A 144,179-nucleotide genomic window follows, 5' to 3' on the forward strand; every position below is an offset into this window, starting at 1 on the left:
TTGACGAACTGTGGTATCGTGTTGAAGCTGCATGGGCAGCTGTACCTGTACACGCCATCCAAGCTCTGTTTGACTCAATACCCAGGCGTATCAAGGCCGTTATTACGGTCAGAGGTGGTTGTTCTGGGTACTGATTTCTCAGGATCTATGCACCCAAATTGCCTGAAAATGTAATCACATGTCAGTTCTAGTATAATATATTTGTCCAATGAATACCCGTTTATCATCTGCGTTTCTTCTTGGTGTAGCAATTTTTATGGCCAGCAGTGTATGTGTTGACACATCTGGGCTCAAAAACCCTCTTACCTATGCTATGATAGCTGTACGATCTGCCACCACTGTCCTCCCAATACGACGATCCTGTCATGCGTCTGTGTAGCGTGGAAGTCCTGAACCTCGTCTACAGGTGTGAGAACGTTCACGTGACCAGTGACACCACTATTGTTGCACAACCGACACAGCCTGTCCAACTTGTGTGGCAGTTCTCCGATAAGACCATCCCGCCACTAGGAAGGCCACAATTTGACCCTTTCAAACTCGCTGTAGGAAGCACGATTGCGTCTCCGAGGCATTTTTGCCTGCTTGCTTTACACTTCTGCACCACACTGTCTTCCAGCTGTAAGAATTCCCTGTTAAAGGGTAGACACAAACGGCGCTCTGGCAGCTAAGCCACTATCCTATCTGTTGGCAGACAACGTTGAAACCATTATCAATATATCTACTATCCCCCAAGTGGCGTACGATATCATTGGATCAAAATAGACGTCGTCTTTCCAGGTTTACTAATTTTTTTTCCGGCAGTGAATATGCAACTGTCGAGAGTACAGAGCAGAACGGGAATCAAAGTCAGTTATAAACCTGAGCATTAGTTAATGGATGTCACATATATTACAGCCTGTGATGAGGGATTATCATAACAGACCAAGCACGGTGGTCGGACAGCGAGACAAGCTTGTAACTGTTCCATTGAATAAGTTCAGTCCCTTTGTATTTGATTATATAAAATAATTAGTAACAATACCCTCACAGTAAAATACATGCCCTTTTCCAAAAACTTTGAGTCGAATGTGAAATATCAGAGATATTATCCCGGACGTGATTCATCATGTACAGAAGCGGAGATCCTCGCTTTTAGACCGCCAAAAACTTCTGTTTTGATTCCGAGTATCGCTCTTTAACGCATCAGACTGTGGTTATTGGAACCGTTGGCCGGCTCCCTACTCTGTGGCTACCTGGAAATGAAAACAGCATGCACGCCGGCGGCGCGGCCTGCGAGGCCAGCGCCTTCCAGAGGCCGGCTAGGCCACCCGCAGCACAGCGGGTCATTACGCTGTGTGGCCCGGCTGCGGGCTGTTTGAGCTCAGGCGCGCTTATTGCCGCCCGCTGCCACGCATATTGCGTACCAGCACCACGCATCGCGCTGTGTCTACTGTGCCTGTGTGTGTGTGTTGGGGGTGGGGGGTGGGAGGGGGGACTGCCACTTTTGTTTCCGCGGACGCTGTTTTTTCTTTTTTTTTTGCCTCTGCCAAACGACTGCAGCCCTATACACATGATCGTATCGGCTAAAACATAGTGCGATTTCAAAAAATTCTTGCGACCTTCATAGCCCATCCATTGACTCGGGAAATTATTCGCGTTGACTTGCGGGCACAGAAGGACAAGGAAGAGTCTGGTCTTTACTGGGTGTAGAAGTATGAAACCGGAATTTGGTTGCAATAATTACACGTCTGTTGTTTGAAATTGATAAACAATATTTTTTTCAAAATAATCTCCTTTGCTAATTATACATTTCTCCCCTCTCTCCGGTATGCTATGAATGGCACGCCAAAAACAGTTCTTCTTTTGAAGTGAACCAGTCGTATATTTTCATACGAACTGAAGCGTTGTTCAGCGACAGCAAATAGATAATCGGAACGAGCCAAGTCTAGAGAATAAACCGCAGCCCTAGAATGTCCCAACTGAACGAACCGATCGTTTCCCCTACCCGTTATGTTGTGTGTCGTGGGGCGTTATCATGGAGCAATTCAAAATGGTTCAAATGGCTCTGAGCACTATGGGACGTAACTTCTGTGGTCATCAGTCCCCTAGAACTTAGGACTACTTAAACCTAACTAACCTAAGGACATCATACACATCCATGCCCGAGGCAGGATTCGACCGTAGCGGTCGCGTGGTTCCAGACTGTAGCGCCTAGAACCGCTAGGCCACTCCGGCCGGCCATGGAGCAATATGACTTTTTGTTGCCTTTTTCTATATTCCGGTCGTTTTTCACGTAATGCTCGATTTACGTTGATCATATGCTGTTGGTAGCGATCAGTGTTAACGGTTTCACCACGTATCCATCTTTTTAATTTGCAGTTCACCAAATTTTAGCAGCTCATAATAGACGACGCCCTTCTGATCGCACCAAACACAGAGCACTGTCTTCCTTCTAAAGCAGTTTGGTCTTTCAGTGGATTTCGATGGTTTACTTGGATTCACCCTTAATTTACGACGCTTAGAATTCTCAAAATATATCTGTTTTTCACCTGTCGCTATTCGATGGAGAAACGACTTTCTTTTGTATTTGGCGAGCAGCATTTCACAAGCGGTCTTTCAGTTTGCTTGCTGTCTTTTATTCAGTTCATGCGGAACCAATTTTCTCGTTTCTGCAACTTTCCTATAGCTTTCTGCGAACAGCTTTCTGTGTCACATTCAATTCTTCCGCGAGTTCCTGTTAAGTTTGAGTATCATCTTCATCCAATAAGGCCTGCAATTCGTTGTCTTCGAACTTCTTCGGTGGTTTCTCTCGCCCGTCGTTTCTCATATCAAAATCACCACTTTTGAATTTGTGAACCACTCGATAGACTGTGTTTTCCCAATAGCATGTTGTCCGAAGCTTCGACAAGCAATCGACGCGATTCTGCTGCAGATTTCTTCAAATGATGACAGAAAACCGATGCTATCCGCAAAACGTTGTTCGTAGGCACAAAACTCGACAATTTTACTTTTCCGAAACAGACACCGACGTATGGAACTTGGGTTACGGTGTGTTGACATTTGTCGTCAGCCGTTACAGGCAGCAGATGCCGCTGCAGACGCCGTCTCACTAGAGAGCCTGTATAGGGAGAGAGTGGCCAACCGGACGATACGGCGGCCATTTTTCTGCCAAATGGCCAGTAGTGGAGTAGTGGAGTAGTGGAGTACACACTCATCGAATCAAAAGCGCAAGACAATATGGTGAAATCATTCGTTAAATGCCTTTCTTTACAGCTATAATATACTCATAGTAGCCTGCTACGTACAGCACAGGAAAATTTGATACAGTGGCTGTAAAAATTATTCGTTACTTTCATTTATCTCCTTTAAAGTTCGTTTACTAGGCATATTGCAATGAAAGTAACGTAAATCAAAAAAAATATATAATGTTATGAAACGTCCCCTTAGAACAAGTTTACATGACTGTGCTTAAACTGTCACACAATATTTTTAGCACAACGCAATCTGACTTTCAGAAATCCCTACAAAAGAATGGCCCTGACTAACATTAACCTATGCGTTTCACAAATCACTTACCTCACAAAAATCTTGGTTACTCGAACTACTGCAATACAGCGAGCGCCACTACTGCCAGCTAAATAAAAGATTCAAACTACGGAAGGCACTAACTACTGATCGGAATAGTTAGCAAATGAAAGATTTTGATAGAGAACAAACAATGTATTTACCTTAATAGTGTTGAAAAATCATAATATACATAGCAGTTCATAATATCCAGTATTACAAATTTCAAAACTCCGCCATCTCTCTCCCCACATCCACCACTGCTGGCGGCTCACCTCCAACTGCGCAACGCTACGCGCTGTTCACGTCCAGCTGCCCAACACTACAATGGCAGACAACAGTGCAAACTAGCCACAGACTGCACACAGCACAGCCAGTGATTTTCATACAGAGCGCTATTTAACGTTGCCAATAAGAAAACATAAACAGCCTACTTACAATGTATAGGATTTGTTTTGTATCGGAGGTGCATAACGCTAAAGATTTAACGTACCTGTATTACGTCAGATGAATGAAAGTCGTAAGCAGTTGTTTACTTGTGGAATGCAAAATGGGTGAGACGTTATTAGTACTTCTTGTCACGTCACTTTTTGCATGTCACAACAACTGCTTACGACTTTCTTTCAAATATACATTTTAATCGTTTCCAAAAGTCCTCTGAACTTCAATTCAACTCAAAAGCACGGCGAACATGGGAAGCGCGAGAGGCTTTTGGCAGAAAAATGGCGCCAAAGCTAATCAACCAATCAACTTCGCCTATGGCCACTCTCTCTGTATACAGGCTCTCTAGGTCTCACTGGCCTACGGCCTACAGCTAGCACCATCTGTAGGAAATTCCGGTTTCATACTTCTACAGCTGGTAGTTGTTCCTTGTGCGTCACACTCATCAGCGCAGCCTTGGTTCGAGTCCCCACTAGTCCAACCCGATCGAAATTTTTGTTTTCATTATTCTGACAGGGCGGGGGGAACGCGGCAGTGCGAGAAAAAGCTTGGCAAAAGTTTGAAACTGGTAGTAGCTAAGTGATCTCTTTCTCAAATGCTAGGGTAACAAATGAATATCTGACATCATCAGCTGTATTGGAGGCGGTCCCACTGTTGTTCCTCCTATTACGGAAGTTTATTCTCCTGGATCGTACAAAAATACACAACGATTACTACCTTCAGCGAAATTAAATCACCAACTTAAAATGATTTGTATAGAAAAAAACTTTTATAGGCCCAATCCATTTCGTTGATTTTTCACGTTAATTGGACACAACTATAATGTATATAATAGTACAATTATGGAATATTCTGACCTCAAACCAACATAAAATGCATACAAATTCAAAGTAAACATACGGTAATGAGATGACATTGCCTAGTACCGAATCTTGTCAAACTTTTATTCCTTGTTTACTTTTATGAATACACGTTATGGCAGAGCGGATTTATACAAGTAGCAGTCTAACGACATATTCACAGTTTGTGTTCCACTCTTCCTCATTTGACATTCTAATATTTTATTTTTCAACAGATCATCAACAGTCACACTGATGAAAACCGTATATATGTATGTATAAATGAAAAAGTATATAATTCTTTACATTGTATTCCGAAGAAGTAATCTTTTGTTGTAAAAGACTGCTGCCATTGGGTGGCGCCTTTATATCTTTGATTATCTCATAACAGTTTCCAATCAGATGTCAACAAGGATACGACATATAAAACATTTTACACACGTCTTATCTATTTTATTTGTAAATATTCTACACTGCATGCAGTGTTATTCTCTACTGTATGACAAGAGACGGAGAGACGGTCCTGTGGGACGCTGTCTCTGTAAGGTACGCTTAAATTGCGTTTATATCATTTTTATGTTGGTTTGACGTTTGAATTTTCCATAATTGTAGCGTCATATACATTATAGTTGTATCCAATTAATGTGAACATTCGACGAAATGGATTGGCCCCAAAAAAATTTTTCTATACAAATGAACTGAAGACGGCGGTTTAATTTCGCTGAAACTAGTAATCAATGAGTATTTTTGTGCGATCTGGGCAAATAAATTTCTGTAATAAGAAGAACAACCGATTTTAGATCAACACAGTCCGGGTATCAGCATGCCATGAGCTACGCTTTCTTAAGACTTAAACTCAGTTTCTGACTTTGATACTTGGCTCATAGTGTTAAAACTTAAAAGCAAGATTATACCTCTTCATTGGTAGGTTACGACAGAATTGTGCATTTTTAAATTAGGGCAATAAACTTATGAAATACTGAAATTCAAATCTTTATTACGTTGGAAGCCGCAGGAAACGATGGCTGCAACTGGGACCAGGTGGCCCATTTAGTAATACGGACACCCCAAACTCATGAACGAACGGTTCTCCAATCACTTCAAGGTTGATTCACTCTCTTGTAATGGGAAATTCGCATCAAGTGTTGCAAGAAGGAAAAATATCCCACCATTTCTACTCCCACTTCTGGCTGGTTTCCAAAAACGCCAATGTCAATGCAGGACTTGAACCAGCTATAAAGAGGCGCGCCGAAACTAATTCTTACCGTACTCGAATCAAAAATTGTTAGCAAGGACATGGAGGAGGATGGAAAGATTTGAACCATACATCCACATCTCCATCTACATGGATACTCTGCAAATCACATTTAAGTGCCTGGCAGAGGGTTCATCGAACCACATTCACAATTCCCGGTTATTCCAATATCGTATATCTCGCGGAAAGAATGAACACCTATATCTTTCCGTAGGAGATCTGATTTCCCTTATTTTATCGTGGTGATCGTTCCTCCCTGTATAGGTCGTACTCAACAAAATATTTTCGCATTCGGAGGAGCAAGATGGGCCGGCCGATGTGGCCGAGCGGTTCTCGGCGCTTCAGTCTGAAACAGTGCGACCGCTACGGTCGCAGGTTCGACTCCTGCCTCGGGCATGGATTTGTATGATGTCTTCAGGTTAGTTAGGTTTAAGTAGTTTTAACAAGGGAACCTCCCCATCGCACCCCCCTCAGATTTAGCCATAAGTTGGCACAGTGGATAGGCCTTGAAAAACTGAACACAGATCAATCGAGAAAACAGGAAGAAGTTGTGTGGAACTATGAAAACAATAAGCAAAATATACAAACTGAGTAGTCCATGCGCAAGAAGGGCAACATCAAGGATAATCAGAGCTCAGGAACACCGTGGTCCCGTGGTTAGCGTGAGCAGCGGCGGAACAAGAGGTCTTTGGTTCAAGTCTTCCCTCAAGTGAAAAGTTTATTTTCGCAAAGTTATGATCTGTCCGTTCGTTCATTGACGTCTCTGTTCACTGTAATGCCGGCACGGTAACTCAGCGTGTTTGGTCAGAGGGCTAGCTGCCCTCTGTAATAAAGAAACTGAGTTAATGGATCAACAACGAACTGAAATGGGTGTCTTTCGACGTCCGCACCGAGCAGATACAACGAACGAAAACGAACAAAATAAGATTAAAAATAATAACAATAATAATAAGTTTAGTGTCTGTGTTTTGCGACCGCACCGCAAAACCGTGCGATTAGTAGACGAAAGGACGTGCCTCTCCAACGGGAACCGAAAACATTTGATCGCAAGGTCATAGGTCAACCGATTCCTCCACAGGAAAACACGTCTGATATATTCTATACGACACTGGTGACGGCATGTGCGTCGCATGACAGGAATATGTTGTCGACCCACCTAACTTGTACATTTGGCGAATGGATAAAAAGATTCTTCTACCTTTCCCCATTTAGGTTTTCAAGTGGAGGTGATAATCACTCCCAAAAAAGTGATGAAAACATAATAGTTTGTCACATAACCTGCAACAAATGAATGCAACAGTTTCACAGTCGCGCAGTTTTCCCTGTGCTGTGTCAAAACGTATGTTTTTAACGTTCTCAAATTTTCCCGTGTGTAGACCGTCAAATCCTGCGTATGTCCAAGCAAATCTGAACATGTCCTGCAATTTTGGAGAGCGAAGTTGATTATGTGTGAGTGCCTGAACTTTGATAATTGACACACGATCACGTAAATAATACTGCTCTGTGTATCTGTGCAGCTTCTCAAAATCATAGAATCACAGACACTAAACTTATCACAGTGAACAGAGACGTCAATGAACGAACGGACAGATCATAACTTTGCGAAAATAAATTTATCACTCGAGGGAAGGCTTGAACCCAGGACCTCTCGTTCCGCCGCTGCTCACGCTAACCACGGGATCATGGCGCTCCTAACCTTACACTATCCTTGATGTTGCCTGTCTTGCGCATGGACTACTCAGTTTGTATATTTTGCTTATTTTTTTCATAGTTCCACACAACTTCTTCCTGTTTTCTCGATTGATCTATGTTCAGTTTTTGAAGGTCTATCCACTGTGCCAACTTATGGCTAAATCTGAGGGGGGTGCGATGGGGAGGTTCCCTTGTACGTTCTAGGGGACTGATGACCTCAGATGTTTAGTCCCATAGTGCTCAGTGCCATTTGAACCATTTTTTTGAGAAAGTTAGTGATGGGAATTTCGTGAGAAGATTCCGTTACAACGAAAAACGCCTTTCTTTTAATGATGTCCAGCCCAAATCCTGCATCATTTCTGTGACACTCTCTCCCATATTTTGCGATGATACAAAACGTGCTGCCTTTCTTTGAACTTTTTCGACGTACTCCGTCAGTCCTATCTGGTAAGGATCCCACACCGCGCAGCAGTATTCTAAAAGAGAACGGACAAGCGTAGTGTAGGCAGTCTCCTTAGTAGGTCTGTTACATTTTCTAAGTGTCCTGCGAATAAAACACAGTCTTTGGTTAGCCTTCCCCACAACATTTTCTGTGTTCCTTCCAATTTAAGTTGTTCGTAATTGTAATAACTGGATATTTAGTTGAATTTACGGCTTTTAGATTAGACTGATTTATCGTGTAATCGAAGTTTAACGAGTTCCTTTTAGCACTTATGTGGATGACCTCACGCTTTTCGTTATTTAGGGTCAACTGACACTTTTCGCACCTTTCAGATATTTTTTCTAAATCGTATTGCAGTTTGTTTTGATCTTCTGATGACTTTATTAGTCGATAAACGACAGCGTCATCTGCAAACAACCGAAGACGGCTGCTCAGACTGTCTCCAAAATCTTTTATATGGATAAGGAACAGAAAAGGGCCTATAACATTACCTTGGGGAACGCCAGAAATCACTTCTGTTTTACTCGATGACTTTCCGTCAGTTACTACAAACTGTGACCTCTCTGACAGGAAATCGCAAATCCAGTCACGTAGCTGAGACGATATTCCATAAGCACGCAATTTCACTACGAGCCGCTTGCGTGGTACAGTGTCAAAAGCCTTCCGAAAATCCAGGAATACGGAATCGATCTGAAATCCCTTGTCAATAGCACTCAGCACTTCATGCGAATAAATAGCTAGTTGTGCTTCACAGGAACGATATTTTCGAAACCCATGTTGATTGTGTGTGTCAATAGACCTTTTCCTTCGAGATAATTCATAATGTTCGAACGTAATATATGTTCTAAGATCCTGCTGCATACCGCCTGTAATTTAGTGGTTTACTCCTACTACCTGTCCTGAATATTGGTATGACCTGTGCAACTTTCCAGTCTTTGGGTACGGATTACGGATCTTTCGTCGAGCGAACGGTTGTATATGATTGTTAAGTATGGAGCTAATGCATCAGCATACTCGGAAAGGAACCTAATTGGTATACAGTCTGGACCAGAAGAATTACTTTTATTAAGTGATTGCAGTTGCTTCACTACTACGAGGATATTTACTTCTACGTTACTCATGTTGGCAGCTGTTCTCGATTCGAATTCTGGAATATTTACTTCGTCTTCTTTTGTAAAGGCATTTCGGAAGGCTGTGTTTTGTATCTCTGCTTTGGCAGCACTGTCTTCGATAGTATCTCCGTTGTTATCGCGCAGAGAAGTCATTGATTGTTTCTTGCCGCTAACATACTTCACATACGAGCAGAATCTCTTTGGATTTTTGTCAGGCTTCGAGAAAAAGTTTCGTTGTGGAAACTTTTATAAGCATTTCGCATTGAAGTCCGCGCTAAATTTCGAGCTTCTGTAAAAGATCGCCAATCTTGGGGATTTTGCGTCTGTTTAAATTGGCATGTTTGTTTCGTTGTTTATGCAACAGTGTTCTAACCCGTTTTGTGTACCAAAGAGGATAAGCTCCGTCGTTTGTTAACTTATTTGGCATAAATCTCTCAATTGCCGCCGATACTATTCCTTTGAATTTAAGCCACATCTGGCCTACACTTATATTATTAATTTGGAATGAGTGGAGATTGTCTCTAAGGAAGGCGTCAAGTGAATTTTTATCTGCTTTTTTGAATAAAAATATTTTTAGTTTATTTTTCGAGGATTTGGGGATTACAATATTCAATCTCGCTACGACAACCCTGTGTTCACTAATCCCTGAATCGGTTTTGATGCTCGTTATTAAGTCGGGATTATTTGTTGCTGAGAGGTCAAGTGTGTTTTCACAACCGTTTACTATTCGCGTGAGCTCATGAACTAACTGCTCGAAATAATTTTCAGAGAATGCGTTTAGCACGATTTCGGATGATATTTTATGCTTACCTCCGGAATTGAACACGTATTTCCGCCAACATATCGAGGGTAAATTAAAGTCACCACCAATTATCATCGTACGAGTCGGGTACGTGTTTGAAATCAAACTCAAGTTTCCTTTGAACCTTCCAGCAACTGTATCATCTGAACTGGGAGGTCGGTTAAAGGATCCAATTATTATTTTATTCCGGTTGACAACAATGACCTCTGCCCATACTAACTCACAGTAAGTATCTACTTAAATTTCGCGACAAGTTAAAGTGCTTCTGACAGGAACAAACACGCCACCGCGAACCGAGTTTAGCCTATCTTTTCGGAACACCGTTAGGTCCTTCGCAAAAATTTCGGCTGAGCTTATATCCGGCTTTTGCCAGCTTTCAGTGCCTATAACGATTTGAGCATCAGTGCTTTCTGTTTGCGCTTGACGCTCTGGTACTTTCCCATAACAGTATTGTGGGCAGGGATATGGAGCGGGGCAAGAGTTGATACCGTAATACTAGGAAACTATTAAGTTAGCGGCCCATGAAATATGGTGTACTGTAGAGTTTGGATGCAGGTATACAAGTCAAGGCAGAGCGGGTTTATGCAATAGCAGTCTAACGACACATTCACAGTTTGTGTTCCACTCTTCCTCGTTTGAAATTCTATTATTTTATTTTTCAGCAGAGCATCAACTGCTCTCCTTGATATGCTGTCACACTAATGGAAATTGGATACAAAATAAATGCATGTCACGTATGTAATCAATTTTCGTTCTGCTATATCGGAATTTGCGGTTAAAGTTAAGCCTCTTAGTCAAAGTGATTAATAATATTCTCCGCGTGTAACTGGTTTGTAACTTTTATGCTGGTAAAAGCTGTTTTCAGTTTCTAGATAGCGGAAGCTGTTACCTCCTGCTTCTAATTGATCTCTAAGTGGATTTCACTGTTAAAATTGAGTAATCAGTAAGCCGCTTCATTCTTTTACGACTTACTCGGTATGCAGTTATTAAATTTCAAAAAACAAAAGACTGAGCTTGAATAATATCTGTGTTTAACGATCGTTAATCAGTCAGGGCAGTCTGAAAAGCGGGACAAAATACTCTCATGGTTGCCTTTAAAACACGTGTACGGATTGTCTCCAGCTGATTGATAGGCTGTCAGTATTAATTGCTGTGTAATGGGCTTTCTCGTAATATTGATAATCGCTGGGCTGCGCCAGGAACATTGTAATGTTATCTCTGTGTCTCTGTGACGATAAATTATTCCAGTCGGTATCGACGTACTGCTAACGACATTTCATCCCCATCGTTTAACACCAGGTTACTTATAAAACTCTTATATCGATTACAGATTGTCTATTTAGAATTTAGTACCGAAAGCATCTTTATCTGTAGAGGGTGCTTATCATTAAACTTTCGCTACTTGAGAGGTCCCACCTGATAACAGAGTGGTCGTAGGATAATCAAACTTTATGGAAACATTTGTACAGACGTGCTGAAGAGGAATAACGAGTGAACCATTGAAAGAAATACATTTAAATTTCCACATGGGAGGGCAGTATTTGTTAATTACGTTCCATCTTTACGTTCGAGGTTACGAAAGTTGCTTAATGTGACGGTCATCTGCAGCCACAACAGTTGGTACTGCGCCGAAGATACCATTTCACATTTGTTCGAAGCACTCTTTGTTCTGATACATGAGTAGGATAACACACCAGTGAGGAAAAGAGGATTTCATGATGATAGAGAAAGCGCACACAGTGTACAGGATTCCACTGACAGCTGTAATGAAATTTACGGAGGACGCCTGTAATCAACACCATACGGAGTTCAGACCGCTGTACTGGCTAGTTAAAAAGCTGCATAGGGGATATGCCACTAGTCCTCAGCTCTCGAAGGTAAATTTAAGTAAAGCAGTAATACTGCAAGGAGAATATCTCACTAGTCCACACAACTCGAAGGTAAATTTAAGTAAAGCAATCGTATATGGATGTGTAAAATGTTGGTGTTTTGTTTTGGGTCTGTCCACAGAAACGAGATAGCTATGCTGGATCTACGATACGTAAAAAGGGACAGGACTTCGTAGAATACCAGGGAAAAAACGGAAATAATGGGACTGCATGACATAAATAGAGAATGGAGGGGAATTGCATATGATGCACATGAAAGAAAGATACCAAGCTTGGCGATTAAAGGATAGTTGTATCAGGTGTTGCTATTACATTATCACATGGCTATAGCTGATGAAGAAGATAGGTTGAGCAACTAAAATGGTAAGCATGGGAAGGGAGTTGCAAGTAAATAAATGGTGGATGGTACCACCACATGGCATAGCATACTAGTACATAACCAAATTACCAATACCACACTCCCTCTAACTCTCTGAGCCCACTCCAGATACTGAACTGCTGGGAGCACTTTGGAAGTCCCGAGCTATTCCATTTGCTGATTTCTCACTATTTTGTGGAAACACCTTCCGCATTTCTCCACGATCGCAGGCTGTCAGTGCACAAGGTCTTCCTGGTCCTAGCTTAGCTGCAGCTGTTCTTTCGCATTTCACCTTCAGAGTCACACAACCAACAGGCGACTTGGGTAGTTTTGGATGGAGTGATATGTCCCTGATGGATCTGTTAACTGAGGCGACATCCGATGACTACTCCACATTCGAAGTCACTGAGCCTTCCCGATCTACCCTTCCTTCTGTGACTACTCTTCTCTACTGTGCAACACATCACTTCTCGCTTTTTTGTATTCATCGCCCCGCTTCTCGTGACATCTAGTTGTCAATTCCGCTTTACATAGGGTGGACAGATACTTTTTGATCAGGTACTGTTGCTAAAACCGGCGTATAGTCTCATAACTTTTGAATTATAAAGTTGTACAACAGTGCTCAGTAGGCTGTACACTTGAAGAGGAATGGGTGTCTCTAAAAAGGGCCATCACAGATGTTGGAAAGGAAAACATACACTCCTGGAAATTGAAATAAGAACACCGTGAATTCATTGTCCCAGGAAGGGGAAACTTTATTGACACATTCCTGGGGTCAGATACATCACATGATCACACTGACAGAACCACAGGCACATAGACACAGGCAACAGAGCATGCGCAATGTCGGCACTAGTACAGTGTATATCCACCTCTCGCAGCAATGCAGGCTGCTATTCGCCCATGGAGACGATCGTAGAGATGTTGGATGTAGTCCTGTGGAACGGCTTGCCACGCCATTTCCACCTGGCGCCTCAGTTGGACCAGCGTTCGTGCTGGACGTGCAGACCGCGTGAGACGACGCTTCATCCAGTCCCAAACATGCTCAATGGGGGACAGATCCGGAGATCTTGCTGGCCAGGGTAGTTGACTTACACCTTCTAGAGCACGTTGGGTGGCACGGGATACATGCGGACGTGCATTGTCCTGTTGGAACAGCAAGTTCCCTTGCCGGTCTAGGAATGGTAGAACGATGGGTTCGATGACGGTTTGGATGTACCGTGCACTATTCAGTGTCCCCTCGACGATCACCAGTGGTGTACGGCCAGTGTAGGAGATCGCTCCCCACACCATGATGCCGGGTGTTGGCCCTGTGTGCCTCGGTCGTATGCAGTCCTGATTATGGCGCTCACCTGCACGGCGCCAAACACGCATACGACCATCATTGGCACCAAGGCAGAAGCGACTCTCATCGCTGAAGACGACACGTCTCCATTCGTCCCTCCACTCACGCCTGTCGCGACACCACTGGAGGCGGGCTGCACGATGTTGGGGCGTGAGCGGAAGACGGCCTAACGGTGTGCGGGACCGTAGCCCAGCTTCATGGAGACGGTTGCGAATGGTCCTCGCCGATACCCCAGGAGCAACAGTGTCCCTAATTTGCTGGGAAGTGGCGGTGCGGTCCTCTACGGCACTGCGTAGGATCCTACGGTCTTGGCGTGCATCCGTGCGTCGCTGCGGTCCGGTCCCGGGTCGACGGGCACGTGCACCTTCCGCCGACCACTGGCGACAACATCGATGTACTGTGGAGACCTCACGCCTCACGTGTTGAGCAATTCGGCGGTACGTCCACCCGGCCTCCCGCATGCCCACTATACGCCCTCGCTCAAAGTCCGTCAACTGCACATACGGTTCACGTCCACGCTGTCGCGGCATGCTACCAATGTTAAAGACTGCGATGGAGCTCCGTATGCCACAGCAAACTGGCTGACACTGACGGCGGCGGTGCACAAATGCTGCGCAGCTAGCGCCATTCGACGGCCAACACCGCGGTTCCTGGTGTGTCCGCTGTGCCGTGCGTGTGATCATTGCTTGTACAGCCCTCTCGCAGTGTCCGGAGCAAGTATGGTGGGTCTGACACACCGGTGTCAATGTGTTCTTTTTTCCATTTCCAGGAGTGTATTTACAAAGAAGATAACTGTGAAGAAACCATGGATGACAGAAAAAATACTTCGGTTGATCGATGAAAGGAGGAAGTACAAAAATGTTTCGGGAAACTCAGGAATACCGAAGAACATCTCGCTGAAGAATGAAATAAATAGAAAGTGTAGGGAAGCTAAGACAAAATGGCTGCATGAAAAGTGTGAAGAAATCGACAAAGAAATGATCGTTGGAAGAACAGACTCACCATAAAAGAAAGTCAAAACAACCTTCGGTGACATTAAAAGCAAGGATGGTAACATTGAGAGCACAACGGGAATTCCACTGCTAAGAGCAAAGGAGAAATCAGATAGGTGGAAAGGATACACTGAAAGCCTCTATGAGAGGGAATATATATCTGATGTGACACAGCAAGTAACAGGAGTGGAATTAGAAGAGGGTGGGGCTCTAGTATTGGGATCAGAATTTAAGAGAGCTTTGGAGGACTTAAGATCAAATAAGGCAGAAGAGATAGACAGCATTCCATCAGAATTTCTAATATCATTGGGGGAAGTGGCAACAAAATGACTATTCACGTTGGCATGGGGAATGTATGAGTCTGGTGATATACCATCTGACTTTCGAAAAAATATCATCCACACTATTCCGAAGACTGCAAGAGGTGACAAGTGCGAGAATTATCGCACAGTCAGTTTAACACCTCATGCATCAAAGTAGCTGAGAAGTATAGCATACAGAAGAACGGAAAAGAAAATTGAGGAGTGCTAGATGACGATCAGTTTGGCTTTGGAAAAGGTTGCGGTTGATAATGGAAGCAAGACTAAAGACACGATCATACGATTTGTCGACCTGGAAAAAGCGTTCGACAACGTAAAATGGTGCAAGATGTTTGAAACTCTGAGAAAAATAGGGATAAGCCATAGGGAGAGACGGGTAACATACAAAATGTACAAGAACTGTAACACTATGGTAAGATGACAAAAATTTTTCTTCTGATTAATTGTATTTTATATGAAGTGTAATCTCTGTAAGATGTGCTATGTGATATGTTGTAATATGATTTGTCTTTCTTACACAATATCTTTGATTATATTTAGAGATGAATAGTTTTGTTTAAATAATTTTACGTTGCACTGTCGATGTGAGCAAATGATATGTTTTCTTTAAAATGTTTGTTTACTACTCTGCAATAGTTGATCCTCACTTATGGTTCTTAGATCTTTACATATGAAAAGGTGTTGTGGTTCCCCTCTGGAACGAAAATTAAGTAGCGCGCACAAAATGTGGTTGGTGCAGGCAAAAGGGTGGACAAGGTAGTCAGTCGGAGACTAGCTACTGAACTGCTGGCAGCTAATGATCAAATAGTGCATGGTGCAGATGCCGAGAGAGGCTTTTTGTGCCAGTTTCCACTGCGCCAAAGCCTCGGGTAGATGGATGGATTAATTATTATGCTCTGTTACTGGAAATTGTCTTAAAAATCGGAGGAACGTAGTTACCAAGAATACGACAGAGAATACCATTTCCAACAGTAAATCCATCTACCATAATGTACTCGCCACCACATTGCGCAATCACTACGATGAAGTGGAGGAATTATAGAAATGTAAGGTGAAGGATCAGCACTTTTAATGTTTTTGAAATACAAGGTATGTGTGTGTGAAATCTTATGGGACTTAACTGCTAAGGTCATCAGTCCCTAAGCTTACACACTACTTAACCTAAATTATCCTAAGGACAAACACACACACACCCATGCCCGAGGGAGGACTCTAACCTCCGCCGGGACCAGCCGCACAGACCATGACTGCAGCGCCCTAGACCGCTCGGCTAATCAAGCGCGGTGAAATACAAGGTAACTCAGAACAAAGTTTACAAACTTACCTTGATTTGTTTCCAATCATAAAACCTCTCATGGTCCTTTCCACTTGAATTATGATTACCGAGTGCCCTTGTTGTGAAAAAATGAAAGTCTCTAAGCATAACAGCTATTTAATTAATGTTGTTTGATATTAAGTGAAATAGAGTAGTTAAAAGTACTGTAGATTTTGCAAAAATTGAGGGAGGTAATAAGTGTAGCTTTGTGAAAGCCTCCCAGTGATTGAAATAGTTCAATTTAAAGTTTTGTCGACTTTCATAATTATTTATTTAATTATTGACATTAAAGTAAAAGACTGTGGTAATAACGAATAGGCAATAAACCACTTCGAGGTTAGTTAGAAAAGTGAATGTTATTAAAGATTGACTTGAAATATTCTTCTTGGTAAATAATTTTTGTGCAGACTATAAAATAGCACAAAATGTGAGTCAGTGTTTGAGAAAGCGTGTCAGCTTGCTATATAACTGTGGTAAAGATTGAAGGCCCCCACTGTTGAAAGTTGTTCAAAATACATAAAGTTATTATATAAAAGAAAATGCTAACTAGTTCTGAAATTTATGTTGAATTTTATGCTCATTGGATCTGTGAAGAGGTGTAATACCAGTTTATGAGCACCAGCTTGTTGATTTGTTCCTCCTGAAGGTAAAGTTACAAGAAATAACATTATCTATGAAATCAGTTACTTTATTACTTTTACGGAACAGTGATAATATGTATACTAGTGAATTTTATTTAAATGTATGCCGTGTAAAAGGTATTTAGTAACTTGAGACTAAGTCCATGCACAATTTCCAATTGTGTATTGACTTGCATTGGTAGTATTAATGAAGTTACTTAGATTGACGTTTAATATAGAAGAGTGTATCAGTGTCTGTTGTGTTTGCGAAGATAGGCTCGTTCTATTATGACTGTTAGCAACCACTTTACCATTTTCATATGCTTGTGACTGGTTTCATTACACTTTTGTATGAGAATAGTATAGGCTGTGTCTTTCCACTAAAGTTGCTTATATCTTTTTCTTTGAAAAGAAAGGTTACACATTTCTATGCCTAATTAGGCTGGCGGCCGTATTCTTTTTTCATTTGAGCAAATATGAATAGTTAAAAACTCAATTTCATGTCCGATAGGCAACACTATTTAGGTCTTTCACGGTCAAAACTACAAAATCCTTACAGAGGGTAAGATCATACTGCTTCTAAATACCATAATTGGTTAAAAAAATAGTTTCAGAACACAAATGAGAGGCAGTGATAGTGTTATAGAATCAAGAGAGAATAGTAAGAATGGAAGACCGGATTAAAAAGACTGTAAGACAGGGATGTAGTCTTTCGCCCGTGCTGTTCAATCTATACCTCTAACAAGTAGTAATGCAAATAAAAGAAAGGTTTAGAAGTGGAATTAAAATTCAAGGTGAAAGTATATCAATGATACGATTCGCCGATGACATTGCAATCCTGAGTGAAAGTGAAGAAGAACTACATGATCTACTGAATGGAATAATCAATATAATGAGTACAGAATACGCACTGAGAGTAAATTGAAGAAAGACAAAAGTAATGAGAAGTAGCAGAAATGAGAACAGCAAGAAACTTAAGATCAGGATCGATGGTCACGAAGTAGACGAAGGTAAGGAATTCTGCTGCCTAGGCAGTGAAGTAACCAATGACAGACGGACTAAGGAGGACATCAAAAGGAGACTAGCACTGGCAAAAGGGCATTTCTGGCCAAGAGAAGTCTACTAATATCAAATACCGCCCTTAATTTGAGGAAGAAATTTCTGAGAATGTACGTCTGGAGTACAGCATTGTATAGTAGTGAAACACGGACCGTGGGAAAACCGGAACAAAAAAGAATCAAAGCATTTGAGAAGTGGTGTTGCAGACGAATGCTGAAAAGTAGGTGGACTGATAAGATAAGGAATGAGGAGGTTCTGCGCAGACCTGGAGAGGAAAGGAATGTGTGGAAAACGCTGATAAGGGGAAGGGACAGGGTGATAGAACATCTGTTAAGACATGAGGGAATGAATTCCATGATAGTAGAGGGAGCTGTAGAGGGCAAAAACTGTAGAGGTAGACAGAGATTGGAATGCATTCAGCAAATAACTGAGGACATAGGTTCAAGTACTACTCTGAGGTGAAGAGTTTGGAGTTTGGCACAGGAGAGGAATTCGTGGTGGGCCGCATACCGTATCAAACCAAACCAATGAGAAGACTGATGACCCAAACTTTACTTTCCAGTACAAGTAACTGCAAACTTAGTTTTTTTTGTGATTGATTTATTTTCTCGTGAACTGTTGTGTTGTGGAAAAGCGTGTAAGAAACTTCTGTTGCCAGGGCAGTGATTATTTGCTTAATTATCTGTGCCTATACGATTGTTAGGATTTTGGATATTCGTTGCCCTAATGGGCTGACGACCGTTTAATTATCCCTTTTTTTACTAATCAGTATTTTTTTTGTATTAAATATTTTGTAGTGCCCGTTTCCCCCCTGTGTGGTTTGTGAGCGACTGTTCCTATATCCCACCATTTCAAAATTATCATTATTAGATTAGGTTTAGAACAGAGTTTTCCTTCAGAATGCGAAAATATTTTGGTGACGCCCACCGACATAGGGAGAAATGATTATTGTTATAAAATAAACGAAATCAGAGCTCTTAGGTAAATATTTGTGTTCGTTTTTGCTGCATGCGACAATTGGAAACTTTTGTCTGGCCGGATTTAGAATGCGGTCTCCTTCTTATTGAATGCACTCGCCTTGGTGGTTGTTTCTAGTTCTGTATAGCTAATTTTTTATCTCGGGTTCTTGCTGTGGTCTTCGGTTGGGAAACTGATCTGACGCATCTGTACAAGGTCTCCTAAACTATTGCAGCCTGCATCACCAATAAATTACAATCACAGTCCACATCAGCCGATGAATATGTTTTGCAGCTTAAAAGTCGAGTTATAAATGCTCTTATTACCATTATACATGGTGTAAAGTGTAACTTTTTACAAAGTACCACAGTAATCTAGAGGAATGATGTGCTATACGACATTGTCATGTACTACGTGAAATTATCCTACAAAATCCACGTGAGCCACAACGCACGCGCGCCGCGCAAAATTTTAATATCCTTTCGACGACTTACGCCACCGACGTAATCAAATTTTGTAAATTTATTATTTCCTTAACATTAGTAATTTATTTTTCTCCAGGAGCGTAATGAAAGAAAGAAAATGGACTTTGCAAACCTTATGTAAAAATAAATTACCTGTTTAATTCTATATAGACTAAACTACAAGAAAACTAATCACGTAGTAAGACTGTCAGATAAGGAAAACGACTACGATGTTAAAATTTACCAACCTTTCAGGAAAAATTTAACATTACCTGGCTTGTAAGAGCATAAGCATTTCCTCTACATCTACTCTACTGGCCATTAAAACTGCTACACCACGAAGATGACGTGCTACAGACGCGAAGTTAACTGACAGAAAGAAGATGCTCTGATACGCAAATGAGTAGCTTTTCAGAGCATTCACACAAGGTTGGCGCCGGTGGCGACACCTACAACGTGCTGACATGAGGAAAGTTTCCAACCGATTTCTCAAATGGTTCAAATGGCTCTGAGCACTATGGGACTTAACTTCTGTGGCCCCTAGAACTTAGAATTACTTAATCCTAACTAACCTAAGGACATCATCACACACATCCATGACCGAGGTAGGATTCGAACCTGCGACCACAGTGGTCGCGCGGTTCCAGACTGTAGTGCCTTTAACCGCTTGGCCACCCCGGCCGGCCCGATTTCTCATACACAAACAGCAGTTGACCGGCGTTGCCTGGTGAAACGTTGTTGTGATGCCTCGTGTAAGGAGGAGAAATGCGTACCATCACGTTTCCGACTTTGATAAAGGTCGGATTGTAGCCTATCGCGATTGCGGTTTATCGTATCGCGACATTACTGCTCGCGTTGGTCGAGATCCAATGACTGTTAGCAGAATATGGAATCGGTGGGTTCAGGAGGGTAATACGGAACGCCGTGTTGGATCCCAACGGCCTCGTATCACAAGCAGTCGAGATGACAGGCATCTTATCCGCATGGCTGTAACGGATCGAGCAGACACGTCTCGATCCCTGAGTCAACAGATGAGTACGTTTTGCAAGACAACAACCATCTGCACGAACAGTTCGACGACGTCTGCAGCAGCACGGACTATCAGCTTAGAGACCATGGCTGCGGTTACCCTTGACGCTGCATCACAGACAGGAGCGCCTGAGATGGTGTACTAAACGACGAACCTTGGTGCACGAATGGCAAAACGTCATTTTTTCGGATGAATCCAGGTTCCGTTTACAGCATCATGATGGTCGCATCCGTGTTTGGCGACATCGTGGTGAACGCACATTGGAAGCGTGTATTCGTCATCGCCATACTGGTGTATCACCCGGCGAGATGGTATGGGCTGCCATTGGTTACACGTCTCGGTCACCTCTTGTTCACATTGACGGCACTTTGAACAGTGGACGTTACATTTCAGATGTGTTACGCCCCGTGGCTCTACCATTCATTCGATCCCTGCGAAACCCTACATTTCAGCAGGATTATGCACGACCGCATGTTGCTGGTCGTGCACGGGCCTTTCTGGATACAGAAAATGTTCGACTGCTGCCCTGGCCAGCACATTCTCCAGATCTTTCACCAATTGAAAACGTCTGGTGAGTGGTGGCCGAGCAACTGGCTCGTCACAATACGCCAGTCACTACTCTTGATGAACTGTGGTATCGTGTTGAAGCTGCATGGGCAGCTGTACCTGTACACGCCATCCAAGCTCTGTTTGACTCAATGCCCAGGCGTATCAAAGCCGTTATTACGGCGAGAGGTGGTTGTTCTGGGTACTGATTTCTTAGGATCTATGCACCAAAATTGCGTGAAAATGTAATCACATGTCAGTTCTAGTGTAATATACTTGTCCAATGAATACCCGTTTATCATCTGCATTTCTTCTTGGTGTAGCAATTTTAATGGTCAGTAGTGTATATGGCTGCCTTGAAATTCACACTTGAGTGTTGGGTGGAGGATTCATCAAACTTCCTTCAGACTATTTCTCTATCGTTCCACTCTCGAAGAGCATCCTGTAAAAACGAACGCAAATATTTACGTACGTGCTCTAATTTCGTTTATTTTATTACGATAATAATTTATTCCTTTGTCGGTGGGTGTCAGCAAAATATTTTCGCATTGGGAGGATTGGTAACTGGTGGCTGAAATTTGTTATGATTGCCATCCCGACTCACGTAACATATCCGCAGCAATCTCTCCCCTATTTCGCTACAATACAAAACGAGCTGCCGTAGTTTGAACTTTATTGATATCGCCCGTCAGTTTTATCTGGTAGGGATTCCACACTGCACAGTATTGCTGTTGCAGAAGATCGATAAGCGTAGTATGCAGTAGACCTGCTGAATCTTCTGTGTTCTGCCAATAAAATGCAGTCTTGTTTTGCCTTTACAAAAACATTTTCTGCCTTCGTTCGAGTTTACGTTATTCGTAAGTTTAATCCTTGGCTATTCGGATGTGTGATTTATTGCGCAGCCGCAGCATAATTGATCCCTTTTACTACTCCTGTGGGTGATCTCACATTTTTTGTTGTATAGTGTCAATTATCACTTTTCGCACCATACATATATCTTGTCTAAATCATTTTGCAATTGAGTTTGACCATCTGATAACCAAACAATCTACGAGGGCTACTCATATTGTCTCCGAAATAGTTTATATAGATTAGAAACAGCAGAGACCCTATTTGGGGAACGACGATATTACTCTTATTTTACTCAGTGCCTTTCCAATGAATTACTATGAACTTTGAGCTTTCTGACAGGATATAACGAACCCAGCATCCCAACTGAGATGGTACTCCATAGGCATACAATTTGCCGAGAAGAAACGGGGTCCAAAGTGTTCTGCAAATCTAGAAACATGAAATTAATTTGGTATCCCTTGTCGATAGAACTGATTTACTTCGTGCGAATAAAGAGCTAGTTGTGATTCAGAAGAAAGATATTTTCTGAATCCGTGCCGACTATGCGCCAGTAGACTGTTTTCTTCGAGGTAGTTCATAATGTTCGACACAGTATATGTTCCAAAATCGTACTCCAAACGGACGTTAGTGGTATAAATATGCAATTCAGCGGGTTACTTCCATTTCCTTTCATGAGTATTGAATCGACCTGTGTAATTTTCCGATCCTTAGGTGTGTGTATTTCGTCCAGCGAGCAGTTGTATGTGATTGCTAAGTATGAAACAATTAAGGCCAGCATAGTCTGGACGGAATTTAACTGGTGTTCAATCTGGAGTGGCGGAATTACCTTCATTACGTTATTAAAGTTGTTTCGCTGCATCGGGCGTGGCTGTCATCGGTGACATTGCCGTCGCTATCGCGCAGTGGATGTATTGACTATCTTGCAGCTGGTGCGCTGTACATACGACCAGAATATTTTTAGATTTTCTACTAGATTTTGAAACAGAGTTTCGTTGTGGAAACTATTAAAAGCGTCTCACATTGAAGTCCGCACTAAATTTCGAGCCCCTGTAAAACATTGCCAACCTTGAAGACTTTGTGTTCTTTTAAATTGGACATGCTTGAAACTTCCTGGCAGATTAAAACTGTGTGCCCAACCGAGACTCGAACTCGGGACCTTTGCCTTTCGCGGGCAAGTGCTCTACCCCCAGGCTGTGGCTAAGCCATGTCTCCGCAATATCCTTTCTTTCAGGAGTGCTAGTTCTGCAAGGTTCGCAGGAGAGCTTCTGTAAAGTTTGGAAGGTAGGAGACGAGGTACTGGCAGAAGTAAAGCTGTGAGTACCGGGCGTGAGTCGTGCTTCGGTAGCTCAGATGGTAGAGCACTTGCCCGCGAAAGGCAAAGGTCCCGAGTTCGAGTATCGGTCGGGCACACAGTTTTAATCTGCCAGGAAGTTTCATATCAGCGCACACTCCGCTGCAGAGTGAAAATCTCATTCTGGACATGCTTCTTTCGTTTCTTCAACAACAGTGTTCTGAAATGTTTTGGGCACGGTGGCGGATCTGTTCCGTTTCTTATCAACTTATTTGGTATATATCTCTGTTTCTTTGAACTTTCACCACATTTGTTCCGCTCTTACGTACTATCAGCAATGCCAGTGACTTTCGACATACTATGCAGTTTGCTTCAGACACGCATGCATGTCAGAAGGAACAGACAGTGCTACGATCAACAGCTATATGAAATGGGGGAAATGTTTCCGGAACTGTGAATACAATTAGGCTGGAGCTACACAATTTATTAGTGACAAACGTAAGTATGTGCCTGACTGGGACTCGAACCCAGATTTCCCACTTCATGTGAGCAGTCGCACTGACCGCTTCGGTTGTCCGTGCACGTCTCCAGGACCGACCCAAATCTCCATAGGTCACTGAGTGTCCCCGTCCTACACTCACACATTTGCTGAGGATGTCTGGAAGAAACAGCACGATACACCGATAAAGATAGACATTGTGGGTAGTAGTGTTACATGCCTAGACAGGCCATGACAATGCTACTAAATAATCATCTTGTGCTGCAGTTCTTCTGTTGTCTCCGTGCTTGCTAAGAAAATGGGATGAGAAGTTCCGCCTTATGCAAGACAACTTTTTTCTTATGTTTCACCCATACATGTTTCAGCACTTTTGTGCTATCATCAGTGGGTTCTATTTTTATTTTTAACTTACATTATGTTATTGTCCTCTTGTGTTGGTAGCTGTTGTGCTACACAATATACAACATGTCATAGTTTTGAAGTTCTGGTACGTTTTCCTGTTTTGTTCGCGAAGTAAATAGGCTTACTTCTTTGCCTGTGTTCGCGTGGCAATGCAGTTTTTCGCGAGGTACATTCCGGCCGCTCCGTGTCGCGTTTCCGGGTCTTTTGTTGTTTACCGCGCCACCGTGCGAGTTGAGACTCCCGCTAAATCACGCAGGGATAGCAGGTAATTAGGGCTGTGACAAGGGCCAAGGGAGTTGCGGTCGGATTCATTTCACAACTGTAATTTATTATCATTTAGTTCACAAATACACTTTTGAAAGAATTAAATTTGCTTCGCGGCTGAAGGCCTCCAAACAGATGCTTTACAATAAGTTAAATTTTGAAAAGACATGACACAGTTAAATTTACGAATAAGATAGATCGTATAGAGATATACGAGATCAGCATGTGGAGTGGCTGAAGGCCACCGGATTAAATCTTCAAAATTGCAAATATACTATAATGATAAGTGAAGGCAGAAGGCCACAATGTTTTACGATGCTAAAAGGCCTGATGGCCCGCAAGGTGCACAGAAAGAGATAAACAAACGCAATAAAATGGCTGAAGGCCGCAAAATTAAATTCTAAAAATTAAGGATATATATATATATATATATATATATATATATATATATATATATATATATATATTCCTGGAAATGGAAAAAAGAACACATTGACACCGGTGTGTCAGACCCACCATACTTGCTCCGGACACTGCGAGAGGGCTGTACAAGCAATGATCACACGCACGGCACAGCGGACACACCAGGAACCGCGGTGTTGGCCGTCGAATGGCGCTAGCTGCGCAGCATTTGTGCACCGCCGCCTTCAGTGTCAGCCAGTTTGCCGTGGCATACGGAGCTCCATCGCAGTCTTTAACACTGGTAGCATGCCGCGACAGCGTGGACGTGAACTGTATGTGCAGTTGACGGACTTTGAGCGAGGGCGTATAGTGGGCATGCGGGAGGCCGGGTGGACGTACCGCCGAATTGCTCAACACGTGGGGCGTGAGGTCTCCACAGTACATCGATGTTGTCGCCAGTGGTCGGCGGAAGGTGCACGTGCCCGTCGACCTGGGACCGGACCGCAGCGACGCACGGATGCACGCCAAGACCGTAGGATCCTACGCAGTGCCGTAGGGGACCCCACCGCCACTTCCCAGCAAATTAGGGACACTGTTGCTCCTGGGGTATCGGCGAGGACCATTCGCAACCGTCTCCATGAAGCTGGGCTACGGTCCCGCACACCGTTAGGCCGTCTTCCGCTCACGCCCCAACATCGTGCAGCCCGCCTCCAGTGGTGTCGCGACAGGCGTGAATGGAGGGACGAATGGAGACGTGTCGTCTTCAGCGATGAGAGTCGCTTCTGCCTTGGTGCCAATGATGGTCGTATGCGTGTTTGGCGCCGTGCAGATGAGCGCCACAATCAGGACTGCATACGACCGAGGCACACAGGGCCAACACCCGGCATCATGGTGTGGGGAGTGATCTCCTACACTGGCCATACACCACTAGTGATCGTCGAGGGGACACTGAATAGTGCACGGTACATCCAACCCGTCATCGACCCATCGTTCTACCATTCCTAGACCGGCAAGGGAACTTGCTGTTCCAACAGGACAATGCACGTCCGCATGTATCCCGTGCCACCCAACGTGCTCTTGAAGGTGTAAGTCAACTACCCTGGCCAGCAAGATCTCCGGATCTGTCCCCCATTGAGCATGTTTGGGACTGGATGAAGCGTCGTCTCACGCGGTCTGCACGTCCAGCACGAACGCTGGTCCAACTGAGGCGCCAGGTGGAAATGGCATGGCAAGCCGTTCCACAGGACTACATCCAGCATCTCTACGATCGTCTCCATGGGAGAATAGCAGCCTGCATTGCTGCGAAAGGTGGATATACACTGTACTAGTGCCGACATTGTGTATGCTCTGTTGCCTGTGTCTATGTGCCTGTGGTCCTGTCAGTGTGATCATATGATGTATCTGACCCCAGGAATGTGTCAATAAAGTTTCCCCTTCCTGGGACAATGAATTCACGGTGTTCTTATTTCAATTTCCAGGAGTGTGGCGCCTCAGTTGGACTAGCGTTCGTGCTGGACGTGCAGACCGCGTATGCTACCAGTGTTAAAGACTGCGATGGAGTTCCGTATGCCACGGCAAACTGGCTGACACTGACGGCGGCGGTGCACAAATGCTGCGCAGCTAGCGCCATTCGACGGCCAACACCGCGGTTCCTGGTGTGTCCGCTGTGCCGTGCGTGTGATCATTGCTTGTACAGCCCTCTCGCAGTGTCCGGAGCAAGTATGGTGGGTCTGACACACCGGTGTCAATGTGTTCTTTTTTCCATTTCCAGGAGTGTATATATAAGGTGAGTCACCTAACGTTACCGCTGGATATTTTTCGTAAACCACATCAAATACTGACGAATCGATTCCACAGACCGAACGTGAGGAGAGGGGCTAGTGTAATTGGTTAATACAAACCATAAAAAAATGCACGGAAGTATGTTTTTTAACACAAACCTACGTTTTTTTTAAATGGAACCCCGCTAGTTTTGTTAGCACATCTGAACAAATAATCAAATACGTAATCAGTGCCGTTTGTTGCATTGTATAGTGTTAATTACATCCGGAGATATTGTAACCTAAAGTTGACGCTTGAGTAGCACTCCTCCGCTGTTCGATCGTGTGTATCGGAGAGCACCGAATTACGTAGGGATCCAAAGGGAACGGTGATGGACCTTAGGTACAGAAGAGACTGGAACAGCACATTACGTCCACAAGCTAACACCTTTTTATTGGTCTTTTTCACTGACGCACATGTACATTACCATGACGGGTGAGGTACACGTACACACGTGGTTTCTGCGGCAGTACTGCGGCGTGTACGACATTCATTACGCCAGAGATTGCAATTGTGTGCAGCAAATGATGGCCACCACATTGAACATCTATTGGCCTGACATATCGGGACACACTCTATTCCACTCCGTAATTGAAAACGGAAACCACATGTGTAAGTGTACCTCACCCCTCATGGTAATGTACATGTGCGTCAGTGAAAAAGACCAATAAAAAGGTGTTAGCATGTGAAGGTAATGTGCTGTTCCAGTCTCTTCTGTACGTAAGGTCCATCACCGTTCCCTCTGGATCCCTACGTAATTCGGTGATCTCCGATACACACGATCTAACAGCGGAGGAGTGCTACTCAAGCGTCAACTTTAGGTTACAATATCTCCGGATGTAATTAACATTATACAATGCAACAAACGGCACTGATTACGTATTTGTTTATATGTTCAGATGTGCTAACAAAACTAACGGGGTTCCATTTAAAAAAACGTAGGTTTGTGTTAAAAAACACACTTCCGAGCATTTTTTTTATGGTTTGTATTAACCAATTACACTAGCCCCTCTCCTCACGTTCGGTCTGTGGAATCGATTCGTCAGTATTTGATGTGGTTTACGAAATATATCCAGCGGTAACGTTAGGTGACTCACCTATGTATATATATATATATATATATATATATATATATATATATATATATATATATATATATATATATATCAACAACCGGTAAAACAATACTTTAAGTTTACAAATTTCCTTTTGCAACACCAACGGCGGAAGTCCCACAATAACTTGTAAAATCTTTCAGAGGAAATTGCAATAACCTTCAAAGAGCAGAAGTCGATAATGTTTGGACTTGAAGGAAACTCTGAGAACATGTTTCCAGGGCTGAAGGCCCTGAATTAACCTTGCCCAATTGAAAATACAAAATATAGTAAAGCCCCAAAAAAACTTTAAAAATAAATTACAACAACACTAACACTGCCAAAGGATAATTAAGGGAACAGCACTCAGGAGCCTCCAGGGGATTGGTCTGCCCTCCTTCTCTTAGGCGAGACAGGCGGCGAGCCCAGCTACACTCGATTCGTCCGGACCAAACCAAGGGACAGTCACGGACCGGCCGACCAACCACTTGCTTGCCAAGACGGAATACACGAAAATTCAAGGCCCCAAAAAGTTACAAGTATCACGATCCCCAAAACTACACACCATGTTGGGCAGCAACAACTGGTGAGGAAAAGACGCTGCCTAAAAATTACGTTAGCCGACAGGGCAGTTAACCAGAACACTAACGGCCACAAGGCAGAAAATTCCGCTGGTGCACTTAGCTATGGATAAATTAATTTAATCAGTTCCACCTGAAGGCGGCTATCTCGAACACTTCACTCGCAGTTGCTCACAGGAAAACCTCCACAACAGCAACGCCGGAAGCAACAACTAATGCTCAAAACCACTCAACCTTCACGTCCTGAGTCGGCGAGCGACAATGCTCGTACCGATCGGACAGCTCCAGACAGACTCCTACACTGCGCAGAGACCTCCAGTGGCCCAGTCGAATACGCCGCACAGAGGTGTCCTCGGGCCAACTGACCGACCAACAATCCACCAAAGGTCAGGCCCGGCGTAAGTGATGCGTGGCGGCAATGGTCGGGCGAGCCATGTCGACGCAGACCTCACTGCTCCAACCCGACTGCACTAGTGCCGCATTGCAACTCCCTGACTGGCAGGCCCGGACTGCGCTCCAGACGCGTTCCAACTGACTGGCAGACCCGAACTCGCCCTACTACAGACAACGACCGGGAAGTAAAAGCAGTCGAGCAAAGATACTACGAGAGGGAATATATCGATACGAGCTGCTAGCGCCGCTCACTGTCAGGCAAAGCAGCAACTCAGTGACACCAGTAATTTAAATTTACGTAGTGAGGTGGAAGTACGTTAAAAACAGGGTGTAAAATACACTCCTGGAAATTGAAATAAGAACACCGTGACTTCATTGTCCCAGGAAGGGGAAACTTTATTGACACATTCCTGGGGTCAGATACATCACATGATCACACTGACAGCACCACAGGCACATAGACACAGGCAACAGAGCATACACAATGTCGGCACTAGTACAGTGTATATCCACCTTTCGCAGCAATGCAGGCTGCTATTCTCCCATGGAGACGATCGTAGAGATGCTGGATGTAGTCCCGTGGAACGGCTTGCCATGCCATTTCCACCTGGCGCCTCAGTTGGACCAGCGTTCGTGCTGGACGTGCAGACCGCGTGAGACGACGCTTCATCCAGTCCCAAACATGCTCAATGGGGGACAGATCCGGAGATCTTGCTGGCCAGGGTAGTTGATTTACACCTTCTAGAGCACGTTGGGTGGCACGGGATACATGCGGACGTGCATTGTCCTGTTGGAACAGCAAGTTCCCTTGCCGGTCTAGGAATGGTAGAACGATGGGTTCGATGACGGGTTGGATTTTTTTTTTTTTTTTTTTTTTTTTTTTGTGGTTTTAGGGCGCAAAACTTCTATGGTCATTAGCGCCCAGCCCGTGACTTAAGACAGTAAAAAACCGAAATTTAAAACCAGCAGCAATCGGAACAAAGTCAGAAAATTGGAGAAACTAAAAATAGAAGACTGCTTAAAAATCCACTACAGAAAGGGGGTGATTGTCCCCAAAAAAAGCTTCAAATGACTGACGTCATTGCACTGGCACGAATGAACTCTAGAACGCGGTCGGCGGAGCGCGTGTCATCTGCTAAAATCGACGATAGATCAGGCGATAGCTGTAGACGGGAGCGTAACGGATTAAAATAGGGGCATTCAATTAAAAGGTGTCTTACCGTCCACAGCTGAGAGCAGTGGGGACAGAGTGGGGGAGGATCGCCGCTTAAAAGATGTCGATGGCTAAAACGACAATGCCCTATCCGGAGTCTAGCTAAAATTACCTCCTCCCGACGACGCGTTCGGGAGGAAGAGGTCCAAGCGCAAGGAAGGGCTTTCACTTCCCGCAATTTATTACAGGGAAGTGCCGACCAATGGGCATGCCATAATTGAGCAACATGGCGACATAAATCGTTCCGAAGATCGGTGAAGGGAAGCGACTGAATAGCTGGCCGAGGAAGAGAGACTGCGGCCTTGGCCGCTATATCGGCCGCCTCATTCCCACAGATACCAGCGTGTCCCGGGAGCCAGAGGAACGCCACCGAGACGCCCCTCAGGTGAAGCAAGCGCAGACAGTCCTGAATCCGGTGGACCAGAGGGTGCACAGGGTAAAGAGCTTGGAGACTGAGGAGAGAGCTGAGAGAATCTGAGCAGATAACGTACTGTATCCGCTGATGGCGGCGGATGTAGTGGACAGCCTGGAGAACAGCGTAAAGCTCCGCAGTATAAACCGAACACTGGTCGGGAAGCCGAAAGCGATTTGGGGTGTCGCCAACAATATAGGCACTCCCTACACCTAACGATGTTTTCGAGCCGTCGGTGTAAATAAATGTGGCGTCCGTCATTTCTGCACATAGAGCAGCAAATGCCCGACGATAAACAAGTGTAGGGGTACCATCCTTGGGAAATTGACAAAGGTCACGGAGCAGGCAGATCCGGGGACGGAGCCAAGGCGGAGCTGTACCCCAAGTTGTCAAGAAGGTTTTAGGAAAGCGGAAGGAAAGAGAATGGAGCAGTTGACGGAAGCGGACTCCCGGGGGTAGTAGGGAGGAGGGGCGGCCTGCATACCCTACATCAAAGGAGGCGTCGAAAAAAAGGTCGTGGGCTGGATTAGCAGGCATGGAAGACAGACGGCTAGCATAACGACTCAGGAGGACTGCTCGCCGATTGGACAGCGGAGGTTCAGCAGTCTCAGCATAAAGGCTTTCCACAGGGCTAGTGTAGAAAGCTCCAGACACTAAACGTAATCCACGGTGGTGGATAGAGTCGAGACGCCGAAGAATAGACGGCCGAGCAGAGGAGTAGACTATGCTTCCATAATCCAATTTCGAGCGCACTAAGGCGCGATAGAGGCGGAGAAGGACCACTCGGTCCGCTCCCCGGGAGGTACCATTCAGGACACGGAGGGTGTTAAGTGATCGCAGACAGCGAGCCGAAAGATAGGAAACGTGGGAGGACCAGCATAGTTTTCTGTCAAACATAAGACCCAAGAATTTAGCGACGTCTGAAAACGGAAGGTTGACAGGACCTAGATGTAAGGAGGGCGGAAGAAACTCCTTACGTCGCCAAAAATTGACACAAACGGTCTTACTGGGTGAAAAACGGAAGCCAGTTTCGATGCTCCACGAGTGGAGGCGATCGAGACATCCTTGAAGACGTCGTTCAAGAAGGCTGGTCCGTTGAGAGCTGTAGTAGATCGCAAAATCGTCCACAAAGAGGGAGCCCGAGACATCAGGAGGGAGACAATCCATAATTGGATTTATGGCGATGGCAAACAGTACAACACTCAGCACGGATCCCTGGGGTACCCCGTTTTCTTGGGAGAAAGTACGGGAGAGAGTAGTGTTCACCCGCACCCGAAAAGTGCGCTCTGCCATAAATTCGCGAAGAAAAAGGGGCAGCCGGCCTCGAAAGCCCCAAGAGAACAGTGTGCGGAGGATGCCTGTCCTCCAACAGGTATCGTATGCTCTCTCCAGATCAAAAAATATTGCTACCGTTTGGCGTTGCCGGAGAAAATTGTTCATGATATAAGTGGAGAGAGCGACAAGATGGTCAACTGCAGAACGATGCTTCCGAAATCCGCATTGGGCTGGTGTTAAAAGTCTGCGGGATTCCAGCCACCAAGCTAAACGGTAATTCACCATACGCTCCAAAACCTTACAGACACTACTCGTGAGAGAAATGGGGCGATAGCTAGAGGGGAGATGTTTGTCCTTTCCAGGTTTCGGAACGGGAACGACAATAGCTTCCCGCCACCGTCTGGGAAAGGTGCTGCCGGTCCAAATTCGATTATAAAGGCGAAGGAGGTAACGCAGACTATGGGTGGATAAATGCAGCAACATTTGGACATGGATACCATCCGGTCCTGGGGCGGAGGAGCGAGAAGATGAGAGGGCATGTTGGAGTTCCCGCATGGAGAAAACAGTATTGTAGCTTTCCTGATTTTGAGAGGAGAAAGCAAGATGTCGCACTTCCGCTGCACGTTTCTTCGGGAGAAACGCTGGCGGGTAATGTGAAGAGCTCGAAATCTCAGCAAAGTGCTGACCCAACGAGTTAGAAATTGCGACGGGGTCCACTAAGGTATCATGCGCGACAGTGAGCCCAGAAACCGGGGAGAAACTAGGCGCGCCTGAGAACCGTCGAAGCCGACTCCAAACTTCCGAGGAGGGAGTGAAGGTGTTAAATGAGCTAATAAAGAATTTCCAGCTTGCCTTCTTGCTATCGCGGATGACGCGACGGCATCGCGCACGGAGCTGCTTATAGCGGATACAGTTGGCCAAAGTAGGATGGTGACGGAAAATGCGAAGAGCACGTCGCCGCTCACGTATTGCGTCACGGCATGCCTCGTTCCACCAAGGAACTGGGGGGCGCCGGGGCAATTCGGAGGTGCGTGGTATTGAACGTTCCGCAGCTGTAAGGATAACGTCGGTAATGTGCGTGACCTCATCGTCGACGCTGGGAAAGCGACGGTCATCGAATGTCGCGAGAGACGAAAAAAGTGTCCAATCGGCTTGGGCAAACTTCCAGCGTCGCGGGCGCATATATGGCAGTTGAGGCTGCAGTCTGAGGACACATGGAAAGTGGTCACTCGAGTGTGTATCATCAAGGGCGAACCATTCGAAGCGCCGAGCTAGCGGAACAGTACCGACCGCAAGGTCCAAATGAGATAAGGTTGTCGTGGAGGCAGACAAAAATGTGGGGACCCCAGTGTTGAGGCAAAGTAGATCCGCTTGGTGGAAGACGTCTAGCAATACGGAGCCACGTGGACAAGGGTGTGGAGATCCCCAAAGCGGGTGGTGGGCATTGAAGTCCCCAACCAGCAGATAGGGGGGTGGAAGCTGACCAAGAAGATGAAGGAGATCAGCTCGTGCCATTGGTGTGGGCGATGGAATGTATACAGTACAAAGAGAGAACGTGTATCCGGAAAGTGAAAGACGGACGGCGACAGCTTGGAAGGAAGTGTTTAAGGGGATTGGGTGATAATGGAGAGTATCACGGAGAAGAATCATGAGTCCTCCATGGGCTGGAGAGCCTTCAACAGAGGGGAGATCATATCGGACAGACTGAAAATGAGGGAGAACAAAGCGGTCATGGGGACGCAGCTTTGTTTCCTGAAGACAGAAGATGACCGGCGAGTAGGAGCGTAAGAGGACCGACAATTCATCCCGATTGGCTCGAATGCCGCGGATATTCCAGTGGATAATGGACATGGGGTGAAAAGAGAATGGAGGAATGTGACCAAAGTTGCTGTCAACTCAAAGACTGCTCGGAGCTAGCAACCGACAGCATGGAATGGCATTCAGCCGAAGGCAGAAGATCCTGATCCATAAGTTGGTCAGGAGCAGTCCCTGCCACCAGCGATCGGCCGGTTGACCGGCCACCAGCAGTGCGCCTCGGCGACACAGAAGATGGCCGAGGGCGATTTCCGCCAGGTGGTGCTGTAGAGGGGGCACGCCTTGGCGGAGAAGGAGAGGAACTGGGTTTCTTTGTAGCCTTCTTGGAAGAATGTTGTTTAGAGGAAGGAGGAACCGATGGTTGTGAAGCTGCGGTCCGTAAAAACTCTTCACGAGTATGCTCTTTTTTCGAAGACTTGGCGTCCGACTTTTGGGCTCGAGATGTAGCAGAACCCGACGAAGGGTGAGCCATAGAGTGGGCAGGCGAAAGTGGTGAGGTTGAACGAGCGATCTTTGCGCTGGCCGATCTGACGACCGTGGTACTAAAGGTGAGGTCGCAAGTCTGCGTGGCCGCCTCCTTTGTTGGCCGAGGAGAAGCAAGGACAGTGCTGTATTTTCCTGTCTGAGGCACGGTGGGCTTGCGACTGGCGAATAATTTTCGAGCAGCAAAGGTCGACACCTTTTCCTTCACCCTTATTTCCTGGATGAGCTTCTCATCCTTAAAAACGGGGCAATCTCGAGAGGAAGCAGCGTGGTCACCCATACAGTTGATGCAGCGAGGGGATGGAGGTGGACAAGCACCCTCATGGGCATCCGTGCCACACGTAACACATTTGGCTGGATTGGAACAGGACTGGCTGGTGTGATTGAACCGCTGACATCGATAGCAACGCGTAGGGTTTGGGACGTAAGGGCGAACGGAAATTATCTCATAGCCTGCTTTGATTTTCGATGGGAGTTGAACTGTGTCAAATGTCAAGAAGACAGTACGGGTTGGAATGATGTTCGTGTCAACCCGTTTCATTACTCTATGAACTGCCGTTACGCCCTGGTCAGACAGATAGTGCTGAATTTCTTCGTCAGACAATCCATCGAGGGAGCGTGTATAAACGACTCCACGCGAGGAATTCAAGGTACGGTGCGGTTCCACCCGGACAGGGAAGGTGTGGAGCAGAGAAGTACGCAGCAATTTTTGTGACTGGAGGGCACTGTGTGTTTCTAACAACAGGGTGCCATTCCGTAATCTGGAACAAGACTTTACAGGACCTGCTATTGCGTCGACTCCTTTCTGAATAATGAAAGGGTTGACCGTGGAGAAGTCGTGACCTTCATCAGACCGAGAAACAACAAGGAACTGTGGCAACGATGGAAGAATCGTCTGTGGCTGAGACTCAGTATGCTTACGTTTGTGACTAGACTTAGTGGAAGGTGAGGAAACCATTGCGGAAGAATCCCCCATGATTACCGGCGTCTCCGATGGCGCGCTCCTCCCTTGTGGGGGCCCTCTCTGAGGGCACTCCCGCCTTAGGTGATTGTTCACACCTCAGGTCACACCTCCCGACAAACGGACGGAGGGACCAATCGGCATTTTCGGAAGGTATCAGCTCGGGTAATCACCCCTCCCTGGGCCTGGCCGTTACCAGGGGGTACGTACGTGTCCTACCTGTCTACCCGGGGCGGGGAATTACGCGTTACCCCGTCACCGGCTACGCACGAAGGGCGTGGGTCGGCCTTCAGACACGCACAGGGAGGAAGAAAAAGAAAGGGAAGGGAAGGAAGAGAAGTCTCAAACGCCGCAGCGGAGAAAAGAGAAAGAGAAGAGGTAAGGAAAAGAGAAGGACAAAGGAAGGAAAAAGACAGAGAAGGACAAAGGAAGGAAGAAGACATAAAAGCAAGGAAGGCAAGAAATGCAGTACATTTACGAGCGTCCGTCTCCGGACGTAGGCACAAACCATACTCCCAGATGGGGAGAAAGAGAAGGAAAGAGCCAGAGGTGAGGGGAGGAGGGGCGAAGATAGGGATGGGGAAGGATGCGGAATGGGAAGGTATGCAGCCCGGAAAGGAAGGAAGGCCACATTAGCTCGGGGTCCCGTGCTCGCTACGCACGTATCCACAAAAGAGTTGTGGACCCCCTGGGGGGGACGGGTTGGATGTACCGTGCACTATTCAGTGTCCCCTCGACGATCACCAGTGGTGTACGGCCAGTGTAGGAGATCGCTCCCCACACCATGATGCCGGGTGTTGGCCCTGTGTGCCTCGGTCGTATGCAGTCCTGATTGTGTCGCTCACCTGCACGGCGCCAAACACGCATACGACCATCATTGGCACCAAGGCAGAAGCGACTCTTATCGCTGAAGACGACACGTCTCCATTCGTCCCTCCATTCACGCCTGTCGCGACACCACTGGAGGCGGGCTGCACGATGTTGGGGCGTGAGCGGAAGACGGCCTAACGGTGTGCGGGACCGTAGCCCAGCTTCATGGAGACGGTTGCGAATGGTCCTCGCCGATACCCCAGGAGCAACAGTGTCCTTAATTTGCTTGGAAGTGGCGGTGCGGTCCCCTACGGCACTGCGTAGGATCCTACGGTCTTGGCGTGCATCCGTGCGTCGCTGCGGTCCGGTCCCAGGTCGACGGGCACGTGCACCTTCCGCCGACCACTGGCGACAACGTCGATTTACTGTGGAGACCTCACGCCCCACGTGTTGAGCAATTCGGCGGTACGTCCACCCGGCCTCCCGCATGCCCACTATACGCCCTCGCTCAAAGTCCGTCAACTGCACATACGGTTCACGTCCACGCTGTCGCGGTATGCTACCAGTGTTAAAGACTGCGATGGAGCTCCGTATGCCACGGCAAACTGGCTGACACTGACGGCGGCGGTGCACAAATGCTGCGCAGCTAGCGCCATTCGACGGCCAACACCGCGGTTCCTGGTGTGTCCGCTGTGCCGTGCGTGTGATCATTGCTTGTACAGCCCTCTCGCAGTGTCCGGAGCAAGTATGGTGGGTCTGACACACCGGTGTCAATGTGTTCTTTTTTCCATTTCCAGGAGTGTATATATATATTGCAACAATCGGTAAAACGATACATCAAGTTTACAAATTTCCTTTTGCAACACCAACGGTGGAAGTCCCACAATAACTTGTAAAATCTTTCAGAGGAAATTACAATAACCTTCCAAGAGCAGAAGTCAATAATGTTTGGACTTGAAGGAAACTCTGAGAACATGTTTCCAGGGCTGAAGGTCCTCAATTAACCTTGCCCAATTGAAAATGCAAAATATAGCAAAGCCCCAAAAAAACCTTTTAAAATAAATTACAACAACATTAACACTGCCAAAGAATAACTATGGGAACAGCACTCAGGAGCCTCCAGGGGATCGGTCTGCCCTCCTTCACTTAGGCCAGACAGGCGGCGAGCCCAGCTACACTCGATACGTCCGGACCCAACCAAGGGACAGTCACGGACCGACCGACCAACCACTTGCTTGCCAAGACGGAGTACACGAAAATTCAAGGCCCCAAAAAGTTACAAGTATCACGATCCCCAAAACTACACACCATGTTGGGCAGCAACAACTGGTGAGGAAAAGACGCTGCCTAAAAATTACGTTAGCGGACAGGGCAGGTAACCACAACACTAACGGCCACAAGGTAGAAAATTCCGCTGGTGCACTTAGCTATGGATAAATTAATTTAATCAGTTCCACCTGACGGCGGCTATCTCGAACACTCCGCTCGCTGTTGCTCACAGGAAAACCTCCACAACAGCAACGCCGGAAGCAACAACTAATGCTCAAAACCACTCAACCTTCACGTCCTGAGTCGGCGAGCGACAATGCTCGTACCGATCGGACAGCTCCAGACAGACTCCTACACTGCGCAGAGACCTCCAGTGGCCCAGTCGAATACGCCGCACAGAGGTGTCCTCGGGCCAACTGACCGACCAACAATCCACCAAAGGTCAGGCCCGGCGTAAGTGATGCGTGGCGGCAATGGTCGGGCGAGCCATGTCGACGCAGTACTCACTGCGCCAACCCGACTGCACTAGTGCCGCACTGCAACTCCCTGACTGGCAGGTCCGGACTGCGCTCCAGACGCGTTCCAACTGACCGGCAGACGCGAACTCGCCCTACTACAGACAACGACCGGGGAGTAATAGCAGTCGAGCAAAGATACTACGAGAGGGAATATATCGATATGCGCTGCTAGCGCCGCTCACTGTCAGGCAAAGCAGCAACTCAGTGGCAGCAGTAATTTAAATTAACGTAGTGAGGTGGAAGTACGTTAAAAACAGGGTGTAAAATACCTGGTGGCGGGAACACAAGCCACGCACGGCTCACTAATGTCGAGTGTCATAGCCACACTATGCGATAAAAAGTAACCGGACACCCCCAAAAACATAGGTTTTTCATATTAGGCGCATTGTGCTGCCACCTACTGCCGGGTACTAGATATCAGTGACCTCAACAGTCACTAGAAATCGTGAGAGAACAGATTGATGCCCTCAGTGGTTCACAACCCGACAACAGGGCACAACAGTCCACCTACCCCACCGCCACCCCACACCAAACCCAGGGTTATTGTGCGGTTCGGCCCGCAGTGGACCCCTCTGGGAACGTCTCACATCAGACGAGTGTAACCCTAAATGTTTGTGTGATAGAGTAATTACGGTGTACACGTACGTGGAGATGGTGTTTGGGCTGCAATCGCCGAGACTGTAACTGAGGCGGAATGAGCCTGCGACGGACGCGGTGGTCTAGCGGTTCTGGCGCTGCAGTCCGGAACCGCGGGACTGCTACGGTCGCAGGTTCGAATCCTGCCTCGGGCATGGGTGTGTGTGATGTCCTTAGGTTAGTTAGGTTTAAGTAGTTCTAGGGGACTTATGACCTAAGATGTTGAGTCCCATAGTGCTCAGAGCCATTTGAACCTTTTTTTTTTTTTTGAATCAGCCCGCATTCGCCGAGGTAGATGGAAAATTCCCGTTGAGACAAATTCCCATCATGTCTAGTTTTGATAAAGATGGAAAACCGCCTTAAAAACCATGTACAGGCTGGCCTGCACACCGGACCTCCACACTAATCCTCCGGGCACTGGCACGCCTTCCCATTTGAGAAGCAGGGCGTCAGACCGCGCGGCTAGCTGGGTGGGCTTATTTGTGTGTAGTTCGACATATCGTCGACATCAGCTTCGCAGGGTTTTGGTCGAATTACAGGGATTCTCTGGACCGCGACAGTCCACAGCATGCCGGAAAGCACGAGTGCCAGGTGAAAGGGTCACGGGCTGATAGAGGCTTGGAATGACTTGGCTTCGCTCTCTCTTTCTCGGAAATATCCGGTGCACTGTAACATTTCATTTAGTCATTTACTACTGGGATGCAGTATTTGTAGGTCTAATTAACTCTCTTCAGTTCTGGATCATCGTGGTGTTAGCGCCGTTTTCCCTTCGCTATTTGTTCGTCGTATGAATCACGTTCACAGGTCCAGTGGCTGCCTGCATAAAAAGAGGCAGTCTATAGATCTATCGCCACAAGCCTTTAGAACCGAAGGTAGCAACAGAAGAGAGGGATGAGAATTCTTAATATTTATTATGCAGTCACTTAATCGATAGGTACTGTAAATTTAGAATGAAACGACATTACAATACCACAGATAAAGAATTTAGGGATTTTGTTGACGACGAGAGAGCGAGAAGTCACGATCGACAGGTGGGATTCCCTGATCTGTGAATCAAGAAGCATTTGGTGACAGCCGGCCGAAGTGGCCGCGCGGTTCCGGCACTGCAGTCTGGAACCGCGAGACCGCTACGGTCGCAGGTTCGAATCCTGCCTCGGGCATGGATGTCTGTGATGTCCTTAGGTTACTTAGGTTTAAGTAGTTCTAAGTTCTAGGGGACTAATGACCTCAGCAGTTGAGTCCCATAGTGCTCAGAGCCATTTGAACCATTTGGTGATAAATTTGCAGGCATGGAGCACGTGCAGAAATTAGTGGAAGGAATAGTAAAAATTTTGAAGTCGCACTCGTTATTCCACTGTCCGCTGCAACAGTTTCCGATGGAACTGAGCGAAAAATATATTTTACTGCAAAGTAAGTTGACTACGTCAAGATGCATGCCTAAAACGACTTTTGGACTTAAAACCACCTGTTGTAGAACTTATGAAGAACAAAGTAGTGCAGGAACGAAAATTAGAACATTTGGTTGGGTGGCTGGCAACGGCAGTGTCGCAGTGGATACACCGGTTCCCGTGAGATCACCGAAGTTAAGCGCTGTCGGGCGTGGCCGGCACTTGGATGGGTGAACATCCAGGCCGCCATGCGCTGTTGCCATTTTTCGGAGTGCACTCAGCCTCTTGATGCCAATTGAGGAGCTACTCGACCGAATAGTAGCGGCTCCGGTCACAGAAAACCCTCCTATCCACATCCTCAGCTGAGGATGACACGGCGGTCGGATGATCCCGATGGGCCACTCGTAGCCTGAAGACGGAGTACTTTTTTGGGTGGCGGAATTGGGAGAGGTGACCAAACAGCGAGATGAGGGGAGGATAGGGAAGGAAATTGGTCGTGTCCTTTCAAAGAAACCGTTCCGGATTTTGCCTGAAGCGATTTAGGGAGATCACCGTGAACCTAAATCAGGATGGCCGGAGGCGAGTCTGAACCATCGTCCTCGAGAGTGCGAATGCACTGTCCTCATCACTGCGCCTCTTCACTCGGTAGAGCATTTGGAATGGATTATAGACCTCTCATTTTAAGTGGACTTAGCTACACACTACCCACAGAAACATATTGCAAGGTGAAAATCGACTTACATCTGACTTCATGGGGAATGCATTTAAAAACAAAATCGCATTATAGAGGGAACCAATTCTAAAAAACACAATCGATTCCCTAAGCTCTCTCCCGTCAAAGAAAACGCGAGTTTACAAGAACTCATTGTGGCCTTGAGCGGATTACAAGGACAGTTTCCAAAACGTTTTCAAGACGCCGCCATATGTTTTCGAGCTGTTTTCGAGATGGTTCAAATGGCCTGAGCACTATGGGACTTAACTGCTGTGGTCATCAGTCCCCTAGAACTTAGAACTACTTCAACCTAACTAACCTAAGGACATCACACACATCCATGCCCGGGGCAGGATTCGAACCTGCAACTGTAGCGGTCGCGCGGTTCCAGACTGTAGCGCCTAGAACCGCTCGGCCACTCCGGCCGGCCGTATTCGATACCATTTGAGATTTCAGTTAAAAGCGCCCCTGCGCATATGCAGATGTAGCTGATTGATCTACAGTGTAATCCCTGTTTTAAAGACAAATCGATTTACGTTGTAGCTGTCTAGGACGTCTAGATTGTTTCTTCCAGGTGGAGTTCCCGCGTCTCCACAATGAGGATGCAGAAGTGCTACAATTTTTCGAATAACATATGCCTGTGAAAGACCTTTTTTTTTGATCACAAATCTAAATAAATCACCATTACGTGGCAACCTGAGTGCAAAAATCTTTAAAATCGTCTGTGTCTGTCCGTATGCCGACAGTTTGTGCCAGATAATAATTATATTACTTTTTCAGCGCGCCAAAAATACATAATGCTGAAAACGTTTTAATAAAATATTCTAGTTTTTTTCCAAGCCACGTCAATTCGAATAAATTTCTCTAAATAATGCTGAAAACGTTTTAATAAAATATTCTCGTTTTTTCTTTCAGTCCACATCAATTCGAATAAATTTCTCGAGCTTTCGATGGAGCAGGCAGTCATTGAAAGCTCGATAATTTTATTCGAACTGAGGCGGCTTGAAAAGCGAGAAAATTTTATTCAGATATACCGCTTCGAAAGAATCTGAGGACACTGAAAATGTTTCGTTTGTAATCTATGCTGTTGCAAAATATGAAATATACCGACGAACAAAAAAACCACAGCACGAAAACATAATTAACGTAGAGTAACGAATTCTCGGTAATACATCTGTCTAGGTAACATATTTTAGTGATTAACATTGTAAGATGACAGATTAATACAGGCGTGAGACAAGCCACTGCAGATGTAAAATGCTGGTATATTAATAATCGGTGTAACCGCCAGAACGCTGAATGTAAGGATGTAAACGTGCATGCTTCATGTTGTACATGTGCCACATGTCGGTTTGTGGGATCTCCATCTACATCTACATCCATACTCCGCAAGCCACCTGACGGTGTGTGGCGGAGGGTACCCTGAGTACCTCTGTCGGTTCTCCCTTCTATTCCAGTCTCGTATTGTTCGTGGAAAGAAGGATTGTCGGTATGCCTCTGTGTGGGCTCTAATCTTTCTGATTGTATCTTCATGGTCTCTTCGCGAGATATACGTAGGAGGGAGCGATATGCTGCTTGACTCCTCGGTGAAGGTATGTTCTCGAAACTTTAACAAAAGCCCGTACCGACCTACTGAGCGTCTCTCCTGCAGAGTCTTCCACTGGAGTTTATCTATCATCTCCGTAACGCTTTCGCGATTACTAAATGATCCTGTAACGAAACGCGCTGCTCTCCGTTGGATCTTCTCTATCAACCCTATCTGGTATGGATCCCACACCGGTGAGCAGTATTCAAGCACTAGGCGAACAAGTAACCTATTTCCTTTGATTTCGGATTGTATTTCCTTAGGATTCTTCCAATGAAACTCAGTCTGGCATCTGCTTTACCGACGATTAATTTTATATCATTTCAAATCACTCCTAATGCCTAATAACAGATAATTTACGGAATTAACTGCTTCCAGTTGCTGGCCTGGTATATTGTAGCTAAATTATAAAGGATCTTTCTTTCTATGTATTCGCAGCACATTACACTTGTCTACATTGAGATTGAATTGCCATTCCCTGCACCATGCGTCAATTCGCTGCAGATCCTCCTGCATTTCAGTACAATTTTCCATTGTTACAACCCCTCGATACACCACAGCATCATCTGCAAAAAGCCTCAGTCAACTTCCGATGTCATCTACAAGGTCATTTATGTATATTGTGAACAGCAACGGTCCTATGACACTCCCCTGCGGCACACCTGAAATCACTCTTACTTCGGAAGACTTCTCTCCATTGAGAATGACATGCTGCGTTCTGTTATCTAGGAACTCTTCAATCCAATCACACAATTGGTCTGATAGTCCGTATGCCTTTACTTTGCTCATTAAACGACTGTGGGGAACTGTATCGCACGCTTTGCGGAAGTCAAGAAACACGGGTTTCACACGACCGTCTTTTTCGAAACCCGTGCTGATTCCTACAGAGTAGATTTCTAGTCTCCAGAAAAGTTATTATACTCGAACATAATACGTATTCCAAAATTCTACAACTGATCGACGTTAGAGATATAGGTCTATAGTTCTGCTCATCTATTCGACGTCCCTTCTTGAAAACGGGGATGACCTGAGCCCTTTTCCAATCCTTTGGATCGCTACGCTCTTCTAGAAACCTACGGTACACCGCTGCAAGAAGGGGGGCAAGTTTCTTCGCGTACTCTGTGTAAAATCGAACTGGTATCCCATCAGGTCCAGCGGCCTTTCCTCTTTTGAGCGATTTTAATTGTTTCTCTATCCCTCTGTCGTCTATTTCGATATCTAGCATTTTGTCATCTGTGCGACAATCTAGAGAAGGAACTACAGTGCAGTCTTCCTCTTCTAGAAACCTACGGTACACCGCTGCAAGAAGGGGGGCAAGTTTCTTCCCGTACTCTGTGTAAAATCGAACTGGTATCCCATCAGGTCCAGCGGCCTTTCCTCTTTTGAGCGATTTTAATTGTTTCTCTATCCCTCTGTCGTCTATTTCGATATCTAGCATTTTGTCATCTGTGCGACAATCTAGAGAAGGAACTACAGTGCAGTCTTCCTCTTCTAGAAACCTACGGTACACCGCTGCAAGAAGGGGGGCAAGTTTCTTCCCGTACTCTGTGTAAAATCGAACTGGTATCCCATCAGGTCCAGCGGCCTTTCCTCTTTTGAGCGATTTTAATTGTTTCTCTATCCCTCTGTCGTCTATTTCGATATCTAGCATTTTGTCATCTGTGCGACAATCTAGAGAAGGAACTACAGTGCAGTCTTCCTCTTCTAGAAACCTACGGTACACCGCTGCAAGAAGGGGGGCAAGTTTCTTCCCGTACTCTGTGTAAAATCGAACTGGTATCCCATCAGGTCCAGCGGCCTTTCCTCTTTTGAGCGATTTTAATTGTTTCTCTATCCCTCTGTCGTCTATTTCGATATCTAGCATTTTGTCATCTGTGCGACAATCTAGAGAAGGAACTACAGTGCAGTCTTCCTCTGTGAAACAGCTTTGGTTATCAGTCCCCTAGAACTTAGAACTACTTAAACCTAACTAACCTAAGGACATCACACAACACCCAGTCATCACGAGGCAGAGAAAATCGCCAGACATTTAGTATTTCGGCCTTTAGTCTGTCATCCTCTGTTTCAGTACCATATTGGTCACAGAGTGTCGGGACATTTTGTTTTGATCCACCTACCGCTTTGACATAAGACCAATATTTATTAGGATTTTCTGCCAAGTCAGTACATAGAACTTTACTTTCGAATTCATTGAACGCCTCTCGCATAGCCATCCTCACACTACATTTCGCTTCGCGTAATTTTTGTTTGTCTGCAAGGCTTTGGCTATGTTTATGCTTGCTGTGAAGTTCCCTTTGTTTCCGCAGCAGTTTTCTAACTCGGTTGATGTACCACGGTGGCTCTTTTCCATCTCTTACGATCTTGCTTGGCACATACTCATCTAACGCATATTGTACGATGGATTTGAACTTTGTCCACTGATCCTCAACACTATCTGTACTTGAGACAAAACTTTTGTGTTGAGCCGTCAGGTTCTCTGTAATCTGCTTTTTGTCTCTTTTGCTAAACAGCAAAATCTTCCTACCTTTTTTAATATTTCTATTTACGGCTGAAATCATCGATGCAGTAACCGCTTTATGATCGCTGATTCCCTGTTCTGCGTTAACTGTTTCAAATAGTTCGGGTCTGTTTGTCACCAGAAGGTCTAATATTTTATCGCCACGAGTCGCCTTGTTCTGCGTTAACTGTTTGAAATAGTTCGGGTCTGTTTGTCACCAGAAGGTCTAATATGTTATCGACACGAGTCGGTTCTCTGTTTAACTGCTCAAGGTAGTTTTCAGATAAAGCACTTTAAAAAAATTCACTGGATTCTTTGTCCCTGCCAGCCGTTATGAACGTTTGAGTCTCCCAGTCTATATCCGGCAAATGAAAATCTCCACCCAGAACTGTAACATGGTGGGGAAATCATACGGTAAAGGATCCTTCTTTCTATGTATTCGCAATACATTACATTTGTCTATGTTAAGGGTCAGTTGCGACTCCCTGCACCAAGTGCCTATCCGCTGCAGATCTTCCTGCATTTCTGTACAATTTTCTAATGCTGCATCTTCTCTGTATACTACAGCATTATCGGCGAAAAGCCGCATGGAACTTCCGACACTATCTACTAGGTCAAGGAGGTGTTCCCTGTCACCTTTAATACATTCGTCACTAACATCTACTCAGGACATCCAATCTCAAAAGTAACTCACGCTGATGACTGTTGCAAGTGCGTATTTAAAGCAAAGCTGGTTTGCATCCTCACAGTGTCGCTACTGGCGCGACTCTTACGCGACTGGAGAGAAATTTGAACTGACGTCATTTTTCAGATGTACAAACATGCTTACCAACTTTTGTTTATGCGACACAACCCTTTATTGGTGTTCCCATCATTTTTTTCCATCATCGTGTAAAACCAAGGCGTATACGCTACGACTGGATTAGCATTTAAATGCAGAGCCTCTCCCCGTCTTCCCACCCGTCATGCCTCAGACAGTGTGGTGCAGTGGTGAGGGAAGCGTGCAGACGAGCTGAGCTCTCGTGCCAGACCACGGCTCGCGAGCCGAATTCTTAGCCCCACCTGTTCTACGCTGTCAACATCGTCTTAATTTCTGAACGTAGCTTCCTGCTTTCTTTCCGCAGGTTGCTCTGGATTTGGTTCCTTTCTCACTCGCGAGGAATTGCGGCGACTGTTAGGTGGGTATCTGTAGCGGCCCCGTAACTGCGGCGCTGTCGGCGGCAGCCCGCGGGCGTAATCTGTTGCATTCAGGATTAGGCGACCGGAGGCGCGCTTATCGGCAAAAGGAATCTGGTTTGTATTCCGTGGCGGGCCGCGCCGCGTCGGCGGCAGCAGCAGCAGCGTGGCTGGTGCGGGCATGTCAGCCGCGGGCTGTGGGGGCGGCAGGGGTGGTGATGGCAGGGGGGCAGGGGGGCAAGGGGGCAGGGGGGTAGGAGGCCAAGGGGTGGGACGGGGGGGCGGGGAAGCGGGGGGCCGGGGGCGCGGGGCGACCTGACGCGAATCGCATTACCGCCGCGACGCCCGCCTTTCACCGGCCGTGGCACTGATTCTTGCCAGAACACCATCGAACGGCGGTGGCACGTGTATTTCTCCTCTGCATACCGGACTTACAAGTACGCAGAGACTTAGCGCCCTACAACTACACTACTGGCCATTAAAATTGCTACACCAAGAAGAAACGCAGATGATAAACGGGTATTCATTGGAAAAATATATTATACTAGAACTGACATGTGATTACATTTTCACGCAATTTTGGTGCATAGATCCTGAGTAATCAGTACCCAGAACAACCACTTCAGGCCGTAATAACGGCCTTGATACGCCTGGGCATTGAGTCAAACAGAGCTTGAATGGCGTCTACAGGTACAGCTGCCCATGCAGTTTCAACACGATACCACAGTTCATCAGGAGTAGTGACTTGCTCATTGTTACGAGCCAGTTGCTCGGCCACCATCGACCAGACGTTTTCAATTGGTGAGAGATCTGGAGAATGTGCTGGCCAGGGCAGCAGTCGAACATTTTCTGTATCCAGAAAGGCCCGTACAGGACCTGCAACGTGCGGTCGTGCGTTATCCTACTGAAATGTAGGGTTTCGCAGGGATCGAATGAAGGGTAGAGCCACGTGTCGTAACACACCTGAAATGTTGCGTCCACTGTTCAAAGTGCCCTCAATGCGAACAAGAGGTGACCGAGACATGTAACCAATGGCACCCCATACCGTAACGCCGGGTGATACGCCAGTATGGCGATGACGAATACACGCTTCCAATGTGCGTTCACCACGATGTTTCCAAACACGGATGTGACCATCATGATGCTGTAAACAGAACCTGGATTCATCCGAAAAAATGACGTTTTGCAATTCGTGCACCCAGGTTCGTCGTCGAGTACACCATCGCAGGCGCTCCTGTCTGTGATGCAGCGTCAAGGGTAGCCACAGCCGTGGTCTCCGAGCTGATAGTCCATACTGCTGCAAACGTCGTCGAACTGTTCGTGTAGATGGTTGTTGTCTTGCAAACGTACCCATCTGTTGACTCAGGGATGAAGACGTGGCTGCACGATCCGTTACAGCCATGCGGATAAGATGCCTGTCATCTCGACTGCTAATGATACGAGGCCGTTGGGATCCAACACGGCGTTCCGTACTACCCTCCTGAACCCACCGATTCCATATTCTGCTAACAGTAATTGGATCTCGACCAACACGAGCAGCAATGTCGCGATACGATGAACCGCAATCGAGATAGGCTACAATCCGACCTTTATCAAAGTCGGAAACGTGATGGTACGCATTTGTCTTTACACGAGGCATCACAACAACGTTTCACCAGGCAACGCTGGTCAACTACTGTTTGTGTATGAGAAATCGGTTGGAAACTTTCCTCATGTCAGCACGTTGTAGGTGTCGCCACCGGCGCCAACCTTGTGTGAATGCTGTGAAAAGCTAATTATTTGCATATCACAGCATCTTATTCCTGTCAGGTAAATTTCCCGTGTGTAGCACGTCTTCTTCGTGGTGTAGCAATTTCAATGGCCAGTAGTGTATATAATCACGCTGAAAGGTCTCTGTTGGATTCCTTTCATGTTTAATTTCTTAAATCTGTTGACATTTATGGAATAAATTCCTCTTCTAAATGTACTGTGGCGTTTCTGACTATCTGGGAGGAGACTGAGCAATGGAACGTGTTACTTTTACACATAAACAAGAACGATCTGTCACACTACTACACTTTAAAGCACAGTTTATATGTAATTCTTATATGTAATTCATGTCACACAGTCTCATACGGAACCTACATCCGCTTTCTTTTATATACTGTATATGATAAGATACTGTCATCCCCCTTCCCTTTTGTGTGAGAGGATGAATGAGCATATGTATTTCTAGTTGCATGCTTGAGGGTAGCAGACAAGGCTGTCTGCTAGAGAACAGTAGGACCAACGTCGGAACAGGTAGCTACGCTTCCTAAAAGCAAAGAGGTTTCTATCCTTAGTATGGTCCTGTCCGTCCGTTGTCATGTTGGTATAGGAAGCTGCCCCTCTGGCCACTTCCGTTGGTCTTTGTGAGCCACCATCGGGAAGCACGCTCGGCAGTAGGGCAGTTGCAGGGTGGCCGTGGCGAGCGTCTGAAGTGGTAAGATCTCCGGCTAAGCGCGTGTCTGTTAAGTCCGTAGGACAATGGATTTCTTAAGTTCAGCCTAACTGAAAATTTAATCACTTTTATTTCGGGTTTAGGTCTAAAATATCCGATGTTATCTTAAATTGCAGCGCAGTGTAATTATCGTGTGAAGTTCAGATTATTTTTCGGTAGTTGCTTTGTTATTACTTTGTGAGTAAAGTGGAACCACGTGTTGATCAGTAACTCTAACTAAGTTCATCAATCTTAAATCCGAATGTGCGTGAGATTATAACGTCTCGTCTTGAGAATATTTTTTTAATATAGCAACTTTTCTTTATGCTTTTCTTTATGTTCAACCCACGCGGGGTGTACTTTGCGAGACCAGTACCACGTGCTTATATAACTGTTTGACCCATCAGGTTAATAGTAAGACGTTAGTAACCAGTTCAAGGTTTTTCTTTTGTCAATTGCTTTTCGATCTAATGTATTTTAATTATCAAAATTATTGTGGAGTTGTACGCTTTGTGTAAACCAAGTTGACCACGTGGAGCATGTGGTGTAATCATCAAAGTAGCCCTCAGCTATTCTTTTTGCGGAGACTTCACAAAGAGTTAATATGAATTTAGTATACCAGTGTGTGGTAATTACATGACGGACAGGATTGTGGTATGAACGTAATTTCTTTGGGTAAAAGCTGAATCTGTTGGTTGTGGTTAATTTCTTCTTGCTTATGTTTCAATGTTCTTCGTGTGTTATTTTATGAATGCAGTTTGTATGCAGTCTCCCAATCTTGGCTCCATATTTTATGTGTTCCGTAAGATTACAATCTCACATTTTTTCAATCGTAAATAAGGCACCAGCTCAGTTATAACTCACGTATAATATGCTAAAATTTCAATGAACAATCTTAAAATAAATTTCCAAATATATTCTGATTTCTTTCTTTTTATTTAAATTCTCCTTTTTTATATATATATTACCGGTTTTGTATGACTATTAAAAGATCATCATTAATGTTAGTCTGCTTGGTAAACCTAGACTAAATATCTGATGAGACAGTTGCCCAGTAATCCACGGTTAACGTCCCCAGTCAGATCACGGCTTTTAACCCAGCTTTTATTGTCTATTAGCACCGATTCCAGCATACAAAATTAAAGTTACAATATTACACATGGCGACCCTGTTATGTGATTCCGCTAGACTCTGGAATCTCTGAAATGTTAGATTGCGAGCGTGTTATAATCTTAATTTTTTTTCCCTACAGCGCTCAAACAACTTCTGCGTTGTTTCCGAGCCGAGTTTCAAAAGATTCACGGCGTTGTTGATCGGCGTTGCGTTGTTTGTCTTGTTTTGTTTTTTATATTTGTGTGTTTTATATGTCTGTGTTTTTTATTCTCGCTTGGAAATTCCACTGTTTCGATCAAAGATAAAAATTTGTTTTGCGTGTGAAAAAGTGTGTACTAGGTTGGGTATCTTTCGTGTGACTGTCGTAATTTTTGGGGGACACATTTATTGTGATTAGTGTGTTGCGTACTGAGTATAAATTGCACTAATGCAAACACGTAACCAAGCTAAAAGTAAGCGGTCCAACAACGTAAGCAACATGGACCAAGGGGATAATTTGATTTCCAATATTAACGCGTCGGGCGGTTCCGAAAATGCAATGGGGAATACTTCAGACGAAATGCAAAACAGCACGAACGGGCTCACAGCAGAGCCAGAAATTAATTTGCCTCCAACTAACCAAATTGATTTAGCAGAACTCATGAAAGCCTTATTGCAACAAAATAAAGAAAACACAGAAAAATCGATCCGAGAGCTAGGCGAACAAATGACGCAGAAATCGGAAAAATCGATCCGCGAGCTAGGCGAACAAATAGACGAAAAACTAATCCATCAGACAAATAAAGTCGACAAGTCGATGCAGAGAGTGTTCGATGATATCTCACAAAGAATAAACAATCTGCCAAGTGAGATAAAAAGTGATATTATGAAAGAATTAGGCCGTACATTTGAACAAATCGATGATCGTCTGCAAGCTTTAGAACAGAGCAAGCGGAGGGGCGATACCGAATCTAAAGAAAGCGAAGAACGGCTACTTAGGAATTTCCAAGAGCTGAGGGAAGAATGCCAAAGGGAACACCAGCAGGTAATCTCGAGGGTTCAAGAGGCGGAAACGCATTGTCCCACGTCCGTTAGCAACACAATAGCGGACAACAGTTTAGCGATCCACGCGTTGGAACAGCAAATTGAACAATTGAAGCAGACTGGGGCGGAGGACAAGAGACAAATTGATGATAAGATTGCGGCATTAGCGGACACTGTAGGCAAGATGAAGCTGACGGAAAGCGAGAACAATACTACACCGGTAGCGGCCGCAGAGACCGAAGAAGTGCGTTCGCTTCTTAGATTTCAGAAGGGACAGTTTGAAGTGAACAGACAACACAAAGCTGTAACAGGCGAATTACAAGAACGCGTGGCGCATCTGGAAAACCGCATGGCGTGTGATTCCGAACTCGCCAATAGCACTAAAAATAGCCGTACGAACAGTGCAGAGAGGGACTCCGGCCACGAGGGAGATTTTGACGACAGGGAAGAATGTAATTTAAGGGGCAGACATGAGAGAAAGAGAAACAGAAACATTCAAGGGCCTCGCCAGGAGGAAATGCGGGGATTTGATTTCAAACATTTCCTTACGGTAAGAAAGTTTGAGATATTCCGAAATTCGCAAAAAGGAATACATCCACGTGCATGGCTCGAGCAATTTGAGTTTTGTCTTCCCCCCGACTGGGCAAGTTCACATAAGATAGAATATATGTGTGGCTATTTGGAAGGCGAACCGGCGATTCGCATGAGGTCGGCAGCGCGTCACTGCAACTCCACTCGGGAGTTTCGACAAGCCTTTCTGTCCGCCTATTGGTCGGAAGCGGCACAAGATAGGGTCAAACATGGCATAATTATGCTGCCAAATTTGAACCAGTCTGGTTTCGGCAGCCCTGCACGCCTATTCGACCACATGCTGCAGGCAAATCAATTCCTATACGACCCATACGGGCCTGCGGAACTAATTAGGATATGCATCACCAAATTGCCGATGCACTTGCGGCACGTCATTCTTGCGGGACGATGCAAAGAGGACGTGGAAACGTTTAAGACGCTTCTCCAAGAGTTGGAATACAATACAGGAGAATGCCCGCCTAATCAGGCACAAAGTTATTACGGGGCACAGCAGCGCGACCGCAGTCGTGGCCGTATTACTAATCAACGGCGTGACTGGTCGTCGCGACGCGAACGGAACAACAATCGGGACAGGCCGTATAGAAACTGGGGTAACAGTCGCGAACACAGGTGGAACAACGGAAATGATCGAGGACGTGGACAGAATCGTGAACGGAACAATAATCGGGACAGGCCATATAGAAACTGGGGTGACAGTCGCGAACACAGGTGGAACAACAGAAATGATCGAGGACGTAGACAAGATCGTGAACGCTACAGGTACGGCAACCAGAATCGACACTATGATGAATACAGTGGGAATAGGACTGTAGGCGGAGCACCTCATGATATCGAAATTCGGCCGGCCAACCCTAGAAATAATCCGGCAAATGGAAATGAACGAAACCGGCAATGACAAACGATCAGCGCAGAAGGCGCCCAATCGGAACAAATGAGCGACATGGCAAATGACTAGAAAGGACAGTGAGAAGTAGAGAGGACGATGAGGAGAAAGAATTGATTAGTTTAAATTTGTGACGAATGCATTTTGAATAATATGTTGGTAAAAAATTAATGATAAAGATGTTTCTGTGTGATGTATTGAAGTGATGTTTTAATTTTTTTCTCTCCTTGTGCAATTAGGATTTAGTTTGATTCAAACGTGAAGATAAAAGGTTTCTTTGTGAACGAGTAAAATGCTGTTTATGTTTTTTTTGTGTGTAAATTGAAAAGAGTCGCTCCTGAGGAAAGCAAGATCGTTGCTGAATTAGTGCATAAACTCAGGGGAATATCCGATCTGTGGGTATTATGGGTCTGGCAAACCCAGGTCCCCAGCTGTTAGTAGCCTTGTTTCCGATTTTCTGCTTTCAGTGCTACTATCTATCTATTACTATTCTATATCTGTCAGTATAAATGAGGATCTCTTACTATAGTATGCGTGCTGTATGAATATTTTAAGATAGGAGAACTCTGAGAAAGGAATGAGTAAGTTTGGAATCTTGAAAACAGGATGCGATAATACGATTGTTGAACCATTTGCTTCCAATATGCGATGATATGTTAATATTGATGATATATGTCTTTTTTGTTCTTTATAGCCGAGTACGTAAAGTGCTGTCTGTGGATTTCGTAAGTATATTGATTCCCTTCAAGGTGAAAGAAGAATTGTGGTTTGTGTAATTTACGTGGCTCTGAAATATTATTGTGGTAGTCAAATACGAGCAGCTTTTCAGCAAATGGAGAATGGAACGGAAATATGGATCCTTTTTGTAGTTTTGATTGATGTTGAGCCAAAGCCAAAAAAAATTATTCTGCGTTAATACTTGTCCTAGATAAGCGACGTTTATGTGTTTTGCTGATGCTGTGAGCATTACAGCTTACTGTTTTCGCTGGTGCGGGATGCACTGCAGCCTATATGATTTGTACTGAGGATATTTCCCTCTTGAAGGTAGAGGATGATTAAATAATTTTGATTATGGGAACGAAGGAAAGCTTGGTTTAAGGTAATAAGGATAAAGCAAAACATTTGTCATTTAAACTACAGGAGGATTCGGATCTTTTGTGTCTGTTGTAAGTTCAATATGTTAAGATGATACTGTTTTACAGAATAGAGGTGACCACAATTTTGCCATTCATGAGAAATGAATCCAGAATAACCACCACAGGCGAAATAACTGATTTGGAAGCGAAAGGTAACGTAAAGAAGGAACGAAATCGCAGCAAAATGGGTAATAAAATGTAATATAACCTGTATAATGCAAATATTTTTAACCTTCTCAGAGTCATCTGCGTGATTAATTGTTGTGATAACGTAATTTTAGGTGAAATTTTCTTACTGTTTTATGTGTGAATATATGAGTATGATAAATGTATAATTGCGAGTCTCTTTTCAGGTGTGCGAACTGATATAAATGTTTTGGCGTGTAAATAACCATTGTTCTTTTTAATGTGTGTGTTTAAGGAAAGTTCTCCATATTTATCATGTGACAAGACGTATGCTGCGAGCGTCAAGAAGAGGACGAATTAAAACAATGTTGTAGTGGTATATACACGGTGTTGAAATAGCATTGAAGTAGCTTATTGGGTTAACTAGTAGTGGATAGAAGTAGAATATTGAGTAATGCATGTATATGGGTAGGTAGTTTGTAGAATAGACAACAGGTGTGCATGTATGTGTGTGTAAATAACATGTGAACCCTATTCTGTTCTGACCTATACTTGCACAAGGCATAATCCTATTCATTTTAGTGAATTAATAAATAGATTTGATTTATTAAAACGTAAGTGAACCACATTAGTGATGTGGATTTAAATATTATATTGTCAGTTCATTTAAATTTTTATTTTTATACTGTCAAGTCATTTCACTTTTATTTTTTTTACATTGTCAAGTCATTTAAATTTTATTTTATATTGTCGATTCATCTAATTTTTTTATTTAAAAAAAATATTAAGTCTCACTTTGTTCTTAAAAATTGTGAAAGACAATACTAAGTGGTATTATATATGACATTGTGTAATCACATAAGGATGATGAAAAATTTCTGTGAATGCAGTTGAGAACGTGAAAGCGAACCGGCAAAACTCTGAAGAGACAGCGGGAGCAGCCGGACTAGTTGTAAACTGGCGGGTTTCCCAGCAGGACACGCTGTCAAGCGGGCCACTTCGGGAGCGCGGCCGACAACAAAAGAAGGTATGCGGCAAACACTTTCCCTTGTACCTGGAGCTAATGGGCGGCCGCTCCGGGCGACCCTTCCTCGAGGCGATGACCTGAGATGGGCGAGCGGTCCACCGCGCGGAAATCCATCTGCTGGCAACGCACCACACGCACGCGACCGTGACGAGACGGCCGCGGTGAAACAACACAAGGGGCGTGGAGCCTTTTGACAGGTACTGCCCAGAGAAACTTGCAGACGTCAACGACGCCTATCGACATTTCCTGATGGATGCCTACTGTCAAGCGACAGTAAATCGTGGTTCGATGTTCTCTGGTCGCTAAGGGTGGCACAAAAGAAGAGCCATTAAGTGTCATCCTTGCCCAGGAATATCAAACCGGCGAGCCAATTGAGGATAACCCAAGAATGTAACAACACAAAGGGCGTGGAGCCTTTTGACACATACTGTCCAGAGTAACTGGCAGACTTCAATGACGCCTATCAACATCTCCTGACGGATGCTCACTGTCAAGCGACAGTAAATCATGGTTCGATGTTCTCTGGTCGCTAAGGGTGGCACAAAAGAAGAGCCATTAAGTGTCATCCTTGCCCAGGAATATCAACGTGGCGTGTCAAACGAGGATACCGCACGAATTTGACAACACAAACATGGAACCAAATCGAGATGACGTGACACGGGAGAAACTTCATGAGAGGGCAGAGACGGCGGGATCGCACGCAACAGATGGACAAAAAAATCCCTACTGACAGCTGCGGCGATGAACACCCCCTCTTTCCCCTATATTGTGCCTCGGAACAGTGGAAGTACTGAGTGTGTCAGTGAACAGTGATTAGACGGTTCTTAGTCCAGTGCATATACGTGTGTTTCTGGCAGAGAAACTATGACTCGTGTGTTTTGCAGGAGTTCGATTTATTGGTGTTTATTAGACTGACTCTTGTATTTTGCAGGTGTTTTATTTATAGGTGTTTTTTTTTGTTTTAGATGTTGACTATTGTATTGTTTTATTTATCAATGTTTGTTTTTGTGTGATGCATTAGATTTGTGATATTTTGTTTCGTAAATTCATTGCTGTGGCATTGCTTCGTTTATCAGTCAGATAGCTTTTTATTCTCATTGAACTGTGATCGATTAGCCTTTGCATGGGGCATATTTACTGTGAGGAACCCCTTAAGGGTAACAATCACATAATTATTGTAGTTTCAGTATAATGACAGTGCTCATTGTTTGCTAGCTAATTGAAATATAGTAGAGTGATTAAATGAGTGCCACATAGTTATTTTAATTCTACAAATTATTAGTTTTATACGATATAGAAATTTTTTGCGATAACCACTTTGTAAAACATGTTTTTTCTCTTATCATTTTGTTGCTTTTACAGATTGTGCATTGTTATGTTCTGCTTTTTAATACCGATGTTATTTGATGTTCTTTTTTTTATTGCTGTGGCACCTTTGCTATTTTCATAAATTTTGCTTGTTAATAAACAGTCATAAATTTTCCTGTGATCAGTTGGCTCTTGCAATGAGCAAATACTGGTGAATTCCATAAGGGTAACAACCAGAAATTGTTTTCATATTAATGACACAGGAACCATTGTTTTTACTTGCTGACCAAATTAGGTCTACACTACCTTTTAAATAGGTGTCACAGATTGTGTTTTTTTTTTCTGTTTGAAATTGGTAGATTCTAGTGATGTGTTGAAATTATTGTGTTTTAGCAAGTAGCTGGTGTCCTTTTGCCTTTTCTTTTACACTTTTGGTTTAAGTAGGGTGTGAGAAGCCTGCTTGGGAATGTCCTAGCATGGCCAGAAAATTCCCTGCACAGTCTTTTCCCGGAGCGTTGGGGTTATGAAAGGTCTCTGTTGAATTCCTTTCATGTTTAATTTCTTAAATCTGTTGACATTTATGGAATAAATTCCTCTTCTAAATGTACTGTGGCGTTTCTGACTATCTGGGAGGAGACTGAGCAGTGGAACGTGTTACTTTTACACATAAACAAGAACGATCTGTCACACTACTACACTTTAAAGCACAGTTTATATGTAATTCTTATATGTAATTCATGTCACACAGTCTCATACGGAACCTACATCCGCTTTCTTTTATATACTGTATATGATAAGATACTGTCATCCCCCTTCCCTTTTGTGTGAGAGGATGAATGAGCATATGTATTTCTAGTTGCATGCTTGAGGGTAGCAGACAAGGCTGTCTGCTAGAGAACAGTAGGACCAACGTCGGAACAGGTAGCTACGCTTCCTAAAAGCATAGAGGTTTCTATCCTTAGTATGGTCCTGTCCGTCCATTGTCATGTTGGTATAGGAAGCTGCCCCTCTGGCCACTTCCGTTGGTCTTTGTGAGCCACCATCGGGAAGCACGCTCGGCAGTAGGGCAGTTGCAGGGTGGCCGTGGCGAGCGTCTGAAGTGGTAAGATCTCCGGCTAAGCGCGTGTCTGTTAAGTCCGTAGGACAATGGATTTCTTAAGTTCAGCCTAACTGAAAATTTAATCACTTTTATTTCGGGTTTAGGTCTAAAATATCCGATGTTATCTTAAATTGCAGCGCAGTGTAATTATCGTGTGAAGTTCAGATTATTTTTCGGTAGTTGCTTTGTTATTACTTTGTGAGTAAAGTGGAACCACGTGTTGATCAGTAACTCTAACTAAGTTCATCAATCTTAAATCCGAATGTGCGTGAGATTATAACGTCTCGTCTTGAGAATATTTTTTTAATATAGCAACTTTTCTTTATGCTTTTCTTTATGTTCAACCCACGCGGGGTGTACTTTGCGAGACCAGTACCACGTGCTTATATAACTGTTTGACCCATCAGGTTAATAGTAAGACGTTAGTAACCAGTTCAAGGTTTTTCTTTTGTCAATTGCTTTTCGATCTAATGTATTTTAATTATCAAAATTATTGTGGAGTTGTACGCTTTGTGTAAACCAAGTTGACCACGTGGAGCATGTGGTGTAATCATCAAAGTAGCCCTCAGCTATTCTTTTTGCGGAGACTTCACAAAGAGTTAATATGAATTTAGTATACCAGTGTGTGGTAATTACATGACGGACAGGATTGTGGTATGAACGTAATTTCTTTGGGTAAAAGCTGAATCTGTTGGTTGTGGTTAATTTCTTCTTGCTTATGTTTCAATGTTCTTCGTGTGTTATTTTATGAATGCAGTTTGTATGCAGTCTCCCAATCTTGGCTCCATATTTTATGTGTTCCGTAAGATTACAATCTCACATTTTTTCAATCGTAAATAAGGCACCAGCTCAGTTATAACTCACGTATAATATGCTAAAATTTCAATGAACAATCTTAAAATAAATTTCCAAATATATTCTGATTTCTTTCTTTTTATTTAAATTCTCCTTTTTTATATATATATTACCGGTTTTGTATGACTATTAAAAGATCATCATTAATGTTAGTCTGCTTGGTAAACCTAGACTAAATATCTGATGAGACAGTTGCCCAGTAATCCACGGTTAACGTCCCCAGACAGATCACGGCTTTTAACCCAGCTTTTATTGTCTATTAGCACCGATTCCAGCATACAAAATTAAAGTTACAATATTACAACGCTTACAGTCAGTCAGCTACTACAGGGATTGGCAATAAGAGATTCCGTTGTTTGGAGAGACCGCTGTGTGAGTCGTGACCGGAATACTGATGTGGAAGGGTATCGATCGATAGTAGCGTACGTGCAGTTTTCAGTAGGTAAAGTGGCTTGCTTAAATGAGCATCGTGCTTTTGTTGTGGTGAAATAGACTGATGTGACCAGATTCATGCGATAGCTATACGCACATATACGAGGGCTGGAACTTTAATAGTGGCAACTATTTATTTACAGCTCGTACAAAACAGATACGTGTTTCAAAGTTTTACTGACATTCAAAGTAGTCAAATGGCTCTAAGCACTATAGGACTTGAAACTTCCTGGCAGATTAAAACTGTGTGCCCGACCGATACTCGAACTCGGGACCTTTGCCTTTCGCGGGCAAGTGCTCTACCATCTGAGCTACCGAAGCACGACTCACGCCCGGTACTCACAGCTTTACTTCTGCCAGTACCTCGTCTCCTACCTTCCAAACTTTACAGAAGCTCTCCTGCGAACCTTGCAGAACTAGCACTCCTGAAAGAAAGGATATTGCGGAGACATGGCTTAGCCACAGCCTGGGGGATGTTTCCAGAATGAGATTTTCACTCTGCAGCGGAGTGTGCGCTGATATGAAACTTCCTGGCAGATTAAAACTGTGTGCTCAGTTGGTAGAGCACTTGCCCGCGAAAGGCAAACGTCCCGAGTTCGAGTCTCGGTCGGGCACACAGTTTTAATCTGCCAGGAAGTTTCATATCAGCGCACACTCCGCTGCAGAGTGAAAATCTCATTCTGGAAACATCCCCCAGGCTGTGGCTAAGCCATGTCTCCGCAATATCCTTTCTTTCAGGAGTGCTAGTTCTGCAAGGTTCGCAGGAGAGCTTCTGTAAAGTTTGGAAGGTAGGAGACGAGGTACTGGCAGAATTAAAGCTGTGAGTACCGGGCGTGAGTCGTGCTTCGGTAGCTCAGTTGGTAGAGCACTTGCCCGCAAAAGGCAAAGGTCCCGAGTTCGAGTCTCGGTCGGGCACACAGTTTTAATCTGCCAGGAAGTTTCATATCAGCGCACACTCCGCTGCAGAGTGAAAATCTCATTCTGGAAACATCCCCCAGGCTGTGGCTAAGCCATGTCTCCGCAATATCCTTTCTTTCAGGAGTGCTAGTTCTGCAAGATTCGCAGGAGAGCTTCTGTAAAGTTTGGAAGGTAGGAGACGAGGTACTGGCAGAATTAAAGCTGTGAGTACCGGGCGTGAGTCGTGCTTCGGTAGCTCAGTTGGTAGAGCACTTGCCCGCGAAAGGCAAAGGTCCCGAGTTCGAGTCTCGGTCGGGCACACAGTTTTAATCTGCCAGGAAGTTTCATATCAGCGCACACTCCGCTGCAGAGTGAAAATCTCATTCTGGAAACATCCCCCAGGCTGTGGCTAAGCCATGTCTCTGCAATATCCTTTCTTTCAGGAGTGCTAGTTCTGCAAGGTTCGCAGGAGAGCTTCTGTAAAGTTTGGAAGGTAGGAGACGAGGTACTGGCAGAATTAAAGCTGTGAGTACCGGGCGTGAGTCGTGCTTCGGTAGCTCAGTTGGTAGAGCACTTGCCCGCGAAAGGCAAAGGTCCCGAGTTCGAGTCTCGGTCGGGCACACAGTTTTAATCTGCCAGGAAGTTTCATATCAGCGCACACTCCGCTGCAGAGTGAAAATCTCATTCTGGAAACATCCCCCAGGCTGTGGCTAAGCCATGTCTCCGCAATATCCTTTCTTTCAGGAGTGCTAGTTCTGCAAGGTTCGCAGGAGAGCTTCTGTAAAGTTTGGAAGGTAGGAGACGAGGTACTGGCAGAATTAAAGCTGTGAGTACCGGGCGTGAGTCGTGCTTCGGTAGCTCAGTTGGTAGAGCACTTGCCCGCGAAAGGCAAAGGTCCCGAGTTCGAGTCTCGGTCGGGCACACAGTTTTAATCTGCCAGGAAGTTTCATATCAGCGCACACTCCGCTGCAGAGTGAAAATCTCATTCTGGACTATAGGACTTACCATCTCAGGTCAGCAGTCCCCTAGACTTAGAACTACGTAGACCTAACTAACCTAAGGACATCACACACATTCATGACCGAAGCAGGATTCGAACCTACGACCGTAGCAGCAGCGTGGTTCCGGACTAAAGCGCTTAGAACCGATCGTTCACAGCGGCCGGCTCAAAGTCGTCAAAAAAATGGCTCTAAGCAGTATGGGACTTAACATCAAAGGTCATCAGTCGCCTAGAACGTAGAACTACTTAAACCTAACTAACCTAAGGACATCACACACATCCATGCCCGAGGCAGGATTCGAACCTGCGACCGTAGCGGTCGCGCAGTTCCAGACTGTAGAGCCTAGAACCGCTCGGCCACACCGGCCGGCGCTCAAAGTAGTCATCAGCATTGTGTATAACCCACTGCCAGCGATGTGGAAGTCGTAGGATACTCTTAGCAGTGCCAGATGTGCTGACAGTTCGAGCGGGGCGGTCTATTGCCCGACGAATTTGTAGCAGTTCTGAAGCGAATGCCGTGATGTATTTCCTTCAGTTTAGAAATCGAGTTGAACTTACGAGCGTTTAAATCAGGAGAGTGCAGTAGGTGGTATAGCACTTAGCAGCCCCATCAATCAAACGAATCAGTAACTGCTTGCACTCTACGTGCTTAAGCATTGTCATGCAAACTGATGGTCAGGTCCTGTAGAAAGTGTCATCACTTCTGTCTCTAAGTTGGTCGTAGGTTGTGTTCCAAAAACGAACAGAATAGATACTTAAGCCCTCGTGAGTTCAACTCCATTTCTAAACTGCAGGAAAAACTTCACGGCATTCGCTTCAGAACTGATACAAATTCGTCGGGCAATAGACCGAGCCGCTCGAACTGTCAACACAACTGGCACTGCTAAGAGTATAACACGACTTCCGCATCGTTGGCAACGGGTTTTACACAAACCTGCTGACTACTCTGAAGGTCAGTAAAACCTCTAAACACGTATCTATTTTGTACGAACTGTAAATAAATAGTTGCTACCATTTAAGTTCCAACCCTCGTACAAATGGCGGTAGTATTGAGTACACAAGGGGTAAAAGGGCAGTGCGTTGGCGGAGCTATAATCTGTACTCAGGTGAATGAAGGTTCCTAACATGGTTACGACCACACGATGGGAAATAAGACTTTGAATGCTGAATGGTAGTAGGAGGTAGGTGCGTGGGACATTCCATTTCGGCAGTCGTTAGGGAATTTATTTCAAGCGTTACCTCTCACGACCGGCCTCTGTGGCCGAGTGATTCTAGACGCTTCAGTCCAGAACCGCGTGACTGCTACGGTTACAGGTTCGAATCCTGCCTCGGGCATGGATGTGTGTGATGTCCTTAGGTTAGTTAGGTTTAAGTAGTTCTAAGTTCTAGGGGACTCATTACCTCAGATGTTAAGTACCATAGTGCCAGTGTGCGATTTGTGCTTTTAGCAGTGGGGGGGGGGGGATGTCTTAGGGGGTTAGTATAATTACTGGCTTGGAGCCAGGTGTGTACTGTATGGTGGATATTCCAGCACCTCGAATCTCAACTCCTTTATTGCGTCGGCTGTCCGTTTGGCAGAATGCAGGATGACACCTCTTCAGTTTTCCACGACGTTTGGATTTGATTGCAGGTTTTAATTTCGTACGCAGCACATCACATCCACCATACAATACAGACTTGACTCTAAAGCCTCGTTTACGCTGGGGCGACGTCTTGCAATATTGTGGCATGCTACGGAAATGTGGCGTGCGTCGTCTTGTAGCATGCTACAACAGGCAACATCTTGCGGCGTACGTTGCATGCGGCAGGTTAATTTATACCAAAGCAACAGAATTTGTGCCACACGTGTGTCGGTCTTGCAGTATAAAGGATGGTAAAGTATCGCACCGGCGGCCTACTTGGTACTTGCACATGCAGCTAACAACGGAAATGAAAACCAAAGGAAAACGATGGTGGAAGAGAAGAGTATTTAAAGAAGGTCCACGAAATAGTATCCTAGGAACTAGAAGCAGACGATGGTGCGTTATTTAGTAATGTGTGCTTTCGTCCCAGGAGCGTTAGTCCGCGCCATACCGTTGCCAAAAGGTGGCCTAATGGTGAATGTTCGTACAGGTACCAGGTCGGTCACCATCCTGTGTCAGGGCCGGGGTGGGACTTTCAGCCCCCAGTTCACCCAACTCTGCGGTACGACTGCTGCGGCATGACTGCCACACTACTTCCCTCGTAAACTCGCAAGTAAACGGATGACGCACCTTAGACGAAAGTAACAATGGCAACATGAGAATGATGATTCAGTTCTAAATGTTTTGAAATGCTTAACTACTACATAACACTTTTTCAAAATTAATAAGCAAACATATTAATAGTATTAATAGTAAGACTGTATTAAAAACTTTCAGTGTTCGGCTCCACAAATTTAAATTATATGTAAAGTTTTACTCCAGTGCGTGGGAAATAAACATCCCAGGTTGGGATGCATAAACTACAGCCAGAGGAGGGGATGGTCTGATGCAGAGGGGGGGGGGGGGGAAATCCCCCCCATCCCCCCCTGCAAATCGCACACTGCATAGTGCCCAGAGCCATTTGAACCATTTGAATTACCTCTCACCACGGACAGCGCAGTGACCGGCGGCCCCTACTTAACGACCGAGAGCAGCAGCATTTGCTTAGAGTTGTCAGTCCTAGCAAACAATCAACAGTCCGTGCAATAACCGTAGACAGTGTGTAACCTGCCCCTCACTTATCGACCTTAATGACAGTGAAAAATTAAACCGTGTGTACCTAATGGGAATTTTGGAAAAGCAATCGTCACCGACGTTAATCTGTCGGTAAAGAGGGAGGAAAGGGTTACATCTAAATGAAAGGAAAAATGCTAATGAAACTGGTGGAAATTAATTTTGAAAAGGGGTAAAGTTAATAAAGGAAGTAAATGTGCGGCCGTTACGTTAACAATTAACTAGCGGTAATTAGATATTTGAGATTTGGGGGAAATTACAGTCGCCAGTCCTACGGACAATTACTATAGTAACTGAAAAAGAAAGGTTATTACACATATAATTAGCACTAGAAGCGTGGCAACTGAAGGTTGACACGTGCAGTGTGAAAACTGAAAGTTTGTCAGAAGTAATAAATTTCGCTACACTCTGACTTAATTTAGCAAAAGAATTAATAAAACAGGAAAATCGAAAGTTAATTTAGTGACTGAAGTTAATAGTGAGCTTTCTTTCTGAAGCACATCGAAATTCAGTAAAATACGGTTAGTCTTGGACTACCTCAACAATCATGTCAAAAGCTACTTGAATCTACGCAATTTAGAAAGAAGAGATTTAACTTTGAACTTGAATGAAATGATTCTGAACAATTAACAATAGTAAAATTTAGTACGTACCAAGCTAAGCTGCAGTCACATGTAAGCTAAAATACGGTAACAATACTCGCACTCTTAATTTGTGCTTGTGTAATCTGAATATTGTAGCCAGCTATGAATACCTTAACTGAACTTTGAAATTAAAGCAGTGAAATAGAATTAGCTATATTACTTTAATGCTGGCGTTTGAATTTCACGACACTCGGGTTCATTTCGGAAAAGGAAGGGACCCTGCTTGGTAATGCAACTGGGACAATGAGCAACAAAGGTTCATGCTACGTTGCTCTAATTTTGTGATTTGAACAGTTTTAAAAGCTGAGGTCTGCCATACAGTTCTAAAACTTTACGTGCGTCCAGTCTTCCTTGTTGGTTGATTGAAGGTTTGAAGCCGTCGATCGAGGAGGTGGCGACAGTCACTCATTGTCGGCCGTCGCTGTTGCAGAAGCTGGATGTTGGCGCGACTTCTCGACACGGTCACCAGACGAAACGGGCTCTTGATGTGCGCCAGCTAATGCTTCCCGTCCGCGACACCATGTCAGAAACTATCATCGCAAGTCGAGCGCAATTACATGCTGCCAAACTCCGAAAGCGCGGCAACTCGCGGGAGCTTCACACCACACACCTGCTCCACTCGCTACTCCAGCCAGACTCCCTCTGCCCGCGCTCCACGCGACAGAGTTAACACTACCAAAGATCCTACACACTTTGATTCTTCACACGGCCTATCGATGTAATCGTTCGACAGCAGTTTGCCTAGGCAAGACCCAGCGTAAAAATACAAATAATATTTACGAAACAAACCAATTATACATCGACATAAATGTATAAATAGATATACAAATAGTAAAACAATTACAATATGTAAAGACACAGAAATGTCATATATTCAGGTAACAAAAATAAGGAAAACAAATTTATTGTACAACAGATGGAAATAGGAGGATATGGATTTCCGGCGTTACAAGTGTGGCGAAATTGGCGTTAATGGGCTATGCCATAGGCGACTGGCGTGAGTGCGTCTGCTAACATCACGAAATCGCCTGCAGCGGCTCTCCTGGGCTCATGGGGCTGTAAAACAGTGGCTCGGCCAGATGTGTCCCTATTTCATTTGGTAAGAGGTGATGGTAGCGTTCAAGTGTGGCACAGACCCCACGAAGCCATGGACCCAAGTTGTCAACACTGTGTAAGTTGGTGGTGGCTCCATAAAGGTTTGGGCTATGTTTACATGGAGTGGACGGGGTCCTCCGGTCAGTGCAGCTATTTTTAGAGTATTTGCAGCCATTCACGGACTTTATGTTCGCAAAGAACGACGGAATTTTTATGGCGTAAGGTGGCAACGGCCTTACATGAGTCCATGACACTTTAGGTTTCGTTGGAGTAATACTCTAAATTACGGTGTAGGAAATCTACAGGGTGTTTCAAAAATGACCGGTATATTTGAAACGGCAATAAAAACTAAACGAGCAGCGATAGAAATACACCGTTTGTTGCAATATGCTTGGGACAACAGTACATTTTCAGGCAGACAAACTTTCGAAATTACAGTAGTTACAATTTTCAACAACAGATGGCGCTGCGGTCTGGGAAACTCTATAGTACGATATTTTCCACATATCCACCATGCATAGCAATAATATGGCGTAGTCTCTGAATGAAATTACCCGAAACCTTTGACAACGTGTCTGGCGGAATGGCTTCACATGCAGATGAGATGTACTGCTTCAGCTGTTCAATTGTTTGTGGATTCTGGCGGTACACCTGGTCTTTCACATGTCCCCTCAGAAAGAAGTCACAGGGGTTCATGTCTGGCGAATAGGGAGGCCAATCCACGCCGCCTCCTGTATGTTTCGGATAGCCCAAAGCAATCACACGATCATCGAAATATTCATTCAGGAAATTAAAGACGTCGGCCGTGCGATGTGGCCGGGCACCATCTTGCATAAACCACGAGGTGTTCGCAGTGTCGTCTAAGGCAGTTTGTACCGCCACAAATTCACGAAGAATGTCCAGATAGCGTGATGCAGTAATCGTTTCGGATCTGAAAAATGGGCCAATGATTCCTTTGGAAGAAATGGCGGCCCAGACCAGTACTTTTTGAGGATGCAGGGACGATGGGACTGCAACATGGGGCTTTTCGGTTCCCCATATGCGCCAGTTCTGTTTATTGACGAAGCCGTCCAGGTAAAAATAAGCTTCGTCAGTAAACCAAATGCTGCCCACATGCATATCGCCGTCATCAATCCTGTGCACTATATCGTTAGCGAATGTCTCTCGTGCAGCAATGGTAGCGGCGCTGAGGGGTTGCCGCGTTTGAATTTTGTATGGATAGAGGTGTAAACTCTGGCGCATGAGACGATACGTGGACGTTGGCGTTATTTGGACCGCAGCTGCAACACGGCGAACGGAAACCCAAGGCCACTGTCGGATCACCTGCTGCACTAGCTGCGCGTTGCCCTCTGTGGTTGCCGTACGCGGTCGCCCTACCTTTCCAGCACGTTCATCCGTCACGTTCCCAGTCCGTTGAAATTTTTCAAACAGATCCTTTATTGTATCGCTTTTCGGTCCTTTGGTTACATTAAACCTCCGTTGAAAACTTCGTCTTGTTGCAACAACACTGTGTTCTAGGCGGTGGAATTCCAACACCAGAAAAATCCTCTGTTCTAAGGAATAAACCATGTTGTCTACAGCACACTTGCACGTTGTGAACAGCACACGCTTAGAGCAGAAAGACGACGTACAGAATGGCGCACCCACAGACTGCGTTGTCTTCTATATCTTTCACATCACTTGCAGCGCCATCTGTTGTTGAAAATTGTAACTACTGTAATTTCGAAAGTTTGTCCGCCTGAAAATGTACTGTTGTCCCAAGCATATTGCAACAAACGGTGTATTTCTATCGCTGCTCGTTTAGTTTTTATTGCCGTTTCAAATATACCGGTCATTTTTGAAACACCCTGTATGTGGAAACTCATCGGCACGCGAGAATTCCGCGATTTTGTAATTATAAGATTTTGCGGAAAGGCCGTACGCGAAACAGAGCTTGGCTACATCCCCGCCTAGCCGCAGAAGGCCACGGCCTAACGGTATGAATGGTGAACTGGGGGATTTCTGTAATCCGTTTAGAGAGGCCACAGCGGCCGCCAAACTCGGAGCGACGCGCGGCTGCAGGTGTTCAAGTGTTTACCAAAACAGAGCAGTGGATAGCTGGCCGGGCTTTCCTGTGCGTGCTCTCGCCTATGTCCCACCAATTTTACGCCTTCGAGTAACGCAAGTGGGGCAGGCCGGGAGTTCCGAGTAACAAACTTTCAATGCAAGAATCTGTGTTCGCTACGATGGGGAATCTTGCCGGGAAAATCTCGAGTGGTCTCTTGGGAGAAAACCTCCAGTAAACGTGTTATTGCCCACAGCTGTGGCTCTTCCCAGCCGGCGAGGGCGGAGTTTACTTGTGAAATTTTGTAGAATTAAAAGAATTGTGGAAAAGAGTTCTGTTCCCAGGCCGTACATTGGTCAGCACTGGCAAACTGGGTATTTTGAGAGGTTCTAGTGATGTGATCGCTCGGTAAAAGTTGAGGGCAGAAAAAGGTGAAGAGCGATCTTGCTGGACTCTCGGTCGAGGTCTTCCGTTCTGGGCTCTCGTACTGAGAGGACAAGTCGTCTCTCCTCTTGGTCTTTCGTTCTGAGAGGACTTTAGCCGCGCCAGCTCATTGCCGTCGGAGACCGCCGCTACAACAGGAATATTATGGTGAGATCGCTCCCGCTTCGGCCTGTGTTAGGAGTAACGTTAAACAGTTGGATCAATTGCAATTACTGTTTCCACACAGGTTTCACAGTACTTTTGGAGTGTAGTGGTTCTTCGTATATATGTTATAAGAGATCGCGTTTTACCGAGCGAGGTGGCGCAGTGGTTAGACACTGGACTCCCATTCGGGAGGACGACGGTTCAATCCCGCGTCCGGCCATCCTGATTTAGGTTTTCCGTGATTTCCCTAAATCAGTCCAGGCAAATGCCGGGATGGTTCCTCTGAAAGGGCACGGCCGACTTCCTTCCCCATCCTTCCCTAAACCGATGAGACCGATGACCACGCTGTCTGGTCTCCTTCCCCAAACCAACCAACCAACCAGATCGCGTTTTGGACTGATTTTAACACAGTTCACTGCCAATGCCAGTCAGGAGGATAATTTGTGAATTGTTCCTTGTGTTTTATGCAGCATTGATCTGAAGGTTATAATAAAATTATTGTGATTCAGTAGAGCCTTTACTTTCAATAGTTGATCCTGAATTCACCCTTTTGCTTTATTGTATTTTTGTGTATGTGTTTGATGTCACTGAACACCCTAAGTGTTCGTAATCGGTCACGTTTGGAAGTAAAAATAGGTGGGATTTATCGTCAACACTACCACCACAGATTAATTAGGGGTGACAGGGCCACATTTAAATCTAGCGTTATCCATTTTTGCGTACAGTTCCACTCCCAATTTCTCTGTAAGTTGTTTGTCAGGGGCGAACACACGCAAAAATCGGACAAGCAATGGGTGGGGTGTTACAATGGATAACAATTCGCGATTTCAGTAGACCACATTTGTTCGCGAGTGGGTTGAAGAATATTCTGAACGATTCGAGCGAAAGATTTGACTACCCAGATCGCCCAACATGAGTCCCATCGAGCATCTATGGGTCATCATCGAGAGGTCAGTGCGTGCACAAAATCCTGCACCGTCAACACTTTTGCAATAACGGACGGCTGTAGAAGCAGCATGGCTCAATATTTCAGCAGGGGTCTTCCAACGACTTGTTAAGTCCATGCCATGTCGAGTTGCTGAACTACGACAGTCAAAAGGAGATCCAGCACGATATTAGGAGGTATCCAATGATTTTTGGATTTTTGTCACGTCAGTGCAAACATGCAGGCGCGCTGGTATCTAACAGGAGTGTAAGGATAATCCTGCACGGAGACGACATGCTGTAAGTAGGCTGTTTATGTTTTCTTATTGGCAACGTTACGTAGCGCTCTGTGTGCTAGTTTGCATTGTTGTCTGCCATTGTAGTGTTGCGCAGCGGCAGCTGGATGTTAACAGCGCATAGCGTTGGGCAGTTGGAGGTGAGCCGCCAGCAGTGGTGGATGTGGGGAGAGAGATGGCGGAGTTTCGAAGTTTGTAATACTGGATATCATATATTATGACTATTAAGGTATATACATTGTTTGTTCTCTATTAAAATCTTTCATTTGCTAACTATCCCTATCAGTAGTTAGTGCCTTCCGTAGTTTGAATCTTTTATTTAGCTGGCAGTAGTGGCGCTCGCTGTATTGCAGTAGTTCGAGTAATGAAGATTTTTGTGAGGTACAAGGACTACAGTGGGTCTGCATCTATGATGGCCCACCAATACCATACTCTCTAAGGGGACGTTTCATAGTTGTGGCCCATTACCTGTCAGCATGTCAAGAGTCAGCACTGTCTTTCCGTTGGAAGGACAACACTACTTGTTCAAGACTGCATGGAAATCCACTACTTCCGTGTGCATTTTCTTTTACTGCTCAGACTTTGAAAAAAAAAAAAAAAAACACTGAAATTTTACTGTGATGAACAATCTGGACTGTCTTTATGGACTGTGAGAAAATTTTAGCTTTTGACCAACATTGTATAAATAAGTGTGTGCATTTGATATCTTTGTTATTGTAATTATGAAAAATTTTATCAAATCATTATTGGCCACTGCCCACACCAATTTGTAAAATTTTTTTGTGGGGAGCATGGGGGCTATGTAAGTAGGCTGTTTATGTTTTCTTATTGGCAACGCTATGTAGCGCTCTGTGTGCTAGTTTGCATTGTTGTCTGCCATTGTATTGTTGGGCAGCTGGATGTTAACAGCACATAGCGTTGGGCAGTTGGAGGTGAGCCGCCAGCAGTGGTGGATGTGGGGAGACAGATGGCGGAGTTTTGAAATTTGTCATGAACTGCTATATATATTATGATATTAAGGTAAATATATTGTTTGTTCTCTATTAAAATCTTTCATTTGCTAACTATCCCTATCAGTAGTTAGTGCCTTCCGTAGTTTGAATCTTTTATTTAGCTGGCAGTAGTGGCGCTCGCTGTATTGCAGTAGTTCGAGTAATGAAGATTTTTGTGAGGTAAGTGATTTGTGAAAGGTATAGATTAATGTTAGTCAAGGCCATTCTTTTATAGGGAATTTTGAAAGTCAGATTGCGTTGCGCTAAAAATATTGTGTGTCAGTTTAAGCACAGTCATGTATAATTGTTCTAAGGGGACGTTTCAATGCGGCCACACAAAATGATTATTGCCCAAGAATTGTGTTTAGAGCATTCACCTGGCGCTGTTTTGATTTCTTCTGATGAGACCCATTTTCGAGTGACAGGTACTATAAATAAGCAAAATATTCACTACTGGGCAGCAGAAAACAGTCAGGATTTTCACCAACGATCACTTCATAGTCGGCGTGTTACATTTTGGTGCGCTGTTAGCCGAATTTCGTGAGTGGGATCCGTATTTTTTCGAAGAAGCCAGCGTAACGATAACGGTTTATTCAAATCGCTATTGTCACGTGACAGAGGCCGCCCTTCGACCTACCGCGCGGCGTGGCCGCGCGGTCAGAGGCGCCAAGTCAAGGACTGCGCGGCCTCTCTCGCCGGAGGTTCGAGTCCTCCCTCGGGAATGGGTGTATGTGTTGTTCTTACAAGGGAACCTCCCCATCGCACACCCCTCAGATTTAGTTATAAGTTGGCACGGTGGATAGGCCTTGAAAAACTGAACACAGATCAATCGAGAAAACAGGAAGAAGTTGTGGCTCTGAGCACTATGCGACTTAACTTCTAAGGTCATCAGTCGCCTATAACTTAGAACTAATTAAACCTAACTAACCTAAGGACATCACACACATCCATGCCCGAGGCAGGATTGGAACCTGCGACCGTAGCGGTCGCTCGGTTCCAGACTGTAGCGCCCAGAACCGCACGGCCACTCCGGCCGGCGAAGAAGTTGTGTGGAACTATTATGAAACGTCCCCTTAGAACAATTTTACATGTGAAACGTCCACTTAGAACAATTGTACAAGACTGTGCTTAACCTGACACACAATAATTTTAGCGCAACGCAATCTGACTATCAAAAATCCCTGCAAAAGAATGGCCCTGAGTAACATTAAACTATACCTTTCAGAAATCACTTACCTCACAAAAATCTTCGTTGCTCGAACTACTGCAATACAGCGAGCGCCACTACTGCCAGCTAAATAAAAGATTCAAACTACTGAAGGCACTAACTACTGATAGGGATGGTTAGCAAATGAAAGATATTAATAGAGAACAAACAATGTATTTACCTTAATATTCATAATTGACATCCAGTATTACAAATTATCAAAACTCCGCCATCTCTCTGCCCACATCCACCACTGCTGGCGGCTCACCTCCAACTGCCCAGCGCTACGCGCTGTTCGCATCAACAATGGCAGACAACAATGCAAACTAGCCACATACTGCACACAGCACAGCCAGTGATTTTCATATAGAGCGCTACGTGGCATTACCCATATAAAAATCTAAACAGCCTACTTACATAGCCCCCATGCTCCCCACAAAAAATTTTACAAAATATTTTTGGGCAGTGGCCAATAAAGATTTGATAAAATTTTTCATAATTACAATAACAAAGATATCAAATGCACACACTTATTGATATAATGTTGGTCAACAGCTAAAATTTTTTCACAGTCAATAAAGACAGTCCCGATCATTCATCATAAGAGTAAACCTGCAGTTTGTTTGCTCAAAGTCTGAGCAGTAGAATACAATGCACACGGAAGTAGTGGATTTCCATGCAGTCTTGAAGAAGTAGTATTGTCCTTCCAACAGTAAGACAGTGCTGACTCTTGACATGCTGACAGGTAATGTGCCACAACAGAGCAAACCCACAGCAGAGTCAGTCGACGTTTCGAAGAATATTGGTAGGTAGGTCATCACAGAGTAGACCCACTGTAGTCCTGGTAGAGATTGTGGTATTGGTGGACCACCAGAGGTGCAGACCCACTGTTGTCCTTGTAGAAATTGTGGACAGGCCCACTGTAGTCCTGGCAGAGAGTATGGTATTGGTGGGCCACCAGAGGTGCAGACCCACTGTAGTCCTTGTAGAGATGGCCAGCAGCCATCTGTTGCGACTGTGCAGGTGCACAATCACCATTGAAGAGTCTTGCGGATAATAGAGCAAGTCCATAACCACCACTTGTGCATTCACGAAGTTTTTGGGAATTGTCCTTAGAACCAGCAATGCTGTTATCCAGTCCCTTGCTGAATTATTAACACACGTGCAAACACTAACAGTCCCTACTTCTCACATATTGTCCATATAGTATGACCAACAGAAAAGTGTGCAGTGAAATGAATGCTTACAAGTTAATAATATGATGAACTGGTGTCAATTACAATTTTATGACGTAAGAATACAATTACAAAGGTACAAAATACATCATTAAAAACATAACAATACAGATAACATTTGTAGTAATAGGGGCTTTACAAAAGAATAGAAATAAACATATACATCAGTGTTACAGGAATGATGACATGAGTACATACATAAAAGATCAGAATCACTTTTAAAAATTCAACTTCACACATGAGCATTAAAACAGAATAAATAATGTCTAAACACCTTTACAAGGTAAATAACAGAGTATTAGAAAAATTCTACAACATAGCTGTCATCAGCTAAACACATAAGGACAGGAAAAACACAAATACACAAGGGTACACAAACATATAGCGGAATAACACAAAAGGAAAGGACAACACACAATTACATATTGGGAAAAAGCAGCAAAGAGGAAAGGACAGGGTTTCTTTTACTGCAGTATTTTGCTTGGAGATCTCCCTTCATTCCATAGATCGTTCGTCTTATTTCAACCTTTGCTTCCACCAAAAAAATCCTATCCAAGCATGCTTTCTGTATTTATGTGTTCACATATTTCTTACCTCATTATTTATTTCCAAGATAATCCTACCTATACCTCGTTCCTGTATTCTATCCATATTTCTTTCAAAATAATTATTTCTGATTGTACAATACTCATTGGGGCCCAAATCTTTCTTCGCAATGCATTCTTTACCTATTCTCCATAGTCAGTTTCTTATATAGTCTACCCCCTCTTAAGCTAACTTAAATCTACTGAGCTCAGATATATATACCAAAGGACGAGGCAATGCAGCATCACAACAAATCAACACAAACAGAAATGACAAAGAAATGCAAATTGGCAAAGCTAGCAGCATAAATTAGCAAAAGTCAAATTCAATAACACTATGCCTTGCAAACAGCAGCAACTTATACCTAAACATGACATAGCGCAAGCAGAAAAAATATTACAGTAAAAACAACAATGCAGACAAGGGAAATGCATATTCACATCTTAATGTCTATGTAATTAAAGTGGTCATCTTAATGTCTATGTAATTAAAGTGGTGCACCATAACAACTTATTGTAAAAAAAATATTACCATGTACCTGAAAAGAAAATTAAGTGTTACTGTTACGAGTTACTTCTTATTGTTCTTTCCTTTCCAAGTGCTCCTTTTTTAAAGAATGTGGATTACAAAATTATCATTTAATAGATCTGTTGACAGAAAGAGTTCACATTAGCAAATGCATCTCATTTTATAAAAGCAATGCTGCAACACAGCTGGAAACCAGACATCAAATGAAATAAGCAATTACACAAACCAAAGCATAAAAATGTCATTCAGTAGTCATGTGACATTTCATTTCATAAGTTAATTGCTCTCAACTCTCGTACAAAGACTCTTGTCATAATCAGGTGTGCAGATGTAAAAATATTTCTTGTCATTTTGTTAGGCATTTCAGTAAATATCATAAATTTTTAAGTAACGAGGGTGTCGCATTAGCGATGAAAGGCACATCCTAATGGTTTATTCTCCAGGTGTTTGACACAGCTGTGTGCCCACAACGCATTACAAAAATCATATGTTTTCAAGTAACGAGCGTGTCGCATTAGCGATGAAAGGCACATCCTAATGGCTTTCTTTTCTACCTGAGCGTCTGAAAAGGCTTGTTCTCCAGGTGTCTGACACACCTGGGTGCCCACGTCGCATTATGTGCAGGTGGTCACTTAACTTTCTTACGGAAATATTTACGACAGCAGTTTCCGCTACAGTGACAGTCTCATATAAAAACATTTCATAGGTCAAGAATTTTATTGACATAAACATACCTCAACAGCATAATACACATCGTCGTCGTAAAAATAACATCATAACACCTCAGTCAAATGTCAAAAACGTCGTAGCTTCCTCCAATGATTTCAAAACCTAAAGAAAATTCTCTGCTCATTTCAGTAGTGTCAACTACCTCAAACGTACTTTAAAAATTATACTCCCTTACCAAATACATCATTCAAAGTTCTCATAGTATCACAATGGTTCCAAAAAAATATGAACAGTGCACAAAGTACAGACAAAGTACAATTTCTTAAGTGTGAAGTAATCCAACTCTGTAATTGCGTAAACATGTGTCACTGACGTAGTAAAAGGATGTTTGTTTCTCTGTTAAATGATCAGATAGGTGTGTAATTTATGTGTTAGAGAAATATGGTACCGATGTGTAAAGTTGTATAAGCAAATACCATATTAGCTAGGGCTCCTTGTGCTTGCCAAACACATGATACACAAAGTAGGCGTGTACCCCCCTGAGGATTATTGTAATTGTACCCTCAGGTGTTACAGATTACAGCAATGGAATGAAATGTATTACGAAAAACTTTCTTTGTAATTCAAAAATCTCTAAGAATAAATGTTTTAAGTACAAAATTAATCACTCAAATACGTGTCCTGTAGCGCTAAATGTGCGTCTTGCTGTAAGATAATCTCTGGGAAGTGTCGTAGTTATTGTCCTCCAAAAGCTAAGTTCTGCAGAAGTCAATGTACTTACCTCATGATACACAAAAGTGAAATGCTTTGCGTATAGATATCATACTTATTACGCTTATTGCCGTGATGAAGAAAGTACTGTGCTGTAACGTATTGTTGTGCTACAGAAAAGGCTGTTGCCTTGTAGCTATACCACAAAAGTCACCACTAAAACATGTCTCACTTTATAGAAGAATTAAAAAAACTGTGCAGATATAAAACAGATACACCGCAAAATCAACATTGTAAATTGTCATGCATTAGCAGCGTCGTGATAAAATCGTGTAGCTGTCACATAAACTAACCACTGTGTCATCTGGCATTTCACAGAAAGCACCTCAAATCCAGAATCCACTCTCAAGCAAACCAAAATGTTGCATGAAAATTTCATTAGCAGTGCTGGTATATGTTCTAAGTATCTAAGCCGTATATTCGTTACGTAATCGTGCAACTAACAAGGAGGAATGTATAAATAACAACACTGTGTCGTCTGTTCGCAATAACAATGCATTCATAATTTCTGTTTAAATAAGTTCTCTTGGTTCTCGACTGGATATTTAACTTCAAACATTGTTGCATGGTAACAGTTTCTCAGTGGGACAAATTGTACAAGTAGCGTGAAGTGAAAATTGCAAAGACTAAGTTAAAAAGCAGATTATCTGTCAATAAATGGTTTTACATGAGAAATGTCCACTTAGAACAATTGTACAAGACTGTGCTTAACCTGACACACAATAATTTTAGCGCAACGCAATCTGACTATCAAAAATCCCTGCAAAAGAATGGCCCTGAGTAACATTAAACTATACCTTTCAGAAATCACTTACCTCACAAAAATCTTCGTTGCTCGAACTACTGCAATACAGCGAGCGCCACTACTGCCAGCTAAATAAAAGATTCAAACTACTGAAGGCACTAACTACTGATAGGGATGGTTAGCAAATGAAAGATATTAATAGAGAACAAACAATGTATTTACCTTAATATTCATAATTGACATCCAGTATTACAAATTATCAAAACTCCGCCATCTCTCTGCCCACATCCACCACTGCTGGCGGCTCACCTCCAACTGCCCAGCGCTACGCGCTGTTCGCATCAACAATGGCAGACAACAATGCAAACTAGCCACATACTGCACACAGCACAGCCAGTGATTTTCATATAGAGCGCTACGTGGCATTACCCATATAAAAATCTAAACAGCCTACTTACACTATGAAAAAAATAAGCAAAATATACAAACTGAGTAGTCCATAGGAAAGATAGACAACAAGGAGAATGTGAGCTCCGGAGAGCCGTAGTCCCGTGGTTAGCATCAGCAACTGTGGAACGAGAGGTCCTTGGTTCAAATCTTCCCTCGAGTGAAAACTTTAATTTCTTATTTTGAGACAATTATTATCTGTCCGTCATCACTTTTTTGGGAGTGATTATCACATCCACAAGAAAACCTAAATCGGGCAAGGTAGAAGAATCTTTTTACCCATTCGCCAAGTGTACAAGTTAGGTGGGTCGACAACATATTCCTGTCATGTGACGCACATGCCGTCACCAGTGTCGTATACAATATATCAGACGTATTTTCCTGTGGAGGAATCGGTTGACCTATGACCTTGCGATCAAATGTTTTCGGTTCCCATTGGACAGGCACGTCCTTTCGTCTACTAATCGCTCGGTTTTGCGGTGCGATCGCAAAACACAGACACTCAACTTACTACAGTGAACAGAGACGTCAATAAACGAACGGACAGATCATAACTTGGCGAAAATAAAGAAAATAAGTTTTTCACTCCAGGGAAGACTTGAACCAAGAACCTATCGCTCCGCCGCTGCTCACGCTAACCACGGGACCACGGCGCTCCTGCGCTCAGACTGTCCTTGATGTTGCCTATCTTAGACATGGACTACTCAGTTTGTATATTTTGCTATTTTTTTCATAGTTCCACACAACTTCTTCCTGTTTTCTCGATTGATGTGTGTTCAGTTTTTCAAGGCCTATCCACTGTGCCAACTTATAACTAAATCTGAGGGGGGTGCGATGGGGATGTTCCCTTGTTAGCATAAGTTAAAGTTAGTTTAAAGTAGTGTGTAAGTCGAGGGACCGATAACCTCAGCAGTTTGGTCCCTTAGAAATTCACACACATTTGAACATTTCCCTTCGACCTAAGTTAAACCTGTTTGTTGGGGACTATGAAGAGCGAGAAGTCTGGTTACATCAACACGCAGCCACAGCCCACCCTCCTCGGTGTTCTCTAGAAATTTAGAGAGTTGTTCCCAGGACGTCTTCTCTCCTCTCATGGAGGCATAGTCTGGCGCCAAAGATCACCCAATTTATCACCTTGTGATTTTTTTGTTTAGGGATGCCTGAAGGCACAATTGAACAAACTGCGCTCCTCAGTCCTAGAAAGACTTGAGCAGGCAGTCAGCAGAAATGACACGAAGAACTGTGGACCACACCCGGGAAAGGCTTCGTCAAGGTGTCAACGATGGAGGATGCCATTTATCTTCCACAATTTTGAAACCGAGCATCGTAAAATGGCCTACAAAAAGCACATTACAGAACAATTTATTTCCGATTCTCTTGGAAGCTAGAGATATTTATTGAAGAATGACTTTTCTGTTAAGAACAAAAAAAAAAAAAAAAAAAAGGCTAGTAAACAACAGAATACCAAACATTTTACAGAAAGACATCGTGTACCCACTCAACAAAGAGAAGTTTTGTTGGCTACACTTCCAGTTAAATAAGTGAATATACAACTTAGGAGACGTGTATGGGAATATATAGCTGAATGGAAAACCACACAGACGTGATAATAAAAAGTCAAAAGCAATAAAACTGCTTCGCAAACACACAAGAAAGCAGTACACACGTTTTGTTACATCTGAGACACAAATGGCAAGACTCTTCAACACATTCACTTTTCAAGCAAAAGTAGTTACAATTACAGAAACATTCATGCATTGGAAGGCTGAGGTAAATGTAAGAAAGTGCAAATCGTTAGACTTCATACAAAATTGTTAGGTGCGCAGTAAAGTGCCTATCAAAGATTAATAAGAAAGATAATAGCAAAAATATATGTATATATGGATGAAATATGTGTTCATATTCTCTTGATTTCAGCGGCATAAGCTGCAATTACACACATATTCAAATGTATTTCTTCATGAATAAGTTGTAGCTTATGTCAATGAATCAATGAGATTCGCCTGTTTTTGCACGTATCTCACGATCATTCATGTCTCTCGAAAATTTACTAATGCTTGGAATGCAAAACTGTAATAACTATTTCGTTATACTGTTGTCAAAAGATAATTGAAAACAAACGTCAACCTTACGGCTGCTTTCTCGCCGATAGGGGAGCTGGTGTCCTTCCAACCGTCAGACGGTACCAGTTTCCACAGCGATGTGTAGCGACGGTATATGTTGTCGCAGGGCGAGCCGTAATGTTGGGCAATATGGCTCGATGCACACGAGCGATTTATCGTCGCCAGCCCGCAGCGTCATTTTCTAGCTCGTTTCAGCATTGTATGTGAGACAATGGAGTCGCGCACACCATGGCGGTGACCCGGTCAGGGAATTGTGCTCGCCGACCACGGCTCAGTGTTACCAACTATCTTCCAATGAATATAGCAAACTACATCTACATCTACATCCATACTCCGCAAGCCACCTGACGGTGTGTGGCGGATGGTACCTTGAGTACCTCTATCGGTCCTCCCTTCTATTCCAGTCTCGTATTGTTCGTGGAAAGAAAGATTGTCGGTATGCCTCTGTGTGGGCTCTAAATCTCTCTGATTTTATCCTCATGGTCCCTTCGCGAGATATACGTAGGAGGGAGCAATATACTGCTTGACTCCTCGGTGAAGGTATATTCTCGAAACTTAAACAAAAGCCCGTAACGAGCTACTGATCGTCTCTCTTGCTGAGTATTCCACTGGAGTTTATCTATCATTTCCGTAACTTATTCGCGATTACTAAGTGATCCTGTAACGAAGCGTGCTGCTCTCAGTTGGATCTTCTCTATCTCTTCTATCAACCCCATCTGGTACTGATCCCACACCGGTGAGCAGTATTCAAGCAATGGGCGAAAAGGTGCAAGGTAACCTACCTCCTTTGTTTTCGGGTTGCATTTCCTTACGATTCTTCCAATGAATCTCAGACTGGCATCTGCTTTACCACGGTTATTTTTATATGGTCAATCCACTTTAAATCACTCCTAATGCCTACTCCCAGATAATTTATGGAATTAACTGCTTCCAATTGCTGACCTGCTGCATTGTAGCTAAATGACAAAGAATCTTTCTTTCTATGTATTCGCAGCACATTACACTTGTCTACATTGAGATTGAATTGCCATTCCCTGCAACATGCGTCAATTCTTTGCAGATCCTCCTGCATTTCAGTGCAATTTTCAATTGTTACAACCTCTCCATATACTACAGCATCAACCGCAAAAAGCCTCAGTGAACTTCCGATGTTATCCACAAGGTCATTTATATATATTGTGAATAGCAACGGTCCTACGACACTCCCCTGCGGCACACCTGAAATCACTCTTACTTCGGAAGACTTCTCTCCATTGAGAATGACTAGTCTCGCAAAAAGACCAGAAATGGCTAAATTATAATTGATACGTTCAGCACATAAAAAAATTAAAAACACTTTCCTAGCCAAAGTAAATATCATCCTCCTTGTCCTCCTCTGCTTCATTTCCTTAGTCATTGCTGCGGATTTCGCTGTCCTCCATTGTGTATACGGCATTTTTACCAATAAGCTTCATTGTCTCTTCTGGAACGTCGTATGAGTAACAGCACTTATGGTAGCGTCTCGATCCGTACCTTACACACAGAACAGCGGGTAGTGTGTGTGTTTTAAGTATGTTTCAGAGTTTGTTTTTCACCAAGTTTACATAGCTAAAAATTCTCAAGACGTCCGCATTGGAGTGTGCTGGAGTTAACATTGAAAATACGAGTGACATTAACTCCATTAAAGCATTTTTGCCTCTGGCTTCACTGTAGTGACCAACTTCTTTCCAGAATTCAGAAGTGGATGTTTGATTTATCCATTTTATGTAACTAGAGTTTGGCCACTGATTTTCAGTTTTGTTGCATTTCCCTCAAAACCCATACCTAAAACCAAAACTAGTAATAGGTTTTTTCACTGTATTCAACGTTTCTTTGACACTTAGAGATGATATTTGGTAGAGTACTTCAAAATTATATGGTAGCCTATTTTGAAGCTCCTGAATCATCTTATTTGTGAAATTCCCGCGTTTGTTCCGTAAAGTTTTCTTTGCATCTTCGGACAGATTTGAGAATTTTAGTTCATTTTCGAGTGTGCAGCCGAGATATGGGGATGGGTCAGTGATCTTGAGTGGATCAATTTTAACAATGGGGCTTATTACTCTGCCGCTTGTGAACTGAACTAAACTGGCCAGAAAATCTAACTACTTGGCGAGATTCGCAGCCTCGGATTCAAAACGTTTATTGGGTTTTTGTAGTTCAGTCAGAATATTCTAAATGTAGCACAGGTACATCTCATTCGATGGATCCTTGTACAAATTGTATAAAAGTTCTGCAGTAAAGCAATGTACCTTGTGGCGGGCTAATTCAAAATGTAATGTTAGTTCCGTATGCTGTTCTGAAGTTCTACTGACAGCAAGTTCAGTGGAAAGCCAGAGAGCACTGCCAATTTCTGGAATATGAAGTGGATCGCGTATTCCTCCTTCACAATTAATTGTGCTGTACATGTGCCTATATTCTAAGCGGCGCTGAGAAGAACACGAAAAACATATGGAGGTTTTACGAATAAGAAATTCGATGTTTCTGATCAAAGTTTCCTTCATAGCATGAGAAAGTGCGAGCTCTAGTGAATGACTGACACGACGCGTCAGAACAATGGAACTTAATAATCAATTTTTTTGCATGTGAACATACATCCCACTGTTAACACCGCACATCACGCTGGCATTGTCTGTTCCGAGCCTCTGAACTTTTAACGACCAAGTTCGAAATTCAACAAAAGCTGTTTTATAGGTAAAAGTATAGATAAAACATCAAATTTTTCTAGTACAACGACAACAAGAAAGCTGGACACTTCTGCCGACACTTGTTTCCTTCTCTTACGTCGTCTAGGTGGTACACTACCATTTTCACGTAATCAGTTGAAGAGGCTGCTAAGTAATTGCCGAGATGGTTGACGTTTATTGGGATATCATGGCGCATACACCATACAAGACCGAACTGCATTATTCCTGCACTCCGCATACATCATGAGCACCATTCAAGAACGAACTGCGTTCTTCCTGCACTCCGCATACATCATGAGCATATCGGACTTTTCTGCATTGGTAAATTCCATCGTCCACTGACGACTTACGCTGTCACACACTAAGCGAGTGGCAAGTCGTAATGCACTTGTAACACCACAACTCAGACCCTACCTAACTGTTTACTGATTCAGTTTTGCTTTCTGTTTATTCAAGATTGTATGGTTGAGCTATTGTAATTATTAATTCAGTACTTTATAAAACATGTATAATCTTTTCTCAGTTGAAAACTTTGATGTCTTTTAGATTGCAGGAAATGTAATCTCTGTAATATGTAAAATGTGAGCCAATGATAGGTTTTGTCATTGTCATAAAATCTCTTTGGTTATCTTAAAAATTAAATAATTTTACCTAAGTAATTTTTTGTAGAAATGTCAATAAGTGTAAATGTTCTGTTTTATTTAATATGTCTGGTAGCTGTTATGTAAACTTCCGACCTTCACTAAGGGTTCTTAGTTATTTTGTATGTAAAAGATGGTGTGGCACCCCTCGGGAACGGAACTTTGTAGCGCACGCAAAATGTGGTTGGCATGGATGAATAGGTGGAAGGGAGAGTCAGTCGGGGATGAGTTACTGAACCTCCAACAGCTCACGAAAAGGTTGTGAATTGTGCTGGCGTCGAGAGGGGCTTTTTGTGCCGTTTTCCAATGGGCCAAAGCCTCAGATGGATGCAGTAACTAGCTGGAATTATGCTGGAATTGATATCTATCATCGCCACCAAGAAATCACAGAGTCTAGCAATTTTACTTGCAAATTCGCCTACCAACATGCACTCGCCACCACATTGCGCAATCACTGTAATAGTACAGAAGAACTATAGTAATGCACAGTGAAGGATCAGCTCATAGGATGCTACAGTGTACTCAAATATAAGGTAAATTTTAACTGAACTCTTGTACCTACCGTGATTTATCCTCAGTCACATATCCACTTAGGGTCCCTCCCACGCTAAAGTGCTTACCGAGTGTCCTTTACTGAAAGCATATTAAAATTAACACGGCAATAGAGTGTGCTTGGATTAATATTGTTTGTTGAAAGGATCTTACAAATATCCCAATTTTGTGTTTCACTGCAGTAAAAGTCCAGAACTGCAACTGTTGAGGGTTACATGTTCATGCTTGCTAAGTGCTTATTTCACTAGTGTAATGAAAGTGCATTTATTTTGCTCTACTACAGTGGTCAAGATTAAGGTCCCCTATTGAAAGTAGTCCAAATGCTCGAAGTTACTTTTATTACTATTGCTATCCCTGTCAAGTTCTGTACAGTATTGGGTTCCTCTTGTGTATTAAAAGTGCATATTAATGGTGTAACAGGATCCACAGTTTGTCTATTGTGCTCATGCTAGATAACGATTGATAGGTAGACCACTATTTATGAAAACAGTAACTTCTTTATTCAAAAGACAGTGAGAAGTAATTTGTTAGTGAGTTTCATTTAATTTTCATTCTGAGTAGAAAGGTGTTTAGTAGTGAGAGAATTAATCTATGCACAATAATTAATTTTGCTGTGACCCATATCCATATTTCATGTCAGATAGGAATATGTTTGAAAAGTAATATTGAACCCATGTCCAATTTACGATTCTACAATGAATATTAATAGTAACGTTATTGAAACCATTCAGTTTGACTAAGTCCTCAAGGTAATAGTGTGTTTCGTTAGCTGTTATATTTATGCAAATAGTTTGTTCTGCTGTCATCTCCAACCTTAACGTGAACATATGCAGGTGCCAGAGTTCATTGCACTCTCGTGTGACAAAGTATAGGCTGTGTTTCCCCATTGAAGTTACTTATTTTCAGTTTCTTGAACAAGAATGTTACTCATTATTATGCCTAATTAGGCTGGCGACCGTGGTTATTATCATTTGGACACTGTGGATAGGTAAATTATTGTTTATTACTGTTTAAATATTTACGTAATTCTAACTTCCACTTCCGGTAAGCCACCTCCGTTAGGCATATCAAGGTCAACACAACTAAATTCCTTTCAGAAGGTAACACTGCTCTGCTTCTTTATACTGCAATTGCTTCAATCAAAATAATTTCATTATACGAACTACCTCCAGCTTTGAGGTTATGGTATAACAGTAGCAGACGGTAGTGTTATACCCTCAGGGAACACACGAGCACACGTTAAACAGACATAACAACATCGTGCTTAGCAATTACGCAGGTTGAGTGGCACAACCAAGTGTCGGTGTGGGAACTTTTGAAAATACAATATGTCGTAAACGACTCGCATTTGAATCATGCAGCAAACACCACAGACATTCCAGTTTAACTTACTTTTAGTTTGTTAATGTCAATAGCCATTTTTCCATTTAAAAAAGTGTGTGTTTATACAAAAAATATACTTTACAAGTTTTATTACAATCTGTTGACTGGCTAACAATATGAGTCCCTTACTACCAATCCATTCAGTGAAAACAGTCAATGGCACTTTCCATTCTTATTGTTGCACACGTAAATTTTTCTCACTGAACACTTTAGATTTCGGTGCAAGTTTTAAGTGATTCACACTATACGTTATGGTTTCGGCATAATGTGATAATCAACTGTTACAATTAGAAAGTGCACTATATTCTTTCAACATACGTTGTAACTGAGAAACTGCACACAACACTGTTGTAACCTCTGTTGCGTGTGCAACTCCATTACTGGAAGCTGTTAGCTCTTTAACTGAGTGGTCTGGAATCCAGCTATCTACAGACAGGGGAATCACAAAGTCAGACGTCATGTGATATAGTGATAAGACAGTGTATATCCTAATGCCATTGCATGGGTATGCATGTGCAGAGACTTGCAATGCATCTATCTTATCACAGAGGGAAAGAGGCGTTAAAAATAGAAATACATTCAAAGTAAAATGGTAAGTTGTATCATTTTTGCGTTTTTATTGTGAAAATTATCGAACAATTAAAAATGGCTAGAAGTGGTTAGATCGTATCACAAATGTGACTGGGAAGTCACCAATAGTATTTTCCAAAACAGTCGGTGGTTGCCACTTCAAAAAGGCAAGATCTAGTCATAAAATGGCTAAGTTGGCAACACTGCGACTGCTATATCGCGGTGAAGAAGCAGTCGTTGTAAGTGAATGAGTCAGTCCACACGTTTTCACAACTCAAGCAACAGCTGTCGTCAGCCACCATGGGTGCGGCCGGTTTGAACGTGGAATTTGTTCATTGAGATGAAGAAATAGCCCGAGATATGAGATAGACTTCGCAAGAAATATCATGATAGGATTAAGAACAGAGCTGCATGGTTTCAGATGTGTGAATGAAAAGTTTTCTGACGTTTTTGTTGCGAAACCGGATCAGGAGAAAATGACATAGGCATCACGGTTAAATTGTATCACTGTTAAACTATTTTGTATTTGTAATCTAATGGTGGCGTTGTTTCTCCAACCATTAAAAACTTGAAATAGCGCTGTGCAGCAAATCCTTTGCTCTGTGGCGAGAGTCCTTTCAGATGAATGAACAAATCTTCAGCTAATGATAATAGTTTAAAATAAGTTCTGTTCAAAATTTCGGTGTAATAAATACTCTGTTGTATTGCAGCCACAAAATACGTAATTACATATATTTCAATACTGATGTAAATTAAATAGCCTTTCACGGTAGGCCGTAAATTGATTCATTGTTCACTACGATTGTCACCGACCAGATTTAGATATATTTGTCTTACCGTGGTACTTTGCCAGCATCCATACATATCATAAAAACATATGTGTGTGTGTATGCTCCACATCTTCTCCTAAATCACTGGAACGCTTTTAACCAAACTTGGTACACATATCACTTACTGTCAGGCAACAATCTATATGGGTGTAAGAACCACCTGCCTATCATAGTTCAGGAGATATGACGTCATAAACACTGAGATCCGTGAGAAACTGCCACATTGTTCACGACGTTTAAATTTATTATTTGTCTTCTACTATATTCTGAACACATTTTGCAAACAGTATCCACATATGCCGCTGAATGTACCGACAACATTATATCGTAGGCTAACACATAGAAAAGGAGATATGATGTCATAAACATTGAGATGCTTGAGAAACTGCTGCATTGCGCTTGACGTTCAAATTTATTACTTCTTTGCTGCTACCTCTATACGCAACATATTTCGCTGACTGTATCCACATATGCCGCTGAATGCACCAACACAAATATATAATTTTACGACACATGGTTCAAGAAGTATGACGTCGTAAACAGTAAGATGTACAAAAATGCCGCATCATGCATGAAGTTTTAATACATTTATTGTTTACTACTAAGACACTGCTACAGTCGAAAGCAAATTAAGGAAACCGTGACACCTGTCTGCGCTTTTGACAGCTTTCAACGGCGAAGCGCAAACGGCTTTAGGCGAAATCAGTAGCCGTGTATAGAGCAAAGAAAAGGCGTTGCCATAGAGATGTTTACAAGCCGCGTTGTAGGTACGTGAAGCAACTGCCCCCAGCGTACAGAATCTGTCCGGGATCATGTTTCTTAATTTGGATACGGCACTTACACATTTCTACATTATACATATTTCTTCGTACGATTATTTCATAACTTTGAACGTGTTTTCACGAATACATTGGAATGAAATTTTTTCCATATTTCACTACAAGTAAAGTACATTTTTTTTTGTTTTCGTTTCTAACAGAAAACTGCCAAATTGAGAACCTGGGAAATGCCAGGTTTGTCAGCTAGTTTAACAACAAAATAACATTTAGTGGGATTTACATAAATATATTTATCTCTATCTCAATTGTTTAAAAACGCTAACATGCCCTATTATTTTATTAAATCAGGTCAATTTTTTAAATTTTTTATTGTACTCTTTTTGTACTATAGCAACGTATATATATATTGGTGGTCAACACGTTGCTATAGTACAAAAAGAGTACAATAAATATATATATATATATATATATATACAGGGTGTTTCAAAAATGACCGGTATATTTGAAACGGCAATAAAAACTAAACGAGCAGCGATAGAAATATACCGTTTGTTGCAATATGCTTGGGAAAACAGTACATTTTCAGGCAGACAAACTTTCGAAATTACAGTAGTTACAATTTTCAACAACAGATGGCGCTGCGGTCTGGGAAACTCTATAGTACGATATTTTCCACATATCCACCATGCGTAGCAATAATATGGCGTAGTCTCTGAATGAAATTACCCGAAACCTTTGACAACGTGTCTGGCGGAATGGCTTCACATGCAGATGAGATGTACTGCTTCAGCTGTTCAATTGTTTCTGGATTCTGGCGGTACACCTGGTCTTTCAAGTGTCCCCACAGAAAGAAGTCACAGGGGTTCATGTCTGGCGAATAGGGAGGCCAATCCACGCCGCCTCCTGTATGTTTCGGGTAGCCCAAAGCAATCACACGATCATCGAAATATTCATTCAGGAAATTAAAGACGTCGGCCGTGCGATGTGGCCGGGCACCATCTTGCATAAACCACGAGGTGTTCGCAGTGTCGTCTAAGGCAGTTTGTACCGCCACAAATTCACGAAGAATGTCCAGATAGCGTGATGCAGTAATCGTTTCGGATCTGAAAAATGGGCCAATGATTCCTTTGGAAGAAATGGCGGCCCAGACCAGTACTTTTTGAGGATGCAGGGACGATGGGACTGCAACATGGGGCTTTTCGGTTCCCCATATGCGCCAGTTCTGTTTATTGACGAAGCCGTCCAGGTAAAAATAAGCTTCGTCAGTAAACCAAATGCTGCCCACATGCATATCACCGTCATCAATCCTGTGCACTATATCGTTAGCGAATGTCTCTCGTGCAGCAATGGTAGCGGCGCTGAGGGGTTGCCGCATTTGAATTTTGTATGGATAGAGGTGTAAACTCTGGCGCATGAGACGATACGTGGACGTTGGCGTCATTTGGACCGCAGCTGCAACACGGTGAACGGAAACCCGAGGCCGCTGTCGGATCACCTGCTGCACTAGCTGCGCGTTGCCCTCTGTGGTTGCCGTACGCGGTCGCCTACCTTTCCAGCACGTTCATCCGTCACGTTCCCAGTCCGTTGAAATTTTTCAAACAGATCCTTTATTGTATCGCTTTTCGGTCCTTTGGTTACATTAAACCTCCGTTGAAAACTTCGTCTTGTTGCAACAACACTGTGTTCTAGGCGGTGGAATTCCAACACCAGAAAAATCCTCTGTTCTAAGGAATAAACCATGTTGTCTACAGCACACTTGCACGTTGTGAACAGCACACGCTTACAGCAGAAAGACGACGTACAGAATGGCGCACCCACAGACTGCGTTGTCTTCTATATCTTTCACATCATTTGCAGCGCCATCTGTTGTTGAAAATTGTAACTACTGTAATTTCGAAAGTTTGTCCGCCTGAAAATGTACTGTTGTCCCAAGCATATTGCAACAAACGGTGTATTTCTATCGCTGCTCGTTTAGTTTTTATTGCCGTTTCAGATATACCGGTCATTTTTGAAACACCCTGTATATATTACGTAGCTTCGTCCGAACAGGTCTCGTGAGTCGCAGTGGTACCGACCGACCGTCGTGTCATCCTCAACGGCAGGCGTCGCTGGAAGCGGATATGGAGGGGCATGTGGTCTGTACACCGCTCTCTCGGCCGTTGTGAGTTTTCAGGAGCGGAGCCGCTACTTCGCAATAAAGTAGATCCTCACTCGGTCTCGCAAGGGCTGAGTGCACCCCACTTGCCAACAGCGCACGGCAGACGTGGTCGGTCACCCGTCCACGTGGTAGCCAAGCTCGATAGCACTTAACTTCGGTGGTCTGACGGGAAACAATAAAAACTTTTAATTCAATTAATATAAGCAGTGATGAGGATGGTATGCTATTCCTATACCAAGGAGACTGTTTACAAATGACTCGAGTGACCCATCCTAGCATATCGCTCAAGCCTTTGAGATGGTTCAAATGACTCTGAGCACTATGGGACTCAACTGCTGAGGTCATAAGTCCCCTAGAACTTAGAACTACTTAAACCTAACTAACCTAAGGACATCACACACATCCATGCCCGAGGCAGGATTCGAACCTGCGACCGTAGCGGTCGTGCGGTTCCAGACTGTAGCGCCTTTAACCGCTCGGCCACTCCGGCCGGCAAGCCTTTGAGATCCATCCCAAATATGATTAACTGGGTATACTGAAAAAAACGGGCAACACTAACTGACACACCCCCGTTTGACTCACAGAGTAGCGTCGCGAGAATTCTGGAGATGCTGGACTCGCAGGCACTGTAAGGTAGACAGCTACCCTTCGCGAGAGCCTCTTTACGAACTGCTGAAATCTTCTCAGGATACCAACCGAGTGGTGGCATCGTCTTGTAGCACTGTTTTAACGAATTTCATTCTCCTCATCTTCAACCTATCCTGAAGATGATGAGAAGCAAAGTCGTGTAAACGCTGCTACAAGACGATGCTGCCACTCGGCTGTTATCTCGATTGGTGTTTATGGGCGCTCAACATCGAGGTAATCAGCGCTGTTATCTCGAGAACATTTCATCACCGAAATTCCCAAATAGGTGTGTACAATGTTTCATGGACGAGTATCAGGTGAGGAATCTTGGAACGTACTTTAGCCGCCTACATATCGCTCACGCCGGACCCCGAAGACAAGATGATACGGACAACTGCGAGCGCAGGTGCATTCACGCAGTCATTCTTGTCCGGAACCTTACCTTACTCGGTCAGTTTCAATATTGACTGAGCTACCCAAGCACGGATCACGACACAGTCTCACAGCTTTGCATCCGCCACTACCTCGTCTCCTGTCTAGCAAACTTCACAGAAGTTCTGTTATATACCTTGCGGTGTCAGCAGCACAGCTCACGCTGTCATCTGGCACGGTATATGTAGACATTTTTCAGTAGGAGCCTAACAAGCGTATAAACTCTTCTGCCCTAACTCCACACGAAAATTCGTTATGGACAGTGTGGTATCAGCGCAAGGCACCACACTTGCTAGGTTGTAGTCTTCAAATCGGCCGCGGTCCGTCAGTACACATCGGACCCGCTGTTCGCCACTGTCGACGCTTGCCTTCGACCATAGATACTAGTAGGCTGGCTTTGCTATGCAAAAGCTATAGGGCTGGTGTGGCTCCAACATAAACCACGTGACTGTTGGCAAAACGTGGCGGGATTTCAAATCAGCGGTCTGCCATCCTATGTTTGTATCGTATTTTCTCCACTTTTCTCAGTTGACTGCCAAACGCTTCCAACAAAAATTACCTTTTTATTTGCGAAAAATTATGTCAGAACTACATTTGACCTGGATTTGTTCACAGTACCGTTTATAAAATCTAACAAATACATCGAACGCCCCTCTGGAGGGCGGCGGGAAGAAATTACTATAAACTATCAATTAAAGTAAAATGTCGTAAAAATCTTTTAAACAGTAAGAGTTTGCTCTTGTCAAAACTTTAAACATTGCATTCGCCGCGTTTTGAGCTCTAGTCACTTACAAAAGAAAATGGGATATGGGAATTATGTCAACTATAGGTGCCAAAATTGTCGACTTTAGGAGCAGGTCCATTTTAGAATCTCAATTTTATGTGCACTTCAAAGGTTCAGTTCCCAATATTTTTACAAAAGTTTAAACTATCAGTTTACAAAAAAATAATATTTTAGATGAAAGGTGAGACTTTGAAGTTTCAGAAAATAATTTTGGAGTCTAGGTTCTCCTCGAAGTGCTTCGAGCACAGGCGCGTATGTGCAGATGGTTTAAACTTTCCCGTTTCAGGGGCTGTATCCAAAGCTGGGTACCCGTGGTCTAGGGGTAGCGTCTTCGATTCATAATCAAAACGTCTTCGGTCCCGGGTTCGATCCCCACCACTGCCTAAATTTTGATAAATAATCAGCATTGGCGGCCGAAGACTTCCGGCATAAGAAGTCAGCCTCATTCTGCCAACGGCCTTGTCAAAGAGGGCGGAGGAGCGGATAGAGGTTCAGGGCACTCTCTTGTCCTAGGGGTGGGAAATTGCCCCTAAAGGCGGAAGAATCAGCAATGATCAACGACATGAGGATGCAGAAGGCAATGGAAACCACTGCATTAAAGACACGTAACGTGTATCTACAGGACATGTGGCCTGTAATTGAAGAAGTGTCATGATGACCTCTCCATTGGCAAAAGATTCTGGAATAGTCCCCCATTCGGGGACTGCCAAGGGGGAGGTTACCATGAGAAAAAGATTGAATAATTTACGAAAGGATAACGTTCTATGAGTCGGGGCGTGGAATGTCAGAAGTTTGAACGTGGTAGGGAAACTAGAAAATCTGAAAAGGGAAATGCAAAGGCTCAATCTAGATATAGGAGGGGTCAGTGAAGTGAAGTGGAAGGAAGACAAGGATTTCTGGTCAGATGAGTATCGGCTAATATCAACAGCAGCAGAAAATGGTATAACAGGTGTAGGATTAGTTATGAATAGGAAGTTAGGGCAGAGGGTGTGTTACTGTGAACAGTTCAGTGACTGGGTTTTTCTAATCAGAGTCGACAGCAGACCAACACCGACAACGATAGTTCAGGTATACATGCCGACGTCGCAAGCTGAAGATGAACAGGTAGAGAAAGTGTATGAGGATATTGAAAGGGTAATGCAGTATGTAAAGGGGGACGAAAATCTAATAGTCATGGGCGACTGGAATGCAGTTGTAGGGAAAGGAGTAGAAGAAAAGGTTACAGGAGAATATGGGCTTGGGACAAGGAATGAAAGAGGAGAAAGACTAATTGAGTTCTGTAACAAGTTTCAGCTAGTAATAGCGAATACCCTGTTCAAGAATCACAAGAGGAGGAGGTATACTTGGATAAGGCCAGGAGATACGGGAAGATTTCAATTAGATTACATCATGGTCAGACAGAGATTCCGAAATCAGATACTGGATTATAAGGCGGACCCAGGAGCAGATATAGACTCAGATCACAATGTAGTAGTGATGAAGAGTAGGCTGAAGTTCAAGACATTAGTCAGGAAGAATCAATACGCAAAGAAGTGGGATACGGAAGCACTAAGGAATGACGAGATACGTTTTAAGTTCTCTAACGCTATGGATACAGCAATAAGGAATAGCGCAGTAGGCAGTACAGTTGAAGAGGAATGGACATCTCTAAAAAGGGCCATCACAGAAGTTGGGAAGGAAAACATAGGTACAAAGAAGATAGCTGCGAAGAAACCATGGGTAACAGAAGAAATACTTCAGTTGATTGATGAAAGGAGAAAGTACAAACATGTTCCGGGAAAATCAGGAATACAGAAATACAAGTCACTGAGGAATAAAATAAATACGAATTGCAGGGAAGCTAAGACGAAATGGCTGCAGGAAAAATGTGAAGACATCGAGAAAGTTATGATTGTCGGAAGGACAGACTTAGCATACAGGAAAGTCAAACCAACCTTTGGTGACATTAAAAGCAACGGTGGTAACATTAAGAGTGCAACGGGAATTCCACTGTTAAATGCAGAGGAGATAGCAGATAGGTGGAAAGAATACATTGAAAGTCTCTATGAGGGTGAAGATTTGTCTGATGATAGAAGAAGAAACAGGAGTCTATTTAGAAGAGATAGGGGATCCAGTATTAGAATCGGAATTTAAAAGAGCTTTGGAGGACTTACGGTCAAATAAGGCAGAAGGGATAGATAACATTCCATCAGTATTTCTAAAATCATTGGGGGAAGTGGCAACAAAACGACTATTCACGTTGGTGTGTAGAATATATGAGTCTGGCGATATACCATCTGACTTTCGGAAAAGCATCATCCACACAATTCCGAAGACGGCAAGAGCTGACAAGTGCGAGAATTATCGCACAATCAGCTTAACAGCTCATGGATCGAAGCTGCTTACAAGAATAATATACAGAAGAATGGAAAAGAAAATTGAGATTGCGCTAGGTGACGATCAGTTTGGCTTTAGGAAAAGTAAAGGGACGAGAGAGGCAATTCTGACGTTACGGCTAATAATCGAAGCAAGGCTAAAGAAAAATCAAGAGACTTTCATAGGATTTGTCGACCTGGAAAAAGCGTTCGACAATATAAAATGGTGCAAGCTGTTCGAGATTCTGAAAAAAGTAGGGGTAAGCTATAGGGAGAGACGGGTCATATACAATATGTACAACAACCAAGAGGGAATAATAAGAGTGGACGATCAAGAACGAAGTGCTCGTATTAAGAAGGGTGTAAGACAAGGCTGTAGCCTTTCGCCCCTACTCTTCAATCTGTACATCGAGGAAGCAATGATGGAAATAAAAGAAAGGTTCAGGAGTGGAATTAAAATACAAGGTGAAAGGATATCAATGATACGATTCGCTGATGACATTGATATCCTGAGTGAAAGTGAAGAAGAATTAAATGATCTGCTGAACGAGATGAGCAGTCTAATGAGTACACAGTATGGTTTGAGAGTAAATCGGAGAAAGACGAAGGTAATGAGAAGTAGTAGAAATGAGAACAGCGAGAAACTTAACATCAGGATTGATGGTCACGAAGTCAATGAAGTTAAGGAATTCTGCTACCTAGGCAGTAAAATAACCAATGACGGACGGAGCAAGGAGGACATCAGAAGCAGACTCGCTATGGCAAAAAAGGCATTTCTGGCCAAGAGAAGTCTACTAATATCATATACCGGCCTTAATTTGAGGAAGAAATTTCTGAGGATGTACGTCTGGAGTACAGCATTGTATGGTAGTGAAACATGGACTGTGGGAAAATCGGAACAGAAGAGAATCGAAGCATTTGAGATGTGGTGCTATAGACGAATGTTGAAAATTAGGTGGACTGATAAGGCAAGGAATGAGGAGGTTCTACGCAGAATCGGAGAGGAAAGGAATATGTGGAAAACACTGATAAGGAGAAGGGACAGGATGATAGGACATCTGCTAAGAGATGAGGGAATGACTTCCATGGTACTAGAGGGAGCTGTAGAGGGCAAAAACTGTAGAGGAAGACAGAGATTGGAATACGTCAAGCAAATAATTGAGGACGTAGGTTGCAAGTGCTACTCTGAGATGAAGAGGTTAGCACAGGAAAGGAATTCGTGGCGGGCCGCATCAAACCAGTCAGTAGACTGATGACCAAAAACAATAATCCAAAGCTGCCTTTGGTTTTCATCCTTAGGGAACCTATGAGTAGGAACGAGAAACAATTATACTTACTTCTGTAACCGAATTATCACAGATACTTTCCAAAATGTAATATGAGTCTGACTTTACAGGCATCACGTTCAACACTTTAATTTACGTGACCCTCTATTTCAAGTGTAAAAAACATATAAAAGTCACTTCAGCAGTTTTCAATAAACGCATCTGCACTATCATAGAAACACTTACACGTGAAATGTAATGCCATTTCCCCCGACAAAACGCTGAGTACAGCCATAAGCGCAACATGAAACAACCATGTTTTGCCAACATTCACGTGACTTCAGCCCAGAGATGTTTGAGCCACGAAAATGACGTCAGGACCAGTCTATTATATTTATGGTCGAAGACGCTAGCAGACCGAGCGCCGCCACTCGGCTGGTCTTACGAGACAAGCTGGCGCACTGTCCAGTTCTACAGCCGACTTTAATAGGAATGGTTCACTTGTTATAGCTTCAGAGATCTCATTTGCAGAGACGCTAGTTAGCATAGCCTTCAGCTGAGTCAGTAGCTACGACCTAATCAGGTGCCATATACAGTTTATGTATTGACAACTGATCTATATATGTGAAGCAATCAGAATTGTAGAAAAAAATGGTTCAAATGGCTCTGAGCACTATGGGACTTAACATCTGTGGTCATCAGTCCCCTAGAACTTAGAACTACTTAAACCTAACTAACCTAAGGACATCACACACATCCATGCCCGAGGCAGGATTCGAACCTGCGACCGTAGCAGTCGCGCGGCTCCGGACTGAGCGCCTAGAACAGCTAGACCACCGCGGCCGGCTCAGAATTGTAGAGAAGCATTCGCAGTTCAGTCTATAGCTGCACTTGTAAATATTATTGTACAAAGTCAAGAGCGACGTTCACCGCTGATGTTGAATTAAAGCTAAGTATTTAATTGTGTACCTGTCTACTAACTTTCTAATCACCTAAGATGTTCTACATACATCCCGTCAAGTATAGTTCATTGATCCTCACGTCAGTCTACGTGATTAACGCGTGCAATTAATGGCCACACCTCGTGATCAGACTGAGAGTCAAATTGCGTGACTCAGCTGGGTCACTCTTTTCCCATGAGGCCCATAGTTCCGCCAACAACAATGGGAACAACAATGTTTCACACCCGGGTATTTCGCATCGCTCTGTCTCTAGTTATACTTTGACTGAAATCAAAATCCAGACACGGAATGGTTGGACGCTCGCCAGTCGATACGCAGAGAGCGCAATAAGATCGGGTACTGAGTAAAGACATTTCTAATGTCAAGATTTCAACAGGAAATTGCCAAAGCATTCATAACGAAGTCATTGAATTTACAGCCCTTAATTAGCGTGTATGTAGTTTGTCACAGTGTAATTTCTACAGAGTAGCCTCATAAACAAACTAGTAAGACGAAAAGACTTACGTTGTTAACATCATTCATCTTGTAACAGAGTGCTTGGCTAAAAAGCTGCCTCCTAAACAGATCACTCGTATTCAACAATGAAATTTTTACTACTGCGTTCATACCTATACTCTGCAAACCACTGTGAAGTGAATGGCAGAGGGTACATCCTATTCTCCCACTTATTAGGGCTTTTTGCCATTGCACTCACTCACGGACCGTCGGATGAATGACCGTTTCAAGGCCTCCGTGCGTGCTGTGATTAATCTAGTCTTCTTGATCCCTACGGGAACGACACTTAGTGGCTCTAGACTATTCTTAGAGTCATCATTAAATGCCGCTTCTTGAAACTTTATAAGTAGGCGTTCTCGGGATAGTCTACGCCTATCTTCAAGAGTCTGTCAGTTCAGTTCTTTCAACATCTTTGTGATATTATATCACGGAACAAACAAACCTGTGACTGTTCATGCTGCCCTTCTCTGTATAAGTTCAGTATCCCATGTCACTCGTATGTGGTATGGGTGCCACACACTTGAGCAATATTCTAGAATGGGTGGCATGAGTGATTTGCACGCAATATCCTTCGTAGACCTCCTCATGAACCATGGACCTTGCCGTTGGGGAGGTTTGCGTGCCTCAGCGATACAGATAGCCGTACCGTAAGTGCAACCAAAACCGGGGGTATCTGTTGAGAGGCCAGACAAACGTGTGGTTCCTGAAGAGGGGCAGCAGCCTTTTCAGTAGTTGCAGGGGCAACAGTCTGGATGATTGACTGATCTGGCCTTGTAACACTAACCAAAACGGCGTTGCTGTGCTGGTACTGCGAACGGCTGAAAGCAAGGGGAAACTACAGTCGTATTTTTTTCCGAGGGCTTGCAGCTTTACTGTATGGTTAAATGATGATGGTGTCCTCTTGGGTAAAATATTCCGGAGGTAAAATAGTCCCCCATTCGGATCTCCGGGCGGGGACTACTCAAGAGGACATCGTTATCAGGAGAAAGAAAACTGGCGTTCTACAGATCGGAGCGTGGAATGTCAGATCCCTTAATCGGGCAGGTAGGTTAGAAAATTTAAAAAAGGAAATGGATAGATTAAAGTTAGATATAGTGGGAATTAGTGAAGTTCGGTGGCAGGAGTAACAAGACTTTTGGTCCGGCAAATACAAGTTTATAAATACAAAATCAAATAGGGGTAATGTAGGAGTAGGTTTAATAATGAATAAAAAATAGGAGTGCCGGTAAGCTACTACAAACAGCATAGTGAACGCATTATTGTGGCCAAGATAGACACGAAGCACACGCCTACTACAGTAGTACAGGTTTATTTGCTAACTAGCTCCGCAGATGACGTAGAAATTGAAGAATTGTAGCCCGCATCTCGTGGTCGTGCGGTAGCGTTCTCGCTTCCCACGCCCGGGTTCCCGGGTTCGATTCCCGGCGGGGTCAGGGATTTTCTCTGCCTCGTGATGGCTGGGTGTTGTGTGATGTCCTTAGGTTAGTTAGGTTTAAGTAGTTCTAAGTTCTAGGGGACTGATGACCATAGATGTTTAGTCCCATAGTGGTCAGAGCCATTTGAACCTTTTTTTTGAAGAATTGTATGATAAAATGAAAGAAATTACTCAGATAGTGAAGGGAGACGAAAATTTAATAGTCATGGGTGACTGGAATTCGGTAGTAGGGAAAAGGAGACAAGGAAACGTAGTAGGTGAATATGTATTGGGCGTAAGAAATGAAAGAGGAAGCCGCGTGGTAGAATTGTGCACAGAGCATAACTTAATCATAGCTAACACTTGGTTCAAGAAACATGAAAGAAGGTTGTGTACATTGAAGAACCCTGGAGATACTGACAGGTTTCAGACAGATTATATAATGGTAAGACAGAGATTTAGGAACCAGGTTTTAAATTGTAAGACATTTCCAGGGACAGATGTCTACTCTGACCGCAATCTATTGTTTATGAACTGTAGATTAAAACTGAAGAAACTGCAAAAAGGTGGGAATTTAAGGAGATGGGACCTGGATAAACTGAAAGAACCAGAGGTTGTACAGAGTTTCAGGGAGAGTATAAGGAAACAATTGACAGGAATGGGGGAAAGAAATGCAGTAGAAGAAGAATGGGTAGCTTTCAGAGATGAAATAGTGAAGGCAGCTGAGGATCAAGTAGGTAAAAAGACGAGGGCTAGTAGAAATCCTTGGGTAACAGAAGAAATATTGAATTTAATTGATGAAAGGAGAAAGTGTAAAAATGCAGTAAATAATGCAGGCAAAAAGGAATACAAACGTCTCAAAAATGAGATCGACAGGAAGTGCAAAATGGCTAAGCAGGGATGGCTAGAGGACAAATGTAAGGATGTAGAAGCTTATCTCACTAGGCGTAAGATAAATACTGCCTACAGGAAAATTAAAGAGACCTTTGGAGAAAAGAGAACCACTTGTATGAATATCAAGAGCTCAGATGGAGACCCTGTTCTAAGCAAAGAAGGGAAAGCAGAAAGGTGGAAGGTGTATATACAGGGTCTATACAAGGGCGATGTACTTGAGGACAATATTATGGAAATGGAAGAGGATGTAGATGAAGATGAAATGGGAGATACGATACTGCGTGAAGAGTTTGACAGAGCACTGAAAGACCTGAGTCGTAACAAGGCCCTGGGAGTAGATAACATTCTATTAGAACTACAGACAGCCTTGGGAGAGCCAGTTCCGACGAACTCTACCATCTGGAGAGCAAGATGTATGAGACAGGCGAAATAACCTCATATTTCAAGAAGAATATAATAATTCCAATCCCCAAGAAAGCATGTGTTGACAGATGTGAAAATTACGGAACTATCAATTTAATAAGTCACGGCTGCAAAATACTAACGCGAATTCTTTACAGACGAATGGAAAAATTAGTAGAAGCCGACCTCGGGGAAGATCAGTTTGGATTACGTAGAAATATTGTAACACGTGAGGCAATACTGATCCTACGACTTACCTTAGAAGTTAGATTAAGGAAAGGCAAACCTACGTTTCTAGCATTTGTAGACTTAGAGAATGCTTTTGATAATGTTGACTGGAATACTTTCTGTAGGTGGGAGGGGTAAAATACAGGGAGCGAAACGCTATTTACAATTTGTACAGAAAGCAGATGGCAGTTATAAGAGTCGAGGGGCATGGAAGGGAAGCAGTGGTTGGGGAGGGAGCGAGACAGGGTTGTAGCCTATCGCCGATGTTATTCAATCTGTATATTGAGCAAGCAATAAAGGAAACAAAAGAAAAGTTCGGAGTAGGTATTAAAAATCCATGGAGAAGAAATAAAAAAATAAAAACTTTGAGGTTCGCGGATGACATTGTAATTCTGTCAGAGACAGCAAAGAACTTGGAAGAGCAGTTGAACGTAATGGATGGTGTCTTGAAAGAAGGATATAAGATGAACATCAACAAAAGCAAAACGAGGATAATGGAATGTAGTCGATTTAGGTCGGGTGATGCTGAGGGAATTAGATTAGGAAATGAGACACTTAAAGTAGTAAAGGAGTTTTGCTATTTGGTGAGCAAAATAACTGATGATGGTCGAAGTAGAGAGGATATAAAATGTATACTGGCAATGGCAAGGAAAGCGTTTCTGAAGAAGAGAAATTTGTTAACATCGAGTATAGATTTAAGCGTCAGGAAGTCGTTTCTGAAAGTATTTGAATGGAATGTAGCCATGTACGGAGTTGAAACATGGACGATAAATAGTTTAAGCAAGAAGAGAATAGAACCTTTCGAAATGTGGTGCTACAGAAGAATGCTGAAGATTAGATGGGTAGATCACATAACTAATGAGGAGGTATTGAATAGGATTGGGGAGAAGAGAAGTTTGCGACACAACTTGACTAGAAGAAGGGATCGGTTGGTAGGACATGTTCTGAGGCATCAAGGGACACCAATTTAGTATTGGAGGGCGGCGTGGAGGGTAAAAATCGTAGAGGGAGACCAAGGGATGAATACACCAAGCAGATTCAGAAGGATGTAGGTTGCAGTAGGTACTGGGAGATGAAGAAGCTTGTACAGGATAGAGTAGCATGGAGAGCTGCATTAAACCTGCCTCACGACTGGAGACCACAACAACAACAACATCCTTCGTAAACTGATCGCATTTTCCTAATATTCAACCAATTTACCCAAGTCTCCTACCTGATTTACCTACGACTGAGCCTATGTGATCGTTACATTTCACATTCCTACAAATTGTTACACACATGTTTCTTTATGAGTTGACCAATTCCAGCTGCGACTCTTTCCTATTATAGTCACAGGCTGTTACATTTTTTCGTTTTGTCAAATGCACAGTTTTTGTATGTCAAACATTTGAAGCAAGCTGCTAATCTTTGCACCACATTGAAATGTTATCGCAAACTGACAGTATATTTGTGCAGGTTCTTTCAGACAATTCTTAATTGTAGGTGTGAGGTAACGGGCAATTTGTGGCGCCCTGAAAATATTCAAAGTTCGGAGTTGGCATGGCCGTACAGGCCGCTCGGCAAGCCGGGCCTCCTCAGCAACCGCGTGGTGGCGAACGTTAGCCGGAGCAAGAGGGGCAGCCCGCGTGGCTGCGAATTCCATTATGACGCTGTGTCGAGGAATGGGCTTTGTGTTGATGAAGGAGATTTGTGTGCCGGGAGTGCCAAAGATGGTGGACTTCGTGAAACCATAATGGCAGACATTTCACAGTTCATGTAGAAATTAATAAGAGCCAGAGGAATCATGATACTTTAAAAAGAAACATGTTCACTACCATAATTTTCACGACGATTCTGATGGTGTAATTTTCTATATCTTTATTAGTTTAAAGTTTAGTATCTCCCTGTAATTATACAAGTAACACCCAACAGCGAATTTCCAAAATCTGAACGGTTCATCCGATGTTCTTTATTGACGTGACTTTAGAAAGCTGTTAGTGTAAAACTAAATTGGTATGAATTACATGTATGTAACTTGAATAGTACATGAGTTATTGGAGGTCAAAGTGGCCAATTACATTACATCAGTCCATAAGTACTCCACAGTTACAGAAAAAAATGGTAGCAGCATGCTTATAAATATATTTATTCGTCTATGTCTTTGTTTATATCCGATATATACTATCCGTGAAGAAATTGGTCAAACATTTACTGTTTTAGAAGGCACAGAGACATTAGGCTGCCAGTCTACTTTTGTTCAAATGGCTCTGAGCACTATGGGACTTAACTTCTGAGGTCATCAGTCCCCGACAACTTAGAACTACTTAAACCTAACTAACCTAAGGACATCACACACATCCATGCCCGAGGCAGTTTTCGCACCTGCGACAGTAGCAGTCGCGCGGTTCCAGACTGTAGAGCCTAGAACCGCTCGGCCTACTTTTGTTTCTATTCCTTTGATATATGTTTATTTGATCTGTTTATGTATTTAATAATGTGTGTTAGAGCGTGTTCATGGTCCAACCGTAGGAATATTTATTTAATTTAAAGTTATTTAAATGTAAATCCAGTATTTCGTATGTGTTTCAATATATTTGTGAGTATGCATTCGCTTGGAGACATGGCGGGACAGCTGTTCATATCTAATTACGTGAAGTAGGAATTTATTGTTTCCCCGTTATTCAACTTATATTTTATTTAATTGCTGGACCATCGACACCAATAAGTGTTTTACAGTAATAAATGGCATTCTTAAAGGTACTTCTGCTTAAACTCGTTAAAATAGTACCTGCGGAGTTTATGTAAATGCAATCTTTCATTTATAAATTTCTTTGTGACATTCAAAATTCGCAATTGCCGAGTGATAGGAACCTTCGACCATTGGATTCATGTGTGTATTTATATTGTATATTATAGACTCAGCAGTATTTGGCATGTAATGCGGCGACTACGTATCCCAGCCTACAGACAATGAAACCAGTGTAAGTAAGCTGTTTAGGTTTTTATATTGGTAACGCCACGTAGCGCTCTGTATGAAAATCACTGGCAGTGCTGTGTGCAGTCTGTGGCTAGTTTGCATTGTTGTCTGCCATTGTAGTGTTGGGCAGCTGGATGTGAACAGCGCGTAGCGTTGCGCAGTTGGAGTTGAGCCACCAGCAGTGGTGGATGTGGGAAGAGAAATGGCGGAGTTTTGAAATTTGTAAGACTGGATGTCATGAACTGTTATATATATTATGACTTTTGAACACTATTAAGGTAAATACATTGTTTGTTCTCTATCAAAATCTTTCATTTGCTAACTATGCCTATCAGTAGTTAGTGCCTTCCGTAGTTTGAATCTTTTATTTAGCTGGCAGTAGTGGCGCTCGCTGTATTGCAGTACTTCGAGTAACCAAGATTTTTGTGAGGTAAGTGATTTGTGAAACGTATAGGTTAATTTAGTCAGGGCCATTCTCTTGTAGGGATTACTGAAAGTCAGATTGCGTTGCGCTAAAAAATATTGTGTGTCAGTTTAAGCACAGTCATGTATAATTTTTCTAAGGGGACGTTTCACCAGTCAAAACTTTTGATATTTCAACTCTGAGTCTGGGGGTACATAGTTGAGGGGCACATTTTTTTTATTTGAAAGCCCGCATAGGTAACTGCATCATCTGTAGAAGTTTGAGGGCAAGATCAATAATACACGATGTAAACAACAAGTGTCGCAACACGCTTTGCTGGGGGACACCCGAATTTCTACATCTGTCGATACTCTCGATCCAAGATAACTTGCTGCATCCTCCTACCAAAAAATCCTCAGTCAACTCAAAAAAGTCACTTGATACCCTGTAAGATCGTTCTACTACTAGTACACGTAGTTGTGGTACTTTTCGGAAATCGAGAAATACTGCAACTGCCTGACTGCCTTCATCCGTGACTTTGGAACGTCAAGTGAAGAAAGTACTAGTTGACTCTGACGTATCTGTGTTTCGGAATCCGTCCTGGTTGGCATTACATGGAGATATCTTGATAACTCTGATCAAATAGTGTGTGTAGTAAAATATAGATTTCGTTTTAGTCTTTATTCGCTTAGAAAGTTTATACTGTTTGTCATTTATTTACTACCATTTAATTTGTTGTGGGCAATATTTTTCTCCAGTACAGTGGATTTAAGTAATCTTTTTCAGTAATGCTTTATTTTTAATAAATCTAGGTAGGTTCATAGGATTTTCCAAATCTGCAGAGAAAAAATTTACAGGGGTAGTTTCACCCATAAGGCGATGAGGCTTAACGTTGATGTAAGGTTCTACAAAGATGACGCAAACAAAACCTTGCTCCTTTTCTAGTATGAAACGTCCCCTTAGAACAATTATACACGACTGTGCTTAAACTGACACACAATATTTTTTTTTTTTTTAGCGCAACGCAATCTGACTTTCAGAAATCCCTACAAAGGAGTGGCCCTGACTAACATTAACCTGTACCTTTCACAAATCACTTACCTCACCAAAAATCTTCGTTATTCGAACTACTGCAATACAGCGAGCGCCACTACTGCCAGCTAAATAAAAGATTCAAACTACGGAAGTCACTAACTACTGATAGGGATAGTTAGCAAATGAAAGATTTTAATAGAGAACAAACAATGTATTTACCTTAATAGTCATAATATATATATCAGTTCATGACATCCAGTCTTCCAAATTTCAAAACTCCGCCATCTCTCTCCCCACATCCACCACTGCTGGCGGCTCACCTCCAACTGCGCAACGCTACGCGCTGTTCACATCCAGTTGCCGCTGCCCAACACTACAATGGCAGACAACAATGCAAACTAGCCACAGGCTGCACACAGCACAGCCAGTGATTTTCATACAGAGCGCTACGTAACGTTGCCAATAAGAAAATATAAACAGCCTACTTACACTAGCACCTGTTCATTGTAGACCGGCAGTGGAACGAAGGGTACCTAGCGACTGGAAAAAAGTGCAAGTCATCCCTGTTTTCAAGAATGTCGTAAGAGATGCATATAATTATAGGCCTATATTGTTGACGTCAATCTGTTGTAGAGTTGTGTAACATGTATTATATAGTCAACAATTATGACGTTTTTGCAGAATGAATATCGCCTCTATAAAAATCAACATGGACAGAGGTCTTGCGAAAAACCGTTCACTCTGTTCCTCCACGAGATCCATAGCGCTGGACGCAATGGCGCTCAATTTGATGAGGTGTTCCTTGGCTTCAGGGAGGCATTTAACACCGTCCCTCACTGCCGTTTAGTGAAATAAATACTAGCTTATCGAGTATCGGACCAGATTAGCGACTGGATTCAAGACTTCCTTACAGATACACCTCAACACATCGCTCTTAACGGAACACAACAGACAGACGTAAAGGTAACTTGCGTAATACTACAAGGAAGTGTCATAGGACCGCGATTGTTTACAATGTATATAAATGATCCATTAGAATGCGTCGGATGCTCTTCAAGACTATTCGCAAATGATTGCAGTGGTTATAGCAAAGCAGGAATTCCAGAAGGCGGTAACGATTAGCAGAATGACCCGCAGAGAATTTGAAACGTCCCCTTTGAAAAATTTATACATGACTGTGCTTAAACTGACACACAATATTTTTTTAGCGCAACGCAATCTGATTTTCAATAATCCCTACAAAACAATGGCCCTGACTAACATTAACCTATACCTTTCACAAATCACTTACCTCACGAAAATCTTCATTACTCGAACTACTGCAATACAGCGAGCGCCACTACTGCCAGCTAAATAACAGATTAAAACTACGGAAGGCACTAACTACTGATAGGCATAGTTAGCAAATGGAAGATTTCAATAGAGAACAAACAATGTATTTACCTTAATATTCATAATTGACATCCAGTCTTACAAATTTCAAAACTCCGCCATCTCTCTCCCCACATCCACCACTGCTGGCGGCTCACCTCCAACTGCGCAACGCTACGCGCTGTTCACATCCAGCTGCCGCTGCCCAACACTACAATGGCAGACAACAATGCAAACTAGCCACAGACTGCACACAGCACAGCCAGTGATTTTCATACCGAGCGCTACGTAACGTTGCCGATAAGAAAACATAAACAGCCTACTTACATAGTCCCCATGCTCCCCACAAAAAATTTTACAAATTGTTTTGGGCAGTGGCCAATAATGATTTGATAAAATTTTTCATAATTACAATAACAAAGAAATCAAATGCACACACTTATTGATACAATGTTGGTCAAAAGCGAAAATTTTCTCACAGTCCATAAAGATAGTCCTGATCATTCATCATAATAGTAATTACAGTTTTTTTTCACAAAGTCTCATTAGTAAAAGAAATTTCACACAGAAGTAGTGGATTTCCATGCAGTCTTGAAGAAGTAGTGTTGTCCTTCCAACGGAAAGACAGTGCTGACTCTTGACATGCTGACAGGTAATGGGCCACAACGGAGCAAACCCACAGCAGAGTCATTCGACGTTTTGAAGAATATTGGTAGGTAGGTCATCACAGATCAGACCCACTGTAATCGTGGTAGGGTCGCCATATGAAACGTCCCCTTTGAAAAATTTATACATGACTGTGCTTAAACTGACACACAATATTTTTTTAGCGCAACGCAATCTGACTTTCAATAATCTCTACAAAACAATGGCCCTGACTAACATTAACCTATACCTTTCACAAATCACTTACCTCACAAAAATCTTCGTTACTCGAACTACTGCAATACAGCGAGCGCCACTACTGCCAGCTAAATAACAGATTAAAACTACGGAAGGCACTAACTACTGATAGGCATAGTTAGCAAATGAAAGATTTTAATAGAGAACAAACAATGTATTTACCTTAATATTCATAATTGACATCCAGTCTTACAAATTTCAAAACTCCGCCATCTCTCTCCCCACATCCACCACTGCTGGCGGCTCACCTCCAACTGCGCAACGCTACGCGCTGTTCACATCCAGCTGCCACTGCCCAACACTACAATGGCAGACAACAATGCAAACTAGCCACAGACTGCACACAGCACAGCCAGTGATTTTCATACCGAGCGCTACGTAACGTTGCCGATAAGAAAACATAAACAGCCTACTTACAAATTGGTGAATGGTTCAGCCTCTGGCAGTTGACCATGAACGCAAATAAATGTAACATACTGCTCATACATAAAACTATAGTACTGATCAGAACACGCTGGGAACATTATCTTCCGTAAAATGCCCAGAGCCACCTTAAGTGGAAAAAAATGAAATGAGCGTATGGCATTGTTGGTCGGGAGGCCTCAGAAGCGGAAGTTCGGCCGCGGAGTGCGTGCCTTATTTCAGTCGACGTCACACTGGGCGACTTTCGTGCTAGTGATGAGGGTGAAATGATGACGAGGACAACACAACACCCAGTCCACGAGCGGAGAAAATCTCCAACCCAGCCGAGAATCGAACTCGGGGCCACTTGCATGGGAGGCGAGCACGTTACCACCCAGTTAAGCAGGCGGACACCTCAAGTGGAGTGACCACATAAATAGTAGGTAAAGCAGATGCCACACTGAGATTCATAGGAAGAATGTTACGGAGATGTAACTCACCCACAAAGGAAGTGACTTATAAGGCGCTTGTACGATCAGTTGTTGAATACTGTTTACCAATCTGGGATCCTAACCAGGTTGGATTGATAGAAGAGACAGAGAGGTTGCAAAGAAGAGCGGTGCGTTTCGTCACGGGGTCGTTTAGTCGTCGCAAGAGCGTTACCGAGATGGTCAACAAAACTCCATTGGAAGACACGCGTTACGAAAGAGGCGTTGTGCATGACGGAGAGTTTTACAATTGAAATTTCGAGAGCACACTTTCCGGAATGAGTCGGATAACATGTTACTTCGGCCTACATTCATCTCACGAAATGACCACGACGAGAAAATTCGAGAAACTAGAGCTAATACAGAGGCTTACCGGCAATCACGCCATTCGCTAGTGGATCAGGTAAGGGAGGATCCGTTAGTGGTACCTGAAGTACCCTCCGCCACACACCATTAGGTGGCTTGCGGAGTATGATGTAGATGTAGATTGCCAGGATCGCAGTGTCATATGGGTACCGCTCTGTCCATGCTTCGCAGAATAAAAGCTACCTGCGTAATGAACAAGTTAAATGTCAAATATAAATCGAAAGATGAGCAGCAATATAGTGACGACAGGACATATTTACAAGAAAGCTTATGGCGAACGCTTGTCGTTGAGGGCTGCCACCAGGCATGTTGTCGGGGCCACCGAGCCATTGTCAACACGGAGTCGCTCGGCTGTCGGAGGTGGGGGGAGGAACTTTTGCCTGTAGGTGGCGTCAGCGTGAAGAGTTGGCAAGTAGTTATATATGGGCTCGAGGCGCGCGTTTTGCCGCGGGCGGCGAATATCGCAGCCGCCAAGTTGGCGGAGTCAGCGGCGGGGGCGGCAGGTGGCGGCCGCAGCTTCTTGTCGCCTCCGCCGGCGGCCCCTGTCGCCCCCACCACCGCCCCCACCTCCTCCAATATGAGGCCGCACCGGAGAAGAGCTGCGGGCATGCGGTCGCTCGTGGCACCCACCTAACCAACCGCTGTTCAGTCTACGCGAAGCCCATCACTAAGACACGCTGCGGTCTGACCACCAAGCTTACGAACAGAGGTTCTTCGATTTTCTCCATGCTTTAAGGGGAGTCGTACCGCCCAAAGTGACAAAATTTGACATTTCTAATTATATGCAAATAATGAAAATATGGATGTTTATGCTTAATTTGGTGTTGGTTTTATTGAAATATTCGATTATTTACTGTTTTAAAAAATATTTGAAAATAATCATGCAATGACATTTCCGAGATTTTGGTTTCCATTATTTCGCATATTGGCATTTTTCTCTGGAACTATATAGTCTAGAAGGCCGTGGTTTCTTTTGTTTTGTAGAGAACTGTTCGTTTCATAAGTTGCCTACACTGGCGGTACTTCGCAGTACACTCTTTGAACTGTACATTTGTTTGTGTTTGACAACAACAGTTATACACTAGCCGCGTTTTAGTTTCTGTGTTTCCTGTGATAGTTTTCGTCATGACTAAACCAAAAGGAGTGTTTAAAAAATTACGAAACAAAGGAAACAGATACTACAGAACAAATATAGCAACAGTAAAACGAGTGGTTAGCGCCGAAGGGCGTGATAATTTGGTTGTAAATAGTGACAGTCCTTCTACTCCTCCGAGTGCTTCCAAGAAAAAACTGCTGGGTAATGATGTAAAATACAACTCAGCTTCACACAGTGAAACAAACTGCAATATCATTATTAATCTCCATATACTTATTTCAGTTTTGTATGAAACAGTGTGTTGTCGTATATGTGGAGGGGAAATTGAAATTTCTGAAAAGCTATCTCAACGTATTGGTCTGGTGTGCACTTTACAAATAATGTGTTTGAACTGTAAAAGCGAAAAGACTTTCAAGGCTTCAGAAGTAAGTGTAAATAATGGACTTTTTGACACTAATCTAAGATACTTCTATGGACTTAGGTGCATAGGAAAAGGCCATTACGCTGGTAAGTTTCTTTGTGGCTTGCTGAACCTGCCTAGTCCCCCTACAAAATCTATAAAATACAACTCCATAGTAAGAAGTAGCGTCAAGGCGTGTGCTATGGAGTCAATGACTACAGCAGCAGACCAGGCTGTAGCAGAAAATGGTAGTTCTGGCATAGCAATATCATTCGACTGATCCTGGCAAAAAAGAGGTTTCCAGTCAAAGAATACATGTGCATCTATTATCAGTATCGGCAATGGGAAAGTGTTGGATGTTGACGTGTTGACCATGTACTGTCAGGGTTGTAGGCAAGCAGGCAAGAGTACTGAAAAGCACACTAAGCATGAAATGAATTGTCAGAGAAACTATGAAGGAACTAGTGGAGGGATAGAGGTTGCTTCTGCAGTGAAAATGTTCCAACGTTCCCAGCATGACCATGCTGTTCGCTACATGAGTTTTCTTGGGGATGGAGACTCACTATAGTATAAGGCAGTGGTAGAGAGTAAACCCTATGGTGATTTGTCAATTACAAAACTAGAGTGCATTAATCATGTGCAAAAGAGGATGGGCACGAGACTACTTAGATTCAAACAACAGTTGGGATGTACCAAGTTATCTGATGGTCCAAGTATAAGACGTCGACCGACTGATAAACAAATCGATCAGATTAACCATCGACACACTGCCTACTCTCACCATAGGGGAAGATGGAAAGAACAGACAATACCCCTGGCGGGTCGCATAGATGTGCTGAATATGGTATAATTGATTTCCGACCAGTGATGTAAAACTTTGCATTTTCCTGTCTCATATTCTCATATCTCCACAGTTAGCACTGGAAATACTATACCTCTTTAGGGACTTGAATTTTTTATGTAGTGCATCACCTACGTAATTTTTACCGAGTGAGGTGGCGCAGTTGTTTGCGCACTGGACCCGTAATCAGTGGGATTATAGTTCAAATCCCTGTCCTCTTGTTCAGATTTCGGGTTTCTGTGATCTTTCGCTCGAGGTAATTGCTATGACGCCTCCTTCTAAAAGGGCGTGGCCCATTTCCTCCACCATCCTTTCACAATCCGAGATTGTGCTCCGTCTGTAATGACCTCGCTGTCAACTGGACGTTGTTGTTGTTGTTGTTGTTGTGGTCTTCAGTCCTGTGACTGGTTTGACGCAGCTCTCCATGCTACTCTATCCTGTGCAAGCTTCTTCATCTCCCAGTACCTACTGCAACCTACATCCTTCAGAATCTGCTTAGTGTATTCATCTCTTGGTCTCCCCCTACGATTTTTACCCTCCACGCTGCCCTCCAATACTAAATTGGTGATCCCTTGATGCCTCAGAACATGTCCTACCAACCGATCCCTTCTTCTGGTCAAGTTGTGCCACAAACTTCTCTTCTCCCCAACCCGATTCAGTACTTCTGGACGTCAAACTCTAATTATCCTTCCTTCTCCATTAGCATCCAATTTATTTGTAGTTAACATATTTTCTGTGTTTTTGGAAAACTGTGTCTTGGAAACCCATTTTATGGAAATATGGAGAAATTTTCTTCACTTGTTGCCTAAATGCGAAATTTTTTGCTGTCCTTATTTGAGGACACTGGGGCCCTTGCCAGTTATTTTGTCATTACAGTGCATACTAGGAAAAACGACAAGGGATTAAGAAACTGGTAATAATAAACTCAAAATAACGTTTCGAAACTATTCTTTATTTTATAATAAGTAATATTCAGAAACGTTTTGACCTAAAAATTCGCCAAAACTGAAATTTCGTTAAGGTCTGCTATGATATTTGGGAAAGCATTCCATACAGAGCCTACATCTACATCTACATCTACATTTATACTCCGCAAGCCACCCAACGGTGTGTGGCGGAGAGCACTTTACGTGCCACTGTCATTACCTCCCTTTCCTGTTCCAGTCGCGTATGGTTCGCGGGAAGAACGACTGTCTGAAAACCTCTGTGCGCGCTCTAATCTCTCTAATTTTACATTCGTGATCTCCTCGGGAGGTATAAGTAGGGGGAAGCAACATATTCGATACCTCATCCAGAAACGCACCCTCTCAAAACCTGGCGAGCAAGCTACACCGCGATGCAGAGCGCCTCTCATGCAGAGTCTGCCACTTGAGTTTGTTAAACATCTCCGTAACGCTATCACGGTTACCAAATAACCCTGTGACGAAACGCGCCGCTCTTCTTTGGATCTTCTCTATCTCCTCCGTCAACCCGATCTGGTGCGGATCCCACACTGATGAGCAATACTCAAGTATAGGTCGAACGAGTGTTTTGTAAGCCACCTCCTTTGTTGATGGACTACATTTTCTAAGGACTCTCCCAATGAATCTCAACCTGGTACCCGCCTTACCAACAATTAATTTTATATGATCATTCCACTTCAAATCGTTCCGAACGCATACTCCCAGATATTTTACAGAAGTAACTGCTACCAGTGTTTGTTCCGCTATCATATAATCATACAATAAAGGATCCTCCTTTCTATGTATTCTCAATACATTACATTTGTCTATGTTAAGGGTCAGTTGCCACTCCCTGCACCAAGTGCCTATCCGCTGCAGATCTTCCTGCATTTCGCTACAATTTTCTAATGCTGCAACTTCTCTGTATACTACAGCATCATCCGCGAAAAGCCGCATGGAACTTCCGACACTATCTACTAGGTCATTTATATATATTGTGAAAAGCAATGGTCCCATAACACTCCCCTGTGGCACGCCAGAGGTTACTTTAACGTCTGTAGACGTCTCTCCGTTGATAACAACATGCTGTGTTCTGTTTGCTAAAAACTCTTCAATCCAGCCACACAGCTGGTCTGATATTCCGTAGGCTCTTACTTTGTTTATCAGGCGACAGTGCGGAACTGTATCGAACGCCTTCCGGAAGTCAAGAAAAATAGCATCTACCTGGGAGCCTGTATCTAATATTTTCTGGGTCTCATGAACAAATAGAGCGAGTTGGGTCTCACACGATCGCTGTTTCCGGGATCCATGTTGATTCCTACATAGTAGATTCTGAGTTTCCAAAAACGACATGATACTCGAGCAAAAAACATGTTCTAAAATTCTACAACAGATCGACGTCAGAGATATAGGTCTATAGTTTTGCGCATCTGCTCGACGACCCTTCTTGAAGACTGGGACTACCTGTGCGTGTGCCTAACGTCACACTTCCCACGATATGTTCTCGGATTTCCTTTGCAGTTCTCTTACTGGCATCGTCTTTGCTTTTCACGCTTCTGGATGACGTGAAGCTTCTAGTTCTACCGTATATCTGGTACATTACCCCTGGAAGGTGAGATGAGTTTTGTTGGTTTTCACTTAGCTGACATTTCTTCTGTTATGCTCTCGCGGTACGTCTTCGCGATATTGTAGGAAGACCGGGCTCCGCACAGTCACGGACACTGCCGAGAAGGAAGATCATGTGTTTGGCTTAGCGCTCTGGCGTATCGTACTGCATCTGAAGCAAAAATTTGAGCAGCACTTGGTACCACAGTGACATTACGGACTGTTCTAATTCGGTTACTTCAAGGACAGTTCAGAGACAGCTTACCTTGTAGTGCGCATTCCATTGACCCGACACCACAGCCATTTGGAACCTCAGTGGTTTACAGTGAGAGATCAGTGTAGAGGAGGGTATCTGCCTGTTGTGTTTTCTGATGAAAGCTGTTGCCGCCTTGGTGCCAGTCATGGCCGTGTGTTGGTTAGGAGGATGACAGCTGAGGGCCTGCAGACAACCTGTCCGCATGCTAGACCCACTGGGGCTACTTCTGGAGTTATGATCTGGGGCGTGATTTCGTATGACTGCAGGATCACTCTCGTGGCTGTCCCACGCAGCATAACTGCAAATCTGTTCATCACTCTGGTGTGATTCGACCTGTTGTGCTGCCATCCATTCCTGTGGGTATTTTCCAACAGGATAACGCTCGCCCATATACCGCTCTTGGAACCCAGTACGGACCACAGAGTGTCAACATTTTGCCTTGGCCAGCTGGATCACCAGATCTGCCTCGAATTGAACATGTATGACAGCTCCAGCATTATACAGAAATAACATTAACCGTTCCTGTATGGATCGACCAAGTGGAACAGGCATGGGATTCCGTTCCAGAAACTGACATAGGGCACATATACTACACAATGCGTGCACATTTATATGCTTTCATCTGACATTCTGGTGGTTACACCGGTTAGTAAGGTATCAACATTTCATCTTTGTAATGGATTATCTCGCGCTAATTATTATTCTCGAGTCAGAAACAAACAAATTTACAGTAGCCATACACATCAATAAATATGTACATATATATACAAAAATTGTATTTATATTACATGTACCCAGTACTTTGCAACCTCCAAGGCGTTTGGAGTGGCTTGCAGGAGATCAGTCTTCGTGCAGGATGTAGGGCACAAAAGGCACTGGAGCGTGTGGCTTGTGGTTTATTCCTGTCCACAATCACAGGACGTATCTTCTGTTATGAAGCCCCATCCTTTCACACCAGAAACATCATCTTGGTCCTTTTCAGGACCACAGTTGACCATCATCTCGATGAATATTGAAAGTACACTCCTGGAAATTGAAATAAGAACACCGTGAATTCATTGTCCCAGGAAGGGGAAACTTTATTGACACATTCCTGGGGTCAGATACATCACATGATCACACTGACAGAACCACAGGCACATAGACACAGGCAACAGAGCATGCACAATGTCGGCACTAGTACAGTGTATATCACCTTTCGCAGCAATGCAGGCTGCTATTCTCCCATGGAGACGATCGTAGAGATGCTGGATGTAGTCCTGTGGAACAGCTTGCCATGCCATTTCCACCTGGCGCCTCAGTTGGACCAGCGTTCGTGCTGGACGTGCAGACCGCGTGAGACGACGCTTCATCCAGTCCCAAACATGCTCAACGGGGGACAGATCCGGAGATCTTGCTGGCCAGGGTAGTTGACTTACACCTTGTAGAGCACGTTGGGTGGCACAGGATACATGCGGACGTGCATTGTCCTGTTGGAACAGCAAGTTCCCTTGCCGGTCTAGGAATGGTAGAACGATGGGTTCGATGACGGTTTGGATGTACCGTGCACTATTCAGTGTCCCCTCGACGATCACCAGTGGTGTACAGCCAGTGTAGGAGATCGCTCCCCACACCATGATGCCGGGTGTTGGCCCTGTGTGCGTCGGTCGTATGCAGTCCTGATTGTGGCGCTCACCTGCACGGCGCCAAACACGCATACGACCATCATTGGCACCAAGGCAGAAGCGACTCTCATCGCTGAAGACGACACGTCTCCATTCGTCCCTCCATTCACGCCTGTCGCGACACCACTGGAGGCGGGCTGCACGATGTTGGGGCGTGAGCGGAAGACGGCCTAACGGTGTGCGGGACCGTAGCCCAGCTTCATGGAGACGGTTGCGAATGGTCCTCGCCGATACCCCAGGAGCAACAGTGTCCCTAATTTGCTGGGAAGTGGCGGTGCGGTCCCCTACGGCACTGCGTAGGATCCTACGGTCTTGGCGTGCATCCGTGCGTCGCTGCGGTCCGGTCCCAGGTCGACGGGCACGTGCACCTTCCGCCGACCACTGGCGACAACATCGATGTACTGTGGAGACCTCACGCCCCACGTGTTGGCAATTCGGCGGTACGTCCACCCGGCCTCCCGCATGCCCACTATACGCCCTCGCTCAAAGTCCGTCAACTGCACATACGGTTCACGTCCACGCTGTCGCGGCATGCTACCGGTGTTAAAGACTGCGATGGAGCTCCGTATGCCACGGCAAACTGGCTGACACTGACGGCGGCGGTGCACAAATGCTGCGCAGCTAGCGCCATTCGACGGCCAACACCGCGGTTCCTGGTGTGTCCGCTGTGCCGTGCGTGTGATCATTGCTTGTACAGCCCTCTCGCAGTGTCCGGAGCAAGTATGGTGGGTCTGACACACCGGTGTCAATGTGTACAGAAATACATTCCCAAAATTTAATTGCTCTGGAATACTAATTTTTTTATGTCGCGATTTGTCTCCGTCACTGTACATAGCTACTGGATTTCAGTGCTGGAATTTTCCTTTTTCCAAAGGCGTCCTCAATTATCCGAGTCCAGTACGGGAGTCCCTACCGTAGGACATGTAGCCTCCTCAGTTTCCAACGTTTACTTTACAGCACACAGACGCTGACTGCTGCAACGTCTAAAGGTGATGCACAGACCTTTCGTTTCGCCAAAAAGAAAGTGCCAACACTGACTTGTACAAAAGCCCTTCTGTTCGACGATGCCTACGTAAAGCCGTCGGCACACGGTCCGTGCATCCAAACGTTGAGCGTTGAGCGTGCCGAGTTTCTGACGTCACAGCGTGGAATAGCACGCTCGGGAATCTTTCCGAACGTGCAGAGCAATATCTGGCATGTCAGATACTCTGAGCGTGCGTCTGAGCGCTGACCAATGAGATGGCACAACGCCACCTACGTCACAAGCACGCCGTCTCCCTTCAGTGCAGAGCTGTGAGGCGCCATATTGGCATTCATTTCAAGCCTATATGTAGTATATATGCCGTTCCGAGCACTAGAAAATTGAGAATCACTGCAAAACCCGTTGTTAATTGTGTGATTCGTTCCAATAAAATAATGAGAAACATCATATTCGTGGCAATAGAATTATCGTAACTTTATAATGAGAGTAGGCAATTTGAAGGCAGTGACACACTGAAGATCCGAACAAAACGCATTGTTCTTGGTACAATTTGTTATAATTAAATTTCATTTAGTAACATATCTACGATTAAAGTTTTTAGCAAGGGGTAAGATATTCTTATTAGATACAAGACGGCACGATGTTGGTTCAGTGTAATGAATGGCGTCACTGGCCCCAAATGAGTGTTGTTGGGGCGGTGGTTCGCGACCTGACACAACCAGTTCTTTTTTTTTCCCTACCATTCGCATTTTTATTAGGTTCTGATACTTTATTATTAGTTTAATGTAAGTATAGACTATAATATTTCATGTTATGTAAATACATGTTCACCTTTTTTGAGGGGTGAAAAAAATGGCTCTGAGCATTATGGGACTTAACAAAAAATGGTTCAAATGGCTCTGAGCACTATGGGACTTAACTACTGAGGTCATCAGTCCCCTAGAACTTAGAACTACTTAAACCTAACTAACCTAAGGACCTCACACACATCCATGCCCAAGGCAGGATTCGAACCTGCGACCGTAGCAGTCGCGCGGTTCCGGACTGCGCGCCTAGAGCCGCGAGACCACCACGGCCGGCTTGAGGGTTGACTTTGTTCGATTGGCTTAATCTAAAGGACAGCTTGCGCTACTTGTATAAAGATATTTTGCTCCTTCTTCTTTTATGATTCGTAATTCACATGTTGCAAAGATTCTGCTACTGGGTAGGAACAGTGATCAAGTAAGACTGACCTTGGGGTTTTACTGAAATGTGGGAATGATGAAATAATGTTTATCTTATGCGGAGAAATATTCCAAATTTGTAACGCACTGTTTGTAATGGAACTTTTATAAGCCTGTGTCCTTATTGATTGGACTTGATACTTTCGTTTTCGTGGACAATGGAAGAAATGTGCGTTTTAATAGAGCTAACGTGGGAATTTTACGCGCGCCCATTGAATAAACAGTGTGATTTACGAACTAGAAGCATCCCTCAACTGTCGCTGGAGCGCGATACCACGTCGGGCTCCACGTACCGTGTGCACAAGTCACATCGTTCCTGAGCGTTCAGCAGCACGTTGAATTTGGCACGCTCATCGTTAGATTCGACAGCACGGTCCGTGTGCCGACGGCTTAACCGAAAGGACGCTACGTTTCTTAAAGTGCGCATCATTTATGTTGGCGGCCGAGTTTAGGTTCGTTCTGCGCATCTGACGTCACAAAAAACAGTCAGCCAATGAACAGAGAACGACGTTGCCAGATCTCGACTGCAGAGCAGAGCACGGACGAGTGTCTTCAGTTTTAGAAAGGTTCAGTTATAAATAAAGTAATAGAACAAAAGCAATGTCTTGATAGCAGACTTTGTTTTATAGAAAGTTTGAAAAAACCATTCTTTATACCAATTGCTTCATATTCTATTAATTAATTAAACCAAACAAGCAATAAGACTCCTAATTCAGGCGATAGCAAGAAAAGGTGTTCATATCAATTTCACAAACCGCTTTTTCGCAATAAAGAACAGCGGTTTTTGTTTATTTCCTATTGTACTTCAACGAAGTGCGAGTAAGTCATAGGCATACCAACAGTGTTTGTCAGAATTTTGTTAGAGTCCTTATGGAGATACATTGCAGAACGTGCTGCGTTAGCGTAATGGTTAAGGCATTGGGATAGCAAGTGATGGGTACAGAGTTCAAACCTTGTGCGATGCTAAATTTTCTTTATTTAAAAACAATATCGAAGTGTCTTACTTCACGAATTTTATTCGTTTGAATGCAATTTTTTGAAATTTCTAGTGCTTTGTCTCTTCATTAACCCTTTCGCTGCTGCAGTCACGTGCTCCCTGCATTCCGCGCTGCGCCAAACGTGCCCGGTGTAAATAAAACTTTTGTTACAGTCGCGAAAGAAGGAATATTTCTCAATATTACATACGACACCTATGTGGTACTTATATTAAATGAGATATTGTTATACAGTAAATTTTATATGAAATTTAGGTATCTTGTCCACATTTCATTCTCAACATTGTGGCAACTAAAATCGACCATACGGAAAGTATACTCAATGGACTTTTACCTCTGCAAACTCTTCAAAATTTAATGCTGCATAATAACTGTGTTGAACATCGAAACAAAATTAAGTCATTTATGGGGGGAAGCTATCAGTCAAGAAGATGTGTAAAAATCTAATTTTTAGGCCAAATAGTTTTTGTGGAATCGAATGATAAGAGTGTCAAAGCAGTCGGAACACCATGTGTCAGCACAGGCGAGCAGTGCAGTGACAAAATCGCGCACAGCGCGGAATGCAGGGAGCACGTCTCTGTAGCGGCGAAAGGGTTAATGCGGCCGTGGTGGCTTTACTTCATGAACTGCGCGCTCCCCCCCCCCCCCCCCCCCCCCCTAAACGTAAGCTTGCGAACTATGCTATACTATGGCGCTGCTTCTCTTGCCGCGTGCGTCGTGTGCAACTGGCAACGCAGAAATCTCCCGCGTCTGGGCGGGCATGCGCGAGCCGCCAAGATAAAGAATTCAACTATAGTGGAGTAGCTTGTAGCTCACAGAGTTCCTCGCAAAGGGCAGAAAGAAATGGGCGCTGTTGGCTTCGTAAGCATCTGGCGAGTTGGAGGGTTAAAAGGAGCCGCTCAGGAGGAGACGGACAGGAAGTGTCGGCAGGTGGTGGGGTGAGGGTCGTCAGCCGGGCCCATGGGCATTGTTCCACATGGCAGAGGCGGTGGCGGGGGCCCGCCCGAGATATTTGCGAGCTCCCCGACCGCCTGGCAAAGCCCATCAAAGCAGCGTGGCTGCAGCCGAGGAGGCAAGCGCTGTTGGGGAGGGGGGAGGAGGAAGCAGGCTCACCTGAGGCTTGAACCACTCCTCGCTGCCACGCATCATTGCCGAAAAACCTCACAAGGGCTCGTGCTCGGTGTTCTTACACAAGGCTAGACGCTAGGTGCTCTAGTGAATTGTTTCAGGAACTTCCGTGCGAGATAATTATGCTGGGAATTTAGTTATTATAGGTACAAGTGATAAGGGTGGGTAGAGGACATTGAAACATGCACGTAACCTTAAAAAAAAAAGAACATAGGTCTAGAAACCAATGGTTTCCTCAATACAATGTACACAGCCAGTCGCATTACTGTGACCACCGCCTATTTTCGACGTCGATATAGACGTGCAATAACCAATCACAGACAGCACGTGGCAACACTAACAGTGGAATGTACGTAAAGCGTTTTGGGGGGGACGCGGAAAACAGTGCAGTCGTTGTCCTAATGCAGAATTGATGTATCTGAGGTCCAAAAGGGCATGATCACTGGCTTTCAGGCCAAGGCTGGAAGCACTTCCGAAACGGTAAGATTTGTAAACTGTTCATGTGGCTCCGTAGTTACGAAGCGTAGGACGTCAAATGGGTCGACTTCGAGAAGGAGAGGCACCACAGGACATTTTAACGTGCACTGTCTATACTTTTACACATAAATTCATAAAACTTTGTCAGCATGACCAGGAAGGATTCAGGATTCACACTCATAGCAGCAGAAGTTAAAAAACACGAAAAAATAATATTTTTTAAATGTGAAATTTCATGATTTTTTTCACTTACTGTTGGCTGCATTTGTTGCTATAGGTACACTTGTCTTCATAAGTAAGAGAGATTCTTCGATGAATTTTGCACAGCTTACAAACCATACTTACAGTTGTATGAAACTCTAGAATTTATTTATTCTATGGAAAAATGAATGGGCTCTTACGTTTTAAACTTCGTGTTTAGAGAAAACTCAAATTTTATAGTTAATTATCTCAACTTTTACCACAGTCTTTAACAGATTTGGGAAATTATAGAGTTTCATACATCTGTAAGTATGGTTTGTATGCTGTGCAAAATTCATCGAAGAATCTCTCTTACTTATGAAGAAAAGTGTACCAACAGCAACAAATGCAGCCAATACCAAGTGAAAAAAATGATGAAATTTCACAGGTAAAAAAAATTTGTTTTGCTATGTTTTTCAACTTCCTTTGCTAGGAATGTGAATCCTGAATCGTTCCTGGTCATGCTAACAAAGTTTTATGAATTTATTTGTAAAAGTATAGACAGTGTAAATTAAAATGTCCTGTAGTGCTTCTCCTGCTCCAAGTCGGCCCGTTTCACGTCCTACCCCCCTTAAAATATACCAAGCATGGCAAAATAGCGCTATCGAAAACCGGCGTCGAGGCAACTGTGTTGGACCAAGGGTCATAGATGACAAGGGTGGACAATGGCTGCAGAGATGTGTACAACCAAATAGATGTGCAGCTGTTGAGCAGCTGACCGCCCGGCTAAACCAAGGGACTACCAACAATATCTTCTCAACGCCCATTTAGGCAACATTACTGCGTATGAGCCTCCACAGCAGGTGTATCACTTATGCACCCATGAGGGCTGCTGTTTATCGGATATGAAGGCTGGAATACAGCAACTCGGCTTTCACTGAATAGTGACAGGTGGCGTTTTCAAATGAATCACGTTTGATGATCTATTGAACAGATGGTTGTTCGTGCATACAGAGAGAAATGTCTCAGAGCAAACACCTGGCAACAATTATAGCCTTGGGAATGTTTTTGCAGCATTCTCTGAGTTGCCTCATCATTCAGGAAGGCGCATTGGACAACACAAGTATACATGATCAAAAATAGTTCAAATGGCTCTGAGCACTATGGGACTTAACTTCTGAGGTCATCAGTCCCCTAGAACTACTTAAACCTAACTAACCTAAGGACAGCACACACATCCATACCCGAGGCAGGATTCGAACCTGCGACCTTAGCGGTCGCGCGGTACCAGACTGTAGCGCCTAGAACCACTAGGCCATCTCGGCCGGCTATGCATTATCCTTGGGGTCCATATCCACCCCTAGATGCCGTCTGTTTTTCCTCAGCATGATGGCATCTACCATCAGGAAGTGCTAAGTGTCATACAGCTCGCATTGTACGTGTGAGGTTCAAAGAGCATCATGATGACTTTACCACACTTCCCTGGCCACCAAACTGCTCCGATTTAAACCTAGTCGAGAATCTGTGGGACCAACTCGATCAGACTGTTGGCACCGTGGTTCTTCAAATGATAAGTCTAACGCACCTGGTCATGGCACTGCAGTTGCCATGGCTCCATATTACTGTCGATACCTTCCAGAACCTCACTTATGGTAGTGAAATGACATGCATTTGCATGTACGCAAATTCGGATTTTAGAATTGCAAGGTAGGCTGGCTTGAAGGCCTTTAATAAGTGCAGCCTTGTTCCAGAGTCCACAAGGATCCAAGCTGAAGATCTAGACTTGATAGCAAACACACTGCAAGCGTCTGACATGGCCTCCTTTCACGTGAAGGTAGGCTTCAGCATGTGTCCTTATTGATGACTGTCAATGCATACCTGGAGTTTGTCACTAGCAACAGGGTTGAAATACACTCCTGGAAATGGAAAAAAGAACACATTGACACCGGTGTGTCAGACCCACCATACTTGCTCCGGACACTGCGAGAGGGCTGTACAAGCAATGATCACACGCACGGCACAGCGGACACACCAGGAACCGCGGTGTTGGCCGTCGAATGGCGCTAGCTGCGCAGCATTTGTGCACCGCCGCCGTCAGTGTCAGCCAGTTTGCCGTGGCATACGGAGCTCCATCGCAGTCTTTAACACCGGTAGCATGCCGCGACAGCGTGGACGTGAACCGTATGTGCAGTTGACGGACTTAGAGCGAGGGCGTATAGTGGGCATGCGGGAGGCCGGGTGGACGTACCGCCGAATTGCTCAACACGTGGGGCGTGAGGTCTCCACAGTACATCGAAGTTGTCGCCAGTGGTCGGCGGAAGGTGCACGTGCCCGTCGACCTGGGACCGGACCGCAGCGACGCACGGATGCACGCCAAGACCGTAGGATCCTACGCAGTGCCGTAGGGGACCGCACCGCCACTTCCCAGCAAATTAGGGACACTGTTGCTCCTGGGGTATCGGCGAGGACCATTCGCAACCGTCTCCATGAAGCTGGACTACGGTCCCGGACACCGTTAGGCCGTCTTCCGCTCACGCCCCAACATCGTGCAGCCCGCCTCCAGTGGTGCCGCGACAGGCGTGAATGTAGGGACGAATGGAGACGTGTCGTCTTCAGCGATGAGAGTCGCTTCTGCCTTGGTTTCAATGATGGTCGTATGCGTGTTTGGCGCCGTGCAGGTGAGCGCCACAATCAGTACTGCATACGACCTAGGCACACAGGGCCAACACCCGGCATCATGGTGTGGGGAGCAATCTCCTACACTGGCCGTACACCACTGGTGATCGTCGAGGGGACACTGAATAGTGCACGGTACATCCAAACCGTCATCGAACCCATCGTTCTACCATTCCTAGACCGGCAAGGGAACTTGCTGTTCCAACAAGACAATGCACGTCCGCATGTATCCCGTGCCACCCAACGTGCTCTAGAAGGTGTAAGTCAACTACCCTGGCCAGCAAGATCTCCGGATCTGTCCCCCATTGAGCATGTTTGGGACTGGATGAAGCGTCGTCTCACGCGGTCTGCACGTCCAGCACGAACGCTGGTCCAACTGAGGCGCCAGGTGGAAATGGCATGGCAAGCCGTTCCACAGGACTACATCCAGCATCTCTACGATCGTCTCCATGGGAGAATAGCAGCCTGCATTGCTGCGAAAGGTGGATATACACTGTACTAGTGCCGACATTGTGCATGCTCTGTTGCCTGTGTCTATGTGCCTGTGGTTCTGTCAGTGTGATCATGTGATGTATCTGACCCCAGGAATGTGTCAATAAAGTTTCCCCTTCCTGGGACAATGAATTCACGGTGTTCTTATTTCAATTTCCAGGAGTGTACATCAAAGCTTTTAAACATCCCTGAAAAAAAGGAAAAGAAAACGCTTCAAAACCGAGGCCATGGTACTGATGAGCCACGACCAATACACTTGCTGTCGAAGATTCGTGGTACACAATCGTGAACAGCCACATGCAAGTGTGCACCATCATGCATGTACCACATACGCTGCCATTCACCACAAGGACGCAGTAGTAGATTAGCTTGTGTTGTACGAAATGAAGGCATAAACAACCAGTATGTAGGCTAGCTAGGAAACGTGGTCCTTACAACCGATTAATAATGACATCTGCCGAAATATTTACGGAAAATCTCTGCTGATGTGATTTTCCAAATGATAGCGTATGGGTTCTCATGAGCCCAAACGTGTGTTGTGAATGTTCGTAATATCGTCTCGGTTAATCATGCTTCATCTGTAAATAACATGTGCATGACGAACTGTGCATCATTCTCACATTGTATAAGGGCCCACTGGTAGATGGCAACCTAGGCTGGGAAGTTAGCAACAGCCAGGTCTTGTACAATTTGTACACCATATGGGTAAAACTGTCCCTCATCTAATATCCACCATATGGCAGAGGGTGAAACAAGTTTTGCTGTAGCAATATGTCTATTACTTATCCCAGAAATTCGTACACTTGTTGTGGACAAACAAATCATATGCATGGGCAGTTTATCAGTCACGCAGGAGTGAGAGAGTTAGTAGAGATGGCCATTTATTTAATGGGAATGGTAGTGGGGGAGGTGTAGGTCACCTACGAGGGTATAGGGGTGGTAATAGAGGATGTCAAGGAGGAAGGAAGGGTCTGCTAAACCCAAGGCCCCCAAGACAGGTGCTCCAGGTAAAAGTAAATTCAGTGAGAACGAATGCGGAGGTGGAATGTGCCACATGGATATGAGAGGTGGCAAGAAATGTGAAGTTTTGTTGGAATCAAGGAGCATGTGTGAGTGGTATCAAGAGAGCTAGTAGGAAGGAGACACTAGAACCCACCGCTCTATAATTTGCGTAGGGTGGGGGACACCGATAAACAACCATTGGGGTCAGTAGTGACGAGTTTTTTGTTCAAGGCAACCAGGTTTGAACAATATAAAGAAGTTGTATCTCATGTAAGCGAGGGGTATAGCATGACCCTAGCACTGGACTTTCTGTATCAACGCCATGCCATAACTGACATTTGGCGATGTGTAGTAGCACTTAATGGGAAGACATTCCGACTAGAGGATGCTGTTGTTTTTTATGATCTGCTGTGGGGTATTTTAATGTACAGAACAATCCAGTTAAATGACATGAGATTAAGGGTTGATTCACATCCTTCTCTGTCTGGAGGCACTGTGAAACCACTATGGGTGTATGTGGAGCCTGAATCACCAGTTGATGTGTTTTATGTAATAGAACCGCTAGAGGGTAGTGAAATATTGTCTCCAGCATACTGTACATGTGCATGAGAAGCAAAGTTGTTAAAGGGAACATTACTGGCTACATTAGACATTCCGGCTGAGAAAGACTGATACACAGGGGTGTTGGCTGTTATGAGGCACAGAATACTGTTAAAACTACATTTAGTGATAAATTGAAACATTTAAAGGGAAGAGATATGTCGTAGATGAAGGTCCTGTTGCTAGAATTTCAAGATGTGTATTTTCCGCAGGGGCTATTGCCTGCTACACCAATAACGTAACACAAGATGCCAACAGGATTCGAATCACTGCTATCAGAGAATGTACAGAATCCAATGGCCGTTGAAACTAGTTTTGGAAGAATTTACAAACAGCTAGCTGTCTGAACTGTAGAAGAGAGTAGTAGTCCCTGGGGGGAAGCAATTGAAATCATGCTGAAAAAGTCTGTGGACGCTCAAAGAAGTAATGGTTTTGTTCCTGTTACTGTCACATGAGTAGTAAGACTATGGCAGATGCCTACCCAATTCCAGACATCAAGAAGAGGGTAGATCACCTAGGGCAAAGTCAGTACTTCTCGACAGTGGACTTAAGATGTGGATACCATCAGCTCGAAGTTGCTCCAGAAGATAAACTGGAAAAAGTATTTTCAGACCCTTGGGGACACTGTTAGAATACATATAAGGATGCCCTTTGAGTTGAAGAACGCACTAGCAGAACTCCAATGGCTGCTGGATGGAGTGCTGAAGGGGCTGAAACTGCAACAGTGTCTTGTATATCTTGGTGATTAATCCTCTTTTCAAGGGATCTATAAAAGCATAGACAACACTTGAGAGAAATATTCAAAAGGTTACGAGCAGCTCACTTGACACTCGGCTCAGCAAAATGTCACTTTGCACTGGAAGAGATTACCTATCTATCCCATAGCATTAGTAAGGGTGGTGTAAGAACCGATCAGAGGTTATATGGGTGGTGCAAGAGTTTCGGGTACTGCAAATACCCAAGGAATTAAAATCTTTCCTCGGTCTCGTAAATTATTATAGAAAATTCGCGAAGGGGTTTGCGGGCATTACCAGGCTGCTTTACTGCTGTTCAATAAGGGGATTAAGTCTGAATGGTCGGAAGAATTCCAGGAAGCATTTGTTGGGTTGAAGAGGGTATTAACGTCGAGCCTAGTGTTATCATATCATACATCGAATCACGCTTTGGGATATGTTTTGAGCCAGGAGGTTGACCAGCCAAGAACATACTGTTTTCCTTGCATCAAGACATTTAAACGCAGCAGAGAAGAGTTATTCTACAACAGAAAGGGAAATGTTTAGCTTGATATATAGAAAAAATACTTGCTGTGATACCCATACGGAAGAAAGTTCAAGTTAGTGATGGAACATGCTGCTGTTAAGTGGCTAGTTGGTTTGAAGGACCCTTTCAGTAGACTGACGAAGTGGGCATTGAAACTCAGTGAATTTAAGTACTAACTAATCCACGAACCAGAAAAGAAACATCGAAATGCATATAGGCTTAGCAGCAAAATAGCTGTAGTACAGGCACTGGGTCATGACTTTGGGGAATGGTAGAGCACTGACGGTGAGTGTAAACAGTATGATAAACAACACTGGATCAACAAGCATGAGGGAATTCTATGTAGACAGACGAAGTTGGCACCACAGGTGATGGTGCTGGCCGAGCTGAAACTAAAAGTGTTACGTGTAATGCATGATCACATGTTATCAGTCCATGGGGGATGCTGGGCAACGAATCAGAGAGTGGCATACAAGTATTGGTGGAAGCGAAAGAAAAGATGATGTCGAACATTATGGAGACTACCAGAAGCAACGGAACCATTCAGTTTCATTGGGATGGGCGTGTTAGATCCATTCAACTGAACATCAGCAGATAGCCGTTTTTGTTAACAATAATAGACGATTTTTCTCGTTACATCGGGACGGCGTCGATGCCTGACCAGAAGGCGGTCACGGTCGCGCAAGTGTTGGTGAACAGGTGGATACTGAAGTTTGGGATGCCAGAGGCTATAATTACGGGCCAGAGGACGAACTGTATGCCCAACTCACACTATTGAGTTTTGGTGTGTATCTATCCCTTGTGGTAAATATGTAAAATTCCAAAGTACACTCTAGTACAGGGCTATTACTATTTGGGGGAAGGGGGGCGGGTTTGTAGGAAGGGGATGCCATCACCATTCTATGTAATTAACGATAAAGGTGGCAGGAAAGGAGAAGCAGCACGGGAGTTTCCTAGAGTGGTAGGGAAATGTGGAGAAAGGTGCAACGAGGCGGTGAAACGAGTGGGGGCATTATCTCAGTATGAAGTGATGAATGGATAATCTAGTCTAACCGTTATACCCAAGATGAAAGACAAAGTAATTTATAACACGGTACCAGGGCCCTTACCAAGGAACGGAATCTAGATCACTGGTAAATGTGAAGATACAGCTGTCGACGAGGACAACGATTGTGTATTTTGGGCGTCTATGACCATTGAAAGGTTATTGATGAAAGCAAGACGAGAGAAGAAAAGAAAGAAGCAGGAGGCTGAACCACGGGAGAGAGAGGTCCAGAAACCTCAATCTCTTTATGGATTCTGGGGCTTCCTGAGAGGGGGGGGGGGGATGGGGGAGGTGATATGTCCGTGCCCTGAGGTTTCCGTACAGGAGAAGGCCGCAGTCGAAGGGTGGTAGTTTTGCCGGTGCTGTACCTCTTTGCCGGAGGTGGAGTTGGGCACTACTGCATCATCACGTGGAAGGAGGAGTTACTTGTGTTTTCCAGACAACCAGAAATTGTGTTATCCAGCCAAAAGTGGTTATTTGATTGTGTCTAATGTGTGGGAGTTCCGAAATGAAATTAGGAGATTGGGAGAAGTGTTTACTGGCATACGACAATTAGTGGTTAGTAGTGCGGGATTGAGAGAAGTGTCGAAGGAGCATGAGAATTTGGTTGAGGCATATGGACGGTTAAAGGAGCAAATGCAGTAGGTGATCGTAGTGGTTCTGTACGAATGGGATGGATGGACGCTTGGTGGCGGGAGAGGGGGGGATATTAAAAACCATCTTGGCGAAGGCAGCCTCATTCAAGTAAGCAAATTAAACGGGACGGCAGAGACAGCAAGGGGGTTAATAGAGGCAAATAAAGTGTGGAGTGGCATTCATGCAGAGCTTTAACTGGGAGATCGGAGTGCTAAACAACATGCACATGCTTCGAAAACTAACTAAGGAAGTTGCGGATTATACGAAGGACTCGACTAGCACTGTGAGCAGGGAGCTGGAAGCAATACAATCTCTAATACTGGTACTGCATGCAAGACTAGAATTTTACAAAAACAGACATAATGTCTTATGGGATAACAGCAATCAGTGATTTTATAATGTTGCTTAAAATCCGTCTTGATTGCAAAAAAAATTTTTTTTTTTATTATTCATATGACCGGTTTCGGTTCAATCAGAACCATCTTCAGATCTGATATTTCAGTTACAGGAGTAACCCGTCCAAATCCAGCAACTTTCACATGCTACGTCACATAGATTCTATGTGACGTAGCATGTGAAAGTTGCTGGATTTTGACGGGTTACTCCTGTAACTGAAATATCAGATCTGAAGATGGTTCTGATTGAACCGAAACCGGTCATATGAATAATAATAATAAAAAAAAATTTTTTTGCAATCAAGACGGATTTTAAGCAACATTATAAGACTAGAATTAACGAGGGCATTGCTGTCCGTGGGGGATAGTATATGGAACGCGAGAGTGAAGTTAATGAATTTGCAGGAAGCCGTCCATCAAGCACTACAAGGGCAGTTAAGTCCTGTCTTGCTGTCAGGAGCGTCAGCGAAGTGGAGGGCGCCCATCTCACTGTCACACGTACCAAGATCAGTAAAACTCTTTGTGATTGTTAACAGTGTTTTCTGCGGGCTCCACTGCCTGTCACCACCGATAGCTCACGCCCCAGCGTGCCCAGCCCACTACAAAACATGAAGTCGTGTTTGTGCCGCAGCCTTGCTGCTCACATATCGACAGCACGACGCGGAACTTGAACTGTGATTGGTTGCTTCAAGGTCACTCTTCGCTTCACGCCAGTGAAAGTAAACTACTCGCTAACTGCTGTCGATGTCTCAGCAGCGAAACTGTGAGATAAACATAGCTTTTAGTCCTCGCTTACACTGGATGTGTGAATTTGCAAGATTTCACATGATGCACTGGTTCCACCGGTGTCTGACATGAAAATAGCGCTGCCTGCACAAGATTCACGCGTACAATCACTTGTATATGCAATAGGATGGATTGTAACAACAAAAATGCAGGATGCATGGCACCTGATACCGATATACAATTTTTTTAATTGTATGTAAATATTTGTAATTTAAATGCTTTCTTTTAATAAGTAAGGACATTGCTTCACTGTAGGAGTACATTTAGGTAGAAGTCTGTTGACGTTTTATTGTATTTATCTATGTTTTACTGTGAAACTTATAAGCTGTGGGAAAAAGCCAAAGGAATTGTTATTTACACCGAATAGCAACGATAATAGCAGTGCTTGTGCGCTGTAAAATCTTTGGGTAGGGAGTTGTTGCGCAGAGCGCGCGAAGATAACGAGCGCTTGTAGTGTGCGGAAGTGTGGTGTCAACGCTCTCGCAGTAGAGAGTACCATTTCGGCGCCATCATGTACGCGCGCCGACCAGATGACTGGTAGCAGGAGGAAGGACAGTGGGCGGGCGGAAGAGGCTGTATTAATTACGATTGCCCGTTCCTGTAATTAGCCGTGGCCCCACAAGATGCTACCGTCTTCAACAACAGCAGCAGTTCCAGCAACGTAGATTCGTCGTCGGCTCCGAGTTTCGTTGCACGCACAGCACTGAAGTAAGACTGTTCATTGGTAGAAAGTATTAATGTCTAACCCAGCAGCACAACTGAATGTGATTTGATTAATTAACTTTATTTAAATAATAATCAGTTAAATTCAGGGCGATTGTGTCCTCATTGCCCCCAGACATTGTTTCCGAGCAGGGTCGTTGTTCCCTTTTTTCCTTATATGCTAACCGAAGTATGAGAATCTATCACTGGAAAAAATCCAAATCTAAAGAAAATGCACAAATTAAGAGTGCGGAATTTTTATATTATTTTACATATAACTTGGGGCACATGGTTGTTTGGTTTGGTACGTATTCTAGTATTAAATTCTGTTCAAGTCAGTAAAAAGGGCTCAGTTGTTCAGACAATAATATGAAACCCAATTTGAAAATTAAGTAACTGCAAAGTAAAAAGTGCTTGCCTTTCTCTAAATTTCTTTGATGACGTTATGGTCTCTGAATGTCATTGTTCACGTAACGAAGTTCAATACTAACATACAGTTTAAGTAGATATTTTCAGATCATTACTCGATTGCCTTTTTCAAAATTTAATGACAAACATAACGTAAAAGTGACTTCTCAGTTTTCTTTATCATTACATACTCCCTTAAAATTAGTGTCGAGAAACGTGACAACCTTCAGTTACCACGTCAGTGTTTAATAATAAATGTTTTTCTTTCCCATCATCTTGTATAGGATTTTGGATGTAAATCGCCCTAGTGGGCTGGCGACCGTAATTATTTCCTTTTCGATCATTAGTGTAACTTTTGAATTCATGGTCAGTGGTACCCCTTTTCTGTACAGTGTTGTTCGTCAGTGGAGGAGTGGAACTGATCCAGTGAATCGTCTGAGCCACAGCCTGCAGTATCATCGTTAGGCTGAGTGAAACATTTTGTGCAGTGATAGTCATAGGGCTTGAGTTTAGGGGACATAATTATATGAGGGTTACCTTCACCTAGACTAGAGAAGTTGGCTTAGTAATTGCAGACGAAGAGGAATTCTGGAGATGAGTGTTTGGTGTCTTTGTGTTGTACTCATTGTAACTTGCTTGGGCACTCTGCCCCTTGGGCTGAATTAATGCAGTGGAATGATTTACATGTTATCGTTTTGGGCACACTAGACAGGGTAGGGTGTCCAAACCAGTGATGATTAGACAGAAACAGTAGGTTGAAAGAGTGCTCTGCGAGCACCTGTCATATCTACATTGAGGTGACAAAAGTCATGGGCTACCTCCTAACGTCGTGTCGGACCTCCTTTTGTCAAGTGTAGTACAGAAACTCGACGTGGCCTGGGCTCAACAAATCATTGGAAATACCTTGCAGAAATACTGGGCCATGCTGCCCTTACAGACATCCACAATCAAGAAAGAGTTGCCAGTGCAGAATGTTGTGGACGAACTGACCTTTCAATTACGTGGCAAAAATATTCGATGGGATACACAATGGGCGATCTGCGTGGCCAAAGAATTCTCTCAAACTATCCAGAATGTTCTTAAAACCAATAGCGAACAGTTGACATGTTGGGGAAGATGAAGTTCATGAATGAGTAGCCGAACACAGCAATTTCCAATGAATGATCGGTTCAATTGGAGAAGAGGAACCAGTTGATTCCATGTAAACACAGCCAACACTATATGGAACCAGCACTAGCTTACACAGTGCCTTGTTGACGACCAGGGTCCACTGCGTCGTTGGGTCTGCGTCACACTCAAACTCTCTGTCTGTCAGTTCCCGTCCTGCGGCCATAATCATGTCGAAAACGTTTTCACACGAATCACCTGAGGACAAATGACACCTCTACCAATGCATTGTCCTTTTATACCTCGTGTACGCGGTACTACCGCATCTGCGTATGTGCATACTGCAATCCCATGACTTTTATCACCTTAGTGTGAATTAGTTTTGATATTTCTCGAGTTTTTTCTGAGTTGTAAAAATGAATACGGTAGAGGCAAAGACAAAGTAAGAGACATAAGTTGTCACCAGCGAGGAGGCCTTGTATTGTTACTGAATCAGGCAACTCAGTTGAGAGCAGATAATGTGGTTGTATGAATGACTGAACTCCTACCACAATGTATTGGTTATGAACTGTAGATTAAAACTGAAGAAACTGCAAAAAGGTAGAGAATTAAGGAATAGGACCTGCATACATTGGAAGCACGAGAGGTTGTTGAGACATACAGAGGGAATATTAGGCAACGATTGACAAGAACAGGGGAAACGAATACAGTAGAGGACGAATGGGTAGTTTTGAGAGATGGAAATAATGATAGCAGCCAAGGATCAAATAGGTAAAAAGACAAGACTTAGTAGAACTGATGAAAGGAGAAAATATAAAATGCAGTAAATGCAGGCGAAATGGGATACAAACGTATAAAAAATGAAATTGACAGGAAGTGCAAAATGACTAAGTAGGAATGGCTAGACAACAAGTGTAAGGATGTAGATGCATAGATCACTAGGGGAAAAATAGAAGCCACCTACAGCAAAATTAAAAAGACTTTGGAGGAAAGAGAAGAAGCTGCATCAATATCAAGAGCTCAGTGGGCAAACCAATCCTAAGCAAAGAAGGGAAAGGTGAAATGTGAATCTCAGATTTCAAGAAGAATATAATAATTACAGTTCCAAAGAAAGCAGATGCTGACAGGTGTGAGTATTATCGAACTATCAGCATAATAAGTCATGGTTGCAAAATGCTAACACGAATTCTCTACAGAAGAATGGAAAAAACTGGTAGAAGCCGATCCTTAGGAAAATCAATTTGGGTTCAGGAGAAATGTAGGAACACGTGAAGAAATAACTTTTATTTTTCCAAATTGTAGCCCTTTTCGGTTTAATTACTTTTTTATTTTTAGTGGACTTTTCTATTAGAAAGATCGGTTGTACACTTTCTCCCTACTTATCGATATTACTTCTTCGGGAAAGATTGCCTTATTCAATCAGAAAAATTCCATTAGGTATACACGTGATCCACGGTCATATTTTAAATCGCAAGCAGGATAGGTCGATTGGTAAGAGGGATGTTACAAGATCATATTCCCAGTTGTATGAAGATGCTTCGTGAATGCGCAGACGAGCAAGCAGGGAGACCAGCTGACAATCAGCGCGAAGTTCCTTGCGAATTGTGTAGCTCTCTCCTGCTCAGAGTAACATTGTAGTTTGTTCGTCTAGTAAACAGTTTAAGGGTGAAACATGTGCTTTCTTGGTGAGCACTGTTTGAAACGTTATCTCAGTTACAGGTATTTGTCTGACTGCCTTTCATGGAAGCTTCTTCAGATTTTTGTGAATTAAGAGTAGTTTTAATTTTATATATATGTATTTTGTAGAAACAGAGTGGAGCAGAAGCAGTGCTAATTGCGGCGTATCAGGACGAAGCGTCACTGTACAGTACAGAAGCTCCTTTCTGCCATAATAAGGTAAGGCAGTAATAATTTTGCTTTAAACTTTTTTATATTTGGTCATCGATAGATTAAATGCACGGTTGTGACACTTCTGTAAATTCTAAAAGTACATTGACGTTGTGAGTGCAAGCACAAAGTGTTATTAAACTATTTACATAAAATAAATAACTATTTCTGCATGCACGTTGTAGGGGTTCTTACTGGGGTAGTGGCCAGTATTAAACATGATTAAAATATATTAATGTGACGGTGAAGGCTAACTACCACCAACTACTGAATCAAAAGCGATATTGTAAATAACTTGTATTTATTGTAAATTATCCCACGATAGAAATTAGATCATATTGAACAAATCATGAATGAAAACAAATTGTACACTGTACACTGGTAAGATTGGCTCTCAGCTCTTAATGTTAAGTTGATGCGAAGTTAGATTTAATTATGCCCCTGGATAAGCAAATGGTAAATGTGATCTGACTGCGTTCCTATAATCTCTTTTGTGTCTGAAATAATACGTACTTCGGACACCAGCACCATGAAACAAACCAAACAACGTGCAAAATGACAAATAACCAATAACGAATCGTAAGCAAAACTGCACGGATGCTCAGTGGATGGCAAGAACACGATCCAACAACTATTTCTGAACTTTACTGCCGCTGCTGCAAGTTTTACAATACCGTCGACCAGCGTGCTGGGTCCGTCGATACTGATAGGACGACGACTGCAGCTGCGAAGTCGCTGAATTAGGATAAGTCTCTCAAATATCTTGAACAGAATAAACTACTCAGAAACTACTAATACCACAAGCCCTATATTTCCTCTAAATGGTATACAACGCTTTCAAGACTAGCTCAACAACCCTTAAGGTGCAGCCCAGTGTGTCTTGTACTAACGTACAATACCAGTATGATAGCTCTGTGCACTGGTTGACTACGTTCAATGGTGACTGCCAGCCTATAACGCGGAATCAACTGCAATGATACTAGTAGTCAATGCAATGCGTATCGTGGACGCTGATGTCCTACTGTAGCTGCAGACTCTAGAGCATACACAGCACAGTATTAAAAATCTAAGTCCCTATCTCAGAGCTACCGTACTTTGCGACTGTCCGCTTTCACGGCACAAGACGCTCTCCACTCTGTCGCTCTCTGCACGATGCTCTTGCGACAATCTTGCCGCCAAACTCTAATCAGCCAGTCCCGACGCTGCAAAGGTCTCCCACATCTCCCTCACGGAGTGATACAATTTCTCCACCTATCCAAAAAATTCTCTGTCCAAACAGCGGGCGTTGACCCTCAGCGTTTCCCGCACTTTCTTATGAACTGCCCAACCAGAGCTCAGCCCATTTGCCGCTAAAACAGCGCGCGACCGGGCGGCGCCAGCGCGTACGTTGGACGCTCTCTGTCTGCTCGACATTTCCCCTCTCTCTCTCACCTGGCACCCGGTGCGTTCCTTTTGATGCTTGCAGGTCAGTGGCCGCTGGAGGTGGGCCAAACGGTTATTCTGGAGTAACCGTTATCACCGTTCCAGTTATTCTCTGATAACCGTTATTCTTAACGGTTATTAATAACTGCCAAGTTATTTTTCGCTAGCGAATACGGAATACTCCGAGAGTTAAATAACGACATAGTTGGAATCCATCAGTTTAGTTATCAGTATAATTGCGAGTAGTGTGAAATGGCAGCAATGTCGTATGAATCGTGTCATAACCTTAGCTTATTAACTCAGGGTACATTTTAGTTGATGTTAGAACGATTATTAGTCTTTCATATTATATGTTTGTAGTTTATCGGTCGCTATTAGAAATATTATCTTCGCAGCTGCATCAGAAAGTACGCGGAACTTCGCCACAACACTGTTTAAGTAAAATGTTAACAACGTGCGTTTTTAAGTATGAAGTAATATGTAAACTGAGTACTGTAGGTTAAATTCGAAGCTTAATTTCTTGTGCTGCTCACATAATAGAATAAAGTGTACAGCCTTGTAATACAACAAAAAATCTACGTAATGTGACAGATTCGTTTACTCCTGTGCTGTAAAAGATAGTCCTATTGGGGAAAGTGTGAGTACGCTAATCCAAGTTTTATGTGAGATTTGGAAACTGCTCGATTTCTCCAGCTACAACATGTTTATAACATATGAAGACATGCAGATCGAAAAGGTTGACGGTGTTACATTTCTGGGACTACAACTCGATAATAAATTCAGTTGGGAAGGGCATACCATATTTTTTCACTCTATTATTTCATAAGGTAGCATATTCTGTGGTAACTCATCACACGTAGCAAAAGTTTTTTGTATGTAAAAGCGTGTAATAAAAATCGTTTGTGGTATAAATTCAAGAACATCATGTAGGAACCTGTTCAAGGAACTTTGTATTCTAACCACTGCTTCCTAGTATATTTATTCATTAATGAAATTTGTTACAAGTATTTCCAACCAATAGCTCAATACATACTATCAGTACCGTACTAGAAATAGGAACAGCAATCTACATAAAGACCTAAAATCACTTACCTTGGTCCAAAAGGGGTCCAATATTCAGGAACATGCATTTTCAATAAACTGCCAGCAAGTCAGCAGCCATTAAAAACTTGGTTTCAGTTAAAGAACGGTTTACAGTGTGTTTGAAAGACTTTTTGATACAGAAGTGTCTGATTCCACCCATCATCAATATGCCGGAAATGGCTATTTTAAGTGTGTCCATGACGTCACTACACACACACACACATGGCAACAAACACGAAGATACATATAAATAATACAATAACATCAACCACCAAAAATACAATCAAACCAACGGGACAACTGCAGGAAGTTGGGGGTTTTAGGGTGAGGACAAGCTAGTAAAAAAAACACACCATGATCCCAAAACACAAAATGAAGAACAAAAAGAAAAAAAATACATCATTCTGCTACACCAACAAAAATTTGCAGGAATCGGACACTTCCCTTGAACACTATAGGTCAACCATAGGTGACCATACCAAAACACCAATACCCACAACTAAAAGCACGAAAATTGGAATCGGACATTTCCCTTGACCTACATTGGTAAACCTCAGATGACGATAGCAAAACATCAACACGTACAACTATGAAAATGGGAATTGGTCACTTCCGGTGACCTATATAGGTCCACCACAGCTACTGATGCCAAAAAACCAACACCTACAACTGCAAAAATAAAACCACAATCCAAAAAGTCCACAAATCAATCATCCCTACATAAATTAAATCACATTCAATACTCCATAAATACACAAAACATCACAGCTAGAAAAAAAAAATTAATTACCACCAGCAAATTCCGGCACTGCAAACTTGATCGGCCAGCCCCCCCCCCCCCCCACACACAAACCAACTCATAAACACCGTGCCGTAATGACATTCACACACAGCAACACCTTTTTACGTCGAAGCAGACGGGTGGAATCGGACGCTTCCATTGACCCCTCCTTCTCCTACTCTGTAGATGAATATCGTAACAGAGACTGATAGACCAGCTTAGGTGAAAATTCTGCTGTATTTCAGTTTTGACAGCACATGGTTGCAACAGTCAAGATCGGGTATTCTGCGTATGATAAATTTATTAAAAGTGCGTAACTGTGTTTTATTCTGACAGTGTATCAATTCTGTAAATATTAGCAGTTACTGTAATATATTCACATATTTTGACAATCTCCTGACAAATTATGAGGATAATAATTATTATATTCAGCTGTATTAGGTTATTCTTCCTGACATGTTATTTGTCATTCGCAATGGCCAGCGGCTATTTCCGAAGAAGTACGTAAATATTTGTTCGCTCCAGTAACTATCGTCTCTGAAATATCACCGGGGTCTAAGACTGGAGTCACTGTGTCAGGAACACAGACACACAGTTATTCCGTTACCAACTTCCAGGTTAAGTTACGTTGTGCAAGACGCGACAGTTGGCTGCGACTGCGACGCTGCCCCCTCCTCTTTTCCCACCCTGGCAGACGGCGGCACGGCCGCAAGACGACTGGAGTCGTCGCCGTTTCCCAAGCTGCGGCCGGCGGCGGCGGATTCAAATACATAAGAAAAATAAGAATTCCGATTTTCTTGCTGTAAAAAATACTGTATGTTAATGCAACAAAGTTACATCGGCTCCCAGAGTTAGTTTTTCGATACAGATTCTCCTTTTACTTTAAAAAATTGAAAAGTATCTCTTCCGGTTTTGCGTGTTTTTTTCGCTGTATATTACTTCTCTATCAATTGTGAGGAAAGTAAAAGGCACAAAAAATTGATGTTTGCGTATCTTACAGTTTCACATCACAGCTTGATAATGAGGTGTCTATTTTTTCCGATATTCGTCACAGTTATCCCGATACTTAATTTACAAGTACCCTACTGCATAAAATTTGAATTGTGTACAGTGAAAAATGTGGTCGCTGGCTACTTTACGTATGGTTTACGTTAGGTCATACATCGTTGCCGATGAAAAGAAGCTAACATATTGAAATTATTTTTAAAGTTGAGATCAGAATGATATCGAACTTCGTTACCGAGATTTGGGCTCATATATCTCCGGGAGCGTCGCGACTAGCCGCCAGTTCTATCGACGCGCAACGAGAATCGTGTGGTCATCACACGATAGAGAATGCATTTGTTTTGTTTCGCTGACACATTTGGACCTAATGAAACCATTTTATGTCATATTTCTCCGGTATGAGTTACTAATATTTCTCCATATGCTCTTGACAATTTCATTTAAAATGCCACGAAATGTAGGTTTCTTAAACCCAAGTGATCAAGCAGAACCCATTTTCGTGGTTTTGCTGAGGCATCTGAACCTGTTCCAAGCTTTCTTTCTCGTTTATTTCTCTGATACGAGTCCCGAATATTCCTCCATCTGTTTTTGCACATTTCACCTAAAATTCCAATGAAAGATAAGTTTATTAACAATAACCGCAAGCTTGCGTCATTGCATTGTTTCAAGTTCCTGACAACAAGATAGGGTTACACCTTAAACATCTCTAGAATTTTCATTCTGAACGTCTACAGTATACACTGGCAGAAATGTGGAAGAAATAATGTCCGTGCTTGTTCACAAAATTTCCCCAAATTATACTTGTCAGTTTCTCCCATGCAGAAACTTTTGGAACAAGCTAAGGCAACTTTCATAGCCGACTGAGTCTTTATTCCCATCCAAATGAACTTCCATATACTTATATTCTGACAGCATACATCGTTATGGATGACATGAACGATTCCCGGCTGGGTCAGGGATTTTCTCTGCCTCGTGATGACTGGGTGTTGTGTGATGTCCTTAGGTTAGTTAGGTGTAAGTAATTCTAAGTTCTAGGGGACTGATGACCATAGATGTTAAGTCCCATAGTGCTCAGAGCCATTTTTTTGACATGAACATTTAATCTTGCCAAGCTGCACTCAAAAGATGACTCCAGGATTTACAAAAGACGAATTTCAATTGTGAACTGTGTCAGACCAGAAGGGTCTTGTAAAACAGTAGTGCACTTTTGGCACAATTTTTTTGAGCACCATCTTCTACCAATGAATTGAAGCGAATGTGACAAATTACTTATTGCAGCATACTGTTTGCGCAATCTGTTGAGAAACGCCTTCCTCAAAAACATCTATTGATTACAGAAAGCTGTACAACAATCTGGTGGTTGTTTTTCACAACTAGAAGGTATCATCAAGACACCAATCTACCGTTTACTTTCAAAGTGAAGGTATTGTAAAATGTAACTTTCTCGTTGTTCTTTAGATTGTTCATTTTATAATGTACTTGCCGTTTTCAATTTTTATCGTCACAAAAAAGAGTAATGCGAAAATTGACCTTCAAGTTCATTTTCATCATTCTAATTCTACATCTGCATGGATTATACTGATTTTCATAACAGGCCTGAAAAATTTGCATTAATGGGAAAATATTATATATTTCACTCACCTGCCAGTTTCAACTGTGCACCAATTTCTTCGCAAATTCTGTCTCTGAACATAGTGTCTCTATATTTAGGGTTCTTCAAATCGTAAAGGCAAGGATGTTGCGAGACCAGCTCACAAAGCATCACATCCTGTGGGTGGCTCATTTCAGTTTTCCTTGACTGGCTCGACATCTTTCTGGCAGCCGTACGTCTTTGTGTCGTGCGACTCCCGTCGCAACACTGCTCACTGGTGCAGTGCTGCGGCAGCTGTCGCAACAGCCGCGCGTCGCATCCCAAACTCGAACTGCGCATGCGCGAGCAAGCAACTTCTGACGTCACGTAGCGACCCGTCGCAGTCGGTAGTGTGCGTCGCGTCTTGGACAACGTACCTTTACCTGTAATGGTAGCCCGATAACTGCCAGAGAGCGAGAACTGTGAGCCAATAACGATAACTGCCAGAGGAAAGTACCGATCTCTGACAGTTATTTCCATAGTCGCTCGGATTCCTTATGGTACCTCACTTTATACTACCCGTCCAAGCTAAATTGACATATGAGGCGGTAGCTTAAGGGAACGACCGTACTTGTTACTGCCTGTACTGCAGCTCCTATTAGCCACCGGAAATTAACTTTATTTAATTGTTTGTGCTAAAAGTAACAAAGACGCACGATATAGTACACAGTTCTTATCAACAGATGGCGCGCAGTCTCACAGTTATTCCCATGGCCTATAGAACGCCTACCAAATGGTCTACCCTCTCCCTAGTTCCTAGCCAGATCTCCGATGAGTTGACGGGAAAGCGTAGTACAATCTTCGGTCAACAGATGGCGCGAGGCACTGTTGACATTAGATAGTTATTGACATAACTGCCTGTATCAGAGGAACGGTTATCGCAGTAACCGTTACTTCTCAGTAACCGGTTATTTCTGTCAGTTACGTTATTTTTTGCCACCTCTAGTGGCCGCATCCCCTGGGACCCCCGGCCACTGCACAATGCTCTTCCAGCGCTCACCGGTCTTCACCTCCCCGCCTCTACTGGCAAATCCACTTTGCTTACACCTACAGCATGCAACTACATATTATCATTACCAAAGCCCGTATTATTTCAGGTATGTGTCTAATCATCACGTATCTCTCTTTCTAATCCACCTAATAAGACTATTAACCATTATACGGGTTTATTTACTCCAAATATGCAGAATAATCTGCGAAATGAATGTCAGAAATGAAAGCCACCTTTCAAAGTAAAGAAAAAATTACACAGGTAGCTGTGAAAGTAGGAAGATTCCTCGTTGTCACAATGGAAGATTATGAAACAAAGGTTTTATTTTTGAGATCTCACTATGGCGCCGAGTGGAGGAGAATTCGTGCAAGCGAAGAAAGTGGGGCTGGTGCAGATGGAATCTACAAACCAGAAGTCTGGTGATTTCTACTTCTTCAGTTTGTAAAAAATCTACAAAGGGGCCGAGCGGAGACACACTGCGTGAAGTCAGGATGGCTATGGAGAACCTGCGAAGCGTCTTCGACGCTAGTAAAACATTACCAGAGTTGAATCATTTATTCACAATGTTTAAAAGTCGTCATTCATCTGCACCAGCCTTTGCTGTTGTTCATTTAGTTTCGTCTTGGGTTCTAGCTGATGTCTGTCCAGCCAGCTCAGTAGTTGCCTGCTCAGGAGAAGTGTCCCAGATTTCACTCCGATTTCTGTGATGACCCTTCATGACCCATCTGCGATACACCTGTAATCACGTGGTCAGTTGATCTTCCCTCTACAATCTGGTAGGTTTCAGCACGCAGAAGCGCATGGGAGTTGAACAGGAACGTGGACTCTTAACAGGCCTTGTTGCTGGATTCCGTTTTGAAGTTCGGTGCTGGCAGCGCCATGCATCGTGGCGTTACCAGAATAGTCAGTTTCTCCATCAGTAGATGATAGTGGCGAGCAGCATAAAGTTCACCAGGTAACGACCATCATCTCAAGTACATCATCACCGAGTTTATAGATTTTGTAGAGCATCTGTGACACATTCACTACAGTATCATAATCGTGAAACTGAGTGCTATTACAGTAAATGGTGTCGATTCCAGTGATGAACGATACGGTCGCAGGTTCGAATCCTGCCTCAGGCATGGATGTGTGTGATGTCCTTAGATTAGTTAGGTTTAAGTAGTTCTAAGTTCTAGGGGACTGATGACATCAGATGTTAAGTCCTATAGTGCTCAGAGCCACTTGAACCATTTGAACCAGTGATAAACTTAGGACGATAGCTGGAACGCTGGGGTATTTAAATGGAGCTAACATGAGGTTATAATGCGAGGCTTTTTTCATAATGACCACACGTGTTCTTCTCATTCTGCTATATTCACATAACAGGCGTTAACTGCTGTATCAGTTCCTCACTGTGTGCCCTCATATAAGAGACAGAGTTTCTTGCCCCGTATCTTACCAGTTAACAAACATGCTTGTCTCACTTCCTTTGGTTTCCTGTCAGTCTTCTTACTACTGATTGCATTCTCCTACTCGGCAAATGGTATTGTTTGGTTCTGCTTCTGTTTCTGCCATGACTTGTTTTTACTTGTTGCAATGTTAATAAAATTTCTAATTTCCTATCCTTTATTTTTCAGTGCCATAACAGATTATATAATGCCAAGGTACACGTAAATAATACTTGACTGAGTTGTGAGTATATATAAATTTCATAGATTTTATTTTTTACATTATCATTCTTATATTTTATATTACCGAGACATGTCATCGTATATATTACCAGTATGTCGATACCTCCTGGTGTATTTACAGTTTATAATTGGCTTATACCTAATACTTGTGAGATGTGTGATGTGTGGTGTTGGAATACTTGCTTGCATTTGCCTATAAGGAGTTGATATGATTGACTTAGCAAATAAATATAGTATTTAAACTGAGGCTCACTGCAAACACATATTTGCCATGCATTCATATTTCTTGTTTACAGTGAACAGTTCTTCCTTACTCACAGATATAATTCTGTAGGACGCCACTGAGTGAAAATTGGTCGAGTTACTGTTGTTTCATCTGGCATACCTCGCAGAATATAAATAATAATAACACAAAATAAAAAAACCCACTACAGGTGTCTATCACTGTAAGGAACTCATCCGTAACCATTTCTACAAATGTAGAACATTTCATACATAAAATAATTCTTCTATATTTGGAAATTTTTCGGTTACTAATTACTGGGAGTAAACAACTGAATGTAACGTTTCATAAATTGAGAGGAAGCTTATGAGATGAATAGTTTATGAACTTTTATAAAAATTTAGCTTATGTTTTCATCTTTCGGTTAGGTTCTTATACAGATTACGAAAGCATCCATGGCAGTAAAAAATTGCACACTCCCAATGTTTAAAATAAAATATGTCACTGATTGGCAGCCAGAGGAGTTCTGTCCAACTTGGGCAGCATACAGACACCTGATTTCGTTCTTCTTATTTGGGAAATTCAAAACGTTGTTTTTCTCTAAAATATCTCTGATTTCAAAATCATTTATTTAGTTCTTACATCCACAATGAACATTTGTAACTCGCAGTGGCTACTGAATACAAATCCAACACGAGTAGCTTGAAATTTTTCATTGTGCTTCATTGGGTTACTTGTTGAGCTCAAACATTATATACACAAAATAGTGTATGCTGTTGTTGAGTCTTGGCAGTTACCAGCAGCACAAATTATGAGGAAATCTTTAGAGTTACTTGGAAATCAATCTGTCTACGTACCTCAACTGTAACTGCTACTGAATTTAGTGTGAAATTTATTTTTCACGGTTCTGCCTCTTTCCACAGTAACACTTAAGTGTTTGAATTTTGATCACAGTTACACTATAAGTTCAAATTAACATTACCTATAACTTCCTGAAACACTTTTGTAGGCGTGAAGTGCAGTTAAAGGTGTCAACATTATAATGTCAGGAGCAAAACTAGTCAGCAACTGTGTTTCGTGACAGTAGCTGTGAAATTGTTCAACCCACGATTGGTCTGTAAGTTGAAGTACATTCATACCAATCTCTTCCCTCCTATCTTACGTTGGTCTGACTAATCAAACAAGCAAATGATGACTTATTTCTAATTAAGTTCCACTGGAAGTATTTTATATTATTTTAGTCGCTAACAATACTTGCAGTAATTGTAATACCATTTGTACCAAGACCACTCAAAAGAGTGACTTCTGTGTTAGTAATTTAATTTCTGTACCGTTATTTGCAGGACAGCCCTATTACGGTGGAGTTGGATTTACCACCTGGAGCTGAGAGACGCGCCAGTTCTGTATGTAGTACCCCCTCCCGCTACTCGAAGCAGGGAAAGAAACGCAAGAGGGAGCTTGAAGGCGAAGCTCTCGTGGCAACAGTACTGAAGACAGTAAGTGCTACACTAAATAGGCACCGAATAACGAACTACAAAATTTGTGGCCAACGAATTAAAAAACCTAGTGGGCAAACCAATTAGCCACTTAGGAACTATGAATAGGATTCTTAAAGCATTAATGGAATGCAGAGTGAGCTGTTCGCTGAACTGGAGGCAATAAACTGATTTCAAATCAAATTTCCATAACTGAGTTTTGTAAAATTTCGGACTGCCTGGTTCCATTCTCATGTACAATTTACTGATTTCTCCGTGTATTTGCTGATGTTATTAACTCAATAATAATGCCCTGTGACTTGGAGAGTATGAAAAGTTTTTCACTTTGTATAGTTTAGTCATACCTGTTGGATGTAGGTTGAAATCTCATGCTTGGAGCTGGAAAGCTTAGCAACTGTTTGATTTTGTTTTATTTAGGAAGCAGTTCTCTACTACATATGGAATTTGAACGTTAATACGGAGTGAAACGTTGCTAAGCGATATGCACCCAATAGTGGTGTTCATACAATTATTTCAAAATGGTTCGAATGGCTCTGAGCACTATGGGACTTAACATCTGAGGTCATCAGTCCCCTAGAACTTAGAACTACTTAAACCTAACTAACCTAAGGACATCACACATATCCAGGCCCAGGCAGGATTCGAACCTGCGACCGTAGCAGCAGCGCGGCTCCGGACTGAAGCGCCTAGAACCGCTCGGTCACCGTAGCCGGCCACAATTATTTGCTACAGCCCAGTCAGTTAGTCTACATTCCTTGTTTTTCATATAGCACAAGCCATGTTGTTGTTGTTGTGGTCTTCAGTCCTGAGACTGGTTTGATGCAGCTCTCCATGCTACTCTATCCTGTGCAAGCCTCTTCATCCCCCAGTACCTACTGCAACCTACATCCTTCTGAATCTTCTTGGTTTATTCATTTATTGGTCTCCCTCTACCATTTTTACCCTCCACGCTGCCCTCCAATGCTAAATTGGTGATCCCTTGATGCCTCAGAACATGTCCTACCAACCGGTCCCTTCATATAGTCAAGTTGTGCCACAAACTCCTCTTCTCCCCAGTTCTATTCAATGCCAGTCTACATTTTATATCCTCCCTACTTCGACCATCATAAGTTATTTTGCTCCCCAAGTAGCAAAACTCCTTTCCTACTTTAAGTGTCTCATTTCGTAATCTAATTCCCGCAACATCACCCGATTTAATTGGACTACATTCCATTATCCTCGTTGTACTCTTGTTGATGTTTATCTTATATCCTCCTTTCAAGACACTGTCCATTCCGTTCAACTGTTCTTCCAGGTCCTTTGCTGTCTCTGACAGAATTACAATGTCATCGGCGAACCTCAAAGTTTTTATTTCTTCTCCGTGGATTTTAATACCTACTCCGAAATTTTCTTTCGTTTCCTTTACTGCTTGCTCAATATACAGACTGAATAGCATCGGGGAGAGGCTACAAGCCCGTCTCACTCCTTTCCCAACCACTGAATTCCTTTCATGTCCCTCGACCCTTATAACTGCCATGTGCTTTCTGTACAAATTGTAAATAGCGTTTCGCTCCCTGTATTTTACCCCTGCCACCTTCAGAATTTCAAAGAGAGTATTCCAGTCAACGTTGTCAAAAGATTTCTCTAAGTCTACAAATGCTAGAAACGTAGGTTTGCCTTTCCTTAATCTTTCTTCTAAGATAAGTCGTAGGGTCAGTATTGCCTCACGTGTTCCAACATTTCTACGGAAGCCAAACTGATCTTCCCCGAGGTCGGCTTCTACCAGTTTTTCCACTATTCTTCAAAGAATTCGCGTTAGTATTTTGCAGCTGTGACTTATTAAACTGATAGTTCGGTAATTTTTACACCTGCTTTCTTTGGGATTGGGATTATTATATTCTTCTTGAAGTCTGAGGGAATTTCGCCTGTCTCATACATCTTGCTCAGCAGATGGTAGTTTTGTCAGGACTGGCTCTCCCAAAGCTGTCAGTAGTTCTAATGGAATGCTGTCTACTCCCGGGGCCTTGTTTCGACTTAGGTCTTTCAGTGTTCTGTAATGCACTTCACGCAGTATCATACCTTCCATTTCATCTTCATCTACCTCCTCTTCCATTTCCATAATATTGTCCTCAAGTACATCGCCCCTGTATAGACCCTCTATATACTCCTTCCTCCTTTCTGCTTTCCCTTCTTTGCTTAGAACTGGGTTTCCATCTGAGCTCTTGATATTCATGCAAGTGCTTCTCTTTTCTCCAAAGGTCTCATTAATTTTCCTGTAGGCAGTATCTATCTTACCCCTCATGAGATAAGCCTCTACATCCTTACATTTGTCCTCTAGCCGTCCCTGCTTAGCCATTTTGCACTTCCTGTTGATCTCATTTTTGAGACGTTTATATTCCTTTTTGCCTGCTTCACTTGCTGTATTTTTGTATTTTCTCCTTTCATCAATTAAATTCAGTATCTCTTCTGTTACCCAAGGATTGTCTTTTTAACTACTTGATCCTCTGCTGCCTTCACTATTTCATTCCTCAAAGCTACCCATTCTTCTTCTACTGTATTTATTTCCCCATTCCTGTCAATTGTTCCCTTATGCTCTCCCTGAAACTCTGTACAACCTCTGGTTGTTTCAGTTTATCCAGGTCCCATCTTCTTAAATTCCCACCTTTTTGCAGTTTCTTCAGATGTAATCTACAGTTCATAACCAATAGATTGTGGTCAGAGTTCACATCTGCCCCTGGAAATGTCTTACAATTTAAAATCTGGTTCCTAAATCTCTGTCTTACCATTATATAATCTATCTGATACCTTCCAGATCTCCAAGGGTCTTCCATGTATTCAAACTTCTTTTATGATTCTTGAACCAAGTGTTAGCTATGATTAAGTTATGCTCTGTGCAAAATTCTACCGGACGGCTTCCTCTTTCATTTCTTAGCCCCAATCTATATTCACCTACTACGTTTCCTTCTCTTCCTTTTCATACTCTCAAATTCCAGTCACCCATGACTATTAAATTTTCGTCTCCCTTCACTATCTGAATAATTTGTTTTATATCATCATACATTTCATCAATTTCTTCATAATTTGCAGAGCTAGTTGGCATACAAACTTGTACTACTGTAGTAGGCGTGGGCTTCGTGTCTACCTTGGCCACAATAATGCGTTCACTATGCTGTTTGTAGTAGCTTACCCGCACTCCTATTTTTTTATTCATTATTAAACAAACTCCTGCATTGCCCCTATTTGATTTTGTATTTATAACCCTGTATTCACCTGACCAAAAGTCTTGTTCCTCCTGCCACCGAACTTCAGTAATTCCCACTGTATCTAACTTTAACCTATCCATTTCCCTTTTTAAATTTTGTAACCTACCTGCCCGATTAAGGGATCTGACATTCCACACTCCGATCTGTAGAACGCCAGTTTTCTTTCTCCTGATAACAATGTCCTCTTGAGTAGTCCCCGCCCGGAGATCCGAAAGGGGGACTATTTTACCTCCGGAATATTTTACCCTAGAGTACGCCATCATCATTTAATCATACAGTAAAGCTGCATGCCCTCGGGAAAAATTACGGCTGTAGTTTCCCCTTGCTTTCAGCCGTTCGCAGTACCAAAACAGCAATGCCATTTTGGTTAGCGTTACAAGGCCAGCTCAGTCAATCATCCAGACTGTTGCCCCTGCAACTACTGAAGAGGCTGCTGCCCCTCTTCAGGAACCACACGTTTGTCTGGCCTCTCAACAGATACCCCTCCGCTGTGGTTGCACCTACGGTACGGCTATCTGTATCGTTGAGGCACGCAAGCCTCCCCACCAACGGCAAGGTCCATGGTTCATGGGGGGGGGTGGGGGGGTGGGGGGGTGGGGGGGGGCAAGCCATATGGCCCAAGCCCATATGATCACGAAATCGGATCTATTGCACAGGAGAATAAAATCAGGTAATATAAATGAAGGGTTAATCGTAAAAACAGGTGACAATTTCTTACTTAATATGGCTCCAGCCATGATTATCCCGTAGTGTGTAACCTGTATTTTCATCATAATCTTGCTGCAAAGCGTACTTCATAAATTCATTCAAATGAGTTACATGTTTCAGTAGACCGAAAATTAGTTGATTGAAATGGGAATTCATTTGAGAGACTTAACAGATTCGACATATTAGGGAAAATATGGATGTTCGATAAGTCAGATTAATGTGGTACAGTTCCTTTATAGTTATTACCAAAGTACAACAGATACTACAAAGGCATGACAATCGTTTGAGGATACCTACAAAATACTGTATAGTTCGTGGTGTGGCAAACAGCAGTAAGTGGTATTTACATATTTAGCTAAGACTGTAGTCATTTGACCCATTATCTAATGTGTTATATACACATACTTTGTTTTTACACCGTGATGTCGGATGTTAATTGTTGTGTGGACATTATGAAAATTAATTTTTGAAAGGTAAAATGCTTAGTTCTCTTAACTACTCATTTGGTATTGCTTCTCACACTATGCAATATATCGTTTACTTAGGTTGATGAGATGACAGTGCAACTTGACGAACTTCAACTGATTAATCACACACGTGACGAAACTGTTGTAATTTAATTGGGGGCTCGGTAACAAATAATGAGAAATTAATCACATTACCCAACTACCAGAGACCGAGTATACGACCACAGATTTGGATATGGGTTGCCTCATCAGGGGTTCTGTCATGGACTGTTGCTTTAAGCCCTTATAGAAGCTTGGACCAGCCATAAGCCACCTTAAATACCAAAAAGAAA

The 144,179-nt window shown here is 43.5% G+C and overlaps 1 protein-coding gene and 1 non-coding gene across 2 annotated transcripts; one reads left to right on the forward strand and one right to left on the reverse strand.

Annotated features, from left to right (window-relative positions):
* Positions 1–45,554: 45,554 nt before the first annotated feature.
* LOC126188358 (uncharacterized) lies at positions 45,555–104,951 on the reverse strand. The gene is made up of 2 exons (XM_049929957.1): positions 104,723–104,951; positions 45,555–45,685 (listed from the first exon to the last, which is right to left on the reverse strand). The coding sequence occupies exons 1-2, from the start codon at positions 104,949–104,951 to the stop codon at positions 45,555–45,557; spliced, it is 360 nt and encodes a 119-aa protein (XP_049785914.1).
* Positions 58,263–58,337, forward strand: Trnal-caa (transfer RNA leucine (anticodon CAA)). Its single transcript has one exon. It is a non-coding gene; the product is annotated as a tRNA-Leu (tRNA).
* Positions 104,952–144,179: the final 39,228 nt, after the last annotated feature.

Source organism: Schistocerca cancellata, chromosome 5 (assembly GCF_023864275.1).
Source record: "Schistocerca cancellata isolate TAMUIC-IGC-003103 chromosome 5, iqSchCanc2.1, whole genome shotgun sequence".
NCBI classification, from domain to species: domain Eukaryota; kingdom Metazoa; phylum Arthropoda; class Insecta; order Orthoptera; family Acrididae; genus Schistocerca; species Schistocerca cancellata.

What these genes read in the sequence shown, in the direction of transcription:
- LOC126188358 (XM_049929957.1), bottom strand. Translation starts at nt 104,951, where the DNA reads ATGCCCGCAGCTCTTCTCCGGTGCGGCCTCATATTGGAGGAGGTGGGG. An exon ending in CACGCTGACGCCACCTACAG is followed by an intron (nt 45,686 to 104,722) that starts GCAAAAGTTCCT and finishes GATTCGCGTCAG; the next exon opens with GTCGCCCCGCGCCCCCGGCC.